At 30.5% G+C, this 125,808-nt stretch overlaps 1 protein-coding gene across 1 annotated transcript; it reads right to left on the reverse strand.

The window, feature by feature from the left end:
- Positions 1-1,366: 1,366 nt before the first annotated feature.
- LOC145318300 (orexin receptor type 2-like) lies at positions 1,367-86,227 on the reverse strand. Its single transcript, XM_080159610.1, has 14 exons — positions 86,092-86,227; positions 68,737-68,782; positions 62,304-62,380; positions 60,356-60,454; positions 49,165-49,362; positions 45,249-45,302; positions 42,626-42,706; positions 41,693-41,810; positions 39,406-39,496; positions 20,665-20,822; positions 17,299-17,399; positions 13,176-13,237; positions 8,542-8,635; positions 1,367-2,811 (listed from the first exon to the last, which is right to left on the reverse strand). The coding sequence occupies exons 2-14, from the start codon at positions 68,779-68,781 to the stop codon at positions 2,742-2,744; spliced, it is 1,248 nt and encodes a 415-aa protein (XP_080015736.1). The 5' UTR covers position 68,782; positions 86,092-86,227; the 3' UTR covers positions 1,367-2,741.
- Positions 86,228-125,808: the final 39,581 nt, after the last annotated feature.

Below are 125,808 nucleotides of genomic sequence, written 5' to 3' on the forward strand. Positions count from 1 at the left end.
GGGTTCCAGGGAGATTTTTCTAGTAATTAATTACAGAATGGTTACGTCAGTCTGATATGCTGGTAATCTAATTTTCAAATGAAAGCTTTTTTTCTTGGAACTTTTTTCTTATTTTATTGTTTTCTAAATTTTATTAACACAGCCTTTAAAATTTCCTTAATATTTTCTGAATAAATCTGGAATTCATGGTCTTTCAGCGAAAACTCTTAAATTGAATTAATTGCCCATTGTCCCCTCCCTTACTCTCTGCATGCAACCTATAATTCTCTGTGATTCAAACAAATAGGCAAATTCTTTCATGTAAAACTTGAACATCACTCTTATATGAAAATAATTAGATATTAAGAGTAATGTTATAAAAGTGTATTTAATGTATTTTTCTAATTAAAGGTAGAAAGAGCAGTTAGACCAATCAATTTTTATTTCTGGGAAAGTTGCCAACATAATTTATATAATATCTATAGTACAAAGTTGAACAATGTCTGTCTGTCCGTCAAAGGCTTAAGATCTCGGTAACCATAGAACCAATCGGGCTAAACACCGCCCCTAGGCGTTTTTTTTTAGTCCTTGGATACTTGTATTATATTGTGTTAAACCTATAGTATTTATTGTTTACAAAAAATAGTTTATTAATAAATTTCAATACAATGTAGTTACCATTTATACTAAATGAATATTAAATGTATAATATATGTTGTTTTGTCCCAATAAATATTTGAATTTGAATTTAAACAATTCAGGTTATATACTTATTGTTCATGTGGTAGTGTTAAGCTATTTTCTCCTAAAAAAACTGGCCTTTATATTTAATGTTTAATTTTAATATACGAGGATTGCTGTCTAGTTTAATAATACGATGCGGTAAATAGCTATTAACATACATAATAATTTAAACTATTTTCTCGTATTCGAATCCGGTGGATAGAAACCGGTTCTCATCCATACGAAAAAACTATGTCTAGCATCGTATTATATCCAGTTTTCTACGAATATAGAAATGTACAATCATAAGATTAAAACTAGTTTTTTAGCCGGTGCCTTCGGCACCACGGGGCTAAAAAAACTAGTTCTAATCTTATAATTGTACATTCTATATCCGCGGAAAGCCGTTTATAATACGATACGAGAAATAACTATTCTCGTATTCATTCGAATCCGGTGGATAGGAACTGGTTTTCATCCATACGAAAAAACTATGTCTAGCATCGTATTATATCTAGCTTTCTACGAACATAAAAATGTACAATCATAAGATTAAAACTAGTTTTAATATTATAATTGTACAATGTATATTCTATATCCGCGGAAAGCCGTTTATAATACGATGCGAGAAATAACTATTCTAGCATCAAAAACACAATTAATACAGTTTATAAATTTATATTTTTTACAAGTTAAGATATTGTACATTTAATAAAAAATGTTGCTTTTAAAATTGTACGATTCATAAAAATTACACAATAACTCATTATAAACGAGGCAATAAAAGCAAAGATTTACAGGTTAATATAACCAAAACAAACTCGCCTACGAAAATAACACGCATCAAATTTTGACGACAAATTGGTGTACATCCCCAATGATGATAAATAAATTCTTCTTCTGTAGATTGAAATAAAAGATGAAAAGGTTAGGCACTGTTAGTTTCAGCCAACGAATAAAGATTTTTTTGAACGAATGAGAGAACATGTCTAGAATTTTGTCTTTGAACGTAAATTGCAATCAAATATTCCCTTCCTTCCTAGCTAATGGGTAAAAAGAGAGAATAATATAAACAAAATGCCTTGGGTAACATACATATACATAGTGAGGAATACTAGGCTTTATAGAACAGGCTATCATGCATGTAAAAAAAACCACTTTGTGATATAATTGCGCAGCTACTTTTCAGTTATTAACTTGTACAATGTACATATCAATTTTTGTGCTTGTATTTTTATGTGCTTATATTTTTCATCATCAAAAGATAATGTCACAATGTAAGTATTTGAATTGCGTCGTGCGAACAAATTTGGTTCATAGTAATAAATAATGCTTAAAGATGGGCATAATGTTGACATAAATATGGAACAATTTGCTTTTAAGATGAGATTTAATATGATGTCAGTTATAAACGCTTTTATTAAATTCTAAATACTAATATCAAATACCTCATTTTTAGTTATTTCTATACTACTAGTTTTTTTACTTCGCTACTTTGGCAAGTTATCATCCTTTGTTCACTTTTTTACGAGGCTAATTTGTAACCTACATCTTTTTTAATAATCATTTAAAAACTATTAATTTCACAAATACACAAAAATATGAGACGGTATACTATATTATGTTAAATTTTATTTTTTACAGAAAAATTTATTTGTTTAAGGTACTTTTTCAGTTTTGTTATTTTTACGAAATTACTACATATACATACATTTACAATTTATTAAAATATATTTTTTTCACATTTTAAATGATACTTTGTAATGTTTGTTTTGATTTTTGAACACGATTTTTGTCATATTTTGACTTTTAAAAGCATTTTTTTGTTAACAATTTAAAGTTACTAAAAGCTGAAAGCATGTTTATCTCTCACAAGCTAAATCAAAGTCACTATCTTAAAAAGCTTTTTAACAGCTTAATTTTGTTCTAAACTATTGGGAGCTTACTTCTTAATGTATTCTAGCACTTAAATGTTTCATAATACTCTCCAAAGCTGCTAAAAGCTGTTCATATTTGATGAAAGCTGTTAATATTCCTGTTTAAAGAGCTGTTGGAAGCTGTCCCGAGGTTCTTCGTATGGAATTCAAATTTTTCAGCTCAATATTGTTTCTGAAATTAAAGAATTAAATAAATTTTCTGTCCATTGACCAACTACTACAGGCAGGAAGGGAAGGGTCATTGGACTATATATTATACTGGTACCCTAAGATTTTAAAACCTCGTTTTCTCATTCGTTGTATTATAAACTTTCGGTTCTTTTATCAAATTTTGATTGGTTGCTTCAAACTACCATTATTTTTCATCTAAAGAAGGGATAATTTAGTCAATCATCATTAAGTATGTTAATCTTTACATACTCGGGTTCCAATCTGGACCGCGTCACACTAGTATAAAATTATAACTATAGCTGTTAGGTCAGACAACTGACAAAAATAGTAAGACTTAGCCCATAAACGTACACATTACCATGCAGTAAGGACTTGTAGTTAAAAGTCGTGTACACAAATAGTGTTTGTATTTATGTTGTTTACTATTTCATCCTATTACCCAAATGAGACAGCAACCTCGCCCATATGAAGTATAAACACATTATATTAATAATGAGTATTTTAACACTTATTAATCTAAATTATGATAGTACAACTAATATATTGTACTCAAATTAGTAAAGCCATATTTCAAAACACAATTTGGCCCATAAGTAGTGCAGAATAAGCAAAATTTCACATAATAGTAATACAATAATGTTTCAGTAAATGTCATGTTGTTGTAGATTCCTTGCTCTTTATTTAGCGCACCTACTATTCTGCTAGCCGCATGACCAACGGACGTACTGACATACCCTAATAATACAGAAGCTACTCTACTTCAAAACATATACACAAGATACAATACATACATAAAAGTACATTACATACACATACACACACACACACGCTAACATCCACACACACACACATAATGTATAAAAAATAGCAGAAAACTGGGCACATAAACCTGACGGGAATGTTGAAGAGACCGTGAATAATTGAGGGAGGCCGTATGTCCATCCGTCTTATATTCCAATATAAAAACACAACACAAAGGTTTTACTGTGAGATTATTGTGTTGATTGTGGTAAAATAGAGCGGTGAATCTAATAATTTTTTATGGATAATAGTATTAGGAAAATAAAATAAGTTTAATATTTTTTCTAGCTTTTACTAAAGGATATAGGATATAAGTGGATATATTAACAGAAGAAAATTTGTCGTTAATTTAGCTTGCTAATATGGATCTAATTCATTGGTCAGTTAGTAGGAGACGGGGGGATGGGGTACTAAGCGTATCGTTATTTTAGTCAGCTGCGAGCATCCCTTTATCAGAGTAAATGAAAATCTGGTGCAACATCCAAGTAATAATATATCGATTATTTTACTAAACCTTTTTTTTACATAAAATAAACATCTAAACTATCCTGTTTACAAAATGTTAGTCAGTTGTCCTCTTTAAGAAGAAGCGAAGTTGCTATACGGTCTATTACAGCCAAATCAACCCAATAAACTCATTCTCTGTTTCAAGAGAAGAATAAAATAATCCTTACAAAGTTTTCCCATGATTAATTGGGAAATATTTTTCCTTGTTTAAATGTTTGTATATATTTTGTATGTTGATAAATTGTTTACAATTTATACAAAAACTTTTACTATTTTCTTTTTGATTATGGTTTTATTTTTCAAGCCTAAAAACTGCCATAGAAAAACCCAACTATTAATAATTGCAACTCTTTGACTTAAGCTGGCAAGACTTTTAAATAATCGCCATGCAATTTAGAAGCTTACAGATATACCAAATAGATTTGTCTTAGACCGCGGCTAACCGCCGAACCGATTTGGTTCTCCTTTAAAAAGTTGAAATTGAAAATGGGAGGTTGTCGATTTCACCCCGAAAAAAATATGAACACTCTCCTAAAACTTATTAGTTTTTCTTTTTGAAACCAAAGTAAAAATGGGAGGGTCAAATTCAACCTCCAAATACCTCAAGTGCCGTAAGAGACCTCTAAGATTGTAGCCGCTAGCATTGTTATGTTTTATGTTTCGGGGAGGGATATCTCTGAGGCTGTATTTGAGAAAAATAGCCTAAAACATGCCCATACACAATTATAAGATTTAGGTTACTTTTTGCACCAATCTTTTCATCCATATACAAAATTTTACTATTATTGACTTAAAAACCACAAATTTATTTAATGGATGTAGATTTATCCTATAAAATTTATTAGGCTGCCCACTCTAAATAAAGAAAATAATATTTCTCAAATTATTATTTATTTTCTGTACTTTGGAATGTAGGGTGTAGAAAAATAAAACTTTTTACAAAAAAAGCAGGGATCTTAAGGGAAAAGACGATGCATGATTTATTTATGATGATAAATTGTTATTAAACTATTGGTTGTAAGGTTCGAACCAAACAATCAATATTTATAAAGAGTACCCAAAGTCTTAGTTTAACCTAATGAATGAGATAATTACTAAAATGTGTCCTTGATTATAGCATTCCTGAACAAAAAAAGGGTAGGTTTTTTATATCTTTCTTTTATTGATATAATAAATTTATTGCATAAAAAAGAATATAATTTTACAATATGCATTTTTTTGTTGAGCAGATACACTTCGGTCTATTTGACCCAATAACAATTGTAAACAAGAATGACAGCTTCCATAAAAGCGAAGCTCTGAAACGGTATGACAGACAAAAATTAAATCCTGTAGAGTGTCAGAACTGAATATACAAATACAAATATATAAGTTTTGAAAAAATTATACGTAAATTTTTTTGCAAAAATTCTTAAATACAGAATACTGTTTAAGGACATACTGACATTTTTAGGACATTTTGGAGATGCTTCGCTTATAACATTGTACCTTATTGTAATAGGAATCAGTACACCAAAAATCAGATCAATCGAATGATTATATTATTACATAAAAATTTTTTTTTAGAAAATTACGGACATTCTGGTATTGATTTTATAGTTGTTACGCTTTCTAAATCGTATCTAACTACTACAGGAATCATCATGCAAAGTTTGAAATAGATTGGACAATTCTAACATGCCCAAATTAACGGCAAAAGCTATCTGTTATGTACGGACGTACGGACCGACCCTAATTATAGAAAAGATTCGCTTTTAAAAAAGATTAAAAGAAGACCAAGCAATATATTGTATCTAAAAGCAAGGATTGATTGGACCAGCTGTTGAAAATATATTCAAACGACAAAATGAAACAATCTAAACTAATTAAGATTAAACAAATTTCAAATGAACCTTTCTTTTAACTTGAGTAGACCTATCCTTGCATCTTAAGTTCTTAGCCTGAACATCAGACAAATGTGAATCATTCTTGAAAGTATATGCACTGCTAAAAATATATTTTTGGGTAAATACTGATTTTGTAAATAAAAAAGGTTGTTTATATGAATGTAGTTAAAATATTAGGTAGGGTGTTAAGTAGTTGCAAAAAAGGGTTAAATATTCTTTCTTTAAAAAACCCAACTTTATGATAAAAATGTCCACCCCCACTTTGTTTTTAAGATTTTTAAGGAATAAACTTGAATATAAGGGACATAAATTCTATCATGTATTTGTTTTTTTAATTATTTATTAAAGTTTTTATGATTTTTTTCCACGATTTTTAAGAGTAGGTAGATATATAAATAATCATACATGATGATATATTTATATTTATAGTATACATTAGTAATTTCTATTGTAATATTACATTTATTATTGTTATAACAAGGACAATAACACTCATAAGTAACGCAGCAACAACAAGATAATTGATAATTATTATAATTAAAATTTGAAGTTAAAAATATTACCGTATCATATCTTCATATGTGTTAAAGCCTTTTTTTGATTCATGATTTCATGTTTTAGAACCTTGAACTAAAAGATTCAAAACCTTGGCTGACAAATACATATATTTGCTGATGACTTCAATATATATTACTATACTGCAAAAATCTTAATAATCTATCCAGAAATAAAAAAGGAAAAATATGTTTCACTGACATACTGTTACTATATGTTATACTAGCGGCTAGGAGGGAGGAGTTGAATAAAAAAAAAACACATTTATTTTCATTTTAGACTAGTCAAACAAAATGTTTTGTGTGGTAGGGTTTTTTTTTGGAGGGGGGGGGGGGAGGAGGGGTAATTTTTTTCTAGGGGCGATTTCGCTTGGGAGGGTGCTGGTGCCCTCCTCTAAAATAGTTATCTCTGGACCTATGAAAAGCTACCCTGTTAACCCTCGGTTTAGCAGTTAGCGAGATCCTACGGTACAAACAGACAAACAAACAAACAATATCCTTTTTCTTTAAGGATAAGGAATAGGATATTCAGAAAAATGTAGATACAATTTGATGTATACATGTACAGACATTTTGACAACACACAAACCCACATAAACGAAGAAAAATTAGGTTTATAGAACACACTTTTCGTGTTAAAGGTTGGAGAGTGATTTAAAGCCTTATTTTCAAAAATACCAGCTTAAAATATTACTAAGGTGAAAAGAATTTATGTGTTAGATTAGAAGAGAATTAAATTAATTTCCATTAAAACAGATAAATGCACTTTCTATTCACAAAGAAAACTAAGTACACCATATTCAAGAAAACTTTGTTTCACCTGCTTATCTTTTATTTTAATTGAATTTATGAATAAGAGTGTTTTGGTGCTTTCCTTTAAAAGCTTCTAGCGAGCAAAGAACCCTTCCCAAGAAAAAAATAACCCTAAATTTCCAACATTACACATCATATCCATTTGTGTATAAAAATTTGATATTTTAATTCAAATACTTTAGCTCGGAAAAAGAAGCAGCCTAACAAAAAGTGACGCCATACTATACAAATGACCAGTATATATTTTACCATTGGTCAATTAAAATGTATACTGGTCTATCATCGTTCATTTGTATTGTAAGATATCATTTTTTATTAGGCACTATATGCTGACACAAAAATATGGTTTGCTTGGGGGAAGGGGAGGAGCTTATGAATGATGCAATCTTTTCTGAAAAAAACCAGATTTTTATTAAAAAGCTTAAATGACAGATTAGCAGACAGACAGACATAATTCTTTTTTTTTATCAAGTGTTTTTGTATTATGTAAGTGCACATCCTTGGTAAAATTGCAGATTTTAAATAAATTGTTTTTCATTGGCAGATATTGATTATTTTAAAAAAATATCAGGGATCTGAATGGATAGGGCAATAGACGATAAATTGTCATGTTTATAAAAGTTTTATAGTCATTTAAAAAGATAACGTTGTTAGAAAACTTTGGGTACCATTATAATTATAGACCAATTTCTCCTCCATTCCTGGAAAATAGGGACTAGTACTTTTACATCCGTCAAAAGTACAACAGATGTACTTCTTGCAAAATATGTTTTCCTTTCGAATAATAAATTGCCACATTGAATTTCAGGCTACCCTTTGAAAAGCTAAATATTTACTCCTAAAGAATAAGTGCCCAATAGGCATCTAGGGGCACTTAAAAGAAGGGTGGGAGAGGAGCGGAAGTCAGCCCTTCTCTTTCAACTTTAGGTGAAAAAGTTACTTTTTCTTGTGGTGATTGCAAATGAAAAGAGGATGTAAATAATTATAAACCTCTCCTGGACCTATGAGAAGCTTCATTGTAAGCGAGGACCATAATATCAGTTCAGCGAAATCCTTTGCTACACACAAATACACACACACAGCCTGTTACTTTTTATAACAGGATATACTTCATTAGGATCATTATTTCTAGCATATTATATAGATAAGTTTATGAAATTGAATATTCACCTGGTCTCGTTTGTAGCATGAAGATTATTTAAATGTCCTGGTCCACGTTTGCTTGCCTGCTGGGACCTCCAGGTTACACGCTGCTGGAAGGACGCTATATAATAAAAATATATTTATTGGCTTTCTCATAACAAATTACAGACAGCTTTCCGTGGATATTAAATGAAAAATTGTAATAATAAAATCAGTTACATTAGCCACGAGGAATCGAAGGCCCGGGCTAATAAAAATGGTATTAATTTTAAGCTTTTTATTTCAATATACTTCGTTGAAACTGTCTAAAATACGATGCTATACATGATTTTTCAGTAAGGCTGAGAACCTGTCTAATCCAGTGTATAATAATCGGTTTCGAAGCCATACGCGAAAACAATAAAGCGTTACTGAAATACAGATCTAAATAGGTAGAAATATATGGTAACTTATAAATATAAAAACGTGCATGGTAACGAATTGTGCCTGTTTTGGGCAATGGCATTCCCACCATCTGTTGAGTATCTGACAGAGCAGCAGTAGGTACTACTTTTGGCGTCTTTTTGTAGTGGGACAAAGTGTCTCAAAAATCAGCCATGTGACGTCATAAAAAAGAAGGAATTATCCATCTATTTTTTAGGGGTTTTCTGCCCCACTTCTCCCTTTTTTTATGACGTCACATGGCTGATTTTTTAGACACTTTGTCCCACTACATCTTGTTTTGTTCCGCTGTTAAAGTAGAGATTCGAACCCACCACTTTTCCGACCATTTCATTTTACCAATAATGATAGTAAAATAATACATAAAAATGTTATTTAGTTTATTTGTAACTTGGCAAAGAGATGATAAATCAAAAGAAAAGTAGAGAGGGTGGCCTGCAGACGACAGAAACAAGGATGACAACTTACAAAGATAAGTAGAGAGGGAGGTCTGCATAAATTCTTTTGAAAAATTTAATCTTTTATGTTGGTAGAACAAATGGATATAAGTTATACGTGGATATATTGACAGAGGTAAAATTGTCGTCAATTTAGCTTCCTAATTTGGACCTCATTTATTTGTCAGTTCAATCATCAAGTAAAAAGTGAGGGAATGGGGATAAAGAGTGTGGATGTTATCGTTACTTTAGCCAACTGAGAGCATCATTATATCAGAGTACATGAAACTCTGTTGCAACATCCAAGTAATCAAAATATCGATTATAGAACAGAATTTGTTCTTACTCATCTTAATGATAACAGATTGTACTTTAAAAGAAAGTGGTAGCTCTACAAAGGAATGGTAGAACTTGGATTGGAATTTGGATTAGATTAGAACAAATAGTTGCAGGGATGATGGGAATAGTGCCACTGGAGTATAAATTTACTAGTCTCAAAAGTTGTTTTATAAACAAATTCTCTCATTCGTTGACTATAAAAGCTTTGTGGACTCTAACCAAATCTTTGGTTTGTGATACAAACAACCGTTGTTACAAGAAATACTTTTAATACTACGAAAGGGGTAATTCTATCTGTCCAAATTGTGGGTGTACTATAATACATCTTCCATTGTCTTATCTCTTAAGATTCCCAAATTTTGGAAAAGGATTAGGAAGAATTATTGAGGTAAATTCTAGTCTTACAAAAATTAGGGCAAAAATTTGTTAATTAATTCTACATAAAACTAAAAAACATATTTAATGTCCAAAAAATGACTTAATCAATTTACTTCAACAAAAGTAGACTACAAAGTACAAAGTTCTTTTTTATGGTGAGTTTAGGTTAGATTATATGTTTAGACAAGTGTTAGGAGAGCACAGTATGCCAAACGTCTTGTAGCATTATGGTTCGCGATCAAAAAAAAAGAGGTATAGCCCAATAAAGGATAAAAAACAAATTTTAAACTTAATTGCTTGAAGTATATTTTATTTTATATTCAACTATGCATTTAAAAATTTAAATGCCATTAAATTTTTTTTTAAATGGTATGAAATAAAAATCTACCTTTATACCAATTAAACATTATCTAATAAGTCTAACTAAGTTAATAAAATTTATTCTTTGATAGATATTTAGAAGGCTAACAAGCGGACTTGCATAGATACAATTATATTTTTTGAGTTATAAGAGAAATTTTTATTTGCAACATTGTATGAATGCTAAAATGTTCCGGATAAAAACAATCTGATATCCAATTTGCGCAATCTCCAGGGACAACCACAATTTCACTGACATACAATACTTTACATGAAAACTCAGGTAGCTAATAATCATATGATCATTTTATTACAATGGATATAGTATATACGTGGATATTAGGACAGGGAGAAAGATTGTCGTCAATTTAGGTTGCTAACATGGAACTCATTTAATGGTCAGTTCGTTTATAAAGTAGGTTTTTTTTATGAAATACAGTAACTAATTAACTAAACTCGTTTTGTGTCCTCTATGAAACAATTTATATATCTAAATGCTTTAATATTATGAAATTTATCCATGATTGACATTAATTCAGCTTAGAGTCAGTCTGTCAGTCGTACATGCCCTATGGACATTTCAAATTATATAGTAGCTTTATCAAAATGAAAATATGCTATTGATAAAATAGTTGTTGTGTAATGTTTACTCATTGGATGTTCAGGTTTAAGTTTGTTTGTTTATTCTCAATTCTAAATTATAATCAGAAAAAATCCATCAACAAACATTGGTTATAGAAGTGATACTTCTTTATAATTTGAATTGACTCTTTAAATTCAAGTACATTAGAAATTTATCTTTACTATGTAACATAGAGTGATCAACACAGTTTATTTAAATATGTTGTTTTTAAATTGTTTTTTGTCCAATACACATTGTTTCATTGTTTAATTTTAAATAATCATCAGTTGGTTTATAAAAAGATATTATACTTTTTAATATCTTTTAAAACATAGCAAGTTGTTTTAAGATAATATGCTATTCAATTTAAAGTCCAGAGATTTAAAGGCTTTTAATTGATTTTTAAATTTTTCTTATTATGTCGGTTTCGAGATAATGATTATAATATTCTAGATTTTGAAACTGCTGCTTAACTTTTAAATTCGTTGTCCTTGTTTTTGAGTCCTCTCAGAAAAAACTCGAACCTGAATTTCATTTTTTTACAGCAAATCATTTCTTATTTTATACTTGTCCGTTCGTCCATCCGTCCATAAATTTTTGTTAGGCTTTAAAATCTTCTTCAATAATATGTCAAGTTACAAAACAGTTTAGCTTGAAAATCAGTCAGTTTTATTAGAATCCATTTGTTATATTGCTTTTTATTATATTATCTTGGCTTATACTAGAATTAGGTATTTTATTTAAATGTATTATAGAATTAAATATTTTTAAATCTAATTTTTACATTATAATTGGTGGTTGTATAATAATTTAATCAACATGTTTATAATATCTTTATGAAAAGCCAAATAGTCGATGTAAATGATGTCAATAATTTGAATACCTTATTCCATGGCATGTCGATAGTAAGTCAGCAATGATTACTCTTATCTACCGACCTATAATCGACATAATTGTATGTCAACAGAACCCTGAACCATCCCAACAGAATTGAGATTTAATTCTATTTTTTTTCAAGTGAATTTATAGGAAAGTAAAATAAGATTTAGAAGGAATTGGCATAATCTTGAAACTTTTGCAAGTAAAGGGAAGAAATCGATATTATATTACTTGGATGTTGCAACAGATTTTCATATACTCTGATAAAGTTATATTCGCAGCTGGCTAAAATAACAATTCCCCCAATCCACCATCTTTATCCCATCCTCCCCCCTCTTATTGAATGACAAACTTAACATAAATGAGGTTCATATTAGCAAACTAAATTGACGACAAATTTTTCACTGTCAATATCTCCCATATATTCTATATCCATTGGTGAAGGGTATAATTAAAAAAAAGTAAAATGCTTTTCTTTCATTATTTTGCTTGATGCAAAAAAATTGGATCTATTGCAGTTCATGGTAAAATGTTCACTGTATCAATTATCTCCAAAAAATCTATGAACTCTTATATTAATAACGAACGGCCAAATGCGCGAAAAGTTCTCATTTTGTGCATTGTTTTCTCAGTCAAGTTTTCCCTGTGCATAATTGGATCTTGGCTACTCCATATAAATTATAAGGCTTATCGTACCGCATAATGCGATGTGCGATGTTTGGCAGCTAAACATAGATATTTCGAGATTATCGATCCCAGGAACATTTTACCATGAACTTCACTAGATCTGGAAAGTTAAATTGCAATTACAGGCTACATTTTGATTAATAAAAGAACAGTACACAAAATAAAATTTAAAAAATCAGAGTAGACTTCGTTACTAAACAAGGATAAAAGCAATGAAGCACAAAAATCTTAAGGACGGAAAAATGGACAAAGTTAGTTATATAGCAGATGCTCATAGTTATAAAAATCTTCACAAAAATTAGCTAATTATCTTAAAAAGCAGCCTAAGAAACAGAGCATTACATAAGACCTACGTACCAAGTAAGTAATTAGATTAACATCATTTTTTCGTTGATTGTTTTATCTAGTAAGATACCTTAAGATTGTAGATATCTTATTATTTTAGTTTAATGTAGCACAAGAACATGCCCTATTCATAGAGTTGCAGCGCTACATAAACTAAGAAGAAGCATACTTACAATTTCTCTCGTCTCTGTGAATTTCCTTATTTGTACAGAATAGAATATTCTTGAAACATTGTCTGTAAAATAATATATTCATTACTAGTGGCTCACCCCTCCCATTTATAGATATTTTATTTTTTATGTAAGGGCCTTATCACTTTGAGGGTGATGGTACAAAATAGCCTAAAACCTACATTGAACCAATTCTAAACTATCCTGGAACAATCGCGGCTGTGGCTGAATTTAAAATTGGCGGTTAAGTTACGATTAGGACGTGTGCGATTGAAGGAAGCTGCGATAGACGGCCGAGCCATGGACGGACAAAGTCATTAGTATTGACATTTTAACTACTGTTGCTTCATCAAACTCATGACAGCAGTAAAATCTCTTTCAAAGACCATACCCTGACTAAATTTCAAGTGTAAGGGTCATGCATTTAAAATCAGATTATTTTTGGATTTTCAGAATAATGAAGGAAAATGTAATCAATAGACAATCAGAGTTAGAGATGCCGAGATTCACACATTTTTAGAATTACCATATCTTTTTAAATTTGTATTGAAATCTATAAAAAGAATAGAGATTGTTGGAGAAAAATGTGAGAAAATAAAATAAAGTAAACCTTTAAAACTTTTGAGCAACGTCATTAAATTTAAGCAGAATAATCTTTTAAATAAACGTAATCTTAACTTTATTTTTAGCAGAAATTTGATATATTATGATACAGGGAAAATGTAAATTTTTAATGAATTATTACAAAGTTTTAATTTCCCCAAAAAAATCTTTGAAAAGACTAATTATATACAAGATACATACATTTTACTAGAATCCTATTACATAGGTTAGTATTTAATAAGATTTTTTAGTCTGAAGCCTAATATTTAGATAAAAACTAAAAAGATTGAGTCCTCCTTTTAATGGGAGCTTTTACATAGGTTCAAGGATGGTTTAAGTATATTCTATTTTAAAATTAAAGGCTTGATATGGTTTTTCCCTATGTTCTGCCTCCTTACAATTAGAAAATAATTTTAGGATTAAAACATCTATTTATTGTAAATGTACAGCCTATTTTAAATGTGCATAAATTCTGAAATTTGTTTTCACAGTTGATAAAAATGGATCAACACCGAATAATCTTACATTTGTTCCAGACCTTGTGTTATAGACGAGACTATTGTATAGTAAGTGAAAGATTTATAAATACCCATGAGGCAACCAAACTCCAGAGAACAATAAATGGTAGAAAATTAAGGGGTATCTTAAAACACAACGCTACATATTGCGAGAGAAAAATTAAATTAATGAAACAAGTTATTTCCGATATGACAAGAATGATTGAATTGTGTTTTTAATTCAACCTTATTCTTGATATTTATAATTTCTTCATTTAAAAAGATGATAATTTGTTATAAACTATGAAAAGAAACCTTTTTATATGCCGTGGGTTAGAGATAGAGATTTTAGTGGAAAGAAGAGAGAGGGATTGGGGGTAAGTTTTTGAAAGTGACACCAGCAACCATAAAAATTATCGATGGTACCAGACACCTCAACTGAGATTCTATTTTTGATATTAAATATTAAAATTTTTTAAAGCTGACTTTAAGTAGTAATTACCCTTTCATATTTAAGAAGATTAGAAAGTTTGGAAAAAAGGTCTAATATTTTTATAATAAAGAGAAGAAACTCATACTAAATATAAAAATAAAGGATTACTTTTTTTATCAAATGTGTTGTTCAGTTCAAACTGCTTAAAATAAATAGTAAATGTTTTTTTTGGTGAGAGAAAGAACATCAAATTATGGCTTCGAATCCTATAAATTTCCACTGGATTAAACTGGATATGAATACCGACGTATAGTTTAGTTTTGTAGAAAAAAATCATAGGCCACTTCTAAAATATGATTTTCCTATACCCGGAAAAGTGCTACACCATTATTTGTTAGCGATAAAAACGGCTGATATTTGCAGATGTAAGTAAAAACTTAAAACGGCAGCATTTTTATTTCTTTCGACAATCTGCTGCTAAAGCCGCATCAAAGTTAACAAACCGCCGCCGATTATCTCTTCAAATCTTCCTCTTTACAACAATTCGCTATTTTTTTTCTAAAGTCAAGCTAAAATACATTTCAAATTATGCTCATACATTTTACAGTTTACATTAAATTCATATTTCTCTGTTCTCTAGCTTTCAAGAGCTTTGATCGATGGTAAGATGTGAATTTAATCTTTTTGTCCATAAATCTGTGAACAATTTATAATAATATTTCTAAATATTTAGAGCATATTTCCAAATTTATTGGCAACATACTTTCATTTATTTTTGTAACTTTGAACAAAAAAAGCTATTTTTGAAAGCGAAGCTTTTCTATAATGAGGGTCGGGCCGTACGTCCGTCTGTACGTAACAGATAGCTCTTTTAGTTAATTTAGGCATGTTAGAATTGTCTTATCGATTTCAAACTTAGAATGATGTTTCCTGTAGGAGTTAGGTACGAGTTAGAAATAGAAGCAACTCTATAATCGTTACCAGAAAGTCCGTACGTCCATTTGAACATGTTGCTTTTAAAACTTTTTTTAACATCAAACTTTTATGTGATAAAATTATCCGATTGGTCTGATTTTTGGAATACTGATTCCTAGGACAACAAAGTACATTGTTATAAGCGAAGCATCTCTATAATCAAGTCCTAAAAATGTAAGTATGTCCTTATACAATATCCTGTATTTAAGCAGTTTTTCAGCAGATTTACTTACAATTTTGTTTCGTTCGACTTTTATACATTTATATTCTGATTATTCAGTTCAGACACTATACAAGTGTTTATGTTCATTTGTCCTCTCGTTTCAGAGCTTCGCTTTTATGGATGCTGTCATCCTTGTTTATACTAAGGCGAAAGTAGTAATGTTATTTCTATTATTTTTGTTTCCAGGTCTAAAAAAACTTACTGGATGGTTTACAATTTTAAGGTGGTAAACAAAGAAATGTAAAGGGTGGGTTTTGTCTATTATGATCCGCTATCAACTGAACTGATTGAAATCTCCATTTCAGGGACTCCTCACATACCGAGATCAGGGATAAGGGATGGGAAACGTAGGAAAATATTATTTCAGGCCTATTTCAAGCCTAGGCCTATTTCTAGCCTAATGAACCAGTTTTGGGATAGCGCAGTGGTTCGTATAAAATGCTAATGAAAAAGCTGTGTGTGTGTGTGTAGATAAAGTATAGAAACAAATTCAGGTAGCTAGTTTAAAGTAAAAAACATAACTTTTTATAAACCTATATATTAATGGCTTTTGTTAAAATGAAGTTTTTTCTCTCCCAAAGTTTTTTATCTTTTACTTTGGTAATTTGAACTGTCAGAAAGCTATCGTTGGGTTTCCCTCAGACAGATTTTAGTTTATATTATTTGCATTTTTATTAATGAGTAAAAATTTTATTTGAAAATTTCATTGCTAATTAAAATTCAAAATAAATAAAAAAATATGCACTTGGGTAACATTCTATCAAGTTCTTTGGAAACTATACTGGATATAATGTAATGATATATCTGTACTGTGTTGTATTGTACAAAAATTAGGGTGAAGGTGTTGTATCAACTCCGTACTAAATTTTTAAAATTAAAAATACAACATCTAATTTATAAACTACCAAATGAAAATTCGTAGCTACCTTCTTTCCAAAAAAATAATCCCGTTATTTTTGTTTTTTTCTATGTGGTCCTTTTTTAATGTTTAACTCTAAGCAGATTTAAGAATTTAACTAATGTGATCTAACACCATTTATATTTATTTTTTCGTAGCAGACGAAATCATTATTTTTTCTATAATTGTCTGCTTCTAAAATTTCCGCCATCTGTAATTTGGGCTTGTCACAGAACACTATTGGTTTAGAGCGGTAGCCAATATGAGCCGTCCGCCAGTAAGGTCATTAAATTAGGCAAATGGTAAAAGTTGCATGATCCCTTTCAAAACCAGGCCGAGACCTAATTTATGGCCAGGTTTCCTATCCCTTATCCCTGACCGAGATGTTTTAGGCTATTTTATTTCTAAATTTAAATCAGGTTGAATAGATTTTTTCCTGCAATACAGAGCCCCTAGATGCAGTGGGCGCTGTCACTAGTAATGAATAATTTATATTCCTGAAGTTTTCACAGAATACCATGTATATGACAGGATTCAACATACTGTGAGAGAAGAACATAAACTCAAACCAAAATTTCATCTCCTTCGATAACAAACTCTAAAAAAAAATTATATGAATTGAACAAGGATGACAACATCCATAAGTTGTGAAGCAAATAAAATCATAAATGGAATAACGGATAAAGTGAGTTATAGAGCAGATGTTTAGTGATCATAAGAAGGGAGAGGAAGAATATGTGATAATTAGGAATAAATAATCACGAAATCTTTTTAAAAATGCTTACATATTTTGTAGCATGCCGACAAACCGACGAGCCAAGTCAGTTGTATGCTAGAAGATCTTTGCCCCAGTAGATGCTGGTTGAATGTTATTTAAAAAATGAAAGAAAAAAGGAAGTGTGTTCGTTGATCAACTTATAGCAATGAGTAAAAGCACCTAATTACTATGCTTTTAAAATTATACATTATTGTTTTATGATTACCCATGCAAGGTTTGAAATAGCTAACCGTTGTACAAACCCTGCATGTAGTATGCTTTGATTTTAAAATAAACAACTAACCCAAATACCCAACTAAAAATTTAATTTTAGAATGAATGTTTGTTTTGAGAAAATATTCTTTTCCATTTATCTTAATGTAAATTCGATATCTCACCCATTTTTCTTTCTTTCTATAACTTTTCTATAACTTCTTCTTTATTATTTACTTTGTACTTTTAAAAAAAGTTTTAGGAGGTTAATTTTAATAAGATACTATTTGTACTAAAAGATCTTTCTAACAGCGGAACAGATACGGTCCTCCTGTACAGTACACGGTTGGACCCTCAGATGTAAAAACTTTATTTTAGTGTTTGGCCAAAATGACTTAGCAATTGTATCTGTAAGTACGTCTAATAACACCCTTTGCTATTTTTAAAATCCTAGAAAATTTTTTTTGCAAGAAAATTGCATAAATTCGCAACCTTTTTTAGAACCACTACATAACTCGAGTTTTAAAACTTTTTATATAAAATCCTTTTTACAAAAAATATCAATAATTAATTAAAATTAAACCTAAAAGAAAAAAAATCTCATTACACGTGTTAATTTGCATGTTTTAGGTCTTTTTTTGAGGAAAAGAACTTCCACATTTTTGACCATAATCATATTTTTTTAACATTTCAAAGTAAAATATAATAAAACTTAAACGATTTTTCTTGAATTATCAGTTGAAAATTTCATCAAACATGCAATTTAAGTGATGAAAATTTAATAAAATCATTTTTTGAATGTTTAGAATTACCAATTTTCTACATTTAAAACAAAATGTTAACAAAATTTAAAAACATTTTAACATATAACTTCAAAAATCAATAACATTTTATAAAAAGATGTTTCAAAAAAATAAATCATTAAAAGGTATTAAAATGCATTTGAAATTACTTAAAATTAAAACGAGAACATCTTTTTACACTGTATTCTGTGTAATAGAGTTTAAATGAATGACATGATTAGTGAATGAAATATTTCCTAAACTCATTAAGCCTTTTTGTGACTATATTAAAAATAATTTATTTTGTTTTATATTGTTTTTTTATTCAAATATTTGACAAAATTTTCCCTACCCCAATAAAATAAAGTCAATTTTTACTGTTTCCAGGTTTTTCTTTATAATTATAACAATTAAATATAATATAAATCTTCATTATCTTTTATTTGAATTATCATACACATTAAAATGTAAAGTATAAGCTAGAATAGCACTTTTTTCAACGAATATTTTAATGACATTATATCAAAATAATTCCTCTTAAATATCACACAACATATGATTGGGAAGTATAGCCATTTCTTGGAGGTATAATATTTACAAAAATACCATTAATTCTGTTTTTATCAGAAGTTAAAAAATTGAACAATTCTAAAACAATGGTTGGCTGTCTAGATATTGAGTACACTAAGACTACGGCTCTGTTCTATTGAAATAACGTTGCAAAAAGAGGGGTTCTGAAAGTAATCTACCTAATTTTTTTTAAAGAACCAACAAGTACTGTCAGTATCTTTTTTCTTGTAATCTAGCAGACAATCAAATCATAACACAATTTTCATGATAAAATATTCAGGTTTCTACTTCACATTTTAAAAAATATACTGATCAATAAAATGTTCAAAATTTTACTTTGTACTAATTGAAAAAATATGTTGTAATTCTTATTTTAAAGTTACATTTTTATCCCTGACAAAATCATAGACGACTTTTAAAGGCATCTTATCTAAACTTTTTGAAGAAAAACTTAAAAACGTTAATTAAGTATGAAAACTATTTTCTTCGATTTTTCTGAAGTTATTATCGCATTCTATGGGTTTTTAAAAGCGAAGCTTTTCTATAATTAGGGTCGGTCCGTCCGTCCGTCCGTACGTCCGTCCGTACGTCCGTCCGTCCGTCACGGATAGCTTTTTTCGTTAATTTAGACATGTTAGAATTGTCCTATTGATTTCAAATTTTGCATGGTGATTCCTTTAGTAGTTAGGTACGATTTAGAAAGCGTAGCAACTCTATAATCATTACCAAAATGTCCGTACGTCCATTTTAAACATTTTGATTTTTTTACTTTTTTAAATAGCTTTTTTCGTTAATTTAGGCATGTTAGAATTGTCCTATCGATTTCAAATTTTGCATGGTGATTACTGTAATAGTTAGGTACGAGTTAGAAAGCGCAGCAACTCTATAATCATTACCAGAATGTCCGTACGTTCATTTTAAACATGTTGATTTTTTTTACATTTTTAACAAATTTGTATGTGACCTAATTATCCGATTGGTCTGATTTTTGGTATACTGATTCCTGGGACAACAAAGTACAATATTATAAACGAAGCAACACTATAATCAAGTCCTAAAAATGTAAGTATGTCCATAATCATTATCCTGTATCAAGCAGTTTTTCAACAAATTTACTTACAATTTTGCTTTAACTCTTATACATTCGCATTCTGATTATTCAGTTCTGACATTATACAAGTGTTAATGTCCGTTTGTCCTACTGTTTCAGAGCTTCGCTTTTATGGATGTTGTCATCCTTGTTTATTATCATTTACTTATATCGAAAGTGCCATACATTGTACCCTAACTTATTCATTTAATAAAAAACCAACCATGAGTAAGTATTCTTATAGGTCATATATTTTTTGCGAAAATTTTTATTATAAACCTAGCACTTTTTAATACCCTTTTAAAGAAACTTAATTGAGGGTGGTAGGTATACTTTACACCCTTCCGGCAATCGCAGAATCTCAATATTAAGTTAATTAAAATCTTATTAAAAGTCGTCATTAATTGTAAATAAATTATGCCTTATGATTATTTTAAACACGGTCAGGTACCTGTGAGTCATTATTGAAAATAGCCGTGGAGTAGATGAGGAACTGGAGGGGAGAGGAGCAGATAACAAATACGGCCAGCACAATCACCACCATCTTCACCACCTTACGCTTCTGCAGGCTCTGGTACGTCAGGTTCTGCCGGCCCTCCAATCTTTCACCTGAAGACAAAAATAAACTATAATAATCATATACTTCCCTCAGGGTGACTTTCGAGCTCTGAACCCTTCCGAGTGGCCCTAAAACTGCGAGGCCTATACATGCACACCCTAAACCTGCTGGCCTACCAAATATAACCTAACCCACCCTAAACAAATAAACGAAAAGCTACCCCTTTACTTAATTTACATTTACTTTCAAAACAAGGGAAGTGGGAGGGGGCCTTATGGCATCGCATCTTGCCTTCACATCAAAACGGTCTGTCTATCATTCACAGTAACTTTCTAACTATTCAATTTATTAGTAATATTAGTAATTTTATAACTTAATTTCAAAAATATTTCTTGCAGAATGTTTGTGTATGTCCAGAAAGATCTTTGAATGGACAAGCTGTTTAGTCTACAATTTTCTAGTAGTATATGATGGAGGGGGAAGGTGCTGATGATTGAACAAATCAATTCACTTAGGAGATATGGCTCGAAAAAACCATAAAAAAGATTAAAACTTCCTTAAAAGTGACTAAACAAATGGTAGAAATATAAATATTCCATAATATACTTTATTTAATGTGATATTGTATACAAATCTGTATATTTATCTAAAAATCATAATTCTAGGGTTCGATATTTGTTGCTATCATCTGTGACAGATATTTCTTCAGGGAGGTATAGGACATTGGGCTGTTTATTGTACTAGTCCCCAAAGTCTTATAATATCGTTTTCTTACTCATTGGCTTAACAATATTGGCAAATTTGATTTGTTGGTTCATTTAGTTTAGTGTTCAAACATTCCAACCATTAGTTGTAATCTGGAGAAGGGGTATTTTTGTGAACCATCATTGGGGATGAACATCAATTTATCTTTATTTATAATTTTTTTTAATAAGCGGATATCGAACTTTGCTTATATTTCTTGATATTTTCTGAAGGCCTAAATTTTTGTACATTAATATTATTACTACATGTAATTAATTAAGAAAATATATGATACTAATTTATTCCATAATCATTAGAAACTGTTTACATAGATTTCATAGGTGTAAAGTATAATTTTCAGCAATATGTTTTAAAATAAACAATATTAAACAAAAAATTTTAAGTATTAATGTAACAGGTATATATATATGTATACAAGTTAGAAGGAAAATTGAAAATGAAAGTCGCAACCCAAAATTCAAATAGTTTTTGGTCATTTTACAAAACGCGGCGAACTCGCGTCTGCCAAACAATGGTTAATCCCCACAGGTGTATAATCACACCCAAGATATCAAAAAATAGATTACGGGGACGGGGTTGTATTGCTCCTTATGTAAGTTTGTAAAAGTTTATTTTCCTGGTCCATACATTATTAGATATGGATTGTTTCCTATGAATTAATAATGGCTTAGGAAGAAAAAGATAGTAGTGTTTTCTAATAAGAGCAAATATGACCATAAGTAGCGCAGCTAATTAACTTTAGGAAAAACAGGTATATCAATTGTTGATTTTTACATACTATTTGAATGTTTTCTTTCCCCTCAAATAAAAAATTCTATGATGCCAAATTGCTGTTTCGTGTTGTAAATAAATTGAACATAAATAAACAACAGACTTGTAGAGTAGCTTCGACTACGAAAACTAAAGGTTCCCAGACAGAAAAGATTAATTCATTCTTAAGTTTTGTTCCCCAATAAAGAATACGTATCCTATACTATAAAGTTGTTAAAGTTTTTTTTGTCTGCAGCTAAAGATCTCGGAAATTGCTAGTCTGAATTAGGTGTACTTTTCAGAGAAGGTTCATAGTTGGTTTTGGGCTGTTTTTTCAGTCCTCCTTTCCCTAGTGACTAGAGGCGAAGCAACAAGAAAAGTAATAAAGAAGCAGGTTATGAGGTTTTAGTTTACTACTTTTTATTACCTAGTGGCTTCGCCCACGGCATCTATTCGGAGGGGTGGGGTGGGGCTGGAAAAATAACCTACCAGAATCGGAAAAACAGACAGATAAAAGCATTAGAAAAATATCTGAACTGCTACAAATGTATTTAACAGACACAGTCATAAAATAACGTGAATCTATAAATCTGGAATAAAAATGTTGGCTTTTAGTCACAACCATTATCAGGTGTACACAACCATTTCAACATAATTTTTTAAAATAACATTCTATCAAAGCCATTGCAGATATCACTAGTTTTACATTAGTGAAAACCAGTTTTTAAGAGTTTAATAATAAATTGATCAGAATGTCTTTTTGGCTGAAGCAAAAAATACTTTAATTGCACATTTCATTGAATCAAATGCCCTCACACCGAAATAGTTTATTTTGAGAAAAAAAGTCTAAATTTTAGTGTCTATCCCATGGAAAATAGTTTAAAACAGTGGATATATTATTACTTGGATCTTACACCAGATTTTCATGTTCTTTAATAAAAAAGAACTTAAAGCGGGCGAAATTAACGATTCCTCCCTTCCACCACCCTTACCCTATCCCTTACCTTCCTACTAGAACTGACCAATAAAAGAGTTTCATGTTAGCAAGCTGAATTGACGACAATTTTTAACATGTCATAATAATATCAACGTATATTCAACACCAATTTTTAAAAGCATACTATGACTTGTAGGTATATTTCCAAAAAAAAACTTAACCGCGAGCAGTGAGCTGAAGTTAAAGCATCAAATTAAGACAAAGACTTAGTTCCCTATTTGTATTATCATTTGCTAATGTTGAAAACAGGTTTATTTGTATAAATGATAACCCACCCCAATACAATCGACCATTATATTTCATTAAATGGTCTTTATCTTTCACATTAGATACAGTTTCAAGAAATAATAATATATTTGAATGATTTATGTAAAGAATGTACACACATCATTTTGATATAAGTAGCGCAGCAATAACATTTATAATCAGAAAAGATCAGTAAAGGACAGTTACAAATAAAGCTAAGAAGGACAGGTACTATCAACAAATAAATTACCAATTTATCTATTTATAAGCAAGTTGAAACCTTCAAACCTTTGGACCTAGGGACATACAACAATTATAGAGATGTTGCGCGACTAATAGAGAAAAATAAAAAAAATAATAGAATGTACAGAAAATTATAACAAGTATAAAATCATAGGAGATTGTATACCTAGCTAATTTAAAACTTAGATTACCTCTGTCATTAATAATAAGCTTTTCAATATTCTGAAAAAATCCTTATGAATTATTCAATAATTAAATATTATAAAATTTCGAATCTTTAAAATTAGGTAAATTTTTCTGGTACATAAACTTGAAGCTTAAAAAATAGGTAATAGTTATTTCTCGTATCGGCTTTCCGCGGATATAGAATGTACAATTATAAGATTAAAACTAGTTTTTTTAGCCCCGAGGTGCCGGAGGCACCGGCTAAAAAAACTGGTTTTAATCTTATGATTGTACATTTCTATATTCGTAGAAAACTGGATATAATACGATGCTAGACATAGTTTTTTCGTATTCATGAGAACCGGTTCCTGTCCACCGGATTCGAATGAATACGAGAAAAATTTTGACAAAACCCGGACTATTATGTCAGAAATATATCTAAAAACAACGATACATAATACATATAAACAGACATACAGAGTGAGGGAAGCCAAGCTTTATATAACAAGCTTTAAGTGAATAAAAAAGTAATTAATCTTTTATTTATAAATAATCTATTGATGATTTTCAGATTGGATTTGATGTATAAAATATATCAAGATAAAATCAGATAAATTAACAAATAATGATTTTTATTTTTTTCAATTAATTCTTTTTTTTCTTAACTTTTTAAGAAAATGTAGGTATATGTCATTAGAAACGTCTCAGAGAAGAAAGAGAATGAATGAAATGAATTTATAAAATAACAATTTATAAATATAACAACAAAGACAACATCCATGAAAGTGAAGCTTAATAAAACACTCAGGAAGACATATATACAAACATTAATAAATATAGAGTTAAAAAGCATCATATGAGGACATACTGACTTTCATGTAATTATTTTAGAGTTGCTAAGCTTTCTAATTTATACCTAATTGCTGCAGGAATCATTATGTAAAGTAAAATAAAAATTCAGGCTAGGAATTAGCGATAAGAGCTACAACCATAAATATAGAAACTCTCAATTTTTATTCTTTTAGATAAAAAGATGAACAAAGATAATTCTCTTCTCTTTAAAGCAGATTATTAAAGTTATCGAGAATTCTATTTATGAAGCAATATATTATTTTAAAAGAAAACTCTTTTATAAGCTTAAAACTAAATATACCATTTTAAAAAGCGAAGCTTTTCTATAATTGAGGTCTGTATTTTACAATTCTAATATTTTGATAAAAACGATAAGAGCTAACTGTTCAACACGTACTGACAGACTCTAATTATAGAAAAGCTTTGCTTTCAATCAAAAGAAGTGTATAGGTTTCTTAAATGATTTTTTTTCATTTTTCAAAATGTTGGTATATTTGTTTTCACTAGTTTACTTATTTTTAGTAAAACAGCTTATATATAATTAGCTTTGTCTGTCTATCTGTCCGTAACTATAGGCAAATATTTATCGTCTATTATTTAAGATGCTGATTTTTTTTTGTGAAGATACAGCTTTTCATAAAATCATCCAGTATACCACTTTCTAAATTCATCGGTCTGTCGTTCATGTTATCTATATATATTTGTAAAGGTTCCTTCTTTCTCTTCCTTCCTCTCTGTTTAATGACCATTGAACATCTGTTCTAAATATCACCTTGTCCGTTTGTATATCGTTTTTTAAGAATCCTTACTTTTCTTTTTGTCTGAAATTTTTTTAAAGTTCAAATAATTTATCTTTTTTGCAGGCATAAAGTACAAATAAAGCAAAATTCCTTTTAAATTTGCAGAGACTGGTCTTATAGACAAAAAGAGGTGCAAATTTTGGAAATTTATGAAGTAGTATTTTAGACGATTATTTTAGGTTAGGTTAGTTTTCATGAGAGGAGAGCCCAATTTGACTAGTGCCCTTCATGGTTGTAGCCTCCCCAAGGGGCTAGAATAATTGGTTAAAAAAGAGAAGACTGATACTAAAAAATTCTTATACACAATACAAATATTTATTAAAGGATTGAACCCAAATTGTCATTATGTGGGAAACTTTGAAACTAAATTAATTTATCTTGTAGAGGTTGCTGCTGGGCTGAGTGCTTACAATACAATACAAACACAAATAAAATTAAACTCAAATACAAAAAAACGGCGGGTTTTTCTTAAAATACTTTTAAAAATTTTTCGTGAATTGTTAGGTGGCCAATAACCTTCGAACAGCCTTTAAAATATACAAAATAAAGATTTTTTAAGGAAGAGTTTAATAAACACTTTTTTAGATGAGATACCCTGTCACATTTGTGACAATGTGGCAATTACGATAGATAATGTCGACCACAGGCATTGCTAAAATAATTTTACTTGTCATTTCTCAATCAAAAAGTTATCTTATCATCGTCTATTTTTATGACATTATGAAAACGTAAGAATACAAAATTAAAGTTATAGAGAAGCTGTGCTCCAAAGAATGAATGTAGCAGGAAAATGTATTTAGTTTTAAATATTCTATTGTCTCAAAAAATTTTGTTTTAAAAATTTTGCAACGGAAAGGATGAAATATGCATTTGGAATAGTTTTAAGGTGTACTTCAAACTTTTAAAAATATTTTTGATTAACTGTTCTTAACATTGAATTTTGTGTCAAGGTTGATTGGAATAAATATTTAACAATGGATTTATTATTACTTGGAGTTTACACCAGATTATTATGTACTCTATGAAAGTGAAATTTGTAACTGGCTAAAATAAATAACGATCCCCTCCATCGACCCCCTTTCCCCCAACCTACGGATAAAAAATCTAACCAATAAGTGTTGTCCATGTTAGCAACATAAATTGACGACAAATCTACCCCCGTCATAATATCTACGTATATTCTACATATATCCATTTATTTAACTTAAATTATTCAACTATTGTTTTTATTTTCAACAAGGATGACAACATTCATAAAAGAGAAGCTCAATAGATCATAAGCAATTAGAAAGCGACAATAAAAGAAGAAACAGAATATAAAATAAATTTTTTTTTATAAATTGCTTCAATATAGTTTGCTTAATATGTCATCCAAAAATTTTCTAGACAGCACTATTGAGATGCTTTGCTTGTAATTTTGTGCCCAATTTATAAATTTTATTTTAAATATAGAGCTAAAATATACCTATTTTCTACAAGAATCACACATTAAAGTTTATAATCGATAGAATTATTTTAATTGGCCTTAATTAATAATTAGAGCTATTCGTTATTGACAGTTGTACGGACTGACCCCAAAATTTTACCTTAAAAACTATCTTGCAAGCAAAGAGTATTGAAGAATCTATATGCCCTTGTAGCAAATAGGCAAACCTGTTTTAGTCGATACGTATTCAATCATTTAAGTTATTCTTAATTAATACAGTTATTTTTCAAGGATATTCATTTAAATGCTCTTCTTTTCAGTGTTTCATAATTTTCATGATTATATTTTTAGACATTTTTGGGCGATACAAACCCAGAATAGTTTCTACAAACCAAAATAAGAAGAAGAATAAAAAGAAGAAGCTAAACTTGATAATCAAGAAACAAGTTATCAGAATGAGGTACAATTTAGGTAGACATTAAAAATTAATTTATGTAGATAATATTCCTTAATATGTTGTATATGTATGTAATTATACAGATCATTGAGTATCCTAATGAGTTCCAAATCTTATAACATATAATAACAGGGTGGCTACTTTTAATCTTTTTCCTTCATTTAATCCTAACATAAAGAGTAGTTTTTTGTCTGTACCGAAGGAACTTGCTAAACGCTGAGCCGATACGGTTCTCCTTTACAGTGTAGCTTCTCATAGGTCCTGGGAAAGCTTATAGCTATTTTGGGGGAGGGAAAACCACGTCTAGCAAATAGAAAAAAAGGGTCCAACCCCAAAATTTTGTAAGTGCCCTTAGAGGTATCTGGGCGCGTAACAACTAGTAAAAAAAGAAACTAATAACTTTGGAGATGAAAATTACATTTACAGTTTAGACTTCCCCAACACACTTATTAAATTTAACCAACCAAAGAATTTTTTATCCAATCTTAACCAGACAAATGCCATCTAGCTAAAAAAGATGCGTAGATTTCATCTCTGGCAACCAGAAAATCCGCAGAAATCGAATTAACGAGATCCAAAAAAGTTTCATTAAAAAAAACCTTACACCAAAAAGAACAAACAATAAATATAACGACGACTTAGTTTCTTTTTCCTGTTTAATACGGATTTTTAAAACTAATTTTCAGGCATGCATGTATTTTATAATATTCTTTTCTGAGAAACATAAAAAGGATTTTTAACATGAACAAAACGCTACTTTTAGTTCTTATGAAAGATACTCTTTTTTTCTTGTAATAAAATTACTTTTGTACATTAAAAAAACCCGCATTGTCTCTATTTTATATTTAAACATGCATGTCGTAATGATTAAAAAATCCAGCCATTTGATATACCTAGAAAGAAAAAAAAGAATATTTTCTCCCTGTGGGCAAAAGAAATTTTTAATTATAAGGTTGAAAAAAAGGTTTTTGAAAAATATAGTGAATTTTTAAAAAGTGAGGTGACATAGTAATATAAAAATAATCAGGTGTAGTCCTTTTCGTAACATCGCACCTTATAGGGCGATTCTTTGTATTTAAAACAGTAGCTTATCTCCTATTTAAAGTCCTTGCTGGGGGGCTCTAACCCTGCGGAGCCAATTACCTAACCCTGTGGGGAAATCACCTAACCAAATATAACCTAAAATAACCTATTAAAAAGCCATTTTAAAAATGCGACGAATCACCCCTTATGGGCCACGAAAGGGACGATTCCCAAATAATTAAATATGTTTTTTTTGTGGGACAGTCATTCATTTAGTAGCGAAGCATTGTTATGAAAATTAAATGCCTTTAATTTTTTTCAGCAGCTTATTTGTTATGGCTCCAATACTGTATACTATGTCTGTATGTTTATTAGCTCTCTCCAATTCTTCTTCTTGGTATTGAATCTTGTTAGATAAACTTTTTTTCTGTACTGAGAATTTTTAATTTTTGATTACTTTGTTTCCAAGTGACATAAAACAGGCCTTTAATTAATGATTAAAACTGTGTCTTATTTATGCATAATTTTTTTCACTTTGGGACACCCTAAAAAGGTTAAAAATGAAAATACTTTGTTTTGTCAGGTATGTCCAAGGGTGTGTTTATTGTTTACCCCCCTCCCCACATACACACACCCAAAACGCATTTGGGGATGTCATAGGCACCATGTATATTTAAGAAGAAAAAAATGTTATTTTACTCATCCCCCCCCCCCCCAACCAAAAAATTTACCAACAACCATTTTGGTGGAAGTATTTACCCTCCCTTCCCCAAATAAAATAGGATTTTAAAGAATTTCGTCTTTTTATCTCCCCCACCCAAATAAAAAAGCTTTGATGTCCATGATCATGGCTCTGAATACAATATAGTTCCACCTGATAAAAACAAGATTTCTATTATAAAATTTACATAAAAATAAACATTGTATGAAAAAGATAAAATAAGAAAATGACAGCTGTTTTAAATTTTTTAGTAAAAAAGGACCTACAAACAAAGGTTATCAAATAAAAGGGCGAAGGAAGCGAAAATTGACTTTCACTCACTTATAGTCGGAAATTCATTATCAAACAGAGGGCATGCATAAAAATTTTAAGCCTTTTAGCTCTAATAGGAAGTGAGATAATAGGGGGGGGGGAGAGGCATTGAACGCCCCCCCCCCTCCCCCTGGCCGATAAAGGTGCGGCCAACTGTTAAGGGTTAAGCTTTGGAAGGGGTCCGACTGTTTAGGTTAAAATAATTTCAATTTATTTATCTCTAGGGGGTCTGTTTTCTGAAGGGTTAAGAAGGGAACGTAAAATAGCTTAAACCCATACCGGGACCAATGTAAAGTTTCCCTAAAATGGAGAACTCAATCAGTTTAGCAGTATCAAACCTTAAGATACTGACAAAATATCTTACTAAGTTTATATAATAGGATAGGCCCAACAAGTGTTATTTATAATTTTAAATTCTATCAGTCTAATAATAAAAGCGGAAAGAGTTTATAAAGACGACACAAAAACATTTATAAAAATTACTTATTTTTTTCTTTTTTTAGATTCTTTAATGATTTTAACGTTTTTATTATGTAAATGAATAAAGTTTTATTCAAACTTAAAGGATTTAATCTTTTTCTTTGAAATTTATATGTCTAAACAGTAAAAATATGAAGTTCTTTATTACGAAATCTCAAATCATTAGATTTTAATTAAGTTTATTTATAAAAATAAAGAATAAATTTGGCAAAAAATATAGCTACAAAAAGGATTACTGCTTTATAAAACTACCTTGATTGTAGAATTGCATTGATTTTGTTTAATAACTGTAAAAAATGAGTTTTTATGTGATGCGTTGCTTATAATCAAACCTAAAAGTGCATTTTATTCAATGATAGAGTGAAAAAAACATATACCTTGTTTTATAGTTTTTTTTCTCTCTCTCTTTATTCATTTATATAATATGTATATTAAGAATAAAAAGTATTTATTTCTTTAAATATTCATACTTTGCTAAAATGCCCTGGTAACTTTTTGCAATATATTCGCTCTAAAAAGGATTCAGTATCTGACTTTTGCATTTAAAATGATAGATTTTATACCAATTATTATGTTTACTGCAGAAAAAAATTATTTTTGTGTTTATATGCAATTTTCTATAATAAAATGTGAGAAATGCCTTTTTTCACACGTAGGGCGAAAAAACTAACACTGAAAATAAAATGTATGTCTTGAACATGTCCTAAACTCATAGATAAAAACTTTCATAAGAACATTTATTTTAAAAATATGTCATTTAAGGCATGAAATTAATTTTGCAAATTAACATTGTAAATGTTTGCAAATAACTTTTGAAAATGGTTTCTGCGGATTTTCTAATTTACATAGGTGTTTTCTGCACATTTTCCCCTTTCCAAAAATACCTTCCTCGTTAAGATTGGCTTCAAGAAAGTATTTACTTTCCAAAAATGATATGTGCCAATATACCGACTAATTATTTAGTCCAAAAAACTCTTAAACTGTTTTTTTCCCTAACTGAACAATGTTTAATTGAGGTAATGTTTTCACTACTTACAAAAAGCATTAACATTTTTACTTAAAAATTATGTTTTCAATATATTTTTCACGATTTTTAATGTTTCCTAATGTTTTTCAATATTTTTTAAAATGTTGTTAAATGTTTTTTTTCAATGTTTCTCTAGGAACTTATTAAATATTTTCAAAAACATTCAAAGAAAAAAAATCTTCGTACTGAAAAAAATTTCCGATGAAAACATCTAATAATGTTTACGATAATCTTTATAGTGCTCTGTGCAAAAATGATAAATTACTCATTTTTTTCATCAGTTATTTTAAATTCTTTATAGTAGGGTACTATTTTCTAATATAAAAAGTTGAGAAAATAGGAAAAAATATTTGATTTAAACATTTGCAAGCACTTCTTAAGCAGTTATATCAAGCAACTTCTATTATAAAAAATAATTTCATCAAAAAAATATCAAATACAAAAAACTTATTATTGGCCACCCTGTAGACATTCCCAGTATACATATAGTAATATCAATGGTCATTTCTCAGCTCTCTACACCATACCTTCCAACTTCTTTTCTAAACTTTGCCAAAACTATTGTGCACATAAAAATCCGATTTGGCGCAAGTCTGAGGTATTACTAAAGAGATGATGATTACATATTAATATGATTTAATATATTTGGGTATATTGAATATTCCTCTCTCTGTCTCTTCTTATTATTGATGGTTATTGTATTATTTATGTACTTTCTGTAAAAGTATATATCGTTTTTGTACACTCTAAAAATAAGATTAAAAACTAAGAAATTGATTGCCTAAAGTGAAGAATGAAACTAAGACCATAATAGGTCATAACACATTAAGATTACATAAAATGAAATTATATTATGCATACACTTATGTCCAATAATTGGGTATATTGATACTAACAACTATCAGATGCAAGCATAATGTTCAAAAATAAAGACTAGGTGAAAGGAAAAGTTCAATTATAACCTAGAAGGTTCCAGACAAATATGAAATAGGGGCGGGGGGGGGGGGGGGGATAAATAAATGTAAAAAAATACATTTCAATAATTCAATAAACATAATTTCAATAATTCAATAAACATAATTTCAATAATTCAATAAACAACAATAAATATATACAAGTTACAGACATGGTGAGGGACCACGCTTTATGTACAGAAATGCATAAGAAGACCCAGTTAAAAAAATCGGTATATTAACAAATTATTTTTGTTAAAATCTTCAAATATTTTATTTATTTAGATCTTTTGGTTATTTATGAAAGAAATTTTATTTTTTTGAAAGTCGGTAACCAGTTTTTTCTCATCCTATTATTATGTTCGATGGTATTAGATATTGGATTAAAGTATGACACCTGCCATAATCAGGCATGGGTTCATGAAATTGAGAAAGATAATAGATTGGAGCTTAAGCTTATTCAAAAAAATCTTGCATTTCTATCAATATTATTAATTTCTTACGTTCATCAGTTAAAGGATAATACAATATTTTTTTTACAGTGAATTTAATTTCTTGGCGAGGAAAAAGACATTAAAACATTAAATAAACAAAGATGAAAATATCCATTTGAAGCGAAGCCCAAAAAATTAAGTAATGTAAAAGTGAGTTATATGGCAGGTGTAGAATAGAGTAGACTGGCGGACAAAGTTGTATACTAAATGATACTTGAAAAATGAAACATTTACAAAAAAATCTGCAATTTATCTGTATTAGCATCAGAGGAAATAAAAATATGTGTGAAATCCAAAAAAATCATCTATAAATAATGAAATTCCTTAGAACGACGGGAAATTTATGGACGGACTGACGGACAGTCATAATAGCTTTGCTACTAAAAAATACTGCAGGAAAAATTATGTTTATTATTCTTGAATTATTCAATCTATTGTTAGCAATGGAAAGTTTTTTATATTTTAGTAAAAATAAATAAAAACCGAATATAATAAGAATAAACAATTAAATTAAATTTTCAGAACAGGGTTAAGGGATATGTTACCTGAAATTTTTTTTTCAGTCATAATCCTTATATTAAAGTAACAAGATGATTGTTTGTCTATCTTGCTAACCGCTGAACCGATTTGGTTTTCCTTTGCAGTGTAGCTTCTCATAGGTCCTATGAAAGTTTATAACTTTTTTGAGAAATCCCACTTGGAAAAAAATATCAACATGTTATAGTTCAATAGAATTGCCTTGGCCAACAAAACGGTGATTAATTATACTATTTTTAAAAAATCTTTTGCGTAAAAATTGTTTAATGCAACATGGTACAAAACCAGTTTTGGTCCAGCTGAAGTGAATCAGATTGTAAGCCAAGCCTGATAAATCCAGTTTTTGAATTGGATATCTAAGTTTTGTTAAATTTCTAAACATATTTTTTCCATTGGGGAATTTGAGTATATACAAATGTTTTGATTTTTTGTTACATGAGCAAATATTGTATTTATTGATGATACTATTTTTAGTTTTTTTTTGGTAATATAATATTTTTAGAATCCTTACATTAACAACACGATGAAATATTTTTAGGCAATTACTAATATAATAAAGATGACAACATCCATAAAAGCGAGGCAATAAAATCATACTGTAGAACAAACGAACATCAACACTTGAAAAAATTCAGAAATTAATTATCATAATACTAATAAATAATTCTTAACAAAGTTGTACTTTCATTTGTTGCAAATTTCATAAATACAGAATTCTAAAATCATTATAGAAGAAATGATTATAGAGTTGCTACGCTTTTCATTAATCCATTAGGGGGAAGGGGTCGTTATTTTAGCCCTATAAATGTTTCACTTTATTAGAGTACCTTATAATCTGGTGTAAGATCCAAGTAATAATTAATTCATTTTTCTGCCTAAATTACATAATTTTTTTTACAGCGAAGCTTCTTTAGATTAGGTTAGTTTAGTTTATGTACAATAAGTTCCCACTCTTGCGTCCTGCATGGTTAAAAAATTACCCACACATACTTTATATGTTAATTAAAGTGCAGTAAGAAAAAAACACTAACAAACCAAGGAAATTCTAGAGCAGTTTTTACATTAAAAGTCGAGTTATAAACATGGCAAATTTTATGGCTTTCGTTGGCACAAATATTTTTCAATAATTCTATTTTCAATTGTGCAAAACAATGGTGTAAATACCTACAAAATGTATATATACATATTTTCCTTTATCAATTATTAACACAAAATTAGTTCTATTTTAGTACTTTAGTTTACTAACTAGTAGCTTCGCCATCAACCTCAAGGCACACCGATCCTGCAGGGGGCCCTAACCTATTTAACCTAACGAAACTTGACATAAAGTAAGAAACAAAAAAATACTAATTACCCCTTTATTTTCAATTTGTTTCAAAATTAAGGGCAGGATGGTTTCAGTGTTCGACAAGGCAGTTTGAGGGAAATTACCTTAACACCAAGAGAACAAAGAAAAACATTACATAGAAATTGAAAGTACAATAATAATGAAACATAAATATTGAATTAGTTAAAAAAATGCATTATTAATACATGTAAATATTTCACTAAGTATACAAATAGTTAAAAGTAATACATACTAATTACTTTTATGCGTATTTTTATACGTTTTAATGAATACACTATCATATAAAGTAGTAAGAAATTTTTGTCTGAAGCTTCAGATCTCGGACATTGTTGGCCCGAATGGGTTGTTATTTTCATGCTAATTTCCTAACCTTCCTGCTCTCCTCTAGATGCTGATAGTATTCAAAAATTGCTGTCGACATTTATGGGTATTGTTTTCGAAGAGAAAAGTTTAGTGGTTGTTAGGATCTTAACGGACAAGCCAAAAATCCTTACTTCTTTATATGATAGGATTTAGGTCAAACTATTAATATTTATTAAGAAATTCAAATATCTATTACATTTTGGAAGTATAAATATATTTTCCATGTATTTTCGAAAGTTTTTTTTAGGAGTTTTCTTTAAATGTTTTATTTATGCATTCTGATATAAATAATAATGCACCAATCAGATAAAATTAGTAAAGAAAAAGGTATTGTGGATTATATAAATTTATTAATTGATTATTTGGCTATGGAAGAGCTTTATTATTATTTTTTGTATTTTTTTAATTTGAAGGCTAAAATTATCGTTCAATACAAATAGGAATTAATATTTTTATTAACAGCATCGTGGCGATCATAGAATTATGAAAAAGCTTCGCTACAAAAATATCTTTTCACTTCAATTTACCTCTCCCCGAATCCCTGGAAAATGCATTCTGTAAGAAATCAATGTAAACGAATTAAGAGTTAATTTCTAGTTATAGATAATCAGAGGTTTTGCATTTCAAACAAAAACATCTGGTGTCTCGTTAGTATTCTCTTTACATTTTTATCAGTAGCGAAGCTACTTTATAATTCATTTTGTCTGCCCGTCAATCAAATAGTGACTTTATAGGGGAGATGTGATTTTCTCAGCTGTTATTTGTGATATTTTTGTCCCCTATCTCAAGGAGCATACAGTATGTAATTTACTTTATCCGTTGGTCTGTTAGTTGTGCTACAAAAGTTAAATATTAGAAAATATAAAAATATGTCAGAAAGAAATGATGTGAAAAAAGGTTTCTTTATTCTTAATTTTAACCAATGCTCTTTAAATCTCCATGTCTGTATTCCCAACAATGATTTTTTTGCTTCGCTAATTATAGATATTGTCACCCTTGTTTTATCTTAAAGATACAAGTGGCTTCGCCCTAGGTTTGGATATGTAGCAATAGGAGGATGGTCAATATTTCTTACTGGAGAACCTCGCCTTTGTCATATAGACCTTTCAGTTTCTGAGATCTTACAGATAATTTATTTTTTCTATAATATAAATTAATAAAATTTTTGTTTGACTTTAAGGATCTCGCTTACCACTGTCCCTAAATTTTAGTGGCGGGGCTACTAACAAATAATAAATAATAAACATAATAAAATTGATGTGGGCTGCTAGGGGCGAAACCTCTTTTTTTTTATATATAATATAAAATAAGGCTTTAACATAACTTTTTCTTATTTTGTGTGATAATGTAATATGTTGTCATAATATTTTTTGTTATTTCTATAGATTTATCTACAAGGGTTTTATGATATCTGCAGCATTTAATATTATTTCTATTTATTTGGGTCTTCTATGAGAGGATGGACCTAATTTTTCAAAATAAATAAACCCACCCTATTTTAAAAACTTATTCCAGTATGATTTTGAAACCTATTGATATCCGCTGGATGAGAACCGGTTCTCAGCCAAAATTAAAAATCATATATAGCATCGTATTATAGAAATTTTCCACGAATATTAAAAATAATCATAAAATGAATACCAGTTTTATTAGCCCAGAACTTCGGCCCCTAAGGGGATAACGAAATTGGTTTTAATCTTTTATTTTTTCATTCTAATATCCGCGGAAAGTTGCCTATAATACTATGCGATAAATAACTATTCCTTAATGTTCCTATACATATTGCAAAATAAGATCATAAAGGAAATTTTTAAATGTTTTTGAATATCTAAAACAGCCGTTTAAGCATAAATCCTATGGCTCCAATTGCGTTACGGGCTCAGAGGCAGACAGAAATTGTCAAATTTTAGAGTAGCACCGTTAGTAGAAATGTTATATGGGAGATAATTTTGAATTGGTCTATAAGCCTTGTTTTCTTTTTTATTTAATCTTGATTGGGGACCAAATTTTCATAAATAATTTTAATCTGGGGGGTATTATTGTCCATTATGATTTTGTACATCAAATCCATTGTCTCTCCCATAAATCTGGTTAGATCTATTTAATCTTCTTAATCCTTAACCGTTTCTTATTTGTAGTGGATTTTTTAATATTATGCTGTTCAAAGATTTATTGGAACTATTTTTAAAAATCTGTAAAAAAAAATAAAGTAAATGTATTGATCTACGTTTATTTTGCTAATTCTGTACATTGCGGTAACTTTTTATAAATGAAACTTACTACAACCAACCTCACACATTTGCAGATACTCACACACACACACACACACTAACATACACACACACAACTGGAAATTAGATAATCAGTTATTGCCAGGAATACCAAGGATTTAATTAAATCAATTTTAATCATTTGTTTCCAGTCTCAGGGAGCTCTCCTATCCCCTATTTAACCTAACCTCACCTTAAAATTTTCTTGGGAGGGGGAAGGGATTATACAGCTTCGATAGCCGTGAAATGAATTGGTAGTTTCCCTAAAAGTGCCAATTCGAGTACAGTAACAACCACCCACTTATTTTGAAAGAAGTTGTGAATAAAAGAAGGGAGGAGGGGGGGGGGGGGGAGGTTTACTTTATGTCATACTAGCGGCTTTGCCCCGAACATCTAGGGGCTTTGCCCTATGAGATAATTTAAAAAAAATTAAATTTAAGAAAAAAATATCTGCCGCCAATAATTTATGTGAAGTAGTTTCGCCAGAATTTTTTATTTTTTGGGGGGGGATTTTCATTTTTAGGGGGTTGGGGGTGTTTTCCCCACTCCCCCTCCCAAGAAAATAGCTTAAAACCACCACAGGACCAATAGGTATAAACCCTGAAGAGTAGAATCCGATCGGTTCAGTGGTTACCGAGATCTTAAGGGACAGACGGACGGACGGACAGATAGAAAGACAGACATCATTCTACTTTGTATTATAGATTAGATTATGTTGTGTACAGGTAGCCCCGCGGGTGTAAACCCTCCTAGAAGGGGTAAGGTATAAAGCAAAAACTATCCCCTCCAAAGGAGAGGAGTCTGTGCTCGCTATGCACTTTGAGGGAACGAACGAATGGATTTGTATTTTTTTCTTTTTAATTGTTTTGATAGAGTTTTTGCATATCAGTCAATTATTTGCATCCCTTTTATTTCTGACTGGAGTTAAAGAAAATGAGGGAATTTGTGAATGGTTTCTTTTCTTACCTCCTGTAATCGATTATTCTAGAAGCAAAGCTTTTCTATAATTAGAGTCTCACATCATAGCGTTAATCATTTATGAATCATTAGGTATAATGTAATTTTGGCTTGTAAAAATTTACATTTTGTTTGGAAAATTTATGTAAATATTTAGGGATTTGCTAAAAATAAAAAACAAATGTATTGTAATTAAAATCAATAATACATTTTTTTTGTTTTATGACTTTTAATGCAGGGAAGAAGAGGACGTTGGACTAAAATATGAACTCTCGTAATATTTGTTAGCTTCAACACTTTTGGATTTTTATTAGATCTAGATTGGGCTTTTAAATCTTGCAGATTATCACAAAAAAATACTTGTCATTGTCAGACTTTAAAATAGTCTCTTAACGATTGTCTGTATATGTTTTCATGGATGTTGTCATCCTTGTTTGTAAATTACATTTACTTATTTTTTTTCACTGCGTATTATAACGTCACGGATGTTGTTTTTTTTTGTTTAGCTTTGCGTGTGCAAAAGGGTTGTTATGAATTTATTAAAAATATTCAGATTTAATTTTATACCATATAGTTTTCAAAATACAACTTTTAAATGAGTGCTGTTTGCACCAAATTATCATAAATAATCCAGACAACTACCTGCCCAAAGTGGTGGAAACCCTTTTCGTCTGCTAACAATTTGCTTTCTGTTCTTTTGTAGGGACTAAGCTGTGTTCATATTTCCGACGCTATAAGCTAATTTCAAAGACCCAATACAAAATCTGGACTAGGTCACCACCCTGTGAGCAGAGATACAAAATAGCTCAGGCCCACTATTTTCTTTTATTTTAAAATATTGAATTATAAAACTTATTTAGAAATTCAATCAATACAAATAACTTTAAGAGTAGCTTCACTAAAGAAATAAAACACGTCTTAGAAATGTTAATGTGTACTGAAGTTTTTGCCTTTTTTTCTCTATTTGTCCTGATGTAAGTTAATTACACAAACTAATTACTATAATTTGTCTCATAGACAAACTTTTAACAATTAACAGGATAAGCAAATGTGAATTTTTAGCTTTATTGCCTTTTACTTAGTTGATGTTTATCTTAATCTTTAAAGTTAGAACAGTACAATTTTAAGACTAAGAATTTAGCAAGTAAAGAATTATTATTTATCGCATCGTATTATAGACAATTTCTGTAGATATTAAAATGAAAAATTAAAATAAATTAGTCAGGGCCTTCGGCCCCCCTTGGCTAACAAAACTGCTATTTCTTTTTTAGAATTCGTGGAAAATAGTTTGTTATACGATGCTATACAAGATTTTTCAGTATGGGTGAGAAAAAAAAATTAAAAAAAAAACAATGGAAATGCACAATTTGCCAATGTGCCTTTCTTACAGCTGTCGAGCTATATAATTTAAGCTGTCACAGCCGCGTAAACCTCAAAATTTTCTTACCTGGAGATATTCTGCAGAACAGTCTGAGTATGATCATTAGATAACATATAGACATCACCACTACTGGTAGTAAGAACATCACTACTGTTATCTAAATATATAATTAAATTATCTTAGTATAATTATAATATAACATATAGACATCACCACTACTGGTAGTAAGAACATCACTACTGTTATCTAAATATATAATTATATTATCTTAGTATAATTATAATATAACATATAGACATCACCACTACTGGTAGTAAGAACATCACTACTGTTATCTAAATATATAATTATATTATCTTAGTATAATTATAATATAACATATAGACATCACCACTACTGGTAGTAAGAACATCACTACTGTTATCTAAATATATAATTATATTATCTTAGTATAATTATAATATAACATATAGACATCACCACTACTGGTAGTAAGAACATCACTACTGTTATCTAAATATATAATTATATTATCTTAGTATAATTATAATATAACATATAGACATCACCACTACTGGTAGTAAGAACATCACTACTGTTATCTAAATATATAATTATATTATCTTAGTATAATTATAATATAACATATAGACATCACCACTACTGGTAGTAAGAACATCACTACTGTTATCTAAATATATAATTATATTATCTTAGTATAATTATAATATAACATATAGACATCACCACTACTGGTAGTAAGAACATCACAACTGTTATCTAAATATATAATTAAATTATCTTAGTTTAATTATATTATAACATATAGACATCACCACTACTGGTAGTAAGAACATCACTACTGTTATCTAAATATATAATTATATTATCTTAGTATAATTATAATATAACATATAGACATCACCACTACTGGTAGTAAGAACATCACTACTGTTATCTAAATATATAATTATATTATCTTAGTATAATTATAATATAACATATAGACATCACCACTACTGGTAATAAGAACATCACTACTGTTATCTAAATATATAATTATATTATCTTAGTATAATTATAATATAACATATAGACATCACCACTACTGGTAGTAAGAACATCACTACTGTTATCTAAATATATAATTATATTATCTTAGTATAATTATAATATAACATATAGACATCACCACTACTGGTAGTAAGAACACCACTACTGTTATCTAAATATATAATTATATTATCTTAGTATAATTATAATATAACATATAGACATCACCACTACTGGTAGTAAGAACATCACTACTGTTATCTAAATATATATTTATATTATCTTAGTATAATTATAATCCTTATACTAAAGTAACAGGATATTTGTCTGTGTATCTGTGTGTCTCAAAGGATCTCGCTAACCGCTGAACCGATCGGGTTCTCCTTAACATAGTAGCTTTTCAGTCCCGGGAAGGTTTATAACTATTTTCTTGGGGGGTGGGACACCCCCAACAACCTCCCAAAAAATGAAAAATACCCCCCCCAAAAAAAAATTTTTTTTTACCTTTTTTCTTTTAAAATCTAAAATAAGAAATTGGGTTATCAAATTCGACTCCCCCCTCCTCAAGTGCCCCTTGAGGCCTCTAGGGGCGTAGCCGCTAGTATAACATATAGACATCACAACTACTGTATAATATAATATTAGTTTATTGTCTTATCCCTTAAGATGCCTGCAGAAAACAAATAGTGTATTTGAAATGACTTTGCTTATTTTGTAAGTTAAATAATGTGTAACATCATAAACAAGATATTTCTTTACATCCCAAAACTGCAGGTATACAAAATGATTAATACAGAAAATTGCTTATCTTAATATTAGATTGAATTATAACTCTATACTATATATATAGAATAATTTCTAAGTCCTAACTGATAAAGTTTGACAGGAGAATTAAATGTTTAGGTGAAATCGTTTAAATTTCGAGTGGAGCAATTTTGTTGGGAAAGATAAGTTTTCCTTACCTCCCCCCTCCTCCCCCCCTCCCCCCATCCTTGGATTTCCATTATTGGAAGGATAAAGGGTTCCCCCCCTCTAAGGAATTTTACTTTTTTGGGAAGGGTTAATTATTTATTTTGCCGTTATTTCCCTCCATGACAAGTTCAAGAATTGAGGAAGTTGACGCTTTTTACCCTTCATACCTTCTTATCCTACGTAAAATCTTGTGACCTTCTTAGCACCCATAACCCCTCTACTTTTATTAGGTTAGGTCAAGTAAGATACAGAAATATCCAACCTATAGATTTAAAAGGGTGATTTATTTGGTCCACTAGGGAATTAGGGGGGTTTTGGCATTGTTTACCGTAGTGTAGTATATCTTCTTTACAATATGTGATCTTGTGAGATCTTGTGTTGCATTGTCGCAGTAAACAATCATTGGGAACTGTTCTGAACATTGAAACTCCAAGAAATCTTTCCACCTTAAAAAGATAATTAATTATTTTTGAAAATTAAATCAATTTCTGCTTAGAATGTAGGGAGGGAGTAGGAATAGAACTGTACATTATGCTGGTCTTTTCTAAAGTAGGATTCAAACCTTACTTAAAATCTACTTTAACTGCTTGAGAGGCTTATTCAAAAAATATGTTTTTGGTTTTTTTTTATATGAAATGTATCTAATCATCAAGAGATAAAAGAATTGAAATATTATATGTATCCATTATGTTTAAAATCACAATTTTTAAGACTAATCCTTCCGAAATTTAATATCTTATAAAGATTGCAACGAATTGAAAAGCAGAAACATTATTTTTAAAATATTGAGATCGGATGCAAATTCAACTTGCGCATACAAAGAAAAAGATTTGGTTAAACCCTTTATTTTGCCGGTAAGGGCTCCCTTATTGGTTGCACATAGAAAAAAAACTACCTCCCACTTTATTTTCAACTTATTTTTAAAAAATGTGAAGGGGAGGGCGGCGGTGTGGGTTCAGTGCTCGACAGGCAGTTTGTGGAAAGTGCCAATATTGTTAAAAACAAGTTATATATATTAAATTGACAAAAATAAAAAAAATATATTAAGAAGGAACATAAGTTAAGCGTGATTCACTTTCTAAATAGTTGATTCTGTTAAAGTTGGGTCAGTTATTTTATAAGATTTGCTTCCAGTGTTAAAAAATTTCATTTTCTTAACAGAAATCTGAAAAGTTACTGCCTTAAATCATATTATCATATTTGTTTATTGTATGTAAACAAAACATCAGCTTAGATATTACTCAAAAATATCGGTATGTACCTGAGAATAGTAACGTGTCTGTATATGAGGAACGGACTTGACATCACTATAGAGAATATCCACACCAATGAAATCAGGTATCTGAAATTTTAATATTTAATGCTAAAAATAATATTTTTTCAGTTTTCATCACAAGGATACATTTTCCCAAAATGGATATAATGTAATAAAAGTGGCAAATTTATATAATTAAAAAAAGTTTTTAAAGGATAATTATAGATAATCAGCTATTTTTAAAACAAATTGAAGTATATTTCTAAATAAATAGAAGGAAGGAGGACAACAGCCATTTATAGCTAAAAATGGAAATAAACATTATTAAAATAAGACAGACACAAAAGTCGAAAACATTCTTATTCTAGAGTAAAGCTCGGCAGCCGCCCATAAGTCTTAAATTTAAACCAGCCTGTGTGGCCACTCTTTCCCTCGAAAAAATGGATTGTCTGCTTAGGTTTATACATCCAGCTGAATTATAAGTTATAATATGACGATTTTACTGTGGCTTGCACGCGGCTGACACGCGGATGCCGAGCCCATGTTTATTTACAAGGAATTTTCACATACAGCAGCAAAGTAAATAGCAGTTTTCTCTGCACAATTCCAATTCCTAAAAATATATATTCACAAAAAAAATATCTGCATATATTGAAAAGTTTACCAAGAAAACATCATTTTTCTTCGGAACATTCGGGCATTTGGAATTGTGGAGTTGCTTTCCTGTTTATTATCCTTGAGTTTTAAGTACATTAATAGATTTAGAATATATATGGATATTATGACAGGGTAAAACTTGTCGTCAATTTTGGTTATTACAATGGAACTCGTTTATTGACCAGTTCGTTCAACTAGTAAGAGTGAAGGGGATGGGGTAAATGGGGTATCGTTATCTTAGCCTACTGCAAGGTTCACTTTATTAGAGAACCTTAAAAATCTGGTGTAACATCCATGTAATAATAAATCCATTACTACATTGCAATGACTTTTACAATGAGAATAAGGTACTTGAAAACTTTGTAGAATTTTGTTTGTGGTGCATAATCCACAATTCATAGAATATATTATCACATATCTTTTCTACCGCAGTCCAGTCCTATTCAGCTGCCATTTTAAGCAAACTTATTGACACACCGCAGCCGCCGCAAGCAGCTCTCTTGTGGTAAGTAAAATCAACATGCACATATTGCACACAGCTACCAATGCGGCTGCGGCTGCTTTAAATATACGGCAGCATTATTTGCATGAACAACATGCAAACAATTAATGGATTATTTGCATGAACAACATGCAAACAATTAATGGATTTATTATCAATTAGATGTTACACCAAATTTTACTTTCTCTTATAAGTGAAACTCGCAAAGGGCTAGAATAACGTGACCCCCATCCCCTCCCCTTCTACTGGATGGACTAACTAAACAAACAATAACGGGGGAAATAGCAACCTAAATTGACGAAAATTTTTTTCAGTAATAACATCCACGTATATCTTATATAATTTAAACTATTACTCAATATTCTTAAGGTATCCATAAACGCAGCTTAAATTATGTCTTTCAAAACTTCGCAGCCTTAGGCAGCCGCTAATAAACTCTGCGGCTGCAAAAACTTGCATAATCATATTCTATTTTCTGCATTTCACTACTTTACTATAGTTCATATATATGCGTATACATACATATATTTCAACTAAATAGAACGTATGAGGTAGAATATGAAAAAGGTAAAACGAAATGATAATTTTCTTATTCTTATTACAGGCTAATGGTTGACTCTACACGTTACAATTTTGTGAATAGAATTGATCCAAATTCTAAATGTACCTTTCTATGAGATATTAAAACTGTTGATTCTATACGTTACTATTCTATGATAATTCACTCAGAGAAGTTACTAAGAGCTGCTATACTATATATATTCGGATCATGGAAATAAAACGAAGTAGTTGGTTTCGTCGTATTTTCTCCGTAGCTTTTACAAGTTTATTTAGGTTAGAAAATGTTAAGGGTTGAATAACTGTATCTCTCCATCGCACTGACCTTGTACCAACTTTCAATTGGGTCATTGAAAATCAACTAATGGTGTGGTGTGTATTAACACAGCCAAGTAGCAGTTATTTATCAGCAGAAGATTAAGGTCATTGAAAAAGAGAGACAGGTAGTTATCTGTATATACAAGTATTCTAAAGATCTGTTAGAAAAGCTACTCTGGGATAATAGTTTATTCTTCACATTACTAATCTGTGAGCAAAGCTTGATTTATATTCAGAGTAGAGGCTAACGGTCAATTATATTATTTTGATCTATTTTAGCTTAATTTTTCCTTATTCCTCTCCACTCTTTATACTTGTTGCATTAAAGTAAAAGAAAAGAGGGGGAACGATATATTTGTAACCCTACCCACGGGTTGGGTCCCTGTGCCGTCTTTCGATTTGGTCTTTGATCAGTCAATAGTGTCGGAAATATAAACACAGCCAAGTCGCTACAAAAGAGCAATTTGCTAGCAGACGAAAAAAGGTCTCCTCAACTGGAGCCATGTTAATTTCTGGGTTATACATCTATGCTTATACATATATTTACACAGCGGATATCTAACGGTTTCAAAGCTATAATGGAAATACTCTTACCTGGCTTTCCTCTGTGTGACCCTTGTATGCAGAGGAAATATAACTGCCAGAAATCTGAAGAAAACAAAATATTTTAAAATACAGATTAACAAAAATAACAGGGACGGATGTACATAAGCGAGACTTTTGTAAATGATTAGCTGAATCTTTAGCATGGTCTTTATGAACAGCACTCTCTTTACAAAAATTAACATTCATGGTGCTTTATAGTGCCTTGAGGGAAATCACCTGATTATAAAAATATGATATTCTATGTATTTATCTTCTTAGTACAAAAACTACTATTTTTTTTCATATTTTTTCTTCGTAAGGTATTGGTCCTTCACCGTATAATGTAGACTAAAACCAGGGAGGGAGGGGAAATTGGACTATTTATTACATTAATATCCGAAGTTTTAAAATGACGCTTTCTTATTCGTTAAACTTACAACTTTGGGGCCTTTTATTGAATTTTGTTTGGTTGGTTCATTCAGTTGAGTGTCCTAACATTTTAACCACTCACTAATTGTAATCTACAAAAATGACGAGAGAGCATTGAAATTTTTTTTAATTGGTGGAAGAACCAAACACTAAAAGACTTTTTTTTCAAAAAGTCCTAAAAATTAAAAATTTTGTGTATCATCATTCGGATGAAAGTCAATACATCGGCCATTGTCCTATCTCTTTAGATCCTGATTTTAAACGTATACAGACACACCCACACACGCATCCACACGCAGACAATGAGACATCTTAAGCTTTTAGCAGGAAAAATTAATCTTATGTTATTCATGTAATAAGATTTTAAAAAAGAAAGAAAAAATAATTTAATTTTTCAATTGTTTATCTTGAATACACACAGGGAGCCCAGAGAAGGGAAGGATAATTACGAAAAATTTAATCTAAATCTTTCTTATTGTTTAATAAGGTTATATAAGACAATTGTGAACAAAATTATTATGGGCACGATAAATTAATTCATTTCTCCATAGTCCTCCCTTTATCCCAGGATACACCTGAACTAAAGTAATGAAATTACGTCTTGTTCTATTATTGTCAGAAAAATAAATTAAAATTTTCTAAAACATTAGGATAAATTAAACTTACACTGGGAGCGTTTCTTTCAAATTTGAAAATGTTTGATGGATTCTTATTTGACGAGTAAAATTATTTTGAGTCTCTTTTCCTTACTCGCAGCAAACCCTTAAGATATATTTGGGGTATAGTCCTTCTCGTAACATCGCACCTTATGGGGCGATTCTTTGTATTTTTCACAGTTGCTTTTCTCCTATTTCTAGCCGCTGCGGGGGGCTTTAACCCTGCGGGGCCAATTACCTTAACCTGTGGGGCAATCACTTAACCTAACCTAAAATAACCTAAAAAAAGCAATTTTAAAAATACGACGAATCGCCCCATAAGGGGCGATGTTACGAAAGGGACTAATCGCTATATTTGCATAAGGGAGGGGGGGGGGGAGGAATCATGACCAGCGCAGCAGCATCAAAAAGGCAAAATTATTTAAATTTAGATTAATCTTTAAGATTATTTTTCTCAGAATGGCCTTGATGAAAAATATTTAAATTTTAATCAAACGAATGAATTTTACTTGATTTTACACTTTGTTAATAAAATGGAAAAAAATTATATTTATGTATTTTTGAACTTAGCAAAGCATTTGAGTTGAATATATAATACGTACATTATAGTAATGTTTGTAAATGTGTAGCACTAGCTAATGATGAAATACATATAATACTGTACACAATTTACACAATTTGATAGTAAAGGTAAATTAACCTTCCCCCATTTCGGCTTTTGTATACGCAGAGCATTGAAGAGGGGGAGGTATGCCGTACATTAAATTTTAATTTAAACTCCATAAGTATAAGTGATTTTTTTGCATAATATTTTTCCTATAATACAAAGTAGTAGGTTTTTTTTGTCTGTAGCTAAAGATCTCAGAAATTGCTGGTTTTATTGGATTTTACTTTTAATGAAAGCTATATTTCAACAAGATCAAAACTATATTTTAAATGACAACGTAAGAGCGGAGCACATAAATACTTTAAGCACTCTTAGGTAAGTGTAAATTTTAAAAAAATATTCAAAATCATACGGATGCTCTTTAAATTCTAAAATATTCTGAGTGATATATGAAAACATGATTCTAAAAGAGAAGCGTTGCTGCCACGATGGAGCACCAATGCTTAGAATATGTAAAAAAAAGCATGCTAACAGAGGCGCCTCGCTGTTTAGAAGACACACCCACGCTCAGAATATGTAAAAAATACAGCATGCTAACAGAGAAGCCTGGCTGTTTAGAAGGCACACCCACGCTCAGAATACACAAACAAATATATTAAATGTTTAGTTTTCATTTTAGCACTTTCTTTACTTCTCACTCAAGTATAAAAAAACAGTTGTGCAAAATCACATTTTTTCACAATTGGGTCATCTATATCTCCCCTCGTAGGAAAATTAAAAGCTAATATTGTTGTATCATTGTTAGAAAATTATGTTAGATTACATTTTGAATATATTAGCTTAAATGGTTTTGGTTAGGGCCCTGTATTTGAAAAGTCTCTGCAATGTCAAAAAAAGTGCTTACTAGCCGTAGCCTCCTTTCATATTACTATTAGAAAAAAGTATGGAAGGGGTTGTTGTCTGCCTATTTGCTGAAAAATGGATCTTTCTAAACATTTTCAGAGATGCGTGTATCATGAATACATTTTCTTCACATAATAGACTTGTAATGAATAGATTATTTGAAAGCAAGGATGATTTGGACCAATTATAGCAGAGATTTAAATAATTTTAGTCGAAATTATTTCTTCATGTAAAGAAAATTAAATGTATAAGAAGAGGATAAAATAAAATCTTTTTATAGTGCTGATTTTAAATTTACAATTCATAAGATTTTAAGATAGTATTTATCTTAAGAATGAATAAGTTTACACTTTTATTTTTTGTGTATTTCATCTTAATAGAATATTAATGGACATGCTTATTTCTGTGTGTATTCTTATTTAGCAAAACAAAAATACAACATTATAATTATCCAAGAAAATAAAAACTAAAAATATAATCATATTGTTTAAATTCAACCACCTTTTCTATACACTAGGGGCTGCGCCCTTAGCACCTAATGGCTCTGTATTCAAAGGATTAAGTAAAAAAAAAATTAAGTCTAAAAAATAGCCTAAAACCACTAAGAGACCTATATGAAGCCTCTCTAGAAAGGAAAACTCAATTAAGTTACGTAGTTAAGCTTCAGAAATAAATCTTCAAACTTTATATAAAGTAGGAAAGGGTATATTCACATATTTTTCGGTCGGAGTGACGAACACACGGACAATTGATATGACCTGATTGTAGCTCACCTGCGCTACTTAAAACATTGCAGCTAAACATAATGACGTAAACATATTTAAATATTAAAACTTTAATAGAATAAAAGTATAAGTAATTCAACCAATTAAACTACACTGCAGAATAGTTTCCCATTTTTTAAATACAAAAATGCCAATAAAATAACAATGTTAAAGCGTTAAAAGTTGCCCTAAACGCTTTGACTAGCATCTGATTTCAGGGTGACATAGGGTTTCTTGCATGTTTAAAATGATTTAAGCCTATTTCTAAAAAAAGGTATTAACCCCTATTTTATGTTACTGCTAGTAACAGTTATTTTATTACCTTATCTTGTATGACACGTTTTGAAAATGAACCAATAAGATATCCAACGACTAGCAAAGGCCAGGAATATGGCATAACCAACAAGCGAAATAAATCTAAAATGATATTTGGGGGACAGATAAGGTTGTCGATTTTACTATGTGTTGACCCCCCCAACGACAGATAAAAAAAGACATATATGTTTCGTGATTTTTTTCCGAAATGATTTTGTTGTTGGTATAAGCTGAGGATTGTAAAAGCTTACCTATCAAAGGCTATCGCCGACAAAGTGAGAACACTGACCAAGCAGCAGGTGGTGCGGTAGAACACATCCACCTTGCAGAAGAGGAAGGGCAGAACGAAGGTCTTGCTGGTGGAGTTGATGAGAGAGGTCCAGGGACACCAGAGAGAGATCATGATGTCAGCTGCTGATAAGTTTACCAGGTAGAAGTTTATGGTGGTTCTAAATATATTAACAGTCAACTTTTAAATAATAATCTTCCATTTTCAAAGTAATTGGATGAATGTGTGTGTATATAAGACCGGTAAGATCTTAAAAATGGCGGAACCTCTTTTTTTTAAAAGAAAAGTTTAGCATTAACCCTCTATACATTATCCTAATCCTTGTTTCATTGCATTAAAATACACATTTTATTTAACAAAATAATCATTTATGATTAAATAGAGGCAACGACAGGGGTTATTTCTCTTGGTAGGTTGGTGGTACCCTACCACAAAAATAGTTTTAATCCTTCATAGGACCTTTTAGGAATATCGTTTCAGTGGTTAGCGAGATCCTTCGGTACAGACAGATATTCTGTTACTTTTTATAAGGATTAATAGTTTATAAAAGATTAGCTCTGTTGATTTATACATTTCGTGTTTACTATAAAATGCCTTTATAAGAACGAAATGTCACAAAAAATGTTCTTTTGACATTTGTAAAACATTTAATATCATGAAACGAAAAAGCTAATTACCAAACTATTTACGTATTCTGAACAAGGTTAATTGTAGTTTTAGTAACGAATAAATTATACTAACAAAGTGAATTAAATAGAAAAGTAAAGAATTATACATAGAAAAAAGAATTTTTTTTCTGCTACATATGAATAAGCTATATTACTAAAATACATTTCCAACAAACCCGCCCAAGTGATAGAAATGCTTAAAAACATGTGTGATAAACCCATAACAATAAAAATAAAGCACAAAATACTCACAAACACTTACACACAACCATGTAAACAGCAAGTATATAGTTCCAATAGTTGAAAAAAGGAACAAGGATGCCAACATCAAGAAAAGAAAAGCTAAAAAATCTCATTATTACAGACAAACCAAAGGGCATTGTTAGAGTATGTTAAAGAACCTTAAGAAATGTAGTAGTCTAACTTAAGTAGAAACTAACATAGGGGGATGTAGGCTGTGCTAAAATTCCGTAAAGGTGTGACTTTTAAGGCTTATAAACAGTAGTAAAACGATAATATTCACTAAATATGTGTATTCTTTATTGAAGAGAACTATGTATAGACAATTTTAAAAAAAGTCCACATGAATTTTATTGTTCTACTACTGTTTTTAAGTCGTAAAACTCACACATTTACGGAATTTTAGCACAACCTACCTCCCCCTTTATGATAATACTAAAAAAAGACGGACAGACGGACATTTAAAATGTTAGGGTAACTTCGCTACAAAACATGATAAATTCCAACTACACCAAGGACTAAGTTTAAGCTTGCTTTTGGAGAACATTGGATTTTTTGGTACTGGGCATTTCATGTGCTCTTTGATATTTAAAATGAAAAATTATATATATAGATATGGCCCAATTAATTATTTTTCAACTACCAACCTCTTATGGGCGAAGCCTCTAGTATGAAACATATCAATGATCCTTGAAAGGAAAATAAATGTTTGACATGTACAATTTATGAAAACTTTATTTGTAAAGAAATTGAAAAATGTAATATTTGTTGGAAACTTTCCTGTATTTCAAACAGGGGCTTTAGTACTGCGGATATATTACTTTCTTTGATACTAGCGGCTACGCCCCAAGAGGCCTCTACACTTTAATATTAGTTTTAGAATGAAGAAGAAAAAACTTATGTATTTGAAACAGAAGCTTTAGTACTGCAGATACTAGCGGCCACGCCCCTAGAGGCATCTAGTCGAACCTCCTCCACTTTCAATTTTAGTTATAAATGAAAAAGGAAAAAAACTTATGTAAAATAACATGAAAGAATCATCCTATTTAAAAAGGATTTCTAGTAAAATTAGTTAGTCAGGATAATAAACGCGTAACTTATTTACAAATTAGAAGGTTCTCAATGCACATTAAGGAACTTGCAATTATAATGGGTTTTGGTTCTTGCTTCTAAAGATTTTTTCCTTACATTTGTCTTTTTAAGCTTCGACTTAATGAAAGGTTTTATTCTTGTTTTAAAGCAGAAAGTTTAAAAGTGAAATAATGGATCTAGAATATACGTGTGACAGTCAATTGTAGTCAATCTTGGTTGCTAACCTGAACATTATTTATTGGTCAGTTCATTCATCCAGTAGGAGGGGAGGGAATGAGGTAAATGGGGTGAATGATATTATTGATATTTTAGCCAGCTACAAGTTTCACATTATTAGAGTAAATGATAATCTGGTGTAACATTCAAGTAATAATAAATCCACTAGAGGTATTACTAATTATTAAATACATTTTCTAAATGAGGTTTCTGGAAATTATATCTCCTGGTCTTTTAAAGTCGTTCCTAAGACCTTAAGTAGTAGACTCACAAACGACTACTTTCCTTCTGTTTATTATTAATTATATAAGAGCAGAGTTTGGGTATTCTAAAGACTGGATTATTGGCAAGTTTGATGTTATTTTTGCAGTACTGCAAATAGCTCTGCAAAATAAGTTTTAAGAAACCACTATATTATTACTTGATGTTGCACCTGATTTTCATTTACTCTGATAAAGTGATACTCGAAGCTGTCTAAACTAACGATACCCCCTATCGATCGCCTTTACCCCTTACCCTAACCTCCCACTGGATGAACGAACTAACAAATAATGAGGTCATTATAAGCAATCTAAATTGATGGCAAATTTGCCCTTATATTTATTCATAAGGACTAATTTGTATCATATTAAAGTGATGATCCAATGGTGATCTAAATCTTCAAAGGTGAAGAAATAAAAAGAAATTATTAGTTGAAAAGTTCAATTTCCCCTCCCTTCCTGATGTTATTCCATCTAATAAATTATCTTCATTAATTGATATATACTAGTAAATTTTTAGTATTTCTAGAATATTTTACGGATATCTCACTCTTTTTTCCATAAAAAATTTGATGTTTTTGAGGAACAGATGTTTTTATTTTGTTCAATAATCCAAACAAAGGTAAAGTTAGCTGCTGGCTAAACACACTCCTACTCTAAGCTTATTATTATTCTGTGGCAGTCACTTTTTAATCCACTGTATTCCTTCCTATCTCTCATTTTTTCTCCCTATAACTTTTAGTATTCTTTGTTTTAGCAGAATTTATGTTTTAGTAATATAGAATTATCAATTAAAATATGTAGACGAGCTTGTATATGAAATCTTTAACAACTATAACCTTACGTTAAAAATTTCTCAGTATTAATTTACATGACCAAAGAGTATCTACTCTACAACTCAAGTCCATTCATTATACTGTTGTGGAAATAGGATCTTTATATAAAATATGCGTTGTAGTTTTCTTATGAAGATTCTCATACATCAATAATATAACCCAATTTGACAGTCCGTCAGCTTGAAAGTTTTGGTTTTAGGTTAATGAATGTTGTTTTAAATTCTATGTTTTACTTTGATTTAATGCTCTGAATATTATGTTTGATATCTAAGTTTGTTAAAATACCAAAATTTCAGAAGATCTATTTTAAGCAAAAGATTTTTTTTATGATAATTATAAAGATTTGGCTATTTTTATTATTTTATGGGTTCTACATAAACATAATCTAATTTTATTTGAGCTTGTTTAACCTTGGTATGTGTATTATTATTCTATATGGTATTCAACAACAAAACCTATACTCTGCAATATTTACCTAAACCATCCACTCTAAAAAAAATATTCAAAATTTTTATTATTTTTGGTATATTAGAAGTCTTAAATTTTAAGACCTTTTGATTAGGCTTTTAAATGTGTTGATGGAGATTGTTCTTGTCTATTCTGTAGTTTATATTTCATATTTTTATAATCAATAATGGGTTAAGGTAGGAAGTAATTTTACAGTGTGTACCTTCAAATTGAAGAAAGGATGTCAAGAATATTTTTATGTTTGTCAGTGCATGCAGAGGGGAGGGGGGCGGCGGATAGAACAATTGATTTTCTAAATTAAATTTCGCCAATAGTATTTCAATTTTTCGGGGGGGGGGGGAGGCCGAAAGGAAGGTGAAATAAATGTATTAAAATGAGCCATCTTTGACTGAGACTAATATGTGAACAGAGCAAGATTTGGATTAGCTTTGCTACATTAAAAATTGATATAACCAGTTCCTAATGTCTCTTACTTTTTTTTCGCAATGTCAAATATCTCAAAATCAAGAACAAGTCAAGATCAAAACAGCTGTTAAAATATAAAAATAATCGATAATAATAAATATATAGAGAATTCAAGGACGCAATTCAAAGCCTTTTTTAGTGCCTATAAAAAATTACGCCATACTGGCCTACCATTGGTCATATAAAATGTTTACTCACCAGTTATTGGTAATTTAGTCTGTATATTGGCCTATCATTGGTCATTTGTATTATATGACGTCATTTTTGTATATGCACTATCAAGAGTCTCACGTAATTGAAACGAAGCTTTAAATACACGAAAACAAACAGACGCACACATAAACGTGTAAATAAAATTATTTCAGACATTTCTTTCAGCGTTTCGATTTGCTTGATGAAAAATGCACCGCTAAAAGAAACAGACAAACAGACATCAATTTATTAGTATCAGAGAGGCTACGCTAATAAAATTTGCCTACGACTACATTTTTTCATCCTCTTTCTAACTTCAAATATTGCATTTTTTAAAATAATTTTTGGAAAATTTGCTTTTACTGCAGAAAAAATGAAAAATATGAAAAGGTGTTAAAAAGGATTAAAAAGATAAGTTTTAAAAAGTAAACTTTAGGCCAGTACAAAGTACAATAGTATAGCTAATGAACGTTAGACTAACATCACATAGAGGTTACTTAATAAACCTTATCTCAAGGCATATATTACACGAAACAATAAATTTGGTATAATACCAATGAAACTGAAAATTTACTTTGGTTGTCAATCCCTATTGGGTCGTAAAAATACTTCAATGTTTAATCTTTTCCACCAAAAAAATTGACCTACATATGGGGTTAATTTGTTTATCGTAATGTATATCAATTTATAATCCCTTGAGTTCCCTGCCATTTGAATGACTCGAACCTAGTAAAAGTGTCTGACTCTGATTATGACGTAAAAAAATTAGCCAATGAGAGGCCACTATAAATTTTACCATTGATCAATTACAGTGTATACTAGCCTCTTACAGGCTAATTTTTTTACGTCAAAATCAGAGTCAGACACTTTTACTAGGTTCAATGACTTAGACTTTGTTAATTAGAAACCCATTTTAAAGAGGTTCGGTCTTGAATTGTCGGAATATTGTCTTATTCCTTAAAATAAATCATCTTTTTTTTATAAGAATATATTTAGCTAAACTGTACATAATAACTTTTAAAAAGGTCACTTTCTAGTTTCAACAAACAAAACACTTATTATGTGAATACATACAGATATACAATATACATTCATATATATGTATACAATAGTTTTGCAGCTCTCTAATACTAATTTTTCATTTTTATAGTAGCACAGCTACTATAAAGTTACGCATGTAAATCCATGGTATCTATGGAATCAACATTTTTTTTTATTCTTGATATTTTCCATTCGTAATCGTTTTTTTCTTCCTCTTAATTTGAACTATAATTATCCTAATTATGCTGCCCATCTTATGTACATAATTTTTCTTGTTAAAACATGAAAATGGAATGAAAATTTTATAGTCTATTAAACATATAATAATTAGCAAACTTTTTTTCCTTTTTAACAAGGACAATACAAACGATTACAAAAAAACCCTAATAAATTTCAGACTAAAAGAAAGCTATATTTGTGTACAAAGGGACAGTTAAACGTTTAAATGATAGTGTTCTATTGAAATTATCTAAATATTTCAAATAATTACCAACCGTAAGTGACTTTTAAAGACCTCAACTTTATGTAATCTTATCAACAAAAAAAAGGCTGAGTTGCTTATTATAGCAAGACAGACGTGCAAAACATGAACTTTTATCCAGGCAATCAGGGACAGGACAATAGTTGATACACTCATATCTATCTCATATCTTTCATGTCATTTTTAAAAGCCAAGCTTTTCTATAATTATGGCGGTCCGTCCGTCCGTAAAAGTTGATCTTTCTTATAATTTAGACATGAAAGAATTGTCCTATATATTTCAAACTTTACAGGATGATTCCTATTACAATTATCTATTACAATTATTAAGAACGATTTAGAAAGCGTATCGTTTTTTTGGTATAATAAAATATCTTTTTACTGTACAATTTTGTTTAGACTTACAAATTAATTTTCTGCTTACTATGTTATGACACTCTACATGTTTTTTTGATCGTTTGTCCTTCCTTCTCTTTGTAGTGCTTCGCTTTTATGGATGTTGACAACCTTGCTTAGGAAAAATTTAGTACATGTCTTACTTTATTTTTCATTGGCATATCCCTGTTTGCATGGTATTTTGGGATATTTTGCCTCTAATATATTGACATATGGCAGCAAAAATTATTTTGCAATATTTCAAAGCTTACTACGGAACTTTCTTTCACTAATAAATCATTTAAAGCGAAGGTTAAATTGTGACCGTCCGCGCGAGACTAGAGAAATAAAAAGTTACACTTTGGACATCAAATTTGATATTACTCACTAATTGGGGTTAGTCAATTTTTCAAATTTTAACTAAACTTTTATTTAGATAATATAATTATTTATTCTAAGAAAACTCTTTTAAACCCTTTTCCTGGGGGGGGGGGGGTGTAAAAGTTTTTTTTGTGGGAAGGGAGATAGGCTGAGTATAGTTGTTTTAAAAAAGCATCAAAATTTTTTATGGTTGTCTATGGATTTTTTTTAATCCGCTGGATTAAAACCGGTTCTCAGCCATACTGAAGAATCATGTATAGCATCGTATTATAGATAGTTTTCCACAAATATAAAACTAAAATTAATACCAATTTTTATTATCCACAGGAAGTTGTCTATAGTATGAAAAGATAAATTAATCTAAAAAAGCCTTAATTTTATGATTTCTGTTAAGCATGTACTATTTAAGTACTTTTTAATTAAAAACCTCAAAAAGATTAATAAATATTATTAATGTACCAATTATCAATATCAACTACTGATTTTTTTAATGAAACTCTTAATAATTAAATTTTTTTAATTATTTTCGTTAAAATAGAAATATTTTTTTTCTTAAAATTTCAAATTATTAATTTAGTTTTAATCTTAAGTTGTTTAAATAATTTGTATTTCAGTAGTTTCTTAGGACGACAAGGGAAATCCTAAACGAATAATCATAGTAAGTAAAAGCAATAGATTTATGATCAATGAGACATAACAATCCGTCAAACTTAAAAAGAAATCTCTAGCAGACGAAGACATTATTTAATTTAGTCAATAGTCACATATGATTTTGTCCAATTATACAAAATTTTTGGACTAAAGTAAGTTATTCTAAGAAATTCAACTATTTATAGCTGACTTATTATACGAGTAAACAAAAAACAAAATACATACACTGTCTAACCAATGATGTGGTTGAATTTTACTGCAATGGGTTTCTGTTGATCCAATTAGTTGCAGATCTAGACTTGATTTTTGTCCTAGTATTTGCAAAAGGGTAGAAGTAAAGGTCAAATTTCCAACAACTATAGAACTTACGACGGCTATATAATATTAAAACAGGAATTACATATTAGAACACAAAAAATTGTTATGTTTGTGTAACATTTATGAATTTATAAACTTGTATGTACAGTGTACACAATATTCTAAACAGTTTGGAGAACTAAACCAAGTCTCAAGTACAAATAGAAATCCTGTAACAAGAGGCAGAAATATTATTGACAGAACTTAAGAAAAAACAAAAAAGAATTTTTTTTGTAAGGGTTCCATGTATTGTAAATACCATATACGTATGAAAATGGATGACATATCAAAGAAATCGGTTTGAAATGTCATATAACTTTTGTCCTTTATAAAATCGTAATCCTACATTTGTGATAAGGAGGAAAGTGGTGAATTATTTTTTTACTTATATTGTATAACTTAGTTTAATGCACCCAACTGTAAATATACAGTAAATATACATATTTTTCCAAGCTTTGTGTCCTTTCATTTCAAGTACTTTTCATATGAGGAAAATCTTTACTGTAAACAGATTTAAGCCATTCTATACAATTTTCAAATATAAACACAGAATCCTTCAGTTTGTTTTGTTTAAATGGCTGCGCAGTTAATTTTAAAATTATGTATTGGGAATAGTAAAGTTAGAAAGCTTTTCTTAAAAGCATAAATCAGTAACTTCCATTTGATCAAGGTCCAGACTGAGGGCTCGGCCGTTAAGTGTTGTTTTTTTATAAGTGTCTTGGAATAAGAAATTATCAAAGGGAATAGTAGCTTACGCAATAATCCGTAAAATTGTGACCAAGCTTCCAGTCAAATCCGCTTATTTAGTCTAACCAAACGCCTAGTATAATTAAACGCATATTTTAAAAAGTTTGACAGAATAAGCGCATTTGACTGGATTATTGCGTAAGCTAAGACCAGACCCAGGTATCTAGGGGTAAAATAGCTCAAAACCATCTAATGACTTTGATTTATGAAAACCTCTTTAAATTTTGTTAATTGGCAATTTTTCAATATTAAAGGATCGGGCATATAATGATTTTAAAAATCCATAACACAACTTACAACTTAGGTCATCTTTGTGTGTTACAAAAGTTTGCGGTCTTGTTTTTTATTTAGGTCGTAAATTAAGACTTTTTTTGTAAATCTAACAAATAATGATTATAATTTGTATAATTACTTTGTATCTATTTATTGATTTGATACTTTTGTACTTCTGTCTGTCTATGTGAACATATACAGGGTCTTCAAAAAATAATATAAAAGACAAAACTAGAAAGAATTACCATGCATTCTTTTAATCCGATTGCAGTGAAATATCCTATTGAAGTTTCAGAATTTCAAGAATGTTAATTATATACGCGTATTTTTTTATTTTGAATTTTTTACTTATATTGAGACAAAACATAGTCATAAAACATAAACATTAAAGGTAATTTGCGATCAAATAGGCAAAATATATGGGGCACCCAGTCCGTTGAAACATACATGAAGCTAGCACATATTTATTGTTAATGATATGTGGTTAATCCTTTTTAAAAGCGAAGCTTTTCTATAATTAGGGTCGGTCCGTCCGTCCGTACGTCCGTACGTCCGTACGTCCGTAACGGATAGCTTTTTTCGTTAATTTAGACATGTTAGAATTGTCCTATCGATTTCAAATTTTGCATGGTGATTCCTTTAGTAGTTAGGTACGATTTAGAAAGCGTAGCAACTCTATAATAATTACCAAAATGTCCGTACGTCCATTTTTAACATATTGATTTTTTTACTTTTTTAAATAGCTTTTTTCGTTAATTAAGGCATGTTAGAATTGTCCTATCGATTTCAAATTTTGCATGGTGATTCCTGTAATAGTTAGGTACGATTTAGAAAGCGTAGCAACTCTATAATCATTACCAGAATGTCCGTACGTCCATTTTAAACATGTTGATTTTTTTACATTTTTAACAACAAATTTGTATGTGACCTAATTATCCGATTGGTCTGATTTTTGGTATACTGATTCCTGGGACAACAAAGTACAATTTTATAAGCGAAGCAACTCTATAATCAAGTCCTAAAAATGTAAATATGTCCATAAACATTATCCTGTATCAAGCAGTTTTTCAACAAATTTACTTACAATTTTGCTTTGACTCTTATACATTCGCATTCTGATTATTCAGTTCTGACATTATACAAGTGTTAATGTCCGTTTGTCCTACCGTTTCAGAGCTTCGCTTTTATGGATGTTGTCATCCTTGTTAATTATTAAAACTGTTCATATTTTTGGCAAATTCTTTGGAGTAAAAAGTGCGAGCTTTCTCTAATTATAGATACCTATAGTTCATATGGTGTCTCAATAAAACAAAATTAGTTGTGCTTTCCTTCAAAGTATCCTGACGAGCATTGTAACACCCCCCTTGTTTATTTTAAATAAATTGGAAATAAGGGAGGGGGTATTTTTAGTTTGTCTTTTTATTATTTTATGCCAAGTTAGGTTAGGTTATATTTTGTACTAGGCTGCCCCACAGGTATTATTTTTTAAAAATTTATTTAAAGATAGGTTGAATGAGTATAGTGTTTGATAGGCACTTTGGGAAAAATCAGCAAATTTTTTACCACTTTGACTTAACATATTTGTATCGTTAATAAGCGTCAATTTATTAACAGATTAAATGTCGAAATATTTTCGGTTGTCTTAGCCGTATTCAGATGCATATCAGCCGCTGCTCTTTTTTTACCACTAAATAGACAATAAAGCAGCAGCAAACATTTCAATTTTAGCCGCCAATTTAGAATTAATCCCAAACCGCAGCTGGTTACCCTAAAATTTCAGGGACTGCGAGGCCTTGGTCTAAATATAGATTTTAATTTTCTCATTAACAAAAGTGAAAACTAAAATATATTTTACAATCCTTTCTGTTTGTCTTCAATTTTAAATTTCATTAATTTTGAGAAGGCGAAATATATTTCTAAACACAGATAATACTGACCATAACTGAATACATATACAGAAATATATTTCTAAACACAGATAATACTGACCATAACTGAATACATATACAGAAATATATTTCTAAACACAGATAATACTGACCATAACTGAATACATATACAGAAATATATTTCTAAACACAGATAATACTGACCATAACTGAATACATATACCGAAAACGGTCATAAAATCTAACACGCAAAGATGCAATGAAAAAATAAACAAAATATAAATATAGACTTACATCCAATATTAATTTGCTACCAAAGGTAAACTTTTATTATAAAAAGGGAGGAGGTATTACTTTTAGTTTTGTGTTATGGTTTTCTCTAAGGTTTTATAAACATATCAAGATTTTTTTTTCTTCTAATAAATACATACCAAAGAAAATTTTTACAAGGAGTGTTTTAGTGATTAACTGTCCATGTACTTGTTACTTTCGTACATTTACATTGATTATGAAAGTATTTACCTCATTTGTTTATGCTTCGCCACAGCCACAATTACAAGCAGGTTTCCAAAGATGGAGATGAAGAAAGTGCAACATACTGCCGCCAACTTTATATACTCCCTAAACAAACATAAATTAAGATATTTGGAATGGTTAAAAGAGAAGCTTTAGTTATCACATACCTATCAGGGCTTGGCAGCCCCAACTAAGCCTCAAATTTAAGCCCGTTTGGATTCTTCAACAATTTTGCTGAAAAGAGGGAAAAGACATTTGGTTCAGGTTTAGACTTCCAGCTGATTTTATATATTGCAAAAGGTTGATTTTCTTAAGGCAGCTGACGCGAAACTGCCGAACCATAGTAATTTGCACAACGTCTATGGTAAAAATATTTAGGTTAAATGAAAACTTTTAATCTTTTTTGTTTAGTACATTAATTCTTTTGTTTATTAAATGATAAAGGTTTATTTGCATTACATGAAAATTATTCATAACGGGAAATTGGATAGGTATTAGGTAGGATTACACACACTTATACACCCACTAACACACACGCACATACTTACTTACACACACACGAAAACATGGACATTTATTCCTATAAGTAGCAAGGCAATAACAAGCAAACGAATAGTAAATGGTTATACAGTAAGATTGGAAAGTTCATCTATATCAAATGTAAAATAGTTTGTTGGTATTGCAAAAAAATACCTAATATCCCGAAAAGGAGCTGAAAATAGAATCTAAATCATACTGTTATAACAGGTTTTACAAGCATGTTTTTTCCTTCGTTTGCTTACAAACTTTTGAACCAATATTTTTAATCCTGTGCAGAAAGCATTAGTTTGTGTATATCTTCATTATCAATTTATTATTGGGGTTGTAACCCTTGAGGTTCCTACTAAATCTAAATCTAAATAAGAAATATACATTATACTTCCTTACATTATCAAGCCCCTTGAAAGTACTTGACATACAGACAGGCCCTAGTTATAAAATGCTGCGTTATTAAAAAATCATTGAAATATATTTAAACCAATGGATATAAAAATATAAAAATTTTTTTTTAACCAGTTTGATATTTAAGAGTAATTTAATTAAAGTTTAAAATATAATAAGTACAAAAACCTTACATTAGTTCCTACTCAATAATGCTCCAATGTTAGTCAGTTTGGTCATTGACTATCCTTCCCCACCCCCAGGCTTTTCCCCTTCGGTTCTCCTCCCTCTCCTTCTTTTTGTCGTGCCTACAAATGTTAGTAAAGGCTTGGAAAGCTTTGCAACTTGTGTACATAACTTTTCTTGTTTAAGTCACAAACTGAACAGACTTTAATTTATATTTGCAACGAAGCTACTATAAAAACTACCCCTGTCTGTCTGTCTGTAAAGTAGTAAGATCTCTAAAACTGCTGGTTCAAGTGAGTTGTGGTTTGAAAGGAAGACTTTTAAATACCTTACAGTGGTTTTAGGCTAGTTTTTGTTTAAGTGCTTTGTTTGTTTGTGCGTGTGATTTTTAATTTTTTAATATTTCCTGTTCATAAGTAATTGCTCTTTTGTCTATTTTATGTATCGTGATTTACCTTTTTTGACGTAAATATCCTTGTATAATGAAAACGTGTAGTGAAATGTCAATTATTTATGACAAAATGTTTGATTTTTGTAACCTTTCACAAATATTTTAAGTTAATCAATCAAGTCATGATATATGGACGTCTGTATTGTAAAGGGCAAAACAATTTCTGATATTTTCTAATTATATTCAATTAATTAGTTATGAAAATTATATATTTGAATTATTAAAAATGTAATTGATAATTTGAGTTATTTATTAAAGGGTCTTTGATTTTTTTTCTTTAGCATTTTCTTTTGTTGCAAATAATTTCTTTAATACTAAACGTTACATGTCCTCATAACATGGTTCAGAACCGGTTTTAATCTAACGGAAATGAATCGAGTTGGTATGAAAATTTACCTTTGTTCCCAGGATCTTTGAGTTTCATCAAGGAATGGATAATTACTTGTGGCGGCGAAATCTGACATATTTGAAAATCCTTCAACACAACAACAACCACATTAGATTTAAACAAGGATGACAACATCTATAAGTAGTGAAGCACAAAAAAATTATGTAATGGACAAACAAATGGATGGAGTTATACAGCAGATGCTTAGTTATCATAACAAAGAAAAGAATGACAGTGAATATGCAAAAATTCAACAAAAGAAATCACAAAACCTTAAAAAATGAGGTCTTTGTCTTTTGAATCATAACCGACATAGACATAAAGACAAACTATGTATAGACTAGATGCGCATTTGTCATAGGAATCTTCACTGAAAATTTTTGTAACAAGATTATAAAAGAGAAAATGAAAGGGTGGTAATTTTCCCCTATACACCAACCGCCCTTACCAGGCCATGATAAGTAAAAAATGTGGATATTTTTTGGCAGTTTTCCTTTTACTGTATATGTACTATCTATAATACAAAGTACCTTAATGTCCGTCCGTCCGTCTGTCCGCCGTCCGTTCGTCCGTCTGAAGCTTAAGATCTCGGTAACCACTGAACCGATTGGATTCTACTCTTTAGGGTATATACCTATTGGTCCTGTGGTGGTTTTAAGCTATTTTCTTGAGGGGTGGGACACCCTCAATCCTCAATAAATATTCTCCCCCTAAAAAAAAAATGTTTTCCGGGAAACATTAAACTATGGGCGCAGCACCAGAAGTATTTTTTTAAATTATCTTTTGGGGCAAAGCCCTTGAGGCTAGAGGTAAAGCCGCTAGTCTATAATACAAAGTAGACCGATGTCTGTCTGTCCGTCCGTCTGTCCCTTAAGATCTTGGTAACCACTGAGCCGATCGGATTCTACTCTTCAGGGAATATACCTACTGGTCCTGTGGTGGTTTTGGGCTATTTTCTTGAGGGTGGGACACCCCCATTCTCTCCAAAAACAAACCCCCCCCCCCAATTTTTTACGAATTTTGCGATTTCGCTATTTTTTCGCCTGGGTAGGTAATAGAAGATGTAATTATACCTCTTGGGGCAAAGCCAGATTACAGTCCCCTACATAAAAATAACCTGAATAATAGTATTCAACAGCATATTTTTTCAAATTCAAAAAATAAATTGAAGAGTTTTTGGTGGTATGAACACCTTTCCTAAAATAGGTTAAGTTTTTGTGTGTTCTCTTTTAATCCTTTTTCCAATTTTGTTGTGTTTATAAAAAGTTTGTTTCAAAACAAACACTTTTTAGAATCTAAATATTTTCGCTTTTTATGCTTAGACATGTGTGTGTCTGTCTATGTGTTTATTACAAAAGGTATCTCTAACCGCTGGATCGTCACGGCTTTCGTTTCAGTGAAGAGTGAAGTGTAACCATCCTGGCGGACACAGGATCCCAGCAAACCTGCCGAAATTTTTTTTTAATTCTGATATTAAATATGGCTTTTACTGACTTATAGTCGGAAAGTCTAACACTCTAAAACTAGCGCTGGGGCTTTCACAACGTTCAAACCTATCACCTACTGACGATAAGCAGGCGTTCTATCTACACGTAAAGCTACAGTCGACAAGTTGCTATCCAGTTACAGAGTGGCTGCGCGCAACTGAACATGATAATGCTACAGAATTGGATATAGAATATACGTGGATAATATGACAGGGAAAAAATGTCATCAATTAAGATTGATAACATGGAACTCATTTAATGATCAGTTCCTTCATCCAGTAAGAGGGGAGGGGATGGGGATATCGTTATTTAACCGGCTACAAGTTACACTTTGTTAGAGAACATGATAATCTGGTGTAAGATCCAAGTAATAATAAATCCATTGCTACAGAGGATAGGTGGAGACATGTAAATAATTTTCCATGAAATTATGTCTAAATTAGTTAAAGTCTACTTTGATGCAGGGAATTACATAACTGATGATAAGCATTCATTTTGTGAAAACATTAGGGAGGGGGGCATTGAAATGTAAATTACACTAGTAACAAAACTTAACACGTTACCTTAATTGTTGGCTAAAAAAACTTTGAGTACTTTTATTAAAATGTTTTTGGTTAGTATAGAATCCGAATTTTAATTTACAGAAGGGGTAACTTTATACAATGTACATTAATTTATATACTGAATAAATGTATGCAAATGTTTCTCAAAATTTAGTAAATCTAATTGTTTAAACTATGTGTACTGATATGCAGTTCTCTTAAGGGATAAGAAAAAGGACGAAAAATGAATAAATATTCACATTGATAATGAACAAAATTATATCCTCTTTGTTAAAAATTATTGGTTGTAAAAATAACCCCACCAACCTTAAATTAATTTTATTTTAAAAATAAGGGGTGGGTGGGGGGGGCGGGGGGGGGGGTGAGGGGGGTATCAGGGCTCAACAGTCATTTTGTGTAAAAAACTCCTAATATTTTTATACTGACATTCTGATTTATTTTCCTATCCTTGATCCCTGACTAATTATATGTAAAATTGCGCCCGTGATTTTCCCATTTGAAAAATGTGTCACCTTTCCTTTACAACACTTTCAACAAACTTCCCACAGAAAATAAATAGAGTTCCTAACTGAACATACATTTCCTAGCCCACTATATAAAACGGTTAAAAAAGATCCTATTTCACTCGCATTTTCGTTAGCTGCAGGCCACTTATAATTGGTGTTCATACAACCGTTTGGTTGTTAAAAACATTCTCAGAGAGAGGATCATTGCAAATAAAGTAAACATATTTAACCATATATTAAGTCTTAAATCTTAAGTATATGCAAAAAAAACCCAAATATTTTACCTATTAGTTTATAATTGCATTTTGTCTTTTGTGAACAATGAAGAAAATCATAAAATTCAAAAAATAAATGTTATTTTCTATTTGCACAAATAAATCACAAAAGTTATTCGTCTGGTGCTCTATCCCTTATCCAACGTCCATAAAAATCTTATTTAAAAAAGATGTTTGTCTGTATGTGTAAATGTGTGATTATTATAGGTTGAGGATTTAATTTGATTTTCTTTAATTCTTTTTGGAGCGGCTATTTATTTGCCGAATTAAAGGATTAATAAAAGGATTGTAAAGAATTTAGAAAAAACTGAAGAAAAGAGGTCTTATCATATGTGTTGGGAAAGTGTAATTTTTTTCTAACAACATATTTTTCATAGCAGACAAAAAATTCAATATTCAGAAACAATTTGATGTCAAGATAAATAGTTTCATGCTTTTTAAACAATCTAACACTTAGGATATAACAAAAATTACTAAAATTCGTATTTAAAACAGGGATGACAACATCTACTAAAGTTAAAGATGGACTAGTTAGTTATAGAGCAGATGTTAAAAGTCAGAGAGTTTTTCAAAAACCTTTTTATATATAAAAAGTAATGGTCTTTTTTAGCATGAAAGATAGACCAACGAACCATGTCTAAACAAACAATTTAGCCGTCAAACTTGAACTTGAAACTACTCTCTCCTATAACAGCAGAAAATCTTAAACTAAAAATTAAATTTTAAAACCCAATACTAAGTTGTACATGTTTTAGCGTTAATTAATTTAAAGATAATTAAAGTTTTGTTCATCCTATACTTTATGTTCACCAAACTTGTATTTAGTATAATCAAAATAAGGGGGGGGGATATGTGCTTAAACGCCATATTTTTTTCATTCTTCTTTTTGGACAGGGTATGAAAATGAGTGGTTTGTTCATTTAAAGGATCTGGGTTAGATAGGTTAAACGCCAGATTTATCCGGAAAATCAAGGGTCAACAGTCACAAATATTCTTTTGAAACATAATGGAAAAACAGGATTGTCTCAGCGTCTGAAGTATTTTTCGTTAGTTATTGATCAATAGGATTATCTATATATCTTACTTTACACTTACATTAAAGATAAAGAACCGCGTTTCTAATAGAAAAGGTTATTTACTTTCATGTTTTATGAGTAGGCCATCGAATTTTTTTATAGATATTTTTTAGGACATATTTACTTTAACTCTTTATTTGTACCTTTATAATTTAATTTAATTTTTTTTTCTTCTTATTTTTGCACTTTTTACTTATTTAGAAACTAAATCTCATTTTAGCCAGGGGATATTGGGTTGTTTAACACATTAGTCCCCAAAAGAAGGTGTATCAACTTTTTCACTTTTTATTTAAGATAGCTAGCCGGTTCTTTTAGTAAGTAGTAGATGTAAAATTTTTCATAGAATTCAGATATGCAATTGGGTTTTTTGTAGACCTTTTATTTTTTAAGTAATTTAAGTTTTTTTTAAAAATAATTAAGTCGGTTTTAAGGTACTAAAACGCAACAAAATAAAAGAAGAAAATGGCCAGTATGAACAAAAATAGTAAGATCTTTAATTTGACACCTTACTTTTAAAATTATGTTGAGTAATTATTGAAAAAATCAATTTTTTTTAACCTTGGTTTAATCAAAACTTTGAAGTAAAATATAATCTTCCACAGGCATAAAAAATATGGGTACATATATAACTTTAGAATCAAGAAAATATTATGAATCCATTGTAAGCTAAATTGAAAAAGTTTTATAAAACTATAATAAAAAATATAAGTTTATTTTAAGAATCATAATTTTCAACTTTAAAGGGTTGAACAACTTGAAAACTTGAAACTTGAAATAAACCTAATTAAATATACATACAATGTAACAGATATTTTTTAAACACAAGAAACAATAAAGCATTTTTAACTGCATTGTTTTGAAGTTTATAAACAGATTGAAGCTTATTTGTTCATAATTTTTCATTCTTTACATGTTATGTAAGTTTCACTATTTTCATTGTAGTATCTATTGTATATATTCTATGAACATTATCCTTTTTTTTTGTCAATTCTATTGGTTGAGGTTTTGAGGTTAAGCTTCCCGATTAGTCAATTTTTGAGACTTGTGATTGGCTAGATTAATAGTTACAATTAAGTGTTACCTGTAAAAAATAATACGTTAGGCCATTTTTATTATTTTTATTTTTTTACTTTTTTCAATTTTGCTTACAATGGATTCGTAATATTTTTCTGATTCTAAAGGTATATATGAACCCATATTTTTTATGCCTGTGGGAGATTATATTTTACTTCAAAGTTTTGATTAAACCAAGGTTAAAAAATTGATTTCTTCAATAATTACTCAACAGAATTTTAAAAGTAAGGTGTCAAATTAAAGATCTTACTATTTTTGTTCATACTGGCCATTTTCTTCTTTTATTTTGTTGCGTTTTAGTACCTTAAAACCGACTTAATTATTTAAAAAAAACTTAAATTACTTAAAAAATAAGAGGTCTACAAAAAAACCGATTGCATATCTGAATTCTATGAAAAATTTTACATCTACTACTTACTAAAAGAACCGGCTATCTATCTTAAATAAAAAGTGAAAAAGTTGATACGCCTTCTTTTCTTATTCGGTTGGCTTACAACTTCTGGGACTTATATTGTATTTTCATTCGTTGGTTCATTAGGTTGAGTGTCCAACGTTTCAGCTACTAATTGTAATTTAGAGAATGGGTAATTTTGGGTAATATCATTGGGGATGCACATCAGTTTATTGACCCTTTAGATCCCTACATTTTAGCATTAGAATAAGCATAAAACAACATCTAATAGGCAATGTATCAATTATTTTAACGTACAAACTGTAGAATATGTTGAGAAATGTTAAAAACTGTTAAGAAAATATTGGTCCAGACAGATGTTGTAAAATACTTGATTAATGGACCTTTTTCTGTGTATTAAATCAAAACTATAGGAGAAAGGTAATTACTCAACTAAATTTATTACGCAAATACGGAATATTTAAACAATTTTCTGAAAATAATTTGAGCACAATAATTTTTTTTTCGTTTTGAATTGAATTAAACCTAAAATCCTTTAACTTTCATTTTAAAATGGATATTTGTATTATTAATTTTAAAATAAGACTAAGAGAGAAAACCATAACATTTTCCTAACCAAAATCTCTTAGTTTTTCAAGGATTAAACTATGGACGGTAAATTGATTTACATATCCAGTGTTAATATACGAAATTACATCTTCTGAAAATCATAATTATTGGATGAAATGTTTGATCACTTACAATTCAATAAAAGTAGTTAATAACCACATTTTCTTAATTAATAAGTAACCACATTATCTTATTGCAGTTCCACAACTTTGGGCACTAGCTTAATTTATAGTTCAATGTCCCTGTCCCTCCCTGCTATTTGCTGAATTAGATAATCAATTTCTTCTAAATTATACAACAGGTAATATATTAATTAAGATTTTTTTTAATTTAATAAAATTTGTGTTCATAATGTATTCTTGCCAAAATAAGTATAGACATTTTCAAGGACTGGGATATTACAAACAATTATCTATTTTGACTTTTTATGTGGTTGTTTTCCTTTGAGTTCATGTTCTAATATTCCAGTTCCATTACAGCTCATCCTGAAAATAAAACAATAATTAGTTAGTTAGGTTAGGTTTAATAGTTTTTTAGTGTTGTGGACCCCCCCCCCCCCCCCCCCACCTGGATAATCTCTAGAGGACGGGATACACCATTAGGTGTAATTTTGGTATATCTTTGAACTAAATCTTGCTACTGAATTGCATGATTACGCGGCCAAACGTCCTACAGACAAACAACCATTTGATTGCACGCCCTTTGTCTCAAAAGTCCTAACTGTGCATGGTAATGAATTGCGACTGTTTGAACCAAGGCATTTCCCCTATTTTAACTATTTATGTCGAGCATCTGATATAGCAGCAGTAGGAACTATATTTAACGTCTTTAGTTATTACGCTGTGTCGGGTCAAGATTCCTTCGAATCCTGACAACGACCCCACCCCCCCCCCCTATATTACCCTTATTGTTTTTCATTTCTTTTAGGCGAATAACAAATTATGTAATATCATAATTATAATGATAAGATAATTCTATCAAGGATGACAATATCGATATAGGCCAAATTAGATAAACAAGCCTTAACATTTACAAAACTTTTGGATGCTGTGAGTATTGGTTTAAAAAATATGACGTAACAAAAAAAATTAGCCAATGAGAGGCCGTTATTGACCAATGGCGGCATGCGTAGTGGACTCTCATTGGCTAATTTTTTTTTGTTACGTCATATTTTTTAAACCAATACTCACAGCATCAACTTTTGTACAACAAGGACCTTAGAAGGTTGGCAAGGATTAGATGTAGCTGACCGAAATATATTCCTACTTTTTTTGTGTATAATCTCTTTTCTACATTATCGCCGTGTATTTTTCTATTACAAAAAATATTATTTAGAAATGTAAACAAATATTCGAAGTTGCCCCTTTGAAAAAATTGTAAGATGTTCTATTGACGTGTCATTTGTGACTGAAATTTAAGGATGCTTATAGCATTGTTCATAGTCGATATAGGATTCACTATTTTAAGTATAGTTAATAAGACAATCTTATGACATTAAAATTAGAAGCAAAATATGGTAAAAACTCAATATGAATATAATGGACATTCGCACTTTTTAGCAACCATTATAGATTTGATACTTTATACTTGCAGATTATTTAAAACCCTTCAAAGTTTTAAATTCATAAATTATTTCTAACTTGCCTAGAGTTAAACTGACAAAGGAATTTACCCTTCCTATAAGTACTGCGTTGCTAAAAAAAAACAACATTATTTAAAATCAGTTTGACTTCAGCAAAGTATTTAATTTAACATAAAACTAATTTTATATCCTAACAAATTGTATGACTTTGACAGGGTTATGACATTGGACGATATATTTTAACCCCCCCCCCCCCCCCCTATTATGAAATTATTCCAAATTACTCTTTACGTATTCCTTTATACTATACTATTAAGCTAGTCCAAGAAATTTCATAGGATTTGGTTTGTTATGCATTAATTAAAATGTCTAATTTATAATATTTCAAACTAGAGGTTTTTAAGTAGATATCTTCAAGATAAATTTGATATAAGTTGTTGAATTTAATTAAAAATCTAATATTTAGAAATATAATTAAATAAATGATAATGTTGTTAAAAATAGGATTTTGTTATACGTAATGATACTTTCTTGAAAACCTTAAGAAGGCTGTAAAATCTACCTAATTGTGTTATATAAAGTACTAGTTGCTACGCCCCCAGAGGCCTCTAGGGTAACTTGAGAAGAGTGGAGTTTAATTCCAACGGCCAATTTTAAAAGAAAAAGTTTTTAAAAATTGTGCGATTTCTATGTTGCATTCAAGTCTCTACGAATATTTAAATTTTTTTTGATTTTTATTTGATTTCTCTTGGGAGGGTGGTGGTACCCTCCTCCAAAATAGTTATAAACCTTCCCGGGACCTATGAGAAGCTACCCTTTTAAGGAGAACCCGATCGGTTCAGCGGTTAGCGAGATCCTTCGGTACAGACAAACAAACAGATAGACAAATAGACATCCTGTTACTTTATTTTATGAATACATTATAATATACTAGAGATTTCGCCCTTAGCTTCTAGGGGCTTTGCCCCAAGAGGTATAATTACATCTTCTATTACCTACCCAGCCGAAAAAAATGCGAATGGATTGCAAATTTTCACGAATAAATGGCGAATTCGCAATATTCGCAATAATTGTAAAACTTCTTTAAAAAAATAAAAAAAATTGGGTGGGGATTTTTTGTTTTTTTGGGGGGATGGAGGTGTCCCACCCCTCAAGAAAATAGCCTAAAACTACCACAGGACCAGCAGGTATATTCCCTGAAGAGTAGTTTCCGATCGGTTCAGTGGTTACCGAGATCTTAAGGGACAGACGGACGGACAGACATCATTCTACTTTGTATTTACCATACTTCATCCCAGTAGAGGATGGGATTACAACTAGTTTAAATTATTAAATCATTAATCTAATCTGCTCTAAAAAAGAACTAAAAGTTTTGACATGTCTTTATAAATTTATTTTCCAAAAAAAATCTAAAACCCACCATTCAATATTGAATATTTTTTTAGTATGGTAGAGTACCGGGTTTAATTCCGCTGAAATGAACCTGATTTGATGTCTTTCTATTGTATTCAATATCTATTGTTCAATGCATGTAGAAAAATAAATAAATTCATGATGGATATTCAAAAAAAAATTGTGTAAAGACAAACGATTCTGAAGAAACCTAAAATCATCCAAATAAATTAATGCTTTTGTTTACTTAAGAGCTAACAAAAAGTGAATAGAATAATATGAAAAGATGTTTTGACAAAAGATGGACTATAGAAAATGGAGTATTTTTTTATCTAATTGTGCTAATTGATAATTTTACAACTGAATTAATCTTTTTATTAATCGATTATTTTAAAAAGTTTTAAAGTAAATTTTATAATGGTTTACAAAGTCACGTAAAGGATTCTCTGCATGAAAGAGAGATTATTAACAGTAAATTTTTTTGTCCCAATGTCCTTATTATTAGTAGATGATAACATCCACAAAAGCGAAGCTCACAAATTGAAAATTCTAAGATGACCAAACAAACTATTGGACTATAATTTTAAAATAGCTACTCTCGTATTAAATCTTGACTAAAATTTAGGACAGCTTATTTTATAACTTTCTAAAATAATAAGATTCATAATAGAAAAAAAGTTTTACGACTTTAGTTAGGCTTTGATAATGAATTAAGCTAACAAATTTAACACTTCTTCCTTGCCCAAGATGTAAAATATCTGACAATCGCCATTTAATTTGTAAAAATCTTAATACTAGAATAGTTATATCGCATCGTATTATAGACATCTTTCTGTGGTTGTAACAATGAAAAATTATAACAGTAAAACCAGTTTTGTTAGACTCGAGGGGCCGTAGGACAGGGCTAAGAACTGGTATTAATTTTCTTATTTTTAATTCAATACTTATTTATGGAATTCGAACCTATACATGATTTTTCAGTATGTATGAGTACCGGTCTGATCCACAGGAAATTAATCGACCATACTGGAAAATCCATGATTTTTACATCTTTTAATTTTTGCAGATTATAAAATTAACATTAATAATGTAATTCCTGTAAGTTAGACTTAGACAAAGTGTTTGAAAAGCTGATGTGTTATTTTATATTTCATCTATTTAATATAGGTTCAGATATATTTTGAAATTTTTTTATAAATCCCATTTCCTTCGATTCATAATGTTTATTAATTTTTGATTTAGATATCTTATTCTTAAGAATTGATAAAAAAAAGTTTAATTTTGAAGAAAAATATGCAGAAAGATAATGCTTGAAAGAAAAAGAACAATGAGAACTTTGTTTTATAAAGATTTCTATTTTTCCAATATTTAGTTTTGAGTTAGTTTGATAAATCTTTATATAAAACACAAACATACCAGGTGAGTGTATTAACCGGCTATTGGGCCAGATATCCCCCCTTTAATTTAAAAAACTTTATTCTAGTCCCTGCAGTACCCAAAATATCAGGGCTCTTTGGAACTTTACTTAACCTAACCTAAACTACTGGAAACAAAAGATAGGATGTAAAATAATGTAAAGGGGGGAGGGTGGATGTATTGAGCTCCCGATGGTGGTTAAAGTTAATTTACCAACACTCCTTTTCTCTTTTCTTAGCGGGCTGAATTCCTAATTCAGAATTAATAATATTTCAATTCAAGATTTCCCTTCCATTGAACTGAAGTAGCTAAACAGTAGGAAAAGCGTGTAGGTATTTTTGAAAATAAGGAGAATTGGATTTTAACATTAGAACTAAACACACAAATATTAAATGATTGTATTAGTTAAAATAAGTTTTTGAACATAATGCCTCTGAACCAAAGAACCTGCAAATTTATGACAATTTAAATATACGGCAAGTTAAATTCCCGCAATTTCAAGAAGTTTTTATCCATTTGTAGTTGAAGAGTGGATAATAATATCAGGGATCTAAAGGGATAAGACAATGGCCGATAAATTGATGTACATCGCCAATGATGATACATAAAATTACCTCTTCTGTAGATTAAAATTAGTGAATGGAAAAGTTACTCAACATAATGACCCAACTAATTAAAATTCAATAATAGTCCCCAAATTTGTTCGCTAACGAATAAAAAAACTATGGGGACCTGTATAATAAACAGTCCCTTGTCCCCTCTCTTCCTTGGAAAACATATATAACCTAATCATAAAGCAACCTTTTTTTTAGAATTTTACATTCATTGTCTAAAATTTAAAGAAATTCAGTTTTATAACTTAAGTTGCACTTTATTTTAAATTTAGGATTTTCATATTTAACTTAAATTTGAAATTTAAGGATGAAATAATTAAATTGAAAATATTGCGAGACTGTTACGTACATGCACTGCGCTGTTTGATCAGAATACCATAATTACAGGTGCTGTATTAAAGCAAAAGAATAGATGGGACACGAGCTATATGTAACTCTACCCAAGGGGTGGTGACCCTGGGCTGACTTTCAACTGGATCTTTGAAAACCATCCAATAGCTTTGGAAATATTTGCTAGCAGACAAAAAGTTCCCTACCCCTTGGGCCTGGTAGTTATGTAGGTTATACATCTATACTTATACATATACATTTATTGTTGGTATAACAATTTCACAAAACGCAAATATTAGTGTCATTTTAATATCTTTTAACCTGTTACATTTTATTCAAATCACTTTTTTTATTTTAGTTTTGGCAGTTTTTGTCTCCCAATCAATCAACGTATTCTTAACTCAACACTTTAGTTTTTACAGGCAGGGAGTGGACATTGGATTGCAAATTTAACTAGCAATTTTTAAAAGCGTGTTCTGTCATTTAGCTTACAATTTTGGGTTGTACAAACTAGCAGTGTCCAAATTTCTCCACAACTAATTGAAATCTGCATGAGGGGTTCTTTATTTTTTCATAATTGGGGTCGTATATCATTTCTCGTCAGTTAACTTATCCCCTAATGTTCCAGAGTTTTTTTTCTCTCGGTGACAACATCACTTTCGTACATAGTGACTATGTAATTGGGGCTTGTCCTGTCGGCTAAAATTCAGCCTTAGTTTAGAGATGGATTTTAAAAAATTCATGTAAGATTTGACTAGAATTTATAGCTTTATCAAGAATTTGATAACCCCTAGTTTACAAAAAGAAACACTGTAATCTATCTTGTAAATGCTGTGCTACATATGAACATAATTATTCTTGATATTAGATTAGCTGTATTGCAGGGTCATCTTATTTTATCTGATAAAACTTGTATCTCTTGTTTCACACCTATAAAACTGTATCCAACAAGGAAGATAACATGGACATAAATTAAAAGTATAATATGATATTATTTCATTACCATGATTCTGACAAGTCCAAATAAGTTAAAACAAATATTTATCAAAGGGACTTACATAACGTTGCCTCTCAAATAATATGACATTTTATTAAAAAGAAAAGAAGATAAAGTACTATGATTAAAATTATTTTTGCATATGCCTCATATGCAAAAATCTTCACTTTTAAGATAATTAAATAAATCGCAAATAACTATTTTAAACTTGCTAGAAGTCATAAGATTTTCATTTGTCTGTTAATTTGGATATCTTTAACGATTTGATAATTTGCTCAATAATGCCTCCCCCTAAAAAACTTTTGAAGGTGCCAAATTCTTTTTGGTGGGAAAAAGTGGGTGCTAATCACCTCTTTAACCCCCTATGTACATTCTCCTTTATCAGGAAGACCATTTTTGTCATAGAACAACAAAATTCAATGAAAAAAGTTAGTCTCTGCAAAAAAAAGATGTTATAAAAATGCTGACAATTTTAGATGAATTGATATTTGCTTGAAATTGATTCATCTGTACTTATCTATTTAAGGGAAAGAGGAAAAGGATGAGAGAGAGAGAGAGGGAGAGAGAGAGAGAGAGAGAGAGAGAGAGAGAGAGAGAGAGAGAGCGAGCGAGCGAGAGAGAGATAGAGAGGAGAGAGAGATAGAGAGGAGAGAGAGAGAGATAGATAGATAGAGAGAGAGAGAGAGAGAGAGCAAGAGAGAGAAAAGCATTTCTAGCAAATATAATCAAAGAAATCACTTAAGATTTGTCTCAATGGGAATTTAAAGATTGTACTTAAAGTAGGCAGCATCTGCAAGTAACGAATCAGATAATCTTATTTTAATGTATGTATAAATAGATTACACTTTTGTAATTAAACAAAAATTTTTATATTCATAAGTATATGATAAAATATGAAAAAGACCAATAAAACATTGAAATAATTTCAAACAGCGACATCAAGTGATTTTTAACATTTGATTTAAGGTATTTAAGGGGTGTTGACCGATCTCCCCCCCCCCCCCCCCCAACAAATTTTAAAATGTATTAGATTATCTCTCAAAACCATTGAAAACAAAAATTCATTTTACACCTCACCCCCTCCTCTAAAAAAAGCTACTCCATAATTTTATTAGTAACAAAAGTGTAAATGTCATGTTTATGCAAAGATTAAAAAAAAACATTATACATTTCATTTTGCCAAAAAATGTTGTTTAAATTATTGAACATTTTTTTTATTTGTCTCAAAAAACGCGCTGCTAGAGCGATACTACACAACAAGAACAACCTTCTTAGTAGAAAATATATTTCGCTTTATTCAAGCCTTCTCAATTCTAATCGTTTGAGAGTTTCTGTTTAACATTTTTATTTGATAAAATAGATAAAGAACTAATCCTGTCAGGTTTCCAAGATTATTTAAAAAAACAAATATAGAATCATAAAGTGACATAATATTTATAAACCTTAAAGAAATAGCTTAATATTTTTTTACTAACAGCAATCACTCCTGCAGAAACTAAAGCAAAAATTGACGCTCTCAACGTAATAAGATGAACTCTTGTGTTAGAACATAAATCAAATTTCAGCCACACTTTTCAATCTTAAAGGATACATCCAAGTTGCAAAACTTTGCTTAGCTTTTTAAATAGCATAGCTTCTCTTTAGCTAACTTTAGACAGCTTTAAACCAATTCATTCATTCAAAAAATTTCATTGTAGAAAAAAAAGTAATAAATTCTTCTGTACACTAAGAGCTCTGAAACAGTTGACAGGAAATTTCTGACCTTTTAGGTAAGCATATTATGGCTTTCATAATGATTTTTTTTACTATTTTTCAGGTAATAACCTATCATAAAAAAATGTTTAACATTTGCTCATTTTTCGATTTTCTTTTTGGTTAAAGTTCAAAAGATATATTCTTAGCTATACTCAGCATGTATTTATTACATTTTTGTTTCCGTCGTCTTACCCCAGCTGCTCAAACTTCTTGATTGATTTAAAACCCGTACTTTTGTGTTAACAATTTTGGAAGTCGGGTTTTAAATAATAACAGTTCATTTCATTACACTGAACAGTTAGAGAAGTTTGGGATAATATGAATTTATTATGAATTGCTAATTTTAGTGTTAAAAACAGCAAATTCGTGTTTTTTATGATTTTGGAACTAATTTTTCAACTTTAACCATAGTATCAAAGATTGAAATAAATTACAACTTAGTCTTGTTTTAAATTTCTTACCATATGTAAAAGAAAATATTGGAAGCTGATCCAAAATTTTTAACATATCAAGCTCCTAGCCGGCAGCTTACAGAGAAACCTAATTTAGTCTTGTCTTTGCATTGTTTTGGCGTTTATCTTTTTAAATTACAGCAGCTATTAAAGGGACCATCATTATAATCTAAAAATCTTTATATTGAAATAAATAAGGTCAAGAGGGTTGCAGAGGCAACTTCTAACCCCTCCCAATTCTTCTTTTTAAATACTATAAAATAATTCGTTGTACAAGCAATTTCCGAGATTTTACTAGAAACAAAAAAGATTTCATACAAAAAGCTACGATTATACAAAAAACTGCAAAATAAAAATAAATTTTGCAGGCTATTTTTTTGGGGGGATTTTATTGTTCTTGATTGAAATATTTTTATATACCTATATTAAGGTAATAAGGCATTCATGTACACTGCACTGGAATGAATGTTTACTTTTTGAATAGTTTTCAGGTTAATGTAAGGAAGGAAGCGGATATTGGGCTGTTTATTACTATAAACTAGTCCCCAAAGTTTTAAAATTACATATTTCTTATTTGTTGGCTTGACAACTTTGGGGGCTTTTAATGAATTTTGATTGGTTTGTTCATTAAGTTGAGTATTTAAAAGTTTCAACTACTAATTGTAATTTACAGAATGGATAATTTTGTGTATCATCATTTGGGATGTACATCAATTTATCATCCATTGACTTTTCCTTTTAGATCCCCTGGGTTAATATAATATTTTTTCAATAGGAAGATTTTAAAATAGTTAGATTTATACCAAAACAATATCTATTCTAGTGCATTTTATATGCAGGAATTATTTGTTAGAGTGTACTAAAAAGTGATTACAGCATATATTTGTGATAGATCCGAATAAAAGATTATGTAGATTTTGATGTGATCAGTATACAACTATTGCCAACTTGCAGGGATTTCGGATCAGTTTTTTTTTCTTCAAAGGATTATTCAGAAAACTTATTTCCTTTTATTTTGTTAGGGTTCCTACTAAAGATTAAGATAATCCAGGGCTCGGTATCCGCCAATAAGTCTAAGTTATACCTGCTAGTGTAACAATATAATATGTATCTTTTTTAAAATTATAATTAGATCTCCCTATTCGCTTAAAAAAATAAAACCTTCAAGAAAAAGTTGATATATATATAACTTTGTGGGTTATTATGTCAATGAAACAATTTTTTATGTTTTATTTAACAATATAATTTGGTATAATCGACACATTAATACTTGGATGTTGCACCAGATTTTTATGTACCCTGATAAAGTAATACTCGTAGCCGGATAAAATACCCCCAGTCCACCCACTTTACCCCCATCCCCTCCCCTCCTAATTAATGAACGAACTGACCAATATATGAGGTCTATAATAACAAGATAAGTTGACGACAAGTTTGCCTCTGTAAATATATATCCACGTAAATCCTATATCCTATTTTCTGTATACATACTTCTAGAGTACAATATCCCTGTTATGCTCATTATACACATAATAATACATGTAAATATAATATAGGATAAAAATGGTTTAATAATAGGTATACGTGGAAAGGGAAAAAATTATCGTAAATTTAGGTTGTTATTTCCTTTTTCATTTATTGGTCAGTTCTTTCTATTCAGTAGGAGGAGAGTAAACGGGATAAAGGGGGTGGAGGGAGGGATTGTCATTTTAGCCAGCTCACTTTATAAAAGAACATGAAAATCTGGTGTACGATCGAAGTTACAATATGTCCATTATTATAAAAGTAAATATATTATAGAAATTTTTCTTTTTAAATATTTAGAAACAAAGTTTTTATATATTCAGAGTGCGTCTCTACGCATTTCAATCAAATGCGTATTTTTAGAGTATTTTCCTTAGTGCTATCCATACTTAATTTAATAAATATATAATACACCTAAATTTTAATTAGATTTTTTGCAAGTTTCATGTAGTTTGTGATATGATGTAAAGTTAGTGTAAAATATACAGTGTAAAGCAAGGCTCGGCAGCCGCAGCTAAATTCGGCTGCTGTTTATTTTGACAAGTGAAAGCCTTACATCTACTAAAAGAAAGTTCAGCTTTATGGTCGTAGCTGCCAGTATAGCCGCACTATTGTTGAGGCACCCATTGATTTAATAAAATAATTTTTTTGTTAATTATGCTGCGTGCCCTTTTAAGTAGGTTCATTTTTAATACTTGTCGCCTTAAAATGCTTTCTTAAAGTTTTTTTTTCTCACTCTCTTAAACTTTAAGAGTTAGAGCCGCAAATGTATCAATGTTTACTACTTAGTCTGTTGAATTATTATAATTAATAATCTTAGTTTTATTTCACAACTTGAACTTATTATAAATATATCTTGTCATTCTTATATAGATGCGTGAACAGGGATTTTCCTGAGGGGTGTGAACTAAAAAGGGGAAGTCAGGTCTTAAAAATTTATAATCCATAGGGGTGTATAGGAATTTTCTAAAAGTTTATGGTAAGAAAAATGCATTTTGTCAGTAGAACCTACAAAAACGGTTTCGTGGCTCTAACTGTTTAACTAAGATACATAATCATATATTCTAAAATACACACAGACGAACAAACAATTACATACAGATAGACAGACGGACAGACAGACAAGTACGTGTAGAGAAGTAATTGAGTATGTGTTGAAAATACTCACATTTAGTCACAAACATGGGAAAGTCATTTTTTAACAAGAATAATAATTAACAAAGTTTTTTCTCATTTATTCTAGTAGCGTAGCTACTTATAAGATTCGTAGGGTGGGTTTTTCGGCGTTATTCCTCAAAGTGCTTTATTCAACCCCTCTATGTTTTTTAAAATGAATTTTCAATACGGGGGGGGGGGGGATGCAGAAGTTTTGTGTCTTATTGTTTTATTACTAGAAGTTAGGTTAAGATAAAAACTACCCTTTACCCTATTCAATTTATTTTAAAAATAAGGATGGGGTGGGGTTGGGGTAGTATTTGTGCTGAAAAGGAACTTTAAGGGAAAGTACCTTTCAAGGACGTCCAAACTTTCTTATTTGGGGGGGGGGTCACCCCTTTACCCCCCCCCCCCCCATCCTTGGACGTCCCTGGTACCGTTGGTTTGAACGGGATTGTTATTGTACTAATTTCGTGACATATTGTTAAAGTTTTTATAAGTAAACCTAGAAATATTGCTTTTATACAATATGTTTTTTTAAATCTAATTTGTTTTGATTTTTTTCATTTACAGGGTGGGGCAAATAAGACCGGACAAACTATATTTTTCAATCAAATGAATATAAAATCGTCAATTTTAAAGATTTTATTAAATTTCAAAAACTGGGAAGCAAATTGGGTATAAGACTATTAGATTATTCAATAAAATCGCTGCCAGCCCCAATCACCGCCTCTACCCGCCCCCTGAACCGCCCGCAGTCCATGATCACCGTGTCCCTGTCCAAGCTGGCGAAGTTCTCCTTAATAATGGATATGAGGGAGGTCTTTGTGGTATGGGCATGTCTATTGTTGCATGCTTCAAAGTAGCCCCAGGCCCAATAGTACATTAGATTAAGATAGGGGCTGCTGGGAGGCCACATCTCCTTTGGGAGTGAGTAACTGCAGGATCCAAATTCACCCATCTTTTAAGCTAACCTTCGACACGGCGGCTCTCATTTGGACCACAATTGAGCTATAACAACGTCCTATACCTTTTTGGAAATGGCATGAAGATTTAGTACGGGTTATCAGCGCAACCCATAGTCTAAAACAAGTTCCATATGGGTCCCTGAAGTCAAGAACCGAGAAATATTCAAGATTTTAGACGTTTTTGGCATGACAAAATCTGCCACGTTTCACTTTGCCGGAGTACTACGGCCAAGCCAGCTGGGATAGAGAGCTCTAGTCTTTTCTAGTTTCTTACTTATGTATCTAAGAGTAACTCCAGCAAGTTTTATAAATGTCTATCTCATCTATAGATAGACTGAGATCAGATTTAGTAGGCCATAGTCGAGAACCCAGGGTATTGTACGGGCGCACTCGGAATCCGCCTTGCTGAACATATGCGCGTCCAGCTCGGAGTACACGTTCTTCATCAACCAAAGATTTTTATGGGCAAAAAGGTTATTACCTAAGCTTTTTATAGTGGGGTCAAACGTCCTGATTGGTTAAGTAGTTTTGGAGCTATGGTCGTTTGAAAAATGTCCGGTCTTATTTGCCCCACCCTGTATATTGACGCTCTTGTTATGTTTTGTTCCTAAACTTATGTAAGATATTGGGTAAAATCTTTTTACTAGCTATGACTAAATTGAATTAAAAGAAAGGTTGCTATGCTATCAATTTTGACTTAAAAATTACCAAGGACGAAATTGTTAGAAGTTGTTATACAAAACAGATATTTGTCAATTATTCTATAAAATGAATTTTGAATTCGATACGATAAAACCCTGCAGAAACAAAAAAATGTTACTTCATTATTATACAAGCGGTTACTACTGACGCAATTCTAATAATGCCTTATAACTTAACTCTTTTGTTGGTACAATAACAGCTCTATCGAAAATTTTACATATTAAAGTATCATAGACGTCCAGGGTGGAGATAGATGGGTGAATCCCACTCTCAAACTTTAAACCCTATATTTTACTCACTAAATAAAAAAAATACATTAAATTGCCCCCCTCAACACATTGAAACTTCTTACTTTCCCCCCTCAAAATAAAAAGCTTGGACGTTCCTATAGAATATTTTGTGTTATAAAAGTGACTAGACTCTTGTATAGCTGCTACACTTATAGAGAAGCTACGCATTTAAAAACTAGGTATTTACATGTATTAAAATATTTGAACCTAAACTTAATCTAGACTTTTGATAAACGTTATCGTTTCCTCCTCTTTATCTGAAACTTTTCCTTAAACAAGGATGACAACATCCATAAAAGCAAAGCTCTGAAACGGTATGACAGACGAACAATATTTGTAGAGTGTCAGAACTGAATATAAAAAATATAAATATATAAGTTGACAAGTCGGATGATTTTATCACATGAAAACTTGTTGTTCAAAAGGTAGAAAAATCAACATGTTCCAAATGGACATACGGACATTCTGGTAATGATTATAGAGTTGCTACGCTTTATAAATCGTACCTAACTACTACAGGAATCATCATGCAAAGTTTGAAATCGATAGGACAATTCTAACATACCTAAATTAACGAATAGCTATTAATTAAATTAAGCTATCTATCTCGGACGGACGGACGTACCGACGGACGGACGGACGGACGGACCTACCCTAATTATAGAAAAGCTTCGCCTTTAAAAACTAGTACTTCCTTTTCTAGTGTGTATCATATAATAATATCACTGATTATTTTTCCAGTATTACTACGAAACCGATAAATATCAGCTGGATTAGAGCTGGTTATATCTGCGGAAAGCTGTTTATAAGACGATGCAATAAATATCTTATGTGTTCAATTAACAGTTCGTGGACATTATGGCTATTACGGCATTGGAAAATGGACGATATATTGATACACTCTCCCATAAAGGACCCTTTATGCTGTTTGAAATTATTGGTGTAAAATTTTGTACACCGGTGCAGTGGTTGTACACAACCCAATTAAGGTTTGTTATATCCAAATGTAACTTAAAACTTCAGCCCAGCAAGGATTTCTTTATCGCTGTTTACAATTAAGCAAAGTCGTTAATGATGATTTACTATGATAAAATTAGCATACAGCATAAGTATAGTTGTACATATATTTTGTTTTATTTTTCAAAGCAAAACTTTGCTAAAATTAGGATCTGTACGTATTTATGCAATTTTGCAACAAGTTTATATATGTATGCACAATTATAATGTTCTTTTAATTAAGTTTTTACTTAAGTGTTCATGTTCTTTGTTTTGCCGTTTGATGCCAGAGATTTATGAATTCGTTATCCTTGTTTACTTGTAACTTTTGATTCCACGGGGTGAACATTTAACCTAAACTACCTTTTACTCCTGGGAAGCACAAATCACCTATCTAGCCAATTAAAAATTATTTTGCCTAGTAGAGCAACGTCCATCCGTCTGTCCAGTAAGGTCCTATGTACCGCCAGACTAATTGATTTGAGCTGTGCAGGAAATATCCCTACTGGTACTCAGGGACGTTCAAGCTTTTATTTTGAAGGGAGAGGGGGGATAAGGGTTTTCAGTGGTTTGAGATGGGGGGGGGGGGGGTGTATCTAATGTGTTTTAAATTTGAGTGGGGTAAAATGAGATGTTTCAAACTTAGTCCTTGGCTTGATTCAACTTTTAATATTTACAAAATAAGCATTTTTAACCGTATTCGTATTCGCCGAATTTAGGGATATCGTGTTCAAAAATAAAAAAACTGCCTATTCTTTTCTCACAGATTGCTTCGGCTGAAATTATCAAATTTAATAAGCATTCGCGGCTGCAAAAATGCAGAGAGCTGGTATGCAGCTTTTCTTAAAGTGAGAGAATATTCAGCTTTTGCGGCTACCTAGTTCTGTTTTTTATAGATGAAAATAAAATGCATTTTGCTGCTCATATTTTAGAGAAAAAATTTTAATTTAATTTACATATTACATATGTTTCTGTTAATCTCACAGAATTTTTAACATCATATAATATTAGCATCCCAACCTTTCTGCGAAATTACTAAAAGATTTTTTTTGCTCTTACGAATATTATATTAGATAAATTGATGACTTGAAACTAAATGGTCAAATCAACTGTGCAAAAATTGACTTTAATAAAATCATGTTTTTGTTACTCTGCTGACGGACAAAATTGTCCTTGTTAAAATCTATTAGATTTATATATCTATCTTAATATATCCTATTATATAAAGTAGTAAGGTTTTTGTTTGACGCTAAAGATCTCGGAAAATCCGGTCTGAATTGTTTGTACGCTTCAGGGAAGCTTAAATAAATACCTTAGGGTTGTTTAGGCTATTTTCTTAACCTTCCACACCCTTTTCTAGTGGCTAGGTGCGAAGCAACAAGTCACTAATAAAAACGTAAGTTTTAAATATTTTTCAACATAGGTTTTTGCAGGTTATATTTTCAATAAGTTTGTACATTGGGCTAATAAAACTTTAGTTTGAAAGAAATATAACCTTACAAATTAAATTTTCAACTCTATGTAGTTAATGAAAAAGAAAGTTTTTCTGCAATAATTAGCTAATATATGAATATCTAAAAACCTTTTCTTTATACTCACGTGTCTGATATTGATGCTTATTGTAGATGAAGATATTTTAACATACGTAGTTTTACGAAGGGATCTTACCCCCCCCCCCTCGATTAAGTAGGGTAGCCGCTAGTTTTTAATAAAAGAATATAAAAAATATAAATTTCAGATCAATTTTCCAACACTCAACAAACAGATAAGGTTTATAAGAGATAAAAATAAAAAGAAAATTTATTGTTCGTCTCAAAAAATCGTTATATTAATATATTGGATGTTGCAACAGATTTTCATGTACTCTTATAAAGTGATACTATTAGCTGGCTAAAATAACGATACCCTCTATCCACTCCTCTTACCAAATCTCCTCCTACTGGATGAACGAACTGACCAATAAATGAGGCCCACTTTACAAGCTAAATTGACGAATAATTTTCCCATGTCAATATATCCACGTATATCCTATATCCATTCTCAAATAGATATTTAAGGAAGCTATTGATTTATTATTATTCACTCAGCTACTCTTCAGATTGCAGTCTCTGCTACAGAAAGAAGCCTATGTTAGAGAATACCTCTGTCAATTATATGTATTTTGCTAAAATTTCAATGCCATAATCATTTAAAAATACAATTTATGCTTTGAATTTGTTGCAATCCAATCTCGATTATTTTTAGATTATTACCAACTGGCGTTGAAACCGTTGTTTTAAAATCGGTTTAGGGCCGTAGATTTTTAAAATCATTTCCAAGTAAATCTCTAACGCGGCAGACAGAAAGGATGGACGGATTTTTAAAAAACCTGTCTGCATCAACAATGAAAGGACTATAATACTATAGATATCCGCAGCAGGTCTCCAAGGTTCAAAACCTCTGACTAATAGAATAATGTAGGTAAGGGAAGCCGGCAAAATGGTTCTGTAATTTATGAGGTAGGAATGGCTTGAGACGGGTCCAGCTTGGAAGTGTCTTAGGTTTTGAAGGCCTGATCAAGAAAGTAAATGTAAGCAGACAGATGGTAGGAATTTGAATCTGATAAAAGATAGTAATACACATGTATATAAGTATATTTATTTGGAAAGTTTATTTTGACACTTATGTATTTGTATATAAAGGTAAATAAATGTAAGCTCAACATTTTTTTTATTAAGAATTTATAAGTTTTAAAATATTATATAAGGATGATGATTTTATAGTTCCTATCAATATATGAATACCACTGAGAATCAAATTAAACTTTTTTTCTTCTAAGTTTCGTCAGTTGAATAAATTCTTTTTGATTCATTAATAATAAATACACAATTTAGGTTCAGAAATGCTTTTCGTCACATTTAACTACTTTGAACCTATTTTTTGTTTAGTTCAGTGCTACACATTTACTTTTTAGGTCAGATATTTTTTAGTACAAATTACATTACAATTAATCCTGGATAGCAACCATTATACTTCATACCTTATTTTATTTATTGCTTATTGGTTTTATAGAATCGTAAAATAAAATGATACTAAATGTTTATTAAATCATTAAAACAAGTTGGAATAAATATATAATAATATTTAATTATTAGTTTACAATAAAACAAATTTAGGCTTTAAATAAAAAAAATGATTTACATCCAAACATAGTCTGTTTTTTTAATGATTTGTTACTTTACTATAGAAAATGTTGAAATTTGTCATTTAGAAAGAATATTGTATGTACATTTACCGTAGCATATTTAAAAATCGGGCTAAAAACCCCACGGCGAGACAAATTGGGAGGGGGATGTATTTAAAAACCACTACTGAAAAATATATGTATAATATCTGTGGTAAACCTAGAATCAAGTTTTAATAATGAACCAATTGAATTCTCAGTTTTATGGAAGCTTCACATAGGTCCAGTATTGTTTTAGACTTTTTTATCTTCATATCTAAGTCTTGAGATGGTTTTAGACTTTAGTTTTGCTTCCTCCCGACCCCTTTTAATACAGAGCCCCTAGATACCAGGAGCCTAGTTGATAGTAACTATAAAAGAGCAAACAATGTAAAAGTTTATAATAATCATTTTTTTACCTGAAAAATTTTAAATAAACTTTTCTGTTTTCCACTAAAGTTGGGTAGCACTAATTATCAAAAATCATATATTGTTTTTTTTTTATTTTACTCAGGTAAATTTAAAATAAGCACTTGAGCACAGGTTTTACAACAAACTACACTTTGTAAAAGAAAAGCAAGTCCGATAGAAAAGGACACAGAGAGAGAAGGAGAGAGAGAGAGAGAGAGAGAGAGAGAGAGAGAGAGAGAGAGAGACAGGAAGAGTGAAAGTGCAAAAAAGAGTAATATAGAAAGTAAGAGAGAGTGAGAGAGAGAGAGATAGTTTTGACGGGCAGAGATAAGAGACTCCGATATGAAAGAGGACGGACGGACGGATGGACAGTTTTAAAGGCTTATATCTTCCCCCGGGGTTAAAGGATTTGTGAGGCGATAACATGCATGTATTATAGGTATATATATAATATATAAAAATTATAGATAGATAGATAGTAAATATATGCACCACTGGGTCGGGCAGTAAGGTAGGGGGGGGGGGGGGGGGGTTGAGCAAGGAAATGCGGTTGTAATTAGTTTTTGCACTTTGCGGGCATCTATGTAAATATGTTGTTACAGGGAGGGATATAACATCTTAAACTGTTTTTAACCTATTTTTGAATGGGGGGTCAAAAATATACTAGGACACCTATAGAATCTCACTGCAGAGCCCAAATTTGAATTATGTCCCCAATAAACTTTTTTGGGGGGATTTAAAAATTAATTTTTAGTGTTGCTGTAATCATTTTGACCGTAGCAAAAGCTCTTTTGTTACTTCGGGTAATATTGTGGCTTACAGAACATTTTTATATAATTCACTTTATATTGATACAATAAAAAAACATTACTCTGTTCATTGGACAGTTAGGGAGTTGAATCCATTTTTATAGAAGCAGAAATATAATCTATGATTATGGTTTGGACCCTCTAAAACTGTAATCTACCTTTCCACTTTCCCCTCTCTTGGTGAAGATATCTTCAACGCCAATACGATTTTTGAAATTTAAGATTCCACTTTTGCCTCTCTTGGTGAAGATATCTTCAACAAGAGAGACAAAAGTGGAATCTTATATTTCAAAAATCGTATCGGCGTTGAAGATATCTTCACCAAGAGAGGGGAAAGTGGAAGGGTAGATTACAGTTTTAGAGAGTCCAAACCATAATCATAGATTATATTTCTGCTTCTATAAAAATGGATTCAACTCCCTAACTGTTAGAAATAACTTTTTTTTTCAAAACAATTAATTTCATTGAAAAATCTAACATTTACAATAAAACAAATAATTCTGAAATCTGACCAATAAGAAGTCTTGTTTTATATGATTCTTTACAATTCAAAAAAAGAGTGTTTTCACAAAGTGACTTATTTCCAATGTAGTTAAATATTTTTTATTTAATTAAAATAAAAAGAATGAAAACCATACACATAAAAGATACATACTTTTTAAAATTATTTTAAAAGATAAGTTTGAATAATCTTATTTTATAACACATTTGTATATGTGACAAAAATAAATTTGTTGTATTGCATGAACATTTGTTGTCATTTAACCCTTTACAGCCATTTTTTATGTTTTTAAAATAAGTGAGAGAACACAAACATGTTAATGTTAATTCGTTGATATATTATAAAGAATTAACTTTTTAGTGAATTTTTATAGTAAAATTATAAGGCCTAATTTTACTCTATACCAGAATACAATATTTATGAAGCAAAACACTCTAAAAGCTACGAATTTTACCCAAATAAAATAAAAACCTTTTGCTTCGGTCAAAATGATCACGGCAACAGTAAAAATTAATATTTAAATCCCCCCAAAAAGGTTTATTGGGGACTTAATTCAAATTTAGGCTCTGCAGTCTCATTCTACTGGTGTCATAGTATATTTTTTATATACGTTTTAAAAATAGGTTAAAAACAGTTTAAGAAATATATATTTTACCCAAATTTTCCTGTACTTTTTCTCTAGTGAGACAAAATATTATTTTTACTGTTCTTGAACTGGTTCTTCTTTCTAATTAAAATTGTTTCTCGTATTCATTCGAATCCGGTGGATAGGAACCGGTTCTCATCCATACGAAAAAACTATGTCTAGCATTGTATTATATCCAGCTCTCTACGAATATAAAAATGTACAATCAAAAGGTTAAAACCAGTTTTTTTAATCTTATAATTGTACATTCTATATCCGCGGAAAGCCGTCTATAATACGATGAAAGAAATAATTATTAAAGCTAGAATAAACAAAAGAAGCCAAGAAAGGAGGTTATTGATTTTCCAGTCTGGCTTTGAAACCGATTAATTTCCGCTAGAATTAGAACCGGTTCTAAGGCATACTGAAAATTCATGTATCAGATCGTAACATATCCAGTTTTCTACTCGTCATCTCAGGGCTAACAAACCTTTAATCTTATAATTGTACATTTTTATATTTGCTAAAAGCTGTCTATAATACAATTCGATATTCTTTAGGTAAATTGTTATAACTTCAAGAAAAGCCAAAATACTGTCCAATATAAAGCCTAAAAGTTGTAAAGAAGCTTCGCAACTGAAATAGACTTCAGGTACAAAATTTTGTCATGCATGTAATAAGTGAAATAACTCACAAATAGTACGTAAAACTATTTAAAAAATATTATAAACATATAATATTTTTAGTAGAATGACTATTTTATAACACTATCTGTCTGTCAGCTAATGTATATGCTTCCGGAATTTCTTTAAAAATAAGCACTTTCTGTCTGTAACTGTACTTTACATTTCGTCTGTTTCTCCGTCGATCAATGACACCGCGAGGACAATAATCTGTTCTTGATATTTCAAACCTTTTTTTTGTGCTTAGCTATTTATATACATAGATATTGATATTCTTGATCTGTAATAGCAGACTATTTAAAATATCAAAAGTGTACTCTAATAGAATTTTCTTGGGCCATATTCAGGCATCAAAGCCTTGCAAGCTTATGTTTAAAGAAAATTATTTTACTGCCAAAGGGTTCATTGTTTGCTGGATAAAAAAACATACATTTGCTTAGTATCTGTAATTTATCATATCCTTGAATTTTTAGGTACATTTTGTATTTTCAAATATGAGACGTGTGTCATTACTTCCCAACATTATTGCAATTAAAAAATTCCAGAAAATTAAAAATGCGTATCTAAATAAATACAATTTTAAGATTAAGCAAGGGTAAAACACGGGTAGTTCCCTCAAAAGGTTTGGTTGAACACAATCTTATGTGTGTTTTTTGCCTTGCGGGGTTAAGGCACCGTAGGTATAGACCTGCGCAAGGACTTTGACAAATAGAAAAATTATTTTATTTTATTTAAAATTAATGGTTCATGAGGGAGGGGGGGGGGGCTGTGCTCGCTAGGTACTTTGAGAGAAAGTACCAAAAAACTGATTTTATGCGGAAGCCATGTCTACACAATATGAAATATTTCAAGTTGAAAACATACATTCTGCTCTTCATCCGCATAAATGAACGTTTATTTACGCAATTGTATGATAAATAGAGAGAAATATTTTATTTTTAGATCTAATATAATAATTTTCTTTAGCTTTTATGCTACCCGAAAGTCAGTACTAAAAATACGCATCTAAAAATTTGATTGTTTTAAATGATTCTAAAAGATTAGATAAAATACACACAAGTTCAAACACAGCTTTAGGTTTATAATAATAATAATGTTTATTTGGTGCTGCCAGGTACCCCCTAGCTTAGGAGATAGCACATACAATACTCTAAATTGCTGCTATCTATCGACAATTTAGAGTTTACATTATGATGTTTAGTCTCATACAAAATAAAATAATATATACTAAGAGATTAATTATTAACTAAATATAAATTGGTGGAAAAGAAGTAAAATTTTCAGGATATGCACCAGGAGCTACAGGAGTACTATCTTGACCAAAATGGGGATAGTGTATTTGATTCCTGAAGCCCCTTTTTAAAGAAGACGAAAAGAAAAAAAAGAATATAAAACAAATTAAATGTGAAAGGGAAAATTTAAACTTTAATTTAGTTAAATTGAGTTGTGAGGATGGTAAAAAAAGTAAAAAAAAACACAAATAAACATTTATATTATGTTAGAGAAATCAGTAAATAATAAGAAAAATGAAAAAAAAATATATGAAGGAATTTAGAGAAAAATAAAACAAAATTAATATGAAAGTAAAGAGAATAAAAAAGAAAAATAATAAGATAGATCATTGTTGTATATAATTTTAATACCATATTTCAAGTTTTAAAATATCATTGAAGATTAATAAGTAAAGTTTTTATAAAAAGAAAGGAGAAAGAAAAAAAAACATAAAAAGGAAAAAAAGCAATACTTCAAGGCTTTGTCATTGTATTATTTTTCAAAAAAAACCCAGAAATTTCTCAATTCAAAATAATATTTTTTATAGAATGCCACTTTGAGCTTTGCCCTATATTCAACCCTCCCCTCCCCGCCAAAAAAACAACACTCCCTTCCCCGCCAAAAGACAACCCCCCCCCCCCTACTTAAAAAAATCACTAGGTTTTTTATGAAATCAATTTTCAAGATCTGTTTATGCACTCAGAACAGTTTTCTCTATTACAAATAAAATTAAGTTTTTCCAACAAAAAATCTTTGAGTTTCATACAAAATTGTTTTCTTGACATAACTGTGCTAAAAGTATAAATAACCTCGTCATTATTATTATTATTTTCATTTTCAGGATTAGGATTAGTATTAGGAATAATGATTTCATTCCATAACTTTGGTAGATCAGAGTAAGGGAATTTTTTAAATGTCTCAAGTCTAACAAATGGAACATTGTACTGTTGATTATTTCTAAGGACTCTTGTTGTTCTTGTGCTATTTCTAATCCATAAGTTATCAAAAGAACATGGAAGCCTATGATTAACGTAATCAAACATAAATTGTAATTTAGAATAGACAATTTGTTGAGTTACAGGAAGAATTTCTAAATTTTTAAATAAAATTGTAGTATGTGCATTATATTTTGAGTTGGTGATTATTCTCAGTGCTTTTTTTTGCTGTTTTACAATTTTATCAAGAGTAGATGCTGCTGCACTTCCCCAAATTGGGGCACAATATGTAAGATGGCTATGGACAAGTGAATTGTATAGAGTTTGCAATGCTTTTCCACCAATAATATGTTTTGCAGCATTTATAGCAAATAATGAGCGTGAAATCTTTTTATTTATCATATCAATATGATATTTAAAGTTTAATTTAGGATCTAGATAAACACCTAGAAATTTAATTGCAGGAGTTTTACTCCTTGAGTTGACATATGAAAGTTTGTGTACCAAATTTGGATCATTTTGGTTATCATTATTGTGATCAAGATTAATACTAATGCTATCAAAGTCAATTGTTGATTCATCTTTTGTAAATATCATAAATTTAGTTTTTGATGGATGTAGGCTTAACTCATTAGTTCTAAACCAATAAGTTATTTTTCTTAATTCAATATTAAGAATATCAATAATATCATGAAGGTTTTTACCCGAAATTAAAAAACTGGTATCATCAGCAAAAAGTAATGTAAATAGAGTAGTACATTTAGCTAAGTCATTGATATAAATTAAAAATAGTAAGGGTCCTAAAATAGAACCTTGAGGTACACCTTTGTTAATATATTTCATATCAGACTTTTCATTGTTGATGTAAACAAATTGTTGTCTATTTGCTAAGTAATTTTTAAACCATGTCAATTCTGTACCATTGATTCCAAGCTTAGAAAGTTTGTCCAGCAAGATTCTATGAGAACAGCAATCAAAAGCTTTTTGTAAATCACAAAAGACTCCAACTGTATACTTTTTATCATTACTATTCTTTACAATTTCATTTATTAGATGAAAAATGGGCTGTATGGTTGACTTTTTTTTCTGAAAGCCATATTGATGTTTGTAAATAAGGTTATTTTCATCAAGATATGCAGTAAGTTTATTTGCAACTATTTTTTCAAGAATTTTTGAGAAGATTGGCAAAAGACTTATTGGTCTATAATTAGACATGTTATTTATTAGATCCGATTCTTTTGTTTTAAGTTTGAAAATTGGCAAAACTTTGGCTATTTTGAGCTCATTTGGAATGTTGCCTGACTGTAAGGATAAATTTATAATGTGAGTGAGAGGAATAGCAATATTTTCAATGATTTTTTTCATAAGTTTATTAGAAACACCTAGCATGTCTTGGCTTGATTTAGACTCTAGACCATTTACAATTGTTACTATATCTTTAGGCTGAATATGAGTAAATGAAAATATGGAGTCAGATGCAGTGATATAATAAGTGCAGTCTCTATCTGATGGATTTATTTTAGTTGTAATATCATCTGCAATGGTTGTAAAAAATTCATTAAATTTGTTAGAAATATCTTTCCCCTCCTTATAGCAAACCCCATCACTAAAAATTTCAGTTATGACTGAACTTTTGTCATTTTGCTTCCTTATTGCTTCCCTTAATATTGACCATGTTTTTCTCAAATCATTCCTATTTTCTTCAAAAGATTTTTGAAAATACAATTTTTTCCCTGTTTTAATTGCTTTGTTATAGCATTTTCTATATTCATTGTATTTAGAAATGTTTTCTTGAGTTGGTTCTCTAAGTTTAATGTCATATAACTCAAATTTTGTCTTTCTAGATTTAAGCAAAGCATTGGTCATAAAAGGTTCAACTTTATGAATATTTTTATTTAGTTTAACTTTTTTAAATGGGAAATGTCTTGAGTATGACTCATTAAAAATACTATAGAATTTATTATATGCATCTTGAGCACTGTAATTATTAGACACAGAACTCCAATCAGCATTTAACATATCATGTTTAAAAGAGGAAATATATTCCTCACTAAAATTTTGAGTTTGAACAAAAACAGGACCAGACTCTTTAACTTTGTCAAGAATAATAGTGCAAGTAGGGAAATGATCAGAAATATCTGCTGTAATAATAAATGACTCAAACTTATTTTTATTATCATTGGTATAAATATGATCTATGAGCACTTGTATGAGTGATCCTAGTTGGCAATGAGATTAATTCTAAGAAACCATTTGCAAAGCTATTTTCAAGTAGTGATCTAGTTTTATCATGTTGTTCAAATTTTAATAGATCAAAATTTAAATCCCCAATAATATAGGAAGGGTATCTGCGGCTATTTAGATCTGCTTGTAAGTCAGAGAACAAGTTGATAAACCTGTCTAACTGCTCACTTTCAGTTGAAGGTTGACTTCGAAACAATAATATTTTTCTTAACTCTCTTTTATTTGTTACTAAGACAATCGTACATCATTATTTTTAATAACGTAACTTTTCTTCACTTACAGCCGGTTTATAAAGTCCGTAACGATTATTAATCATCGTAAATTTAGACATGTTAAAACTGTCCTATAGATTTCAAACCATTTATAAGTATTCCTGTAACAATTAATAATGAGTAAAGCGTAGTAACTTAAGTAAATATGCCATACGTTCATTAAAAAACTATATAAAATTTAAATAATTAGGAAATATTTTATTAAAACTGTTTACCTGAAACTACAGTGTTTTTTTTTTTATGAGCACTTTTTTGAAAGCAATTTTACCCCACTTATAGTTATCAGAATTTAATGATTAATGGCTTATTTTCTTCGTTTTTTAGGGGAAATTATGAAACAACCAAAAAAATTACAGTTTTTGTTGAAAAAGTACAGTAAAGTTGAAAATTAAAAACTTAGGTGACAACATCTAAAAATGGTTTTAGCGCATTTTTCTTATGCTCAAAATTGGATTTTCAGTAGTCGACTTTGGGGGGCCAGTACTTTCTCCCTGATTGAGATATGGCCTTCAAACTTTGACCTATTCTAGTACATGTCCCCAATAGTATCTGTATAAATTTATAGCTCTATATCTCAACTTTGAAGCGTTTTGCAGCCATTCTTGCAAAAGGTAGAATATTTGAACATAAGAAAAATGCGCTAAAACCATTTTTAGATGTTGACACCTAAGTTTTTAATTTTCAACTTTACTGTACTTTTTCAACAAAAACTGTAATTTTTTTGGTTGTTTCATAATTTCCCCTAAAAAACGAAGAAAATAAGCCATTAATCATTAAATTCTGATAACTATAAGTGGGGTAAAATTGCTTTCAAAAAAGTGCTCATAAAAAAAACACACTGTATATATGCCAGCGGCTGCTAGATAAACCTTTTCTTTACAATGATAATGTCATAAACTTTCAGTCACACTCTTCAAGTTTAATAATGGAATTATCATTACTTGGATTTTTCACCATATTTTTCTGTTCTATAATAAGTTAAACTTGCAGCGGGCTAAAAAACCGATTCCCCATCCACCCCAACCCCACCCCCTACCTTCGTACTAAATGAACGAACTGACCAATAAACTAGGTCCATATTAGCAACCTAAATTGATGACAATTTACTCCCTGTCATAATATCCACGTATATATCCATTTGTTAACATTTATGTCATTTATTTTTCAGGATTTCTGATAGTTTTCAATCTCATATACCTAGAAGAGGTGTTTACAAAATTTAAAGATTGAAATTCGAAGCAGCTTATAGTGCCTATAAAATTGAAGTCATATAATGCAAATAACTAATGATAGGCTGTATACATTTTAATTGACCAATGCAATAGTAAAACATTATGAAGTCATTTTTTATAGGCACTATAAGCTGCTCCAAACTCGAAGCTTAGTTTAGATAAATATGACAACTGACAAATATCAGATTTGTACAGTTTGTTCCATGTTTGAATATAAAACAAAGTAAAAAATTTGATTTTAAAGAAATTAGAAAATGCAGAAAAGATAATATACTTTTTCTGTCCCATACTTCCTATAGAAAATCACAAACCTTGATAAACATTTCAGTTGGCTATATATGATAATTATCATGCATAATGTACGTACAGTTCAGATCGTGAACATTGATCTCGTCGACATTAGTAAGTTGACAGAAGCTGTGATTCACCAAATTAATTTTATTTGAAATTGATGGAAATTAGGATATTTGCAGGGAGTAAGGGAGGGGACAATGGACAATTAATTCAATTTTGGAGTTCTAACTCAATATCTTCAAAACCAGATATATCTGGAAAATTCCAAAAATTTAGATATAGTAATCTTTATTATTTCTTTGTATAATAAGACATTATCAAACACTGAAAGAAAAGTATTTAACATTAGGTTATCCTGTCTTATTTTCCTGTGAATATTCTGTAATTTATCATAAAAGGCATGACCTTAGTACTGGCAGTAATAATACAATAATTGGGGTTTGTTTTCATATTGGAGAAGGGGTTGATTAGAATGGATAGTTACAGAAGTAACACAGTAGAGTTTCTGGTTTATCCCACACATTCTCAGAAGAAAACTATTTCGTTAAAAAACCCAAATAAACTTGTTTTGAAATTTTTTTTCAAATAGTCTGCTAGTATTTGTATTGGTTAGTTCAGTAAGAGTCGTCTGCTTTGGGAATTGTTTTAGCGGCATTCTTTGCGCTAGTACCCAAAGTCTTTGAAATTTGTCAAAATAATAAAAGTTGCATGTGTTCTGGTACCCAAAGTCCAAGACTGTAAGAAATATGAATTTTAGATCCATTGTCCCCTCCCTTTCTAATATTTGTGTGGCGTAATCTTTGCGGAAAACTTGTTTTGTGCTGTAACTAAAGGGAAGTTGTTAATAAGGGTGAGGGGCATTTATATTTTTTTGTCAGAATCTTTGTCCCTTATCACTGGTAAGTTGAAAGTTTGGTTTAATGTGTTCCTTAATTTCAATTACCGCAACCCACTTCTGTGGATTTGGATTAGAGAATTAACCTTTATTCAATCAAGTTACACATTTTCCTTCTATTGTACTGTAGTTTTCATTTTCTTGTAATAAAACTCTATACCTGGCGATACCTGTCCGTTCAGCAGTCCATTCAAAATACCGTGGGTAAAAATGGAAATTATTTGGCTTCTGCAATTTAAAGACATCTAAATATGTGTAAAGTTTTTTTTCCCTCTTAAAGGGTTGTCAATCTACTTCTTTGAATGTGTTGTCCGTCTAATCACTGTTTCTCCATATTGCAATACTACTTGTTTTTATTGATATGCTGCGCTTCATTTAGATGTTTTCATTCTTATCATCTTACTAGTGACTGTGTTTGTGGTTTTACCACACAATATCGAATGTAAAAAAAGTTTTTAGAAATAATCCTTTATAAATTTTTAAATTCTCTATAATTCACTATGGTCGTCCGTAACACTATATATGGGTGAAATGAGATTTACTCAACATCCTAATTCCGGCTTTCAAACTTTTTCTGAGTAAAGGTATCAAAATTAAATTTTTGTGTTCTTAGACGTATACCAATGAGCAACCAGTATGTAATTTACTTTGTCAGTCGGTCTGTCAGTCTTGCTAAAACATGCTAATATTTAAAAAAAATAATACGCGAGAAAGTTTTCGCGATGAAAGATTTGTGATTCTTCTTTTGTTCTTAACTTGTTCTTTAAATCTTCGTTACCTATGGATGTTGTCATCTTAATTATAATTGTAGATAGAAACAAAACTTATATTTTTCTAACTTTATTCAAGGAATGCAATTTTTTTTGATTAAATAGATCATCAGTTTCAATTAAGATGTTAAACAATAACAGTTAAAAAAAATATTTTGCATTTTGAATCTTTTATATTTATGGTAGAATAAGCTTAAACCTAACCAGTAAAATTATTCACACAAACAAGCATACACCCAACTGCTTTGATTTATAGGATGTCTTTAAAAACTTAATTACTACACAATTTTTGGTTGAATATGGCATTACGTTTTTTTTTACTTTTTAAAAGAAACTAGCGGATACGCCCCTAGAAGCCTCTAGGGGCACTGATAGGAGGGGGAAAAGTCGACCTCATCCCATTTTAAATTTTTGTTTCAAAAGAGTTTTTTTAAAAATATTTTGGGGGGGAGGGGGGTGAAGACATCCTCTCCAAAAATAGTTTAAAACCTTCCCAAGGCCTATAAGAAGCTTCACTGTAATGGAGAACAATATCGGTTCAGCGGTTAGCGAGATCCTTTGGGACAGACAAAAAATGCTTACTACTTTATATAATAGGATTATTCTTTAGTATTTTTTAATGTTAATATAGGCAAAACCTAAAATTTGTCATAATAACAAACACACACTCAACTGCTTTGGAATCCGTATTTTTTCAAATTTATTGCAATTGCAAATTTGAAATGAATTTTATTAGAAAGGAAGACAACATATATAGGTAGCGAAGCATAACACGTACAAAAAACTAATAAAAACGTACAAAGTAAGTTATAAAGATACTCTTCAAAGTTATTTACGGACATACCGACAAACAGGCGGATGGATATAATTATTGAGTAGATGCGATAATTGGTCACATTTTTTTACAGTTAACAATAAGGTTAGAATTCTATCTCATACAGCAGCCAAGTTATTCATTATGGAGGGAAAAAGACGTGAGGCAGAAGACTTACACAATTTACATCAGAATGTAAGAGTAGGTTTGCTTGTAGAAATGAATAATGTTTAGAAACATTCTGAATTTATTGTAAAAACAAATGTTTACATTATACTACTGCCGCAGTAAAAACATATAAATTTTATTTATTTAAATAATCGGCATCTAACAGATTTATTGGTTAGATTTATAAATGAATGATTATATTAATACTTCACCTTTAGCTTTTGCTAAATCTTTCAGGCTTGAAGGAAGTAAAACAAGGATGACAACATCCATAAAACCTAAGTTCAGACGGTAGTACAAACGAACATTAACAGCGCTCACTTGCAGAGTGTTATAAATTAATAAGCGAAGCAGCTTTATAGTGACTACAAAAAAATAACGTCATACAATCCAAATGACCAATGATAGGCCAGTATACATTTTACCATTGGTCAATTACAATGTATACTACCTATACTTGGTCATTTGTATTGAATGACGCCATTTTCTTATAGGCATTATAAGATGCTTATTAATAAGCAGCAAAATATACTATAAGTCACAAATTTGTATATAAATTTGTTGCATAATTGCTTAAATTATAGATACACTTACATTTTCAGGATTTCATTAGAGAGTTATTTTGCTTAGTATTTGTTGTCCTAGAAATAATTGTTAAAAAATAAGACAACTAGGATAATTATATCATACAAAAGTTATGATAAAAAAGTTTTAACTTATCAGGTTTTAAATGGAGGTATGAACTTTAAGGTAACGATTATTGATTTGCTACGCATTCAAAATCGTACCAAACCGTTAAGGAAACATGCTTGAAATCTGCAGGACAAAAATATATCTGTTACGTACAAACGTACAGAATCTAATCATAGGCGTCCAAGGGGGGGGGTAATGGGCCATTTGGCACCCCCAAACGATTTTGGGGGTGCCGTAGGCCCCCCCAAAATTTTGTGAACAATACCCCCCCCAAAAAAAAATTACCCCTACCTTGGGGGTGCCGTAGGCACCCCCAACGATTTTGGGGGGGGTATTTACCCCCCCCAAACCATTTTGGGGGGGTAAATACTCCCCCCAAAATAGAAAATCTTTAACAAAAAAAATTTTTGCGCGCTTCGCGCGCAATTTTAATACTAAATTTTTTATAAAATTTAAATTACCCCCCCCAAAAATTTTACCCCGGGGGTAAATTTTGGGGGGGGTAAACAAATTTTACCCCTGCCAACAGATTTCAGGGGGGGTAATTACCCCCCCCAAGCAAATTTTACCCCCGGGGTAAAAATTTTGGGGGGGGTAAAAAAAATTTGCGGCGCGCTTCGCGCGCCATTTTACCCCCCCCAAAACCAAATTACCCCCCCCTTAAAAAAATTTTACCCCCCCCAAAATAAAAAGCTTGGACGCCCCTGAGATTATTATAAATAAAAAAGATTCGATATAAAAAATGTGCAAAATATCTTTTGTAGAAAATCACGAAACTTTTTATGGTAACACTGAATCAAAAGGTTTCGTGATTTTTATTCCGATGTTCATTTTTCATATTACCTTCTATTTTACAATAATATTCAATGTTGGTCGAAACATTTTTTACTGTAATGACATTATACAAGTCGACTTAATGGCATTGAATAAAAGTGATCATGTCTGTTAAGTCAATGGTCTAAATTCGTTGTTGGTAAAGGCCTCATGAGGTCAGAGTCGCTTTGACTTCAAACAATTGTCCAAGACCTTAGTTCATGTTGCATTTGTATACTCCACATGTTGCACCCCTGTTAGAAGTTAAGTTTTATTAATACCCAACAGAAAACTACCTTTGTCTAGAAGTCCTAAGTCTATCTGGGTAATAAGTTGTGCCCTACTCCAACTCTTTTTGTAACGTTCCGGACATAGTAGTTTTGGATATCATTTTGAAAGCCTCTAGTATGACGTGATGTGGTCTTGACTCGAACCCGATACCTAATCGATGGCAACCTAATAATTCAGGTTTGAAAAAATGAGACTAAATTATGCGATAGAGTTTTTGGGTTACTAAACATCTAGGAAATATAATAATACTCTAATACTGAGAATGAACAATATATTAGAGTATAATAAAGTTATAGAGTAGATACACATCTAGAAATAGTGTGAGAATTAGTTGGTAATGAATATAGAGTATAATAGAGTTATAGAGTAGCTACACATCTAGAAATAGTGTGAGAATTAGTTAGTAATGAATATAGAGTATAATAGAGTTATAGAGTAGCTACACATCTAGAAATAGTGTGAGAAATAGTTGGTAATGAATATAGAGTATAATAGAGTTATAGAGTAGCTACACATCTAGAAATAGTGTGAGAATTAGTTAGTAATGATTATAGAGTATAATAGAGTTATAGAGTAGCTACACATATAGAAATAGTGGGAGAATTAGTTGGTAATGAATATATAGTATAATAGAGTTATAGAGTAGCTACACATCTAGAAAAAGTGTGAGAATTAGTTGGTAATGAATATAGAGTATAATAGAGTTATAGAGTAGCTACACATCTAGAAATAATCTGAGAATTAGTTAGTAATGAATATAGAGTATAATAGAGTTATAGAGTAGCTACACATCTAGAAATAGTCAGAGAATTAGTTAGTAATGAATATAGAGTATAATAGAGTTATAGAGTAGCTACACATCTAGAAATAGTCAGAGAATTAGTTAGTAATAATTATAGAGTATAATAGAGTTATAGAGTAGCTACACATCTAGAAATAGTCTGAGAATTAGTTGGTAATGAATATAAAGTATAATAGAGTTATAGAGTAGCTACACATCTAGAAATAGTCAGAGAATTAGTTAGTAATGAATATAGAGTATAATAGAGTTATAGAGTAGCTACACATCTAGAAATAGTGTGAGAATTAGTTAGTAATGAATATAGAGTATAATAGAGTAGCTACACATCTAGAAAAAGTGTGAGAATTAGTTGGTAATGAATATAGAGTATAATAGAGTTATAGAGTAGCTACACATCTAGAAATAATCTGAGAATTAGTTAGTAATGAATATAGAGTATAATAGAGTTATAGAGTAGCTACACATCTAGAAATAGTGTGAGAATTAGTTGGTAATGAATATAGAGTATAATAGAGTTATAGAGTAGCTACACATCTAGAAATAGTGTGAGAATAAGTTGGTAATGAATATAGAGTATAATAGAGTTATAGAGTAGCTACACATCTAGAAATAGTCTGAGGATTAGTTAGTAATGAATATAGAGTATAATAGAGTTATAGAGTAGCTACACATCTAGAAATAGTCAGAGAATTAGTTAGTAATGAATATAGAGTATAGTAGAGTTATAGAGAACTACACATCTAGAAATAGTCAGAGAATTAGTTAGTAATAAATATAGAGTATAATAGAGTTATAGAGTAGCTACACATCTAGAAATAGTCTGAGAATTAGTTAGTAATGAATATAGAGTATAATAGAGTTATAGAGTAGCTACACATCTAGAAATAGTCAGAGAATTAGTTAGTAATGAATATAGAGTATAATAGAGTTATAGAGTAGCTACACATCTAGAAATAGTGTGAGAATTAGTTGGTAATGAATATAGAGTATAATAGAGTTATAGAGTAGCTACACATCTAGAAATAGTCAGAGAATTAGTTAGTAATGAATATAGAGTATAATAGAGTTATAGAGTAGCTACACATCTAGAAATAGTGTGAGAATTAGTTAGTAATAATTATAGAGTATAATAGAGTTATAGAGTAGCTACACATCTAGAAATAGTGTGAGAATTAGTTGGTAATGAATATAGAGTATAATAGAGTTATAGAGTAGCTACACATCTAGAAATAGTCTGAGAATTAGTTGGTAATGAATATAGAGTTATAAAGTAGCTACACATCTAGAAATAGTGTGAGAATTAGTTAGTAATGAATATAGAGTATAGTAGAGTTATAGAGTAGCTACACATCTAGAAATAGTCTAAGAATTAGTTAGTAATGATTATAGAGTATAATAGAGTTGGTAATGAATATAGAGTATAATAGAGTTATAGAGTAGCTACACATCTAGAAATAGTCTGAGAATTAGTTGGTAATGAATATAGAGTATAATAGAGTTATAGAGTAGCTACACATCTAGAAATAGTCAGAGAATTAGTTAGTAATAATTATAGAGTATAATAGAGTTATAGAGTAGCTACACATCTAGAAATAGTGTGAGAATTAGTTGGTAATGAATATAGAGTATAATAGAGTTATAGAGTAGCTACACATCTAGAAATAGTGTGAGAATTAGTTGGTAATGAATATAGAGTATAATAGAGTTATAGAGTAGCTACACATCTAGAAATAGTCTGAGGATTAGTTAGTAATGAATATAGAGTATAATAGAGTTATAGAGTAGCTACACATCTAGAAATAGTCAGAGAATTAGTTAGTAATGAATATAGAGTATAGTAGAGTTATAGAGAACTACACATCTAGAAATAGTCAGAGAATTAGTTAGTAATAAATATAGAGTATAATAGAGTTATAGAGTAGCTACACATCTAGAAATAGTCTGAGAATTAGTTAGTAATGAATATAGAGTATAATAGAGTTATAGAGTAGCTACACATCTAGAAATAGTCAGAGAATTAGTTAGTAATGAATATAGAGTATAATAGAGTTATAGAGTAGCTACACATCTAGAAATAGTGTGAGAATTAGTTGGTAATGAATATAGAGTATAATAGAGTTATAGAGTAGCTACACATCTAGAAATAGTGTGAGAATTAGTTAGTAATAATTATAGAGTATAATAGAGTTATAGAGTAGCTACACATCTAGAAATAGTGTGAGAATTAGTTAGTAATGAATATAGAGTATAATAGAGTTATAGAGTAGCTACAGGCTAGAAATAGTCTGAGAATTAGTTGTTAATGAATATAGAGTATAATAGAGTTATAGAGTAGCTACACATCTAGAAATAGTCTGAGAATTAGTTGGTAATGAATATAAAGTATAATAGAGTTATAGAGTAGCTACACATCTAGAAATAGTCAGAGAATTAGTTAGTAATGAATATAGAGTATAATAGAGTTATAGAGTAGCTACACATCTAGAAATAGTCTGAGAATTAGTTAGTAATGAATATAGAGTATAGTAGAGTTATAGAGAACTACACATCTAGAAATAGTCAGAGAATTAGTTAGTAATAAATATAGAGTATAAAAGAGTTATAGAGTAGCTACACATCTAGAAATAGTGTGAGAATTAGTTAGTAATGAATATAGAGTATAATAGAGTTATAGAGTAGCTACACATCTAGAAAAAGTCTGAGAATTAGTTGGTAATGAATATAGAGTATAATAGAGTTATAGAGTAGCTACACATCTAGAAATAGTCTGAGAATTAGTTGGTAATGAATGAAACTGGTGCACAATAGATTTTTTTTTACAAGAAAGAATTTTAACAAGTGTTCCCACAAAAAAGAGAATAGTTCTTTCTCGCATCGTTTTATAAACAGCTTTCCGCGGATATAAAATGTACAATTATCGGCATCTCGTTAGTTTTTTCGTATTGATGAGAACCGCTTTCGAATGAATACGAGAAAAAATATAAATTTTTTATGATTGTATTTGAATTTCTGTAAAAATTTCAAAATATTATAAAGAGCATAGAGAAATGGCTATAAACATTTTTTTAGTTATTTTGCTTTAAAGGCCATGAAAAAGAATGTTACCAGTAAAATTGATTATGGGGGGATGGGAGAATTGACTTACACATCCAGAATAAAGATACAAACTTTTACAGGGCCTACATAGAAATTCCCACAAATGATCTTTTGTATTGTTTCAAAAATTGTTTGCAGTATTGTCTGAATCCATAAATTTACAATATTCACATTTTTTTTGTACCACCCAACCTTTCCGTAAAACTTTAACAGCTAATTTCTATACATTGTCAAAAAAAAGGGAACCTTAATTTTTGTTCTTTTGGGGGTTAAAATTAAAATTATAAAATAGTACGTTATTAAGTTAGGTTAGGTTTAATTGGGTTAGATTTATAGCTGAATTTTTTTTGTGTATATTCCCTGCATCAATAAGATATAAATTTATAATTAAAAATAAAGGTTTTATGATTTTTATATAATCTTTTTTCATCATTTTCTCCCTCTCTATGTAAGATCGCATCTACTCTATATCTAACTTTGTCCGTTTGTCAATCCATGATTTTGAATGTTGTCCTTGTTTAATTACAATAAAAATTGCTCTATCTTCCTATTGCCGTTAGGTAATGATAATTTTAAAAGTAAGAGTTTCCTTTAAGCCTAAAAAACTAAGTACCTTCCTAACATATGACCAACCCATTTTCGTCACTTTTTCTTTACTTTTTCAAGCCCCATACCAAATTCAAATGTTCCTAAAATAAATACAATGTTATCGTTTTCACTCATGGTACTTCAAATTAAATTTATAGAAGACACATTATTTTCATCATCACAAAATAAATATTCTAATAGATTTATTAAGTTTTGCTTTATTTGTGTTACTTAAAATCTATAAAACTGCTTGATAAACAGGTTAATGCTACATGGGAAGTTTTTATTGATAACTGGCAGTTAAAGGGGGATTATAAGCAAACAGTTTTATAAAATTTTGGTCTGGGTACTAAAGTAAAATGATGTTTGTTTGTCTGTATCTGGTTGTCCCCTAAGATCTCGTAAACGGCTGGACTGGTCCAATGCAGGTTTTAGGCTATTTGGAGAAGACATTCGAGAATCTATCACTCTTCAAATCTGGGGGGGGGGGGGGTTAAAAATTAAAATTTAAGAGGGTTCACTTTGGAGGGGGGTTATCACCCCTTTACCCCCCCTTGGACGTCCCTGGCACCCCTATAGACAAAATATCCCTTTTTGTGTAACAAAAAAATGTGGGTTCTCCTCCCCCCCCCCCCTCACCCTCACTTCTTGGAGTGTATACCCTAGAGACTAGGTACAAAGACACAAATAGAAAAAGAAAGTAATGGTATGTAAAAAAATGTAAATTTATTTATTCCTCTTAATCCCTTTATTTAAAAGTTGGTTTTCAGTTGGAAATATTCCTATTCATGTATATGTGAATAGCCATGTTAAAGATTTTAAGTTTAATATAACAAGGACTAGTATTTCCTTTGTATGTCCATATTCAGCATTTTTAGATAATAAATCACCAAAGTTTTAAAAAATACAGAATATAGATGTTCAAATCTTCTTAAATCTGAAACCTACTATGGACTTTAACAGATTGTCGGACGCACAGACTGGCAAGTCAAACTTAAATAAAGCTTTGCATCTAAAAAAAGTAAAATATAACAAGGGATTTACACAATTATCACAAAAGCTTTAACAAAATAGCCCCAACTAAAATTTTTTTATTAACATGAAAAAAAGTTTTGGATGGAAGTTGCTTTTCCTTGAAGCGCCAAAGAAACCAGAACCCCCGCTCTTTTTAAAAATTAAATTGAAAATAAGGAAGGGGGCTTCTTAGTGCCTAATCTCTTCGGAGGCCAAAATCTTGCGGGGCCTATGATGACGTTGCCCTAACCCCCTGCATGACTACCCTGTACCCAATATAATCTGGAGTTTCTTTGCTTAGGACACGGTAAGGTAATCATAAATAAGCTCCGATTAGAAAATCTCATGTTGAATTATCCATCTTATATAAAGATATGGACCGAATACCAAAAATAATAAATTTACAATGTTTCACCACTGAACAATATAGTTAACACGATTAGAACCAGCAAGAAAAGGACAATAGACGATGAAATAATCTTCCCTGCAAATTTCCAAAACTTCATTTGAAATTAAAGTCGCTTCGTATTATAGACAGTTGTCTACAGACAGGAAAATAATAAGTTTAGGATTGATACTATAATTTATATTCCTATTTTCGTGAACAAAACTGTTTGATACTTAGATTAAGGATTATGAACCGGTTTTAATCCAGAAAAAAAATAGTATCCTGAGTAATTCTATAATGAAAATTATGATAATATTTGGTTATCTAACTTTGGAAATAAAAAATATTTTTTTTTGAGCCAGTCTATTAGCTGGGCAAGGCAGCTTTATTATATGTATTCTGCACTTTTAACAATTTAATGTATTTTTACCTTTTACAAAACAGCAAAGCTGTTCTACAAGTCACCTAGGTTAGTTTGTACCTGAAACAAAAAAGAGAATGCTTTCTGATTTGTAAATAAATTAATAAAAGTGATGCTAACTAAAATAACGAACGATATCCCTCATCCACCCCCTTTACCCCATCCCCTAACCTCATAATGGATGTACGAACTGACCAATTTATGAGGTTCATATGAGCAAGCTAAATTGAAGACAAATTTTCCCTAGTCAAAATATTCACGTACATCATATCCATATAAAGATAGGATTAAAATATCTAAAGCTGCTGGCCAGGTACAATTGGTTTTCCAGCATGGCTTAAAAACCGTTTTATATTCGATGGATTAGAACCGGTTCTCAACCATGTGGAAAAACTATGCATAGCATCGTATTACAGACATTTTTCCACGAATGTTAAAATAAAAATCATATCATTTTTGCTAGCCAAGACATTCTTGTAAATTTTCGTTTAATATCCGCGGAAGGCTGCTATAATACGATACGATAAATAAATATTAGATTCACCACAGACAAGACATAATTGCAGGAACACTGCACCCCTGTGAGATTTTTATAGGGAAGATTTCTCTTAGATAATGACTGTACTATTCCTCAAAAGTATTTTTAAAAACATTCCTGCTTATGTGCATGATGCTCATGCGCTATTTACATGCATTATAAGTATTTCTACAATAAAACAAAGTTTGCAAAAGTAATAAAAATAGTCAAAGACTTCTATATTTTTATTGAAAAAATAATAGAAGAAGCTTTACAAAGTGTCTCAAAAAATCAGTTGATTATCCATCTCCTTTTTAGGGGTTTCCTTTTTCACCTTTCCTATCATCTCTCATTTTTTTGACGTCACATGGCTGATCATTTGACACACTTTGTAAAGATTCTAGTAAGAAATATACCTTGACTCAAAAATTTTAAAGTTACAATGCTTGTAAAATCATGGTAAGTTAAACGAAACTAAAGAATTCTATGTCTGTCTATCTGTTTGACTATATAACCAGTGTGAATTAGAGGACTGAGCCTCAACCAAGTTTCAGGTAAGTTTTCTATTGGTCCAAAGCAATAATCTAACTATTTTTTATAGTAATCTCACCCAGATTACATTACCCACTTCGAGCTAATGTGACCCACATAACACCCCCCCCCCCCCAATAAAAAAAGAAACTATAAGTATAAGTTACCAAGTAGGATAGATTATTTCAGGTCTTAAAATCTAAAATAAACACTGTTGTAATTGTACGCAGAGTAGCTGCACTTCAACAGCAGAATTAAAACTCTACCGAAGCTTTCATTTATTGATAATTTAGAATGCGCTTATTATGGAAATGCCTCACTTTTGAGTTTGCGGTTTTTATTATCGGGGTTGTTTGAGGTGCTTCAGAAAAAATCTGGGAGGAAGATAAAGGTAATTAAAAACAAATCTTTATATATAAGCTTAATCTTTTAAATAGTTATTTAAAGAAGATTAAAGTTAACAAAAACGAATGAATGCGAAGGACTAGCTTTGGCCACTGGGAAAAATATTTCGCCTCAAACTTTAGATTGTGACCACTAAACATACAACGCATTATATCCGTCTAAATGTCTGTTATGCAAATGTTTTCCTTACGTTTGACTGGCTGTTCTTGTTACTTTATGTTAACCTAGCAGTTACGCCCCTAGCATCTAGAGGATCTGGGTTCGAAGGGGTAGAGAGGGGCTAGTAATATTGCATAAAACCATCTAGAGAATTACATCATAAAACCATCACAGGGTCTATATGAAGCTTACCTAAAATAGGGGACCCAATTTGATTAGTAGTTGTTGAGATTTTAAGCTTCAGACAAAACACCTTACAATTTTATATAATAGGATGAGCTTTTTAAGTTTGGCATGCTTGTTTATAATATTCACAAATTATCAAAGATATTATCAAAAATAATTCTCCGTCCTGAAAGTAATATTAACACACAATGTAAGCTTTTCAAAGATACATACACAGGGAGACAGGGTACTAGAGTACACCATTATGGCTTCGAAACCGATTAACATCCGCTGGATTAGAACAGGTTCTCAGCCATACTAAAATTCATGTAACGCATAGTATTACAGACAATTTTCCACGAATATTAAAATAAAAATCATGAAATCAAACCAGTTTTGCCTTCGGTCCCTCGGTGCTAACAAAACTGGTTTTAATCTGATAAAATTTGTTTTACTATCCGTGGAAAGATGTCTATAATACGATATGATAAACAACTATTACAACACTTTATCCCTATCCAACAAAAAATATTAGCTATTAAAGGAAGTATTTTGCATATAAGAATTATTAAGGGGAAATTTAATAAATTATCCTACCCCTGTATGCCTGTAGATGCCCCTCTCTCTTTTAAATTGATGTAAAGGTTATCTATTGAAAATAAATGAGTGTTTATCTAGTGCAATATACCAGGAATCGAAAGGGATAGGACAATAGCCAATAAATTGATGTACATCCTCATTGATGATACGCAAAACTACCCCTTCTATAGATTACAATTAGTGGTTGGAATTTTGGACACACAGCTAAATAAACCAACCAATCAAAATTCAATAAAAGTCCTCAACGTTGTTAAGACTTTAAGGACTAGTGTAATAACAGCACAATCCCCCCTCTCTCCCTGGCTATATAAAGCATCAAATAAACACGAGCAAAACACAACATCTTCAAATTTTTAGCACTAAAGCTACTCCTTTTGAAATATCCTTCTTTTTTTCTACATTCCTGTCTGTGTTTATTTTTGTTTGTTATTCTGCATATACGCAATTTAGTTTTATAATTGTACATTTTTATATCCGCGGAAAGCTGTTTATAATACGGAGCTATATATGACTATTATCTTTTTGTGTTCTTTTTGGTTATGAGAGGTAAAAAAAGTTGCTGAGAATTATAGAGTAGCTACATTACCAAATTAAGTTTGTATATTATAATTATTATTATTACTAGCATAGTGTGTGTGTATATGTATGTATGTAAGCCATAAGGAAGGCATTGCCCCCCCTCTGGGACACAAATTATTAGATATCCTATTCCTAGTGCCGGGGTACCTTAGTGACAATATTAACCCCCCGTGGTCAGGCCATTTTTTCTAGAAGAAACATTCAAATATATCCCCATGTAAAATGTAAATAATATAATATATGTACTCAAAATGTTTAAAAAGGAGGTGTGGATTTTTAAATCCTTTGTTTGGTTAAACAGAATAGATGGACAGAAACCCATGCAGGGCGGTAAAATACCAACTACTGTTTTATTTTGTTAAGAAAACAGGGCCGGTTATATAAAGTAGTAGGTTTTTTTTGTATAAAGTGTAAGATTTTAATAAATACTAAACTGATTGAGTTTTCATTTCCAGGGAAGTTTTACAAGGTCCCAGGATCTATCTGCACAGTCTACAAGTTGCGCATTGATGATACTTTGAATTATTATTAAGTAGTGCCAATAAAAAAAATTATGACCTAAAAGTTTATCTTTTAACTTGTTTTCAAGAATTTTTCAATCAAGATGTAGGGACTATCCTCTCTTCTCAGTGGCTCCCTAATGAAAGTAAAAATCTAAACTATGCTTCCATTACTTTTTGGTAAAATGTATGTATATTTAAGAAGCTTTCAACTTTACTATAAGTTTTTACGTAAAGCTAAACCACAATTAGCAAAAAATGTTTTTACTATATTTTAAGTAAAATGTCTAAATTCTTTAGGTGATTTGAACTTTAATCTAACCTATATTCGACCTTTTTTATCTTCCCCCTCCCCTCCTTCGCTTTACCACTCCCTTTTTTCCTTTTTTGTTGTAAGATGCTCTGTATATACATACATTCTTTATAAAAGAAGCTATAGCCAAAAAATCCATTTATTTTTCTTGGAAGCGTTTCTCAAAAACCATTGAAACCTATTTCCCAGGGTTTTCTAGCCATCCATTTTTAAGGCCAATCTCTGCTGTAAAAAAAAGTTGTAGTTGGCAGCCCTGCAGGATGTTTATCCTAATGGCAGTTGAACTTTTGACAAAATGGCTGAAGCTGGTTATAATCCTTATGAAATAACTGCAGCTAGTTGTTAAGGAAACGGAGGCTGTGCTTTAATATTGACATTATTAAAGGACAACAAACCGATGATTTGTCGATTTTAGGTATTAAAATATGGCGCATTCAACTTAAGGCTGCGGCTTAATTCACAGCTGCCAAACCCTGCTATTTCCCCTCTCTTTTATAGGCTGCCCCTTATCGGTAAAACTGTTGTATTTAATAAGAGTATAACACCTCGTAACCTAAAGGTGTCTAGAAATGAAAGGCTGAACAAATTGAAATATTCTGTTGTTAGAGTGTGTGTGTGTGTTTGTGTGTTGTGTAGGGTTGTGCTGGTTTTTAAATATAAAATTGCAACATCCATATGAAAGATGAAAAAAGAAATGCAATGGATTATTCAAATCTGGACGATAACCTCCAACAGAAGTTTTATGAACAGACATTTCAATTGAAAGATATCACTCCTAGAAAATAAGATAGAGAAAAAAAGAAAGAACATAGGAATGATTAAACCGAAAGACCAATGTAGCGGTGATTGGAATTTTTATTTTTCGCCTAGTATTATAGACATTTGGGAAGCAAAATATAATGGATGGAAACATCCATAAGTAGCAAAGCACAAAAAAAACATGAGTAGAAAAACGGGCAAAGTGAGTTATATGGCAGATGTTGAGTTTCGTTTAAAAAGTAAATAGATAGAGAACATACACAAAAAAGTCTAAGAAACCTTTTAAAAATAAGAATTTTTGTCTTTTGAAGCACGACAGACAGATGAGAAAAAACAAACAATATATAGACTAGACACGCTCATAAAAGAAATATAGGATTAATTCCAGTTTTATTGATCCAACAGAATATTATTGTTTTCTTTCTCTACTAGACCAATTGGTCCCCATATTTTTCAAGGAAGCTTGTTTTTGGTCTAGGGTAAGGTTTTTGGGCATTTTGCAGATGGTTAAGTATATGGTTAAAAAGAACCCCCCCCCCCACCACAAAAAACACACACACAAATCAACTTTGCTTTTTGTAGGATCATGATCGATTCTTCGTCAAATCTTGAGATGACTTATTTGGAATTGGGTAAAATAAATATTTTCCGTACAAACCCTAATGAAATAAGCATTAAAGTGCTAAACATGGGAATTGATATGTTTTTATGTGAAAAAGGCCCCTTTCAAAATACATCTCATTTTTCTTTCTTTCAACTATGGCTTCGAAACCGATTAATGTCCGCTGGATTAGAACCGGTTTTCAGCCATGCTGAAAAATCGTGTATAGCCTTGTATTACAGACAATTTTTCACTAATATCAAAATAAAAATCATAAAATTAATACCAGTTTGTTGCTCGGGCTTTTGTCCCCTCGAGCCCAACAAAACTTGTCTAAGTATTTTATTTTTTTATTTTGATATCCGCGGAAAGCTGTCTAATATACGATGCGATAAAAAACTATTCTTTTTCTTTTCTCTCTCGTTTTCTGACATGTTTGATATGATTGACAAGCATTAATTTTGAAATCTTATCGTCAATTCACTTTCATTTGTTGAACAGTTTTATTGAATATAGAAATTATTACAAAATAGGTATATTAGCACACACAAAGAAGTGTCATAATTCAGGGATATTGAGGGATTCATATACACCCCCATTGTTTATAAACAAAATTACCTCTTATGTACATTTAAAATATTGGTTGAAAAGTCTGGACACTAGCTGGCTTGAACTACTCAACCAAGAATTTTAAAAAGTATTAAATCTCGTAAGCCAATAAATGAGAAATAAGAGCGCTTGTCTATAAACTTTGGGTAACTAGGTTATTTACAGTACAATGTCCCCCACCTCCCTGGTCATAAGTTACAAATCAATTCTATTAAGACCTGGGCCAAAAATCTATTTATTATATGATTTTTATATTATTATTTGTGAAAAATACGATACTTGTACATGATTTTACTAGTTTAATTTGACTATTTTAGAACCTTTTCTAATACAGCAGTTATAAATCGGTTTCGAAGCCATTCTAGAATACGTTTCTTATAACAAAATAATAACTTTCTTAGAAATTTCGATACCGTCCTTATATAGTATTTCACAATATATAAAAAATCCCAAATCAACCCTCTCTATCAAATATGTATGTTTATATTTTATTTAAGCAATGTTGCGGGGACAGGTCAATATATATTATTAAGTTCATGCGGGGAAAATTATGAGTTGCGGTCATGAGCGGAGTAAACCCGGTGCGGTAAGGTGCAGATGACCTAGTAAGGTGCACGGAGCAGGGAATTGGTTTAAACGACTAAAATAAACACAAAAATACTTTCATGAAAACCAAGGACATCCAAGCTTTTCTTTTTGAGGGGGGTACAAAATCTCTGCGGGTAGGTAATTCCTTTTGGGAGGTGGATAAGCGCGTCAAAACTTTTATGTACCCTCTCAAAACTTTTATTTTCACAAAGTCATAATAATTATAGACATATGTACAAATTAATCATAATACCAAGTAACAGGATAACTGTCTGTCTGTCTACTTGTATCTTCTAAATATCAATATGTAATTTTAAGACGTTTTGATTCTTTAGCTATTCTATCTGGGCTTTATTAAACCTTACGGAGACTCAAGATACCTAAAGTTGTTGTTTAGTAAGATCTTGTAAAATGCTTAAATGATCACTATCTTACTTTTTAAGTTTTAGATGGGTTAAATCTTGCATTGTCAACTTACTTACATTTTCTTTATTAGTGTTCCCATTCATCTTTTTTGATGACACAAACACTCACAAAAAAAGAAACATACAAACAGAAATAAAGTTAAGAGTCAAACTTACTAAAGTATTCATTTTTTGTCCCATTAGGAAATAAAAATGGTAGGAAGAAATTGTTTTGGGGGAGGGGGAATGACCTACTCCCACCGTTTATGGTTTCACCATATGCATAATCAAAGTTATTTATACCCGTACCTTAAATGCTTTTTCGTCCACCTGCTAAGATCTTTAAAATTACCTAACTGCTTTTTGCTCTTCCTAACTTTCTGTTTAGTAGCCCAGCTACTCTATAACTAGAATAAGTTAATATATCCGTATGTGCGTTCCAAAAACACCAAAATGTAATATTTAGTTCCAATACCTGTTAGAAGTATTATTTTTATTTTAATACCTAGATTTTTTAATATTTGGATAAAGCTGTGATGTTTTTGTCTGAAGTTAAAGATCTCGCAAGTTACTGGTCCTAATGGGTTGTGCTTTTACATATGTCTTGGAGTGATTGTTAACTAGTTGTTTGATTTGAAATTAGGAATAAAACCTGTAGACCGTAAAGACTCTCTATGTTATTTGTAGGTTTTAAAAGGAATAAAACAATGGAGGACAAAATGAAAAAATCAACCCTTATAAAAGTCCCCCAAAGTTTTAATACCAAAGAATAGAATAAACGCGCGCTTGTTTAAGAGATTATATCCAGTAACCCAGAAATTGTTATTATTCAACCTGTATAAATATACTTGTTTTGCATCAACTCTATTTATGCACAATTTGTCTTAAAGATAAATTTTCATACGTTTTCAGATAATACGAGATAAAAACAAGCAGCCCATCAATAATGCAAAGTCCGTTTATCCGTCCCTGAAGATCTTGCTGAATTGGATAGTTTTTATACTTTCAAGAAATCAAAACTCCGATTCGCCAATCGGTATATTTTTACTTCGATGTTGCACCAGATTTGCATGTACTCTAATAAAAGGATACTCAACTCTTGCTAAAATAACGATACCCCCCATCCACCTTCTTTACCCCAGCCCCCCTCTAACTGAATTAACGAATTGACTAATAAATGAAGTAAATGTTAGCAACCTAATTTGACACAAAATTTTTCCTTGTTAATATTCTTTATCCATTGAGTCGCCTAATATAAACCTCGCGGCTGCTGGCGATTGGAAGACTAAAACAGCAAAATGCGGTTAATACCACAAAGTAGTTGCATTAATAATTGCTTTGATTAACTGAAACAAATTTCTTTAAAACTCTGTCTTGCAAAGATATTATTGGATATTTATTTTTGTTTTGTTTTTACAAATCAACTGTTGAAATTAACCATGATGTTTTCTTATTACATATTTTCCCAAATCAGTAAAAAGTTTTGTTACTTAAGCAAGGTAATCTAATAATAAATTCATTTGTTTTAAATAAATTATTTTTCTTTTAATTTAAAATCCTATTTAAAAAATCATAATCGTTTATATAACCTTTTCCTGTTACGCGTAGTAAGATGCTATATAATCCTCTTACAAGAAACAATTCTCCCCTCCCCCAAATTTACGCGCAAACCATCATTTTAGTTTGACCGGAATACCATGACCGTAAATTTTCACCTGAGATGGGGGGAGTATAAATATTCCGGTCAACCTAAATAATGGTTAGTTACGTAAAAACTTTTAACGCGATCGCTATACTTCTCGTTAAGATTATTTATTAAAATTTTTTCCAACATGGCTACATTTATCAGCAGCATCTACACCATCCCCGGCCTGTACCAGGTGGAGAGAGACCTTGCAGCCATGCTAGTCCAGACCCTGGAAACCAGCTGTCTCCTGCAACAGCGTTACAACCACCTCATGTTCGTGGAGCCATACCTGAGATCTATGTACTACAGCCACCCCGCCATGCTGCTACAGCCTTTCCTGCAAGTCAAAGTCTTTGGGTCAACTGCCATGTATGTTTTGCCTGCTTGGTCAATTTGCTGCAATACCAGCCATTTCGTCAACACCTATGCCTTGGTGGACGGAAAGAGGCCGAGGCGTGTTTCTGTCGACATCAACAATAACAACGCTGCCGTCTCCAGTAGCATAATGAACCAGCCGAGGACAGTCTACGAGGAATTAAGCGTACAAACTAAAGAATTCGACTTCGCTGTCGAGTCAGCATTCAACCATTTCCTATCAGCCAAAGAAACCAGCAACATGATGAAATATTTTGATATGTAAATATGAATTATATCAACTATAATATATTATTTATTATTTGTTAACTATATCTGTGAATATTGAAACCTGTTAATATATGTTAATATGTGATTTGAAATGTTTGATTTATATTTTTTATTGTATTCATATATTTTTGTAACTGTCTAATTAACTATATAAAAATATACTATATAAATTGAACGTTATGTTTTTCCTTTTTTGATGAATACTTGAACAGTAGTTTGATAAGTAGGGAATTAATATCTTAAAAATGTAAAAATACTTTGTTGAGTAAATAACTTTTAGAATCGAAGCTTTTGTAAAACTAGCGTTGGTCCGTCCATAATTTATTGCTCTAATCATCAAATTAGGCATGTTGTTAAAATTGTCCTATCCAATTCAAATTTGTCATTTTGATTTTTGAGTCCTGCAATAGTTTTATATGATGTTATAATCCGATTCACATGATTTTTTCGAATATTTATTCCTTGGACGATCAAGAACAGAGTGATAGAAGCGAAGTATCTTTACAATTAGATCTTAGAATGTATGTGTGTATATTGTATATGTCCAAATTAACCATTTGCTATTATAAACGTTTGGGATGAATAGATTTCGATAATAAATGACCGCCTTATTACAGACAATATTTATATTAATGTTCTCATCCTTGTTTTCTTTATTTTCCTTACTTTCTATTTAACCATATCCATTTTCTCCAATTATCCTCCTGTGGGCGTTATTAATATGAGATTTCAACAAACGAACATAACTTATGTAGAGTGTCAAAACTTAATTAGCAGATTATTAACTGAAAGGTATAAACAAAATAGTATTTAAAAATGTAAAAGTTTGTCAAAAAAAGTAACAAATTAACATGTTTCAAATGGATGTACGGACTTTCTTGCTACGATTATAGAGTCACTTTGCTTTTTTAAATTGTACCTAACTGTTAAATTAATCATCATCCAAAGTTGAAATAGACATAACAATTCCTTAATGCCTAAATGAACTTAAAGAGCTATCCGTGACGTATAGATGGACGTACAGACGCTAACTATATAAACGCTTCTCTTTTAATAAGCAACACTAAAAAATACTTAATTTTTATGTACTTAAAATGACTTTTGTTAATCGGTGTGCCATTAATTAAGCATTACATTATCAAATCAATAGAACCTTATTTTTTTTATAACATCACAATATGCCGCTTATTATAAAAGACCTCCATTGATTTCATTGCTATTTTGTCTTTTTACACCTATGAAACAATTAAAAAATATGACATTTACGGAAGTGATATAATGTTAAGCACTTAGCCAAGTGCGCCTCTAAGAATTATTTGCCTCTATTTTACCGCCATTTCAAAACATCTAGATATATGTTAACATTTTCTAACCCCTTTTGCCCCAAAATCTTTACCATTTTTTCATTGGGGAGAGAAAGAGGGAGATTGCCCCCTTACGGAAAGTTTTGAGGGTAGTATTACTACTCCCAATATTTCTTTCCTTGGACGTCTATGGAGGGGGAGGAGTCACTTGTACACGTATCAAAAATAAAAACGCCCTTTTTGTTAAAAATGTGCATGATTTGGCAAAACTGTGTGTTTTTATGCTATAATGGGAGTATTTAGCAAAATCTTTACTGCTTGTATTACCCATTTTAATAATTTACATTTCCCAGGGATAGGGACAGATTTTCAGTAATTTTGAACGATTAAGCTTTACCCCACTTTCATTAATTTTTCTTAATTATATCCAACTCCTCTTGTTTGCAACCTAAATCTAAGTTTAAGCCAAGTTTAATCTAATTTTTATCTTTAATTCTTATTATCTAAAATTTTTACAATTCCCAATTTAATATAATTTTGGAATCTTTGTACAACTCCCATAAGTTTCCTGGCATTTAGTGGTTAATTATAATACTAAAGTAAAATTTCTGTTACTTAGGATCACTAAACTTCTTTTTTTCTTCGGGAAAAGCTTAGATCGCTAATGCCTGCGCTAGTAGTCGCTAGTTTTAGATAGGCTAGGGACGAAGGCAGAAGTTTGAAGTGATCTGATGGCATCATTAAAATGTTTAAAATACCTACACTAGGAATGTTTTGACCATCACAGTTGGAAAGAGGGTAATTCAGTGGTCTCATTTTGTACAGTTCATGCTTTTCCATATCATTTTTATAGATTTTTAAAAAAGGTTTATTTATCTAAATGTACAAATCAAAGATAAATAAACCTAAATATAAATCATTTTAGTGGTAAATTTACTTTGTACTTTTAAAACTTGTATACTTTCTTGGGCTACCGGGTAACCGTAATCACACAGTTAGGTGGTCCTTCACCTGGCTAAACATTCAGGGAACCAGGGAAAGGAAAACCCTTATATTACAAAAGTAACAGAATACAAGTCTATGTGTGTGTTTGTACTAGGGTTGGGCCGGATACTTTTTTGTTCGAATACCGGATATCCGGTATCCGGCCAAATTAATGGATATTTAAGTAGGAAAAAATTTACTGAACTATTACTACCTTTAATCTGTAATATAACCCCCATGGAAACAAAGCATTTCATGTTATCAAATACTAAAATATCCAATAGTCGTACAACATCCTCATATGAAATATAGGTGTTCAAGTCGATTTCAAGTTCCAGGTATAATCTCCAAGTCCTGAACCTCCAGGTCTCCAGAAATCTTTAAACGGTTCCTGTGACCGCAATTTTTGACTTAGATAATTTAAATTTAAAACTTAGGCTTTTTTTATGTCTTAATAACATATTACAATTTTATAAAATCCATTGCCGTTTATACCTGCCGACCGCCGGTTTGCGGCTGGCAGCTGCCAAGTACTGCTGCAGCACGCAAAATTTATGTTTTGAGATTTCTAATATAAAATTTACATAAAGATAAACATATTCAGTAAAATTGTTCTTCTAGCTTTAATAATATGAAAATTACAGCCATTTAAAATTTAAAATAGCAGAGATTTTTGTTGTAAAATATTAAAGATTATGTTGCCGAATATCCGGCCGGATAGTTTCAATATCCGGTATCCGGCCGGATAATGAAAATAGCCGGATATCCGGCCCAACCCTAGTTTGTACCGAAGGATCTCGCTAACCGCTGAACCGATATGGTTCTCCCTTAAAGTGTAGCTTCTTGCAGTGTAGGTCCTGGGAAGATTTATAACTATTTAGGGGAAGGTTACCAACACCCTCCCAAGAGAAATGTTTTGAAGTAAACTTTTCTCCTAAAAGTTTTTTTTAAGTCAATGCAAATATCACATTTCCAATTGTCTGTTTATGGATTACGACTTTTAACAGTCTATCAGATTCATTGAACCTTTTTAAAACAAGGGTTTTACTGAATATGAATTTGTTTTAATTTTCTCGAAAAGTTTCTTTGATGATGCGCCTTGGAAGTTTGATGTTTGATGTTGACATAACAAACGCACAATTTTTTGAATGCGAAAACACAAAGACTAATACACAAATATTCAAAAATGGACAAGTAGAAATAAGATTAAGATCAAGGATTTGGCAGCCCAAAGATGGCAATCCCTCATTTCCCAAAAATTTCAATGCATACAAACGGGTTTAACTTGAGACTTAGTCGCGGCTAACTCGCGACTGACCAGCCCTGTTAGAATCACTGAGAAAATTGTTTCTAAAATGGTTCTTATTCTGTTCAGTACATCATAACGGTTGTAAAATGTTGTTCTAGTGGACAAAGTGTAATAACTAGCAGCTTTTTATATTTTGTAGCGCAATATCTCATTACATAAAATTTCCCCCATACATCTGAAAATTATTTATTCAAAAGAATCATATAAAAAGCCAGTAGCTTACTATATCTTCTAAGGGAGGTTAATCTATGCATGCAGCTAAACAGTAAATTAGTCTAAATATTTTCGAAACCGATTAATATCCGCTAGATTAGAACCTGTTCCCAGTCATACTGAAAAATCAAATCATGTATATCATCGTATTATAAACAATTTACCACGAATATTAAAATAAAAATCATAAAATTAATACCAGTTTTGTTAGCCTGGCACTTTCGGTCCCTCAGGATTAACAAAACTGACTTCAATCTTAATTTTAATATCCACGGAAAGAGAAAATTACTATTCTTTGATTCCGTTTAATACTTTTAAAAAGATTGTAGATTTTATGACAATTAGAATCCTTACAGTATGTAGCACAACAATAACAAGCTAAAACTAAAAATATAATATTAGGGTATTCTAGCTAATAGTAATTATATGTAGGTGTAGATTAATCACTTAGAACGACCTTTTCGTTCATTTCATAAATCGTAGTTTAAAATTTCAAAATACACTTCTCGTCATTTTACGTACAAATTTTATTTGAACATATTTGTTCTTGTTTTCAAATAATCATGGGTTGAGGTCACCTAACCCCTCGCCACCTCCCTCCCCCTTTCCTTCTCACCTAAACCAAAGAAAAAATGTTTCAATACCTCTCTAACGAACCAATTTGTCCTTTAATTGGACTGAAGATTGTAAAATGGTAAAAAATATTGTTTAAATGAAGGGCATATGAGGTAACCAGGGTAAAGCAGGGGTCAAACAGGGATTAGGAATTTTTTTTAGTAGTGTAGCTACTCCAGAACTACATTTGCTGACTGTCCCAGTTAAAAAAACAAAGGTAATTCATCTTTTTAAACGAATGTGTCATATAAGGAGATACTTTTCTTTAAAATCAATGGACGCTTTCACACAAGGTACCTTATTGAGCACTGACAACCCGCTCACTTAATTTTGGAAATAAATTAAAATTAATGGGGGAGGCGGGTTAGGCTTAGGAAAAAAACAACCTCTCCCTTGATTTAAATTTTATTTAAAATAAGGGGAAGGGGGAGCACTAAGCAAGGATTGAGCTGTTTCAATCTCTTTTATGGATAATTGTATTTCTTTTTTAGGTCAAATTCAAATTTACTGAGATAAATATGAAGTATGTTTGGGTTTTTTATTAAGATAAACTACTTTTAGGCTAAAGTGTATAAGAGTAAGATTATTTTCTTTTGAAATATATTGATTAAACTTAAATAAAAAATAAAAGACAAAGAGCTTTTAAAAACAATAATAAAAAATTATAATTCTTTATCAAACAGGAATGAAAACATCCATTAAAGCGAAGTTTAACAAATAAATCATAAGAACAAACAAACAACAAATATTATAGAGTGGCATCGCTTAATTTCATCAATCTGAATCAGTTGATATAGGCGTACCTACCTATAAGGACGTAGTTACATGCACATATACTTACCTATACATGTATATATACTACCCTTTCATATTGTCAAGGAATCATCAATTCAAAAATCAAAATTTGATGTCATGATAGTGATGATACGCATTCTGAATAAAAATTTTTTACAGAAATTATCACATAAGTTTAAAACAAACAATTTGCCAAACTTGCAACCATAGGTTTCCACTAATTACCCTAATTATGAAAAAGCTTCGCTTATAAACTAATACAAAGCATTGTAAATAATTAGTATATTAGAATTGATATCTTAATAATTTAAATTCTTTTGTCTTGATAAAGTCATTAAATTCTTAATTAAAATTATAATTTTAAAATAAAACATTAATATTAGTTTTATAAGTTTATGACAAAAAAAACATGCATAAATTTAAAACAAATCTAAGTTAAGTAATTTTTATAGCAATATTTTACTTCTTTTAAAGTTTGTAATGTTTGCTAACTGACAAAAGCAATTTTAAAGGTTATTTTTTGTTCTAATAATCATAAATGATAACGTATGTAGAAGAAACATGAAAATAATAAATTCAGCCTATACATTTTGGAGATTTTAGTGGACATGCAAACATCCGGTTAATTTTAAAATTTTATTTGGCAAATATAAGTTCATAAAACATTGTAGAATTTCAAAAAAGTTATCTATGCCCTAAGCTAAATCCTTAATTGTATTTGAGAAAAATAGTTTGATAAGCTACCAGCTTAACCATGTAAAGTTATCAAAGTTATAGTCTTATAGAATCTAACCACGAATAGTTTTTTTTATATACCTGATTTTTATTCTATGGTCATTTCATAGATAAGAAATATATGCTTCATTTTTATCCCCAATAAATTGATGAGGTACATGGCTATCATTATAAAGTACTCTCAGCTTTTGTTCTATGGCTTTATAGCTTATAAAGCTACCTGCCATTACATCTATAATTATCAATGATATAAGTTGTACCCCCCAATGGTTTAATCAAGGTAACTATGATTGATAAAGCCTATCAGTAGCAAACCTTTATACTTTGCAGGTACACAGGGGTGGGCCAACGAAAATAAATTAATCTTGCTCATTGATATGAATTGGACACATTCTGTTTGGTGGTGGAAAAACAAAGCTAAATAGCAATGAAAATATTCAATTTGACATTTCTATTTAATTTTTCATTGACCCATCCCTTAAACCCATGAAATTATATTATAATAGTCTATATAATGTGTCAAGAAGCGTGCAATTGCTTTATAGATAAAAGCCGCAATCTTAGGGATATTGAGCCGCATTTGCTGTCGCAGTTGTAAACTATTCGATAACAAGTACATTTGTGTCAAAGAGTATCGAACATTCGCTTGCTAACTTAAATTGATAATATTTTATTAGACCTACAAATACTAATATTATTAACTATTGTGGGAAAATCAAAATTATGACAAAAGAGGAATGTACAATTTTATTTATAGAGAAGATTATTATGTTACATAAAAACTAAAAAAGATGATCAAATGAAAAAATATCAATTGTGCAAATTAAATTTTCTCTATAGCAGCGACAAGAACGAAGAAACGCATGAGTTTTAGATTAGCTTTACTGCAGCATAAATCACGGATAAACACTGTCTTAAAACAAAGGGTCAATCGAGGAGGAACTGGGTTTGGGAGTCTTCAGGGATTATAAGGGATAAGACAGTGGACGACAAATTGAAGTACGCCCCCAATTTTTAAAGGCAAAATCATCCCTATACATCAAAATTATTGCTACTAATTTGCTTCCAAATCAAGATTAGATAAAAGTCTCAAAAGTATGTCCTTATAAAACTTTGGGGACAAGGAAAATATTCAGTCCAATGTACTCTCCTCCCTGTAAGTCTTACAATAGTCTCCTTTTGTTTTTAATGAGCTCATTATGAGTAAAATTTCTATGATATCTAGAAGAATATAGCTAAAGATTTTAAGCTTTAAGTTGTTTTTTCCTCTGGCCAAGAGGATGAGGTATTTTAAAATGATTCAAGTCACTTTATAACTGAAATCTCCCTTTTTAATACTATGCGGATAATTGTGAATTTCTCTGCTTCTGTTTAAAATAGACTAATGATTTGCCCCAGCTTATACCAACAACGAAATTAATTCGAAAAAAAAATCTCGAAACCTATATGCGTTTTTTAGCTGTCGTTGGAGGGCAACACATCGTAAAATTGACGACCTCTCCATTTGCACCCCAAATATTATTTTATAATTATTTGGCTTGTTGGTTATACCTTATTCCTGAGATTGCCCTGACTATACCTTAATCTCTTAACGTCGATATTTTGACCAATATTCAAAAAGATTAAATCAGACTGATATTTTTTCAACAGTATGACTATTGTGTTGATATAATAACAGGACACAAGTCTCACAAGGTGTACTGCACATTATATGCGCAAAATTGCAATAAATAAAGACAAACAAGAAAGGGTTATGCAAATGGATATAGAATATATATGGATATTATGACAGGGAAAAAATTGTCATAAATTTAGTTTGCTAACATTGAACTCATATATTTCATCCAATAAAGGGGTATCTTTATTTTAGCCCACTGCGAGTTTCACTTTGATAGATAACATGAAAATTTGGTATAACATCCAAGTAATAATACATCCATTTTTATGGAGAAACAAACTAAATAAGGTAAAAAGGTACATTGAGGGCAAAGGGGTAAAATATGCAATGGGTAGGAAAACGGAAACCCTGCCTACATGGGACATTTTTATAGATAAAGGGATAAAGAAAATGCTGGTGGCTAGGCTTAATAGGTTAGGTTAGTTAAATAGTGGTAAGGAGAACCCCACATTGATGAAGGGATTAGTAATAAGTTTCCACCTCCCCCCTCCCCACAAATAAGGGGGAGGCTGGTAAAAATATGGTTTAGAGTTAAAAAACTGAAATGCTAAAATACATGGAATGCTTTCTTGTTTATAATAATTATAAATTGTCTTATCCTTTTAGATCCCTGAGCTAAAATACTTATTTTTTGTTCTATATCCGCATCCCTTTATCCTATGACTCTCTGCATTTATGAATAGAAAAAAGTGTGAACGCAAATTGACTTTAAACAACAACTATTTGAGGAAACAAGAATGATCACATTTAAAGTAAACAAATTTAAAGAAAAAAATAAAAAAAAAACTTTTACAATTAGCAAAATACTTTTAAATGATTTTATTAATCTATGTAGCAAAACTTATACATAAATGTCCGTGTAAGTCTCATATTTTATTATGTGATGTAGTGATTGGCGTTTCTACAAAAGACCAACTTTACAAAAGACCAACACCTACAAAAGACCAACTCTACAAAAGACCAACACCTACAAAAGACCAACTAGGCGTTGCTACAAAAGACCAACTCTACAAAAGATCAACATTAAAAAAATCATAATGCTAGAAGGTCATGGCCGCGGGAGCTCGGCCCCCTTGCCTATAACCTAACCTAACCTATGTATGAATGTTTAATGTACAGTAACTTATTTATAGTTTAGAATTTCGTGGATATTAAAAAAAGTGGTTGATAGATTTTTTTCAAATACTTAATATTTTTTTTTACAATATTTAGGCAAGGTTAGGTTATAGGCAAGGGGGCCGAGCGCTGCAGCCATGTATTGATTATGTATTACTTTATTAATAAATTTGATGTTTATATACCAATGTATAAGTGTTATTCTTATGTAGGTGTTGGTCTTTTGTGGAGTTGGTCTTTTGTAGGCGTTGGTCTTTTGTAGATGTTGGTCTTTTGTAGAAACGCCGTAGTGATATTCTTTTCTTGTCCGTTTAGATCTTGTTAACATCTGAATAAATTTCTTCTTTATGGGATCTCCAAGAATTGTGTTAGACATTACAATTTCTATATTAAAGCCTTGGATTGGTTATTACTGTCCTACCTCCCCCCCCCCCCACCCCCTTCATATATACTAGGGGCAAAACCATTATAAAATAAATAGTAGCTATACTCCCAGCTAACAAGGGACTATTATTATTGTTTCTACAAGAAGTGACAACAATCAATGCATATTTTTTTTTGTAGCGCAGCTTCCTTATAACTAGCTTCCGTTGTATGTTCAGCATTTTCTGTAGTTGCTTCCTGCCTGTAGAAATGCATTTATTATTACTTGGATCTAACACCAGATTATCATGTACTCTAATTAAGGTAAACTTGTAGCTGGCTAAAATAACGTTATCCATCCTCCATCCACGCCTTTTAACCCTTTCTCTCCCCTCTTGTACTTTTTATTATAGGATAAAATATAATGACATGTCAAAATACACCATCTTCAAGAAGTTACTGCATTATAACAAAAAGGAGTTTGATTCTAAATTTGCTAAAAATGCTACCAGCATTTTAATGGTTTATTAAAAACTTTATATAATGTATGATTTATAGATTCCTGTATTTAACCATTATTAATTAAACTCAGTGATATTGGGATTATCAAATAAGAAAAAAAAAGTTTTTATAGTGGGAACAAACAGCACCCCGGTCCCTAAAAATAATGTTCTTTTTTAAAAGTTTGCTCTTTCAACATTTTCTTCTGTTGACATTTCTCTACCCAATAGAACCTGAAAGTTAGGTTTAAAGGGTTAGGTAATATATAGTTTGTTTTTTAACATGAGAAATTTTTTACCAATTTTTCGCTTTCTTTTCTTTTTCTCTCCTTCGAATATCTACATAAATATGTCTTTCTTTATTTCTCTTTCTGTTTAGTAAGATTCTCTAAAATTCATTTTATCTGTCCGACAGAAATATGAATTTTTCGGCTGCTGTTAATTTTAGACAGGTTAAATTTTCAGTGACGATTCCTAACACAAATGTTTTGTCCGTTTGCTGTAGGTCATGCTCCAAAAGGTTTTGTGATTTTCTTTGAGGTTTTGCATATTTTCTCTCTTATTTTTTTGTTATAACATTTGAACGTCTGCTCTTTAAACCACTTGATTTTTTTGTGCTTCGCTACTTATGGATGTTTTCTTGTTATCTTTATATCAATGGATATAGAATATTCAAGGATATTATGACAGAGTTTAATTGTCGTCATTTTAGGTTCCTAGCACATACATAAATTATTGGCGTTAACCTCTTAGGAATTTTTGTCTTCAATTTTTTTCAATTTTAAATCCCCTCCCCCGACTAAATGACTGGGTTAGGTTAGGCTAGGTTAGGTTATATGGCTAGGGGGCCGAGCGCCCGCGGCTAGGCAGGCCTGGGGGCCGTTTTTCTTGGGGGAGGAAATTGTCAAATTTTGAGAAAAATTTCCTAAGAGGATAATACCAATTTATTGGTTAGTTTCTTCATTCGTAGGGGACGGGATTAAGTAAAGGAGGTGGATGGATGGATCATTATTTTAGCCAGCTACAAGTTTCACTTTATTAGAATACTTGATAATCTGGTGTAGGATCCAAGTGATAATAAATCCATTTTTTATCTTTCTTCCCGATTTCCTCCCCTCCCCCCCCCCGCCCCTCTCCCTAAGTCATTATTCGTATTAAAGTATGGGCTAATTGTTAATTATGCTAGTTTAAGTCAAATTAAGATGAATTACGGGTCACAATGTCGTCAATGTCAGGATATGGCAACGGAAGATAATTAATTCTTCGATAATCGTAACTAATTATTCAATTTAAAAGACTAAATAAACTTAAAAGTTCAAAATGAAAAATTATGTTTTCATTGACTTACTTTTATTGAAAAAGCTGACAAATTTGTCACTTTCTATATTTTTTTCTTGTAATTGCTGCGCTTCTAATGGGCATACTTCTCA

Source organism: Acartia tonsa, chromosome 4, assembly GCF_053477335.1.
Source record: "Acartia tonsa isolate MP-2025a chromosome 4, ASM5347733v1, whole genome shotgun sequence".
Taxonomy (NCBI): Eukaryota; Metazoa; Arthropoda; class Copepoda; order Calanoida; family Acartiidae; genus Acartia; species Acartia tonsa.

Excerpts from the sequence above, each read along its gene's own strand:
- LOC145318300 (XM_080159610.1), bottom strand. The coding sequence starts at position 68,781 with ATGAGCTGTAATGGAACTGGAATATTAGAACATGAACTCAAAGGA. Across the intron at positions 41,811-42,625 it reads AGACACGTTACTATTCTCAG|GTGGAAAGATTTCTTGGAGT; the intron begins GTACATACCGAT and ends TATCTTTTTAAG. Across the intron at positions 20,823-39,405 it reads GTTCTGCAGAATATCTCCAG|GTGAAAGATTGGAGGGCCGG; the intron begins GTAAGAAAATTT and ends TTTTGTCTTCAG.